At 36.4% G+C, this 142,193-nt stretch overlaps 16 protein-coding genes, 1 long non-coding RNA gene and 2 other non-coding genes across 20 annotated transcripts; 12 read left to right on the forward strand and 7 right to left on the reverse strand.

Moving 5' to 3' along the window:
- The first annotated feature begins 944 nt into the window (after positions 1-944).
- LOC117791630 lies at positions 945-10,817 on the forward strand. Its single transcript, XR_004618081.1, has 2 exons — positions 945-1,096; positions 10,654-10,817. It is a non-coding gene; the product is annotated as an uncharacterized LOC117791630 (long non-coding RNA).
- Positions 10,818-11,065: 248 nt separating this feature from the next.
- LOC117792285 lies at positions 11,066-19,559 on the forward strand (the record flags this gene model as incomplete). The annotated part of the gene is made up of 8 exons (XM_034632349.1): positions 11,066-11,385; positions 12,400-12,498; positions 12,550-12,728; positions 15,116-15,853; positions 15,917-16,167; positions 16,990-17,162; positions 17,807-17,930; positions 18,849-19,559. Coding segments are annotated over 8 exons (2,016 nt in total), but the record flags the coding sequence as incomplete, so codon positions are not given.
- A 6,353-nt stretch (positions 19,560-25,912) lies between these two features.
- Positions 25,913-26,685, forward strand: LOC117790854 (baculoviral IAP repeat-containing protein 5). The gene is made up of 3 exons (XM_034630462.1): positions 25,913-26,171; positions 26,232-26,411; positions 26,477-26,685. The coding sequence occupies exons 1-3, from the start codon at positions 26,058-26,060 to the stop codon at positions 26,606-26,608; spliced, it is 426 nt and encodes a 141-aa protein (XP_034486353.1). The 5' UTR covers positions 25,913-26,057; the 3' UTR covers positions 26,609-26,685.
- Positions 26,686-26,902: 217 nt separating this feature from the next.
- Positions 26,903-31,455, reverse strand: LOC117790853 (transcription termination factor 2-like). The gene is made up of 5 exons (XM_034630461.1): positions 31,314-31,455; positions 30,274-31,259; positions 29,716-30,036; positions 27,883-28,743; positions 26,903-27,820 (listed from the first exon to the last, which is right to left on the reverse strand). The coding sequence occupies exons 1-5, from the start codon at positions 31,375-31,377 to the stop codon at positions 27,092-27,094; spliced, it is 2,961 nt and encodes a 986-aa protein (XP_034486352.1). The 5' UTR covers positions 31,378-31,455; the 3' UTR covers positions 26,903-27,091.
- A 660-nt stretch (positions 31,456-32,115) lies between these two features.
- Positions 32,116-36,520, forward strand: LOC117792286 (transcription termination factor 2). Its single transcript, XM_034632350.1, has 5 exons — positions 32,116-32,200; positions 32,260-33,146; positions 34,008-34,237; positions 34,272-35,325; positions 35,383-36,520. The coding sequence occupies exons 1-5, from the start codon at positions 32,146-32,148 to the stop codon at positions 36,163-36,165; spliced, it is 3,009 nt and encodes a 1,002-aa protein (XP_034488241.1). The 5' UTR covers positions 32,116-32,145; the 3' UTR covers positions 36,166-36,520.
- Positions 36,521-36,864: 344 nt separating this feature from the next.
- LOC117789588 (transketolase-like protein 2) lies at positions 36,865-41,267 on the reverse strand. The gene is made up of 3 exons (XM_034628630.1): positions 40,956-41,267; positions 37,233-38,831; positions 36,865-37,169 (listed from the first exon to the last, which is right to left on the reverse strand). Exons 1-3 carry the CDS (start codon positions 41,057-41,059, stop codon positions 36,992-36,994), a joined length of 1,881 nt encoding a protein of 626 aa, XP_034484521.1. The 5' UTR covers positions 41,060-41,267; the 3' UTR covers positions 36,865-36,991.
- A 296-nt stretch (positions 41,268-41,563) lies between these two features.
- Trnay-gua lies at positions 41,564-41,657 on the forward strand. Its single transcript has 2 exons — positions 41,564-41,600; positions 41,622-41,657. It is a non-coding gene; the product is annotated as a tRNA-Tyr (tRNA).
- A 243-nt stretch (positions 41,658-41,900) lies between these two features.
- On the reverse strand, positions 41,901-41,994 carry Trnay-gua. The gene is made up of 2 exons: positions 41,958-41,994; positions 41,901-41,936 (listed from the first exon to the last, which is right to left on the reverse strand). It is a non-coding gene; the product is annotated as a tRNA-Tyr (tRNA).
- A 487-nt stretch (positions 41,995-42,481) lies between these two features.
- LOC117792405 (peroxisomal N(1)-acetyl-spermine/spermidine oxidase) lies at positions 42,482-46,804 on the reverse strand. Its single transcript, XM_034632538.1, has 5 exons — positions 46,052-46,804; positions 44,462-44,867; positions 43,375-44,158; positions 43,191-43,311; positions 42,482-43,123 (listed from the first exon to the last, which is right to left on the reverse strand). Exons 1-5 carry the CDS (start codon positions 46,385-46,387, stop codon positions 42,941-42,943), a joined length of 1,830 nt encoding a protein of 609 aa, XP_034488429.1. The 5' UTR covers positions 46,388-46,804; the 3' UTR covers positions 42,482-42,940.
- A 23-nt stretch (positions 46,805-46,827) lies between these two features.
- LOC117792403 (Hermansky-Pudlak syndrome 5 protein homolog) lies at positions 46,828-50,893 on the forward strand. The gene is made up of 4 exons (XM_034632535.1): positions 46,828-47,090; positions 47,152-47,658; positions 47,723-50,193; positions 50,481-50,893. Exons 1-3 carry the CDS (start codon positions 47,007-47,009, stop codon positions 49,700-49,702), a joined length of 2,571 nt encoding a protein of 856 aa, XP_034488426.1. The 5' UTR covers positions 46,828-47,006; the 3' UTR covers positions 49,703-50,193; positions 50,481-50,893.
- Positions 50,894-50,971: 78 nt separating this feature from the next.
- Positions 50,972-55,816, forward strand: LOC117792404 (ATP-dependent RNA helicase bel). Of its 2 annotated transcripts, none has more exons than XM_034632536.1 (4): positions 50,972-51,106; positions 52,724-53,087; positions 53,153-55,051; positions 55,130-55,816. In XM_034632536.1, the coding sequence occupies exons 1-4, from the start codon at positions 51,062-51,064 to the stop codon at positions 55,240-55,242; spliced, it is 2,421 nt and encodes an 806-aa protein (XP_034488427.1). In that variant the 5' UTR covers positions 50,972-51,061; the 3' UTR covers positions 55,243-55,816. The 2 variants fall into 2 exon arrangements, with proteins under 2 accessions (XP_034488427.1, XP_034488428.1); XM_034632537.1 differs by having other exon boundaries at positions 53,153-55,042.
- Positions 55,817-56,500: 684 nt separating this feature from the next.
- LOC117792075 lies at positions 56,501-57,077 on the forward strand. Its single transcript, XM_034632034.1, has one exon. It carries the CDS (start codon positions 56,731-56,733, stop codon positions 57,004-57,006), a length of 276 nt encoding a protein of 91 aa, XP_034487925.1. The 5' UTR covers positions 56,501-56,730; the 3' UTR covers positions 57,007-57,077.
- LOC117792074 (protein SYS1 homolog) lies at positions 57,024-58,856 on the reverse strand. The gene is made up of 3 exons (XM_034632033.1): positions 58,488-58,856; positions 58,304-58,425; positions 57,024-57,340 (listed from the first exon to the last, which is right to left on the reverse strand). The coding sequence occupies exons 1-3, from the start codon at positions 58,650-58,652 to the stop codon at positions 57,145-57,147; spliced, it is 483 nt and encodes a 160-aa protein (XP_034487924.1). The 5' UTR covers positions 58,653-58,856; the 3' UTR covers positions 57,024-57,144.
- A 434-nt stretch (positions 58,857-59,290) lies between these two features.
- LOC117791593 (dihydroorotate dehydrogenase (quinone), mitochondrial) lies at positions 59,291-60,766 on the forward strand. Its single transcript, XM_034631383.1, has 2 exons — positions 59,291-59,424; positions 59,484-60,766. The coding sequence occupies exons 1-2, from the start codon at positions 59,404-59,406 to the stop codon at positions 60,654-60,656; spliced, it is 1,194 nt and encodes a 397-aa protein (XP_034487274.1). The 5' UTR covers positions 59,291-59,403; the 3' UTR covers positions 60,657-60,766.
- LOC117791594 (SRA stem-loop-interacting RNA-binding protein, mitochondrial) lies at positions 60,671-61,091 on the reverse strand. The gene has a single exon (XM_034631384.1). It carries the CDS (start codon positions 60,983-60,985, stop codon positions 60,716-60,718), a length of 270 nt encoding a protein of 89 aa, XP_034487275.1. The 5' UTR covers positions 60,986-61,091; the 3' UTR covers positions 60,671-60,715.
- A 604-nt stretch (positions 61,092-61,695) lies between these two features.
- Positions 61,696-65,333, forward strand: LOC117790697 (dual specificity mitogen-activated protein kinase kinase 4). The gene is made up of 5 exons (XM_034630227.1): positions 61,696-62,064; positions 62,280-63,178; positions 63,245-63,385; positions 64,188-64,273; positions 64,351-65,333. Exons 1-5 carry the CDS (start codon positions 62,034-62,036, stop codon positions 64,523-64,525), a joined length of 1,332 nt encoding a protein of 443 aa, XP_034486118.1. The 5' UTR covers positions 61,696-62,033; the 3' UTR covers positions 64,526-65,333.
- Positions 65,334-68,036: 2,703 nt separating this feature from the next.
- LOC117790694 (probable cytochrome P450 313b1) lies at positions 68,037-72,921 on the forward strand. The gene is made up of 7 exons (XM_034630224.1): positions 68,037-68,234; positions 69,608-69,805; positions 69,874-70,065; positions 70,125-70,194; positions 70,774-70,900; positions 70,958-71,152; positions 72,213-72,921. The coding sequence occupies exons 1-7, from the start codon at positions 68,081-68,083 to the stop codon at positions 72,798-72,800; spliced, it is 1,524 nt and encodes a 507-aa protein (XP_034486115.1). The 5' UTR covers positions 68,037-68,080; the 3' UTR covers positions 72,801-72,921.
- A 10,288-nt stretch (positions 72,922-83,209) lies between these two features.
- On the forward strand, positions 83,210-85,587 carry LOC117791209 (putative odorant receptor 85e). Its single transcript, XM_034630897.1, has 3 exons — positions 83,210-84,000; positions 84,808-85,354; positions 85,419-85,587. Exons 1-3 carry the CDS (start codon positions 83,210-83,212, stop codon positions 85,491-85,493), a joined length of 1,413 nt encoding a protein of 470 aa, XP_034486788.1. The 3' UTR covers positions 85,494-85,587.
- An 11,602-nt stretch (positions 85,588-97,189) lies between these two features.
- LOC117791281 (dopamine D2-like receptor) lies at positions 97,190-132,735 on the reverse strand. The gene is made up of 7 exons (XM_034630989.1): positions 132,687-132,735; positions 132,270-132,656; positions 107,137-107,369; positions 106,844-107,072; positions 103,939-104,077; positions 103,486-103,869; positions 97,190-98,585 (listed from the first exon to the last, which is right to left on the reverse strand). Exons 1-7 carry the CDS (start codon positions 132,733-132,735, stop codon positions 97,190-97,192), a joined length of 2,817 nt encoding a protein of 938 aa, XP_034486880.1.
- Between the last annotated feature and the right edge of the window lie 9,458 nt (positions 132,736-142,193).

Raw genomic sequence — 142,193 nt, forward strand, 5'->3', positions numbered from 1 at the left:
ACTGTTACCAGGACAACTTGTAGTTAAACTCAATTTTAATTGCAATTCCAACAAAGTCAGCGTCAAATATACATTTCATTTTATTTCATTTTGATACATTTTTTAATTAAACTTTCACAATTCTGTGGCATGCAATACAATTTGCCTCGAAATGCAATAAAATAAAAATGAAATTTATTTTCGGTTGCGGCTACATGGAATTTAATTGGCCTACAATTAGCTGATCAGATCAAATGCTACAAACAATTTAATTACGTGGTTCTAATTGACTATGAACTAATTATATTGGGTGGTCCAACTAATTATAACATATTTCAAATAATATACAACATGTTTAATTTTCGATTAGACCACAAAAACAAAGTTTCCTGTTATTAAAATTCAGCAAGACAATCATAGAACTTGTAACTTTCCGTGAAAGAAATTACGTTAGTTCAAACTACTTACAGATTGAATACTTCGGCAGAAATATTTTTAGAATAACCTAGCTATTTTAAAAAGTAGTAGATGCTAATAAGGATACCAAAATATCAGAAACTTGTAAATTAAATTTTAAAGATTATATGCATAAGCAACTTCTAATAGCAAAAGTTTTTTTAATTACAAAGCTGTCAAATAAGCATAAATAAGACAAAGGGCATCTATGAGTTTGTTGAAGCATAAATATAAAAAAGCTACAACATATTATAATTACTTTAAAGGACTAAAGTATGCATTTGATTAAAACTTTGAAAATAAAAGAGGCAGCAATTAAAAATTGATATAAAAAGAATTTATTTTATAATAAACTTGCTATGAAAACTTATAAATTGCATAGCAACAGATGTTGTTAGTGTGTGACGTAGAAAATTTATGGAATAATAAACAGAAAACTGCAAAAAAAAAACACTAACAATTTAAAGTCACATGAAAAGAAACAAGGAATATATGTTAATATACAGTGTTTTGTGTGTGTCCTTTGCAGATATTTGCAAATTCTATTTATACGCAATCTCTACTGTAACCCCCGCTGGTTAAGTGGGTAATTTATTATGATGGATACCTAATAAGATGCCGCAAAAGGTGTTTAGCTAAAAAAAAATAAGAAGATTATTCGGTAAGTAACAACCGAAAGGTAAAGGCTCCATGACGTTGAACTATCTCTGCATTTTCTATCGCTTTCAAAATTCCTTAAAAATGTATAAAAAAAAAATGTTAACACTCCTTTTCCATTATGAATTTCAAAGATATATTTTTAAAGATGGTTGAACTAAATCCATTTAACGTTCTCCAACACTGATAAAAAAGACCAAGTTCTAAAATCAAGAACATTCATCTTAAATATTTTGTTCTTAAAGTAAGACCATGCTAAGACCATATTAATAATACTCAGAATATTAATTTAAAAACACTAAGGCTCTTCATACAAGAATAAAAATCTTAAATTGTTACGAAGATATAAATAAGTACTATTTTATACGAAACAAGAAGTGTACCCGTGGCGCTCTGGTTAAAAACGCCGCTTCAAATCCCACTCGATAACAAGTTAGAAATAAACATTTATAAAATTACCAAAGACAAAAACAAATGTATGTAAATCAAAATTAAAACAACAATAAAAAAATATAAATTTAAGAATCATTTATATATTTTTTTATTTTTTAACTTAAATTTTAAGAAAATTTATTCTTTTAATAAGAACATTTATTCTTAAAATAAGAAATTAGTTTTATTCCAAATGTTCTTATAACCAAAATGTGTTTTCTTATTTTATCATTTTGCAGACCGAAATTTTTAGTTTTGAGACCAAAATCTTGATTTTAGAACATTTTTTTTATCAGTGTTGCTTTGCTATGTTTATTATTGGTATTGATTCAAAATTGGAATTCGAAATTAGACCAAGCACATCACTTATTATAACTTACAATAAATTTGTAAAATTATAAAAATTAAATTAAATAATGCGATTTTAAACGTATCTTTAATACAGCTTGTTTCATTCCATTTTCTAAAATTTAGATGATCGTATTTTTTCTATAATTTATTAAAAAATAAAATGTAGTACAAAACTTAATTCAAAGCTCATTATTCTAATTTTAACTACTAAATCGAATGATTTTGAATTATGAATATTTTCATACTTAAACTTTTAAATTTGTTTCGTACTAATATGACTTAACTTAAGTACAAATTGTACTCATAAACAAAAATAAGTATGCTTATCTATAATTAGAATACAGGACCGTTTCGTACTTAAAATTTGTAAGTATGTTTGAATTCTGTAAAAATACTTGATATAAGAATTTTTTACTTGACTCAAGAATTTGCGGGATAGGCGCAATTCTTACATAGGTCATACTTGATTAGAGTACAGAATATATGTTTTTATTTAGAGTGTGTGTCAATGAATTTTGATATACAATTTCATTTGAAACTCATTCAGATATTAAGGAAACCACACAGAAGGAGAAAGAAAGATCTTGAAGGGAATACGCTAAAAATAATAACAAAAGAAAATAATATTCACATGTTTTATAGGGTGCTTTTGTAGATTGATTTATGTGTGTGTGGCAGAGGTTTATGCTGTTAAGGACACATGTGGCACAGCATTGTGCATAATTGAATACGGGGCAGCATCTACTTGCATTTAGCCTTCTTTCGGGCCATTTTATACATTAGTCTAACAATTTCATATTGTAACTAAATTGCATTGTTAATGGCAATGGGCAAATGGGAAAAATACGAAAGCTCTGCCAACCGTCGACTCCTGCTGTTTGCCGGTTAATGTGACCCACAAAAAATGTAGATAAAGAGAACGATAGAGAGAGAGAAGGACGGGGATAAAGAGATAGCAGATTTACATACTCATTGGTTAATGTGGATTCTTTTATAATATGCAAAAGTTTTGCAACGACAGCGCAAAATATCTGAGGTTTTTTTTAACGATTTTTATATGCGAAATGCAATAAAATATAATGTACACAAACACATACAAGGATAATGTAGACTATTTGTGTGTGGGTGTTTGTTGGTGTAGCTGGAGGTTCTGTGGCGGCCGCATCATTGTGGCAATCTGATCTATGGTAATTTGCAAGCTAAATGTCCTTCGCGATAATGTTCATAATTTACGAGCAGCGGCAGGGTTTAACATCTAAATTGGTTCACAAATTAAAGCTAATTTATTTCGAAAAATATTTAAATTCTTAAATTTTCGATTCTAATTCTACTGTAAAGGTATTTTCTAGGTTGATTCATCAAACAAAATACAACTTTTTATGATAATAGATGATTATGAATGGGTTCCTTAATTGTAGTTGAAACGTTCCTGTGCTTAAAGAAAGCAGTCAACAAGAGGAGAGCAACAAGAACGGTGTAGCTCTTATACCATTAAGTGGCATTATAATTATCATCTGCTCCGAGTAGCACTAAATGCAGACACAAGCGAAGAAAGTAGAGAGAGTGAAGAACAGTGAAGCGCAAAGAAGAGACCAAACAGAGTTTCCGAGCGGAGAGCAGTTATAAAGTTAGCATTTGATGTGCTCATTAAACCATGACAGTGGCCACTTTAAGCGCTTGCACTAGCTACTGTTGCCATTCAGGAGGTAAGAACGAGGACTAAGTATCTTTTGGATAAGTACGAATTTATTCGAGGGAGGCAACTAATCAGAGCTGGCCAAAATTAAGACGCGCAGCCCCAATTAGCAAATAATCCGCTTGGGTTTTAATTAATTGCCATCTCCCCTTGTCACCTTGTCAATGGTGGAATGGAGAAGGCAATAATAATAATGTACCTTCGTTGGGTATATCAATAGTAAGAACAGGTGTATTATATATTTGATTTTATTTTCGTTGCGGTATTTTCAGCATAAATCCCTTTGGCTTCTGTTTGGTAACCATGTTGATTTTGTCTGAGATTAGGATTTTAAAATTAATTGTGCGCATAAATTTGTCGGCAGTGGGAGTTCACATTTAACATCCTTTCAGTTTCCTTTTCCGGCGCCAAGGCTGTTTGGCTAATGGAGCAGGAAACCTTTTGGCCCCTTTGTTTCACTTGTTTGTTGATGGGCAATAAATTTACTTTCGTCTCAAATGACTTTTGCATAATACAAATGCTGCAAAATTGAAATAAACTCGTATATTTGCCAGCAGACCGATGGCAGTCTGTCTGTCAGCCTCATTTGACGTCTCCGACAAAACGTTTCGTGCTTTTATTTGTTCAGTTATTAAGTGGATTTACGTTAAATCATTAGTTTCACAATTGACTTTGAGATAAAGCGATTTGCATTTGAATTTGCATGAATCGAGTTACTCAAAGATTCCATTTGCTTTGTTAGGACCTTTAAATAATCCTCATAAATATTCGTTATGCTCACGTCAATCATCAACTTAAATATTTATTTAACTTGTTAAACAAAGTTAAAAGCTTTGACCTCTAAGTACACCTTGACTGAAATAATAACAACAACGGTTTACCAACAGCTTTTTCCCCCGTGAGAACAGATTATTTTCGAAGCCGAATAAAATATAATTTCAAATAACTACACAAAAATTAGACCAATTATTTCTAGCATGGAAAATAGGCAATCAGTGTATAGGAAGTTGATAGATCATTACCAATAAATATACTTGTTAATAAATATTAAAAAACTTTAAGCATAGCTCACTGCAAAACGACAAACTTAACATAAATTGTTATCTACAGTTATCCAATTTAAAGACAGTTCTCAGACTCTCCAGAAATATGAGAGTTCGAGCTTGCTTTAGTGATTATATTATCACTGTTATGCAGACTCTGATGCGAAAAGCTGTTGCTGCTGTCGTTGTCTAAGTGAATAAAAAGTAGAATACGGCTCGAATATAAATCAATAAAATCGGAATTTAATATAGCCACAATGCGAGCCACAAAAAAAAACATAGCAAGTCGAAGCTCAAATACCCTATACACTATATTCTCTGAAAGGTAGATAACTCTATTTCAGTGATCGAAAATTCTTTATGGAATAAAAAAGATTTTAATATAATTATGCAGCCTAAAACCATATACGTATTTTAAATTAATTGGATGACAATGTGGTAATTTAACGATAAAAGTTAAATACCCTTTTTATATCAATTCTAGAGTAGAAAAAGAGAAGAGCAAAGCAGGCGTACAAAATGTTATGCAGGAATTTTTCAGCGTTCATTGATAAAGTTCGTGAGCAAACAAGGGAATCATCGCACTCCTCATACCACAGACACACACTCCACTCTCTTCCCATACACCCTGGAGTTCTTCCCTTCCATGACTGTGCCTCAATTGTGTTGGGTGCAAAATAATTTACATATTATGTCAGCCAGAAACAGAGAAAAAGAAAGACAGAACCGAGCAGACGAATGCCTAGGAAATGGCATGAATGGTATGGAAGTATGAAGTAGAAAGTAAGGACTCTATTGAGTGGTCGACGCATCGGTTGCCTGACAACGGATACGACAGACACCTATCAAACTACTGGGATGTCCTTTTTCTTTTTATGCCATTTCTATGGCAGCTTCAAGGCAGAGAGTGTTTGTGGCATATGCGCAGGCAATTGGATATTTGATAGGACGCTTTTTATTGCAGTTTAAGTACAGGGGAAGGCGGACATAGAGCAGAAAGCATTATTTATGGCAGGGAATGAACTTAAACAGGAATATAATTTGACGTAATCCGTATAATGCTTGGACAGATTACGTATACGCAATGCGATAGCCACTTTTGAGGTGACACTATAAAATTAATTTTAAAACATTTCGGAGGCGTAATCATTCGTGCAGATAAAAGGCGACAGTTGTCCCTGAGGATAATTGCGTATGTGTGTGGAACGCACAGACTGAGAGAAATAATGGGAGAGACAGAGAAAAAGGAACTGGCTTTTAAGGCATCATTTGTGCACAAAATATATTTGCTGGTTTATGCAGAAAATGTACCCACGAACGGAACCCAGACCCAGACTCGTTCCCGTTCCCTCTCTCCGTACCCGTATCCATGGCCGACCCAAGCCCAGATCCCAATCCTCCGTCCACCACTTGTAGAACTTTACGAAAACGTGCGGAGCTTTTCAACTTATACCGGCAAACGAGAGCGGCGGGACGGCTATCAGTTTTACGAGTCCTTGGAGAGTCGTACTTGTTAAATTTTCGACCCTTCGTCCTCAATGCTCTCCACTCACCCCCGCTCTATTTATTGCTGCCCCTTACAATGTTGCGCTGAAGATGTGTCAGGGGAATGGCTCGAAACATGCCAGAGATTTGCGTTTGGCAACTGGCTTTTGATATTCAATCATGTCGAGCATTGCGAACAAAGCGAACAACTCACACCCATACACACACTCGCGCACCCACTCACACACACACACACACACACATGCTCCACACACACAAATATTAGACGACATTCAGCTGGCCTTCACTTTATTTGTAATAATGGTCTCTCATTTTTTAATGTTGCCTTTTTTGCCTTCGTTTTTTATATTTATTAATCAATCGCAATCGAAATTTATTTTGCTTTTTTTAAGGTTTCATTTCGATTTGAAAATATTCGCATTTGTTGCAGGTCAACAACAAGGCCCACATCAATTTGATTGGGACTGAAAAGTGTGTTAAAAAGTACATAAAAATAGAGAAAACTATTTAGTACATTTAATTACAAAATATAAATATTTTTTTTGATAACGCTTAAACTTGGAAAAATTGCAATTATAAATAATCGTTAAAGGAATGTCAAATGCCCCAATTATAACTTATGAATATTCTCTATGGTCAGTTTAGACGCTCATTCTAAAGTCATAGAACTGTTCTCTTATTTGAATCCACATTTTTATAAAAATTTCTTATAGATTTTAATGAAAGAAACTTTATTGCCAGGACCTTTTCTTTATACTTTTAAATTGACAAAATGTTTTTTTTTAATGTTTTTCTTGGCCAGGTCTTCCATGCTTAGTATAATTGTTTGCACTAAACTTACTTTAGTTTCAAAAAGGCAACAATCAATTTGAAAAAGTAGGTAAATATTCCAAGAGAATAATAAACTCATCGAATACATTTTTTGTATTCAACTACTTTTAACCGGTTGTGACAAGAAGCAACTTTGGCAATTTGCAAAAGTTCAACAATGCAACAGCAATAACAAAAACAATGAGACGAACAAGAAAAACAAAACAAAATCGTTATAAAAGGAAGTAAAAAAACAAAAAACAATAACAATTACACTGATTGCCGCCCCCGGAGACATCGTTGAAAGTTGAAAGTGACCTGACGAATGGTCTCGAAATGGAAATGGAATTTAACCTCGTAACTCGCTTCATTCTACGCTAGACTTAACTGGGTATCTCTCTCTGCCTGTTCCTACTTCTTTATTTATTGTACCCTTTCAGCTATCAAAAAAGGTATTATGCCTATGTTTAAAAACCATTGATCAAGTTCATTTTAAGTAAAAGTGTTTTTTACTTATCTCTAGAGATTATTATGATATTTGCTTTTTAAATAAATAATCAAACGAAACGTCTGAGCTCCGGAAATTTTAGAGATGTATTTTCTTGAAAATTTTCGGTTTCACAAAAATCGAAAGCAATACATATATTTCAAATATAAAAAAAAAAATAGTTTTTGGAATATTTAAGATGCTTTTTTTATTCAATATAAAAAAAATTCATTTTTTTAAATCAATCAATATCTATTTGACAAGAAGCACAAAATAGAAGAGCTTTACTGGTTTCCCATATCGTTTAGTGTTTGTCTTTAAATATTGTTTGAAGTTCATCATAGAGTGCGTGGAGTTTATTAGCACTGACTACAGGGTATATTTTAGTTTAGTGTGCTTTTAAAAATGTTTTTTCTTCTATTTAAACTGGGACTGGCAATGCCATAAAACAATTGAGAGCTCAATTTTGCACGGCCGGTTGGTTTTATTTTACATAACTCCTACGAGTGTTGGGGGTAAAAAGGATGCGCCTGCAGCCTGCAGGATATGCACATTCCGAATGATTCCAGTTACAGTCGTAACTTTGTTAGCCCCACTATCCCCCACAATCCCATGCCCCCTGTTGCCATTGCCAAGAGGCAGTCAACGTTTATCTGGCAAAATGTTTTACTCTGCCATTACTCGTATTGTTTCAGCCAGGAGAAGGAGCTGCAGGAGAATGCAGCAGGAGTTGCCAAGGACGAGCGAATGTGCAGCGTTTATGTGCGTAAAAATTCTATTTGATTATTGCACGTTTATTGTTGGCACGAACAGGGAGCCGGGGAAAAGGGGAAAAGGGGGACAGGGGCAGCTGAACTGGAACAATGCTTTTGAGTTTCAAAATAGTAAAAATATTTAATCCACATATTTATTTCCTGAAGCAGGATACGAAAGTGAATGCATTGACTTTGATGGCCAACACACACATACAAACACATTTCTGCCCTACCACTCTCCACACTCCGCACCGTTCAGACCTCCTTCTTTTACTGACCCCTTAACCTCAGACGTTATCATAGCTTGTTGCTGACCAAAGCAAATATCTTAAATGAACTGCACCAAAGGATTGCGTTTAATTATTTCTATGGTCATTTCATGGGGGGATGGAAGGGATTGGCCAAGGGTAGGAGCAATCGGTGGATCGGTAAGCATTAAGCTACAGTGAGCTCAGTCCACACACTGACTACCATACTCCAATTTTTAATGGCTGCAATAAATTGCATACTGAAACATTTAAGCATGTGAACCACTACAACCACCCTGGGTCAAGTGGTGCAGGTTTATCTTCTGATGTGACCTCAAAGAGGCAACATATTAAATAAATTTAAATGTACCAATCGCACAGCAATATGCAAATAAATAATCAAGTTCTGCACATACTACTTTATCTTACTTATGTGCATATGTAGTGAATGTATAAATGAAGGTAATCAACAGCAATGAGTCCTGTCCTGTCCTGTCCTGTCCTGTCCTGTTGTGTCCTGTCTTTTGTTCTGCTCTGAGATGTTTTCCTATAAATTAAAATAATTTAATTATGATAAATAATGCTTACTAAATCTTTAATTATTCAAAAACTTGTTATTATTTTCTAGTATGCTATATTTATTATACTTCACTTATCGGCTCTCACCAGGGAATCAAACCAAAAATAATAGCGGTATCAGTTAGGGCTTAGGTAATGTTTGTATTTTAGTTTTCGGTTATCGGCTACTTAAAAACTTTGTGCATCGGTTTCGTAATGGCTGCCGGTTTTTTGTATACTTTGGTTTTGAAATACCAGTATAATTTGGAGCCACAAAAAAAAAAATAGTTGTAAAAATTAAAATAAAAACCTTAATATACAAACAAAAATTATGTGGTTTTAAAAAAGTAATATTTATTAAGATCGATATTTAAATTTAAAATCAAAATTAGTTTGAAAAACGATGATTTCACCTTAACAACATAATTCATTTTAGTGTATTACTAATCCGAAACTAACCGTTATACATAAATCGGTTTCTAATCGGTTGTTTTGGTTTGAATAATTTTGGTTTTTCGGTTTCGGTAAAACACAAAAGTTTTTTTTGGTTAGCGTTTCAGTTACGGTAACCAATTTAAATCGGTTAATCGGTTACCGGTTAAAGGTTACGGCTTTGATTACAGACTTAATCTCTGGTTCCTACTTTGGCTTTCAATTTAGAGATATAGTTTTCTTTTTACCTATTGATCTCAATATGAATTTTCTCAATGTTTATCTTGTATTTCCATACATTTATTTTGGCTTCGCTTCTCAAATAAGCTTTTCCAATCATCTGACCAGTTTATGCTCTCTACTTTAAATTGTAACTTGCTCGATTTTTCCATTCAACTGTTGCTGCCATTATTCAAATAACTTCGTGTTTTTCTTCTCAATTTTCTTCTCTATTTCATTCATATAGTTTTCTCTTTGCTTCTCCTCCCTTGTAGTGTATAACTTGCTCGGCTTCTCCCATTAATTGTTAATGTTACTGCCATTATTCAAATAACTTCTTATTTTGCCTCTTACCTCGTTTCTCAATCTGGCAAGTTGACAATATTTTTATACCCGTTACTTAAAAAATAAGTAAAAGGGTATATTGCGTTATATAAAGCATATAAATTCTTGATCAGCATCAACAGCCGAGTCGATAAAGCCATGTATGTCTGTCTGTCTGTCCGTCTGTGTGAGCCTAGATCTCAGAGACTATAAGAGATAGAGATACCAAACTTTCACACGCAGATCCCAAAGGCGCTGGAGCAGGTCAAGCTTGTTTAAAATTTTTGATTCGTCCCCTTGCCCCACTCCACCGCCGCAAATCGCGAAAAACTGTCCGTCCGACTGTATGAACACAAGGATCTCAGAGGCTATAAGAGGTAGAGTAACCAAATTTGGCACACAGATTTCTACATACCCCACGCAGATCAAGCTTGTTTCAAATTTAAGCCACGCCCCCCTCCGCCACCACCCACTGATTATGTTTCAAAATTTATATATTTACTTACTTTTCACTCCGCTTCTCGCTCCCTCACTGACAATATATATTCTTTTCTGCATAGAGTAATAAGAAATTCATGTTTCGCTTAGCATAACATTCAATTTATTTAAATTATTTTTACTTATTGCCTCTTGCATTTTTTTATATCTTTAAGTTATTCCTTCATTATGAGTATCTTTATCCCTACCTTTATCTTTGCAGCATTGAAATGAACGTCAACGCGTTTTAAGTACGCTCTGCACTCGCTGTGGGCGCGAGGAGAAAAAAAGAGAGGAAGACATAAAGGAATCAAAAGCGGAACGTGACTTTTGGCGAAAGTAAATTGAAGCCACAGCGCGATAAAAACTGCAATGGCAACCTGAACGAGATTCGCCTGTCGCAATCAAACAGATAAAGTATATATACATATATATAGTTGCCCATGGCGGCCACTTCAGCTGAATCACGGATGAGGCGACATCATCTGCATTCCCCCACACACATTTGGATGCTGCTGCTGCTGCTGCCGCTGCTTGCTGCTGTTGCAACAGCAGCTCCCACCACATCCTCATCCTCATCCTCACCGTCAACATCAACGTCAACGTCGACCGCAGATCGTCGACGATGTGCACACAAAGGAATCGCTGAGCTCATTCGCACCAGTCCCGTAATTGTTAAGGCTCTGGCAGCGCGAATTTTCACCGATGCTGAACTCAGCGATGGGGCAACATCGCAGGCTGCCACAATTTTAATAACATTAACACCGGAAACGATATACAAAGGGGCATCGCTTCTTAAAATGGCCAATGGAGCTGCCGCTGCTGATGGTGGCATGTTGGCAGCTGACGGTGGCGCCTCTGGCATCGGATCACGACGCAGCAGTTTCAGCGGCTTCGGTGGCTCCAGCGGTTGGAGTGGCAGCGGTGCAGCAGAGTCTGCCTATCGATACGAAGGGTGAGTGCAAGCCACCCCTATATAAATATTTCAAATTTATAAAATTCTATAGAGGGATCACCTCTTCTAAAAAGTTTTCCAAAAGCGAAATAGCAAAAAAAATCCCAATTTTTTGGTTTTCTTTAACATTGAAAACAACTTAATAGTTTAGCTATAAACATATTTTAGTAAAATTTAAAATCTTTATAATTAATGTAAATTTAAAAATAAAACATCTCAGCACCTAGTTACCCTCTTAAAATGTTTCAATAAGCTTAAGACAAATTATTTGTATAATATATTTAATTATTTTATTATAATTTAGTTTATTGATCAGAGTCATATATACTTTATGAATTTTGACTTTAGATGGTTAGAGGAAAGTCTCTTTTATGCATTTTAGCTTAAAAGTTCAACTAAAATAAACATAGATATAGTCTCTTTCTAATTTAATTACGAATCTATTTCGAACTTGCAATATATTACAAGGTTGTGTGATTTACTTAACGATAACTGCTTACAATTTTTAATTATCTATGACTTTTAGGAATATAGCTTGCTTTTAGTTTAACCCAATTTTAAACTATATTATCTTGTTTAAAGGAATACTTTTAAAAGAACCAAACAGCATTATACTATACTGATTTAATTTAAACTCAAAGGTAATTTACATCCAAACTTATACAAAATAAAAAACCTGTGAGGATTAGATATAAAAATAGGGGTTTATTTAAGACTTGTTAACAATACTAAATCATTTTTATCATAAGGATAACAACTCGTATATATCTTTAACCCAGAAAGATTAAAAAAGTTGTAAATAGAGGAATACCTCTAGTATTCGAACATTTGTGTTGGACAAGTAACACAGGCAATCGCCACTTTGGGAGTGGGTTACTTTTTGTGCTGACTCCTTATTGACTTTAATCAACGCATTATCCTTCACCTCTACCTACAAAATTCTCACAATCGCTTTCCCTTCTCTGTCTCCCACTCTCTCTCTCTCATTCTCGGTCTTTATTCCATCTCACGTAGGCAACTGAATGCCACACTGCAGCCATTGCAATGCTTCGATGCTAATATGCTGAAAATGCTGCCCACGGAATTAATTGCTTTTGGCAAATTGCTGCCCGCGTCCGCTTCAGCCTCCGGCTCCGGTTCTGGCTCAACTGTTGCCGGTACGAGTTTCCTTTCTGGCACTGGCAGCATCGATGTGACCTCCAGACAGATGGAACGACCATCGCTTAGCGTATCCTTAGGCAATGACGCTGATGCGGCCACTGACAAGGATATTCTCCACATCAGCGTCAATGGACTGCATCGTTGGACGCCCCAATTCGAGAATCATATCTGGAAGCATTTGGGTAAGTTTGCAGACCCAAGCCCAACCTCATTCCAAGCGGTAAATGCCTCTTTCAACATTTGCCATTGTTACTGCTGGTCTTGTTGCACTTCCGCTAGTTAATCGCATTTCCCTTGCATTGTGCAACAAATCTCCATTACGGGCTTTTCAAGTTTTCGGCAATGAACCATCTCCCATTTCCCCCTGCTCGAATTTCGATATTAAGTAACTTTTGTAGGCATGTGTGGACAGGGGGAAAAGGTAAAGTCGGCCAATCAAACTTAATTGGTAGCTCAAAATACCAAAAACATGAGCAAAACTTTGTCTATGCAGCAAATATGAAAGTGCATAGGAATGCAAAATATGTTGCATACATTAAGGCGTGAATTTTTTATTTTTTTTAATTTTACTGAAATGTTGTTGAATGTTATAAATATTTTATTGGGAATTCTTCTATAGTTTTAGTGTTAAAAAAATTGCAAAAACTTTACAAAGTAATCCTTTACCAAAAAGTACTTCACCACACACACAGTTTTTAAAATAGAACACGCTTTTACTTAATCGCATCAAGGTTGTTATTTTTAGCAATCATAGAAATTTGCAGTAACGCGGTACTAGAATTAATAAAATTAATATATATTGATTTTAAGTAATGGCATTCTCATAGTCAGGGACTTTACTGTAGCCTTATCAATTTCAAAGGAAGGGTGTTAACCTTTATGCCTTATAAACTTGAGTTATGACTCGAACCAGATAACGTATAATAACTCATCTTTCTCCCATCCAAACTTGAAACATTTTTGTGTCAACGAAAGTGTATTACAACTTTATGACTTTGTCAACTCAAAATGGTGGCATATTTTTCAGTTCATTTCGAGTGGAATACCTTTTATGCTTTCCTGGCTTTTGTAATCAATTAGTCTTTGATGAAGATTGATAACGGGCAGCCAATAGAAATTTCTCAACAAAACTGTTGTCATGCTTGTGTGCCTAGATAAAGATAAAGTCTATAAAATACAATATTCACTATGCACACATACACATAACGCCAATATTTCGATGACGATGACGATGACGATGACACAGCATGCGACAAGGTGCGGACTGCCTGTGTATATATGTGTGTGTGTGTGTGTATGTGTGTGTCCGATTATCCTTCAGTTCAGCTGACAGAACATGCACGCTTTCACACAGGCTGCTGCAACACTCGAGGGAAGTAACACTTGACTTTTGTGTCAAGAGGCGATAGCACAAGCCACACCACATCGCACACACACCCTCACACACTCTTACACACCAACAAATTGCGGCAATGCTAGAAGAGGCTTTTTGCCATAGCATAAAGCAAAAATGAGAAGAAGGACTAACATCTGACCATAAAAACCAAACCCAGTAATATATGGTCTTTCTGACAATTTCTCTTTTGATTTTTCCATCTCCTTTCTGCTGCAATCTTAAACATTTTAGGGGCACCGATTTTTTTTGCATTTTCAGTTTAATTCAAAATCACGAAAGAGAAGTTATCTTCAATAGGCCAAATGATACACTTGTAGAAAAATATTTTAAAACGAAAAATATTATCATAAATTAAATTATTTTACTACCGATCCTTTTCTATGATTAATTATGATGTACATCGTAGTCCGATTTTCACCAAAATTTGTGAAAATATATAAAAAGAATTCAGGGACTGTAATCATTATAAGTTTAATAATAATAAATAGAACATAATCATTATTTTCGATATTTATTATATTACTTAAGATTACTTTTGAGCAAAATAGTAAAGCCCAAGAAATAATCATTATTTTTAATCAATAAAACACAACTCAAGAAATAATCAAATAAAAATAAAACTCAAGAAATAATCATTATTTAATGAGTTTTATTTTTTTGCTCAAAAATAATCATTATTTTATGAGTAAAATAATAAAAATCATAAATTTTAAGATCATGGTGAATTGCAATTTTGGTATATTTCACTTTTTTTTAAGATTCTAGAAGTGAATGATTTTCTCAAACGAAAAAACAAAATAATCATGATTTACCACCACTTAAAGAATTAACTACCTAAAGACATCAAAAAAGTTGTTTATACTAAAATTAAATTAATGACAACTATAATAATGTAACCAAATTTTGGTATGATGTATAAAATATTCATAATAACAACGAAGATTACATGGAGAAATTTTTGATTTTGAATCAATCTGTGCTACTAAAAAGATGAAAAAATATGAAAGTATGGTGACTGTGGTACTAATTTAAATCCCAAAGATATTCCGATTAATAATCTGTCATTAAAGATTGTAAACCATTGAACAGTGGATGAGCGTAATGCTGTCACTGAATAAAGGAACTTAAGCGTTGAGCTTTTTATAACAAAAGGAATTCATTCATCAATTATAGGCTGGGACGATTGGAGTGACTTTACGTTGTGCAGCGTCACCTGTGGCAAAGGTGTGCAACAGCGTTTCCGGCGCTGTCTGCTGGACAATCCACTAGTGGACATGAATATGAATCTGAATCTGAGTCTGGACGATGATGACGATGACGATGACGACGAAGAGGAGGATATAGAGGTTTTGGAGGAAGTGGAGAAAGTGGAGAAAGTGGAGGCTGAAGAAGAGGAGGAAAGGCAACAGGAGGCAGATGTGGAGCAGGCTGAAGTGGTTGCTGACGAGGCAAATAATGATGTCAGCAGTGGTGCAACAGCAGCAACGGCAGTCACATTCAATGCTGATAATAATGAAGTGCTCAGCAATGAGCAAAATGAAAAGAAGAAGGATGAGGAGGCATTGCTGATGATGCAACCAGCTGATGTCCTTCGCAAGCCGTTGAACAAACTGCTGCATAAATTCACGCAGACAGCAACACTAACAACAACATCATTATCATTATCCTCATCCGTATCCTCATCGACGCATGCAACGGTTGGTCTAACAAGCGATGGTAATGAACCAACGAGCACCGTCAACGGCACAGGTGTCAGTTTTTTACCATCTGCACGTAATGGTCATCGCAGGACACGTGCATATAATCAGCACAAAAAGAAACGCAAATCTGCCAAGAGTGTGGCTCTATCGACGCTCCTCTGTGAGGGATATAACATCGAGCAGCGCAACTGCAACAGCTTTGAGTGCAACGGTTAGTGGATGCAACACTTAACGGTCACTCGAATATCGTCCCTTTTCTGCTTACCATTTACAGATGATATCAGCGATTTGCTCAAGTTCTACAAGAAGCTACCGATTTCGGCTGCCGAGGACTCGCCAGCGAGTGTGGCCATCAATGACAGCGTTTCCAGTTTCGGAATGGGTTCACCAACTGTGGAGATTGCAGATTTAACAACAGCAATGTCCATGAGCGTGCCATCCTCATCGACGCCCTCGAACATGGGCTACATTCGCAACTGGAGGAATAATCTAAATTTCACTCTGATGATCACCTTGAGAGCAAAGGTAAGCCAAAAACAATTATTGGTCAATTCCAATTATTCACTCAAGTTATAGCAATATGATTATTTGATCCACCCACCTAAGCAGTAAAACGAAACTACTGTGATATTTTCAGCCATCTAGCTCTTACCGTTTCAGTTGTGTGTTGATTGCTGATTTTACCCACTATCAGGTCAAGCGTTCCAAAACGTATTCACAATAAATCGCGACTACTGATATAATTTCAGCCTTATAGCTCTTTCGACTTGGAATATACGTTGAACACCAGTCGGAGTTTCTTCTTATAGTTACAAAATATAAATATCGCAAGCCTACAAAAAACGAACCGTTTTTATAAATGGTATTTCATGATATTTCGTGTTTCTTAGGAAAAATAAGCGAGAATAGTTATAGTCGAGACCTTGAACATGTAAATACCTATTACATACTTTTAGGAGCTTGTATTGCTCTAAAAATTAAAAAACATCTATTTGTTCCGTTCTATTAACCCGATCCCGTTGTGACTAAATAGGATGATAGATAACAATAATAGGTAACGCCAATTACCAAAAAAAAACCTTGTATCTAATAAAAACTAGAGGTGTGGTGGGGCAGAAGGGGGCGTGGCGGCAATTTAGTCTGTGTACCCAATTTAGTTGCTCTAGCTCTTATAGTCTGAAATCTAAGCGCTCACACAGGCGGACAGATCAAGAGAAATATACCACATTTATCGCTTTTTTTACGCAAATTAAAGCTCATTGCGTTAATTAACTGATTTATTTATTAGTAAAATAGCTTTCGCTAACTTTTCATATTTTAATTTTTCGATTTTTAACCTTCTTTTAGAATGATACGAAAAATACATCGACAATTTTCTCAATACGGAACGTCACACACAATCTGTATCTGGAGGCGTGCAAGGATGGACTTCGTTTATACCTGGAACGCGACAATACAACGGAAATGTTGCCCGTGAAATTCAATTTATATGATTATCGCTGGCATCAAGTAGCCATCAGGTGAGAGAGCGGAGAGAGAGAGAGAGAGAGGAAGAGATGGTGGAAGAGGGAGAGACTGTGATTGTTGTTGTTGCTCTTCTACTCGATTGGCAATCTGAAAGTGTGTTGTGTGTGTTTCGCTCCCTCTGTGTATCTATGTGTCTGTGTGTGCAGAAGTGTGTGTGTGTTGTTTGTCTGTGGTTTGATGGCCAACACAGTCGTTGACACTTTCATTTTATTTGCATTTTCAATTTATTAGCATAAATGCTTCTGCCATGAAACGCACACTTGACACACATACAAATGGCACGCACCGTAACCCATACATATAAGGGAGTGCACCCCCTACACACACACACACACACACACAAACACAACAAGCCACACACAAAGGCATGAACATGAATATCGATAGCCTCTTTTTGGTAGAGTGGGGATGGGAGTGGGGAGGGGAGGCAACACAACACCAAACAGCAGCCAAATTGACACTTGGTTAAAGTGGGTGCCATTTGTCATCGGCCGTTGGCATATTTCTCTATGCCACTGTACTGCTGTACTCGTATGTATTTTAATTGTTTGCACCACACGCTCTCACGTTTTTACTTGTTTATTTGTTGTTGTTCTTTTTCACACACGCACAAACAAAAACACACGCAACCACACAGCATACAAAATGGCGATTTCATATCGATTTACGTCGATTGCTCGTGGACAAACAGTTTTGTTGTCTCGAAGCGGCTGTTTACGCTGCCTCTGGATGCGGATGTGGAAATTGGACGCGGCTTTAATGTGAGTATTGGGACAAATTTCAAAGTAATTGACAACCAGTTGGATAACAATAAATTGCTGCAGCATTTGTTAAAATTTTGTAAACTTATCGTAATTTTAACGATAGACAACTATGTTTTTGAAAACAATTAATTGCAGTTTTCAATTCATTTTATTAATCGTATATCGGTAATTTATCTATTAATTATGTTGGGAAATTTATTCATTGCAATTACATTTGTACACAAGAACTTGTATATGACCTAAAGTTACGTAAAAAGTTTAAAACTTATCGATAGATTTCCAACTACACACACAATCGATGGTTCATCAAAATTATCTAAACAAATATTAGAGAGAATTTTACAGATTATCGATCATTTATGATCAAATCCGAATATTCGTAAAAATAGTTATTGGTATATTGAGAGCAGTTGATGAGCAGCGCCAACAATATCGATTATTTACTGACGTTTTACTATTTGTAAATATGCTCTAAGTCCTTCAAAAATCTAAATGGCATATAAAACTATTTCTTAAGAGTAACAAATGCATAAAATAAACTTAAACTCTTTCGGTTATGGAATCATATTTATTTAAGTACGTCAGTAACGTTACGACAGCTTTGGCCTTGCCCACACATTCACTATATACGCATTGATTTCCAACCACTGTGCCGCTTTCGGAGCACTGAAAACAATGTGTGACGTTTCGCAAGCAATTTGCAAATTCCGACTGTATATCGATGAGGGAGGGGGTAAGGGATTAATAAATTGTGCAAGCCATTTAATGCGATAACTGTAAATGCAGCGCTGCGTATGAGTTATTTACATTGAATACTGCATGACGATGATAGCGCATACGCCTCGTTGGCCAATCGAATAACACTATTACTTGTACTTAAAATGCGGAATAATTGTAATTGTAATGCATTCGCAGGGTGAACTGCAGCAATTGCTGGTGCTGCCGGAACATCAGGAGCGGCTGCAGTGCAGCAACAAAAGGACATCGATCAATGAGGTGAAGCGCTATATTATCGACACATTCATAGAGGATTATGGCAACAATTGAAGCGCATTTAAATATGCAATGCAAATAACAAACAAAGCCAAACCAAATCAAACCGTATTGGAATCCAAATAGAAAACAATAACACGAGCCAAATCAAATGAAAATCATATACTACATTTGTGTTTGTATTAGGCATTTGTTGGGCAAATATCAATGCGGTAACGAGAATGCAAATATGGCAACACTTCGGTATATGGAATATTTACATATAAAATATATATATACATATAATTAAATATATATACATTACATATAATGTGATTGATGTTTCCTAGCAGTGCATTCAAGTATTGTAAATTACACACAACATTATGAGTACTCACTTTGCATATGAATATAATTATGAATACATTGAACACATGTATGTGAATGCGTAACGTATTTGTAATAATTAAGCTAATTTGACATAAAACAATAAATTTAATGAAAAAAAAAAAATAAATGAAAAAAATTAAAGTACTTTCAGTAATTAAAGTAAATTGCATTAAAAAGTGTGCAAACGTAATATGAATATGAGATAAGATTTAACTGAACAAATACTAAATCAATAAATAAATTAGTTATGCATAAGTGTAAAAAGAGCAAAAACGTTTTTTTACTATGACCTTCGGTAAAGTTTTTTTTATCAATTTTTAGGTAATAAAGGTAATATTGGATGTGCAATATAGCCGAGACGGATTTTTTCAATAGCATAATAGATGCCATTATTTAGTGGAAAAAGGTGCCCTATACAAAAATTATTTTCTATGGCTTGCTTAAATTTGTTCTTAATTAATTAAATGAATCAAAATATATTGTGACTGCAACTTTTGTTTAGTCATTTAGTCATTTTAATTTCCAGAATAATATGCTTTATGTAGATTTCTTTTTACCACTGTAAATCTAATCAAGGAAAAAACAAATTCCAGTTATTTAACTTAACTTGAATGTATGCAAAATTGATATCGAAATATGGTTTTAACTATTTATTCGAAATACAATACAAATTAAATTTGTATTCGAAACATTTTTTCTTTAGTCCTCATAAAATGAATCCCTTTGTTTGTCTGCATCGCTGAATCTGACTCTGGCTCTGACTGAAGGCTAAGCTCATTTCGGACCCCAGAAATATGTGAATTTGCATATGGTTGAGCTCTTGCCAGTGCCTGTTGGTTATAGGAGCTTTTGGGTGGGGCTGTTGAGGGCAGCTGGTGGTTGGCTATGCTCACTTTGCAGCCACTTTTGTGTACTTTGCGCATTTTAGAGCGCTTGACTGATTTGACAAAGGATCAAGTTGTTAATTTTCCTGTGCCTCACCGCGTGCCACTGACAAGTGTCAAGTAACTGGCCGAACAGACAGTGGATTTTGAAACGACAAACAAAATAACTTGTCGGCTTATAATACATACATACATATTATTATAAATGTTATTTCAGAAATTTTTACAAAGTTTATGACTGTAAAATACTTGTATGCAATCATTTAAAGATTGTATTATTAGTAAACTAATGCAGCAGACTTACAAGCTTAAATAAAATTATAGATAGAAATATAGGAAATAAATAATATTAATATAAAATTTTATCTATCATTATACTAATGCATAAAGGTAATTGATTATTAATTTTATGAAGTATCCTTTTACTCATGTAAAAAATTATTTGATTAGCTTACATTTTAAATTTGATCTCAAATCTTAAGTTCACTTATCTTGCCTGCAAATGGCGTTTAAAAAATTAGATATGCTTTACATATTATCTTGCCATTGGATGCTTTGCAGACTTAAAAAAAAAATTATAGTAAAGGCGAAACGCAAGGGGAAAATTCATAATTTCCTCTTGTCTAAAAAAAAAAGAAAAAGAAAAAGTAAAAACCATAGAAGAATCCGCTGTTGGTTCTTCTTCCGTTCGCGTGGTTTTGCTGGCTGTCTCCGGCCCGTAAATAAGCAGAGTCCTCAAGCCGCATGCTCCAATGCCAAGCCCAACCCTAACCTTTACACCGAACCATCCTTCAGTTACTCATTTACTGACGTTCTATTTATTTCTCTTTGCATCGCTCCTCTGTCTTGTAGGCAATTTCAAGCTCTGGTGAAAAATGTTGCCACATTGGGGGTATGCGTCGGATGTGACCAACAGACGTTGGAGACATTGATGAATTTCCTGTCGCATTGCTCGTGCAAGTCACTCCGCTTCAGGTGGTGAAGCAGCAGCAGGAGCAACAGCAGTACTAGGAGCACTTGGAGCAGCAGTGTCTGGCAAAAACTCAAATAAATTTTTATCTGCACAAATGTCTGTGATGATGTTGCCCCATTGTGACTTAATAATTTCCTACTCACGTTCCAGCGGTGCATTGAACTGCGCTCTACAAGATGTCTAGGAGGGTCATAGGTGAGGCAAGGGGCTTTAATAGCACTTTAATATTTATACTTTTCACATCTAGATACAAAAAGATACTCCTATAATTATGTTTGCATCTACGAGCAGTTAGATTTTGCCAACTGTGGGAGAAACTGACACACATATTCGTATCCTAGTATCCTAGAGCATATCCCATCCAAGCTGCATGTCAAGGCAAAAATATTCCAATTAGTTACAGTTGGTTGGGAATGCACAGGGCTCTTAGCCAACTTGTCTAACTGAAAAGTTGACACAAAACACAAACAGATGAAAGCCAAACAAAAATATGCAAAGATAAAAAATAAATAGAATTTTAAACTTAACTAGACTAATTTTACTTTACAGACGAAAAATTATAAATTTAAAAGAGTAATAGTTTTTAAGATTTCAAAATAAGTTATTAATTGTCGACACATTTAAATTCAACATAAATTCAAATTTTTGAAAGATCTTCAATTAACAATTGAAAATGTAGATTAAAATATAAAATTCAAATATTTGGCGGGTATTAATTTTGTGAAAACATTGGTAGACCAAAAGTAAGTTAGTATAAATATTGCTGGTTAATTACATAAGCATAGAGGTTTTACTATAAGGTATAAGTAATTAAGGCAGTAATTCTTAAGTCTTAGATAAAACAACTCTAAAGGAGTCTTCAGAATAGATTTAGAATTTAACTGAATGTATACCTTTTACAAATGTTTGAAAACTTATTTAAAGCATAAAAGAAAATCTGTAATTGATGTTAACGACTATTTACCTGGGATACATTTAATATCCGCAGATATATATGTACATAATTTACCCCTAACTATATCTTTCAGGTTGTCATCTTTAACTTTTATATAGAAGCTTTGTGTAACTTAGTTATTACAGTGATCAGTTATTACTTAGCCTAACCTTATTTTTATTATATGAAACTTGTGGCCGACTTATGCAACTTTTATGTATAATAATCTTCTATAGTCAGAAAGTGCCCGCATTAGTTTCATAAATTAATAGCTTGAAAATTACTGGCACAATTCTTTGTTCCTGTTTTCGTTTTCGTTCACGTTTTCGTCCTTATTTCTAGTCTTGCCTTAAGTCACAACGTGTTGCACTTGATGTGCTGCCTTTGCCCCTTTTTGGCCTTTTCTTTTCCTACTGCAAATTGCAAACGTAAATCTTGCCAACTTTTGCTGGCTAACAACTAACAAGGAAAAAATTATGACAGAAAACGAAAAGCTTACTCTCAACGACATTTAACTACTCTTAAAAATTTCTTCATTTAAATTATGCTATGAATATTTTATAAAGTTTGGTTACACATTTTTAATTGTATGCTGTTATATCTTCAACGATCAAAGATAATCTTTAATAACGTATTAAGATACGATTGGAGGGTATCCTTGGAAACAATACCAAAATATAATGAGAAAAGAAACCACCAAGACGAAGCCAACCGTCAGCTTAAGTAATTCATTTCAAACTTTTTTGAAAGCGCAAAAAAATAGCAAACAAAAAAATAATAATAAAAAAAATGCGCAAAATTGTGTGCCACACACAGTCATGCATTCGCACACACATAAATATACATGAACATTTTTATAAGTAGAATTTTATTTATTTATGACTGCGTCGGCAGCAGAAACAACTTTCACACGGCTTCACGCGTACAAATTTCATTCGCATTTGTCCGATTTGAACTGAGCCCCAGTTCTTTACCCAGTCCCTAATTTTTAGGGGAGATTCAGATAAAGGAATCTGTATTTTGACCAAGCAAACAATTTAAACGATACAATCTAAAGCTAGGAACTCAGGTTGCTTAAATGGCTCAATTGTTTATCTTTCGCTAGCTTGGGTTTTTTCCAAGAAGTTTTAGAGTTGTCCTTTAGTTTTGTTTTGTTTTCATAAGTGTCTAGTTATCGTAACAAATACTCTTTTACTTGGCAGAAACCAGCCAGCCAAAATTTTAAAGTACACTTAATCTGCGTTTGGTTTGTAAAAGTGGTAGTCGTATAGTTCGATAGTCATATAGAGATTCATAGTCATATCGATTGCAACGAATACAATAAATATTGATCAATAATTTTAGCTTAAGAACTCAACTATAAAAACAAATGCAATTTCTAATTGGAATATATCAAATTTTTTGTTATTAGCCAATAAACTTATATTTTCAACTTTTTATCAGATTTTAATTATATAATATCCATTAAAGAATAATAAAAAAAAAAATTCTTTGTGTTAAATCAATTTAAATATGATTCTTATTTTTTGTTATAGTTTTTAACGACTTTAATTTTTGATTGCAAAATTTAAAAGTCTTTAATGTCATTTATTTGCAAGAAATAATTCTTATTTTATAAAATAAAAGTATTTAATGGCTTTAATTTGTGAGAAAATTTATACAAGTCTTGGGGGATTTTAATTGATGATTAAAAAATTTATAAAACAATTAAAAAATAAAAATATATTATCTTAAATGTTTTTAATTTTCCATATTTGAAATCGTAGGTAATTATTAAATTTCGTTGATATTAATTAAAGTCTTTAAATAATGATAAAAAAAAAAAAAAAACATTTTTTTCTCATAACAGTTATTCGCAGTACTCTGCGAATGTCGGCTATAATAAAGTATGCATTAAGTTTATCAGAATAATACATGTAACACACACACATAACACAATTATATACAATATCAAATGAATGGAATTCTTCTGTCAGTCCAGATTTAGTTTATATTTAATTGAATGCAACTTTGCAATCGAATTGAAACCACAAGAAGCTTAAGTAAAAATTTAGAATTAAATGCTTTATATGATATGGTCATAGGTTTTCTCATGGCTCTGGAACTGCCCAGCATAAATTATCAATGATACTGATGCACTTTAAGCTAAAGCTCCTAGAATTGAACTCTATATCAGATTGGGAGTGGGGAATTGAACGGGGATTGAGAAGGTTGCATGCAAAGTTGGAGGTGAATGAAGTTGGCCTGCAGAAATGCTGGCTGGAAAACTGTTTTGCCAATGCCAATTGAATGGGCAATGCCCACAAACACGCCAATTTACGAGTATATACGGTCAGGAGGAGGTCCCACTTTAAGAGCAAACAGCCCGGATGATATGCTTTACCGCTGCTGGCGCTGCTGATGCTTTGGGAACTGCATAAAATGCTTTATTTATAGAGGGCAAACAAAATGAACTGTAACAATATTGATACAGCTGACATCAAGGGTTCAAGCACAAAAGGATTGTTGTACATTGTATACTACATACAACCACTTTCAACTCCAACTGTCAAGTCCGGTTTCAACTCCCACGTCTAGACGCCTTCGATTGTCCATTGTGTATCTGTGAGTTCCGGCGTAGTTTGAACTAACAAAGCAGCTTCATTAACATGCCACACACAAGTTAGTTTTGGTTTAGCTATCCACGTGATTAAAAAACGGAAGAGACGAAGTTCTGGTTAAATTCAGCTGATAGAAGCAACAAATTTGCATGGCAAAACAAAATCCAATTTATTTGCTTGTGTGTGTTTATTTTGCTTTTTTTATTTGTATCCAAATCAAATGCATAAAAGTCCAAACGGCTTGGCAGTAAAAATGCCATTTGATGTCTATAAATTGAACGATGATCGCTTAAATCCAATAAAAACCAAATCAACTCCTGTGCTGCACACACGTACATACGTAGCTCGGCAACCGCAAATTGTAAATGCAGCGACGCACACTGACCAAAGGGAGGCAGGGGAATGTGTGATATGGTGATATGCTATCAGCAGCCTTCGGGCAATGACATGAGGAATCGTGTTTGTTCCAACGATGCAATGGAAGTGAGTGCTTCGGAAATTCACAATTTATTCTTAAATTTTAGATGTGTGAAAATATTTCTTTATTTTGGTCGACTATTTGAATAATTGATACTCGGTGTAAACAGAAAATTTCAATACCACTGAACAATTTTGTGCAACTATTTCAAAAAGTAATATTTGATATTTTAATGTATCGAGCTATCGATAATTTTAGCACGCAATATCGATCTCAATAATCGATAGATATCATTGCAGGAATGAAATATCACTGTTAATAACACTCGTATGTTATTGCTATCGTAGCTTCTGTTATGTTAAGTTAAATTTCGGTTCCGGTGAGAAATAGCCACGGCGCATAATTTAAATGTATACTTATATTTAGTTCATTACCAAAAATTTTGCAATCAATTAATAATTTGATGAAAAATTTTAATTCGAATTTGAATGAATTTTAAAATGGTAAGACCTGCCAGATCAGAAAATTTAGCTGGGTAGCAGCCTTTTGAGCCAAAAAAGTATTTCAACATCAGTGCTGCCAACTTTTTTGAGGAAAAAAGGGAGTGATTCTGGCTGGAAAGCATCCGAAAAATAGCATTTTTATGAAAATGGTCCCAAGGGGGAAGAAGTTACAAATTTAATTCGAAAAAAAAAACTATATCTCCAATATTAAGAAAAAATAAAAAAAAGGTGCATTTTCTTGGATGCAGCCAATTTTGCAATTTGATTAAAATTGTACATGCTGCCAAATCGGAAAACGTAAATAATGCCAACCTTTGGACCAGGTGGCAACCTTTCATAGCACTGCTGCTGACAACAGTCAAAAACGACGCGCTCCGCTTAAGCCCTGTTGTTTTTTGTGTGAGAAAAAATACAATTCTAATAAAAAGATCTGATTGAGCAACTACTGCAATGAACGACAAAAAGTTGGAGGCATTTAGCAAGCTCCATGTGCTAGAAGTGAGTCGCGTTGAGAGTTTTGAGGACTGGCCCTTTCCTGCGAGCTCAGCATGCAGCATTGCAAAGGCAAGCAGAATGTAATATTTATTTCAATAAACATTGTTTAATAAACCAACTATTGTGTAGATGGCAGAGGCGGGATTCTACTGGACGGGCACAAAACGCGAGAACGATACAGCTACATGTTTTGTATGCGGCAAAACGCTTGACGGCTGGGAGTCGGAGGACGATCCCTGGAAGGAGCATCTAAAACATGCGCCACAGTGTGAATTCGTTAAAATGGGGTGCCCAGAAAAAGATATGACAGTAAGTACTGTACGCTGAAACTAATGGCATCTATCTATGATATTAACTCGTATAATTGCTTACAGGTAGATCAATTTCTCAGAATTTTTGGTACTGCTGTCAAAAATAATATAGAAAAGAATACGAAGGATTTTAAAACAAAATTCATAAAGGAAAATGAAACCAAGGTGAACGAGTTCATATGCAAACAGCCTTAGTATTAATTTTATAAGCATTTAAATTTTATGTATACTTATCAAAATACATTTCCTTGTTTGAAATACATTTGCATGACGAATGTCGACTGGCGCAATTCATTTACTTTATAGTTGGCAACGCGGCAAGTTGCCAGCTGTTTCTTGTTGTCTTTTGTCACTGTACAAAAATCGCAGCATTTTTTCGTTTAAATTTGAAACCTAACGTATTCTTCATGTTAAGGTATATTAAATTAACCGACTATTTAGCCGCAAATAGACCAAACTATCGTTTTTCCATTGAAACAATTATTTTCTCTAATCAAATTTTAGTGTTTAATTTAATTAACAAAAGATTCTTATTTTATATGTATAAAACTCCACTTAAGTAAGATTAAATTTGGCAAATTAACTCAAAATTAAAATAAGAATTAAAAAAACACTTAAAAACTCAGTTCACAGCAATTGAATTAAAACTAGTAAATAAATAACTAAACATATGTGGCTTCACATTCCAAAGAGACCTTTAAGGTCATCAATGGAAAGCTTGGAGCTAACTTTGCCCGTTAGTACACCATCAGCGAGTTCCAGTTTGCGATCTTGTAAAGCCTTTATCTGCTGCTCGACGGTGTCTACACACACCAGCTTATAAATGATCACATCTTTTTTTTGGCCAACGCGGTAAATACGATCTTGGGCCTGGGCCTCTAACTGTGGATTCCAGTGTAGGTCCAACAGTATCAAATGATTGGCACCAATCAAATTAAGTCCAACACCACCAGCTGTCAGGGATAGCAACAGAATGCGCTTTGGATTGCGCGGATCGTTAAACTCATTGACAATACTCTGACGATCCTTGACGGGTATGGAGCCATTTAGTGACAATGTAACTAGTTTCTCCCTTTGCAATATGTCCCGCATAATATCAAGCACCGATGTCCATTGGGAAACAACGATTGCCTTATCCTTCGTTTTAAGCACGGATGTCTTTAAAATATCCATAACCTTATGCATCTTTGAAGATGGACGTTTCAGATTGAATACAGGGTTGCTGCGCTTCAATACATTCTGTGATGCCTTGGCCAGACGTGCCTCATCAGCTCCGGCGGACGAGCGGCGTGAGGAGCCGCCATTGTTGTTGATATCCATCTTTTTAAGCTGCGCCAACAGATCAATTTCCGGTGTATAGCTATTCCTACCACCATGATCCATTTTACCAGCATCGTCCTCCAGCATCTAAAAAAGGATTCATTTGAGCATATAACCAGATATATTTAAAATAATATTCATATAGTTACAGCATCTATAAGTCCAGGATGACAGCATATTTGACGGAGTCTCAATAAAAGGACCAATATTTCGTGTGATTTGACTTCCTTACTTTGTCCAGCCATGCGCGCGAATTTCTCGTGCATCTTGAAATAGGCACCATTAGGATCCTTAATCTGATTGTATGTCGGCTTGCGTGAATCTTTAATAAAGTTCGAATCGGAATCCTTTTCAGCACGTTGGAACAGAAACTGGGCGAATAATGTGCGAGAGTAGGTCATAACCCTTTGATATACATTCATCTCATCGGTATCAAGACTCATTTCCATTAATCGAATCTCTTTTTTGGGCAAATTGTTTAGTTTGCCATCCAATTGGAGTTGCGCCTTGGTGCGTCGTAGCATTAATGATTTCATCAGCAGATTGAGACGTTCCTGTCCATCGCTGCTCTTGTTGTCAATCCACGTCTTCCATGTAGCCAAATCATCGAAAGGCGAACAGCGCAGAAACTTCAATAGTGCATAAACATCAAGTTCCTTATTCTGAATGGGAGTTCCAGTGAGTGCCCAACGGAACTTGCCCCGCAACTCACTGACAGCTTGCGATGACTGCGCCATGTGGTTGCGCACAACATGAGCCTCATCCAGAATGATGCGCCGCCATTTGACACCATACAGTGCGCCCTTACTCGGAACATCTCGTGCCACTAGATTGTAGGTGGTGACGACCATGTCGTATGTGGACAATTGCTTAGCCATTGTCTCTCGATTAGTGCCATGATGGACGCATACAGTGAGCCGTGGACGCGACATCTTTGAGCTGACCTCACCCTCCCACTGACGCAGCAAACTTGCGGGACAAACCACCAATGTGCCACCATTGTAAGCCGCCTATAAAAAAAAAAATATTAAGCTAAAAACTGGAATCTATCGAAAATTTAACCAGAAGGCACAAGCAAAATTGACTCTGTTTCCAATTTGTTTTTGAACAAAATTCCAAAAGTGTCTGAGCAGTAACAATTTAAAATAACACTTTTGTACAATAAATAAAAAAAACATCTGCTTACAAAAGCAAAACAATGTAATGGTTTTTCTAAAATTTTAAATTAATTGTTAACATATTTATCGGCTGATAGTTATACTTTGTACATTTTTTTAAATATATTTCAAGTTAACTAGGAGCAGTCGACAAAGGATCAATTGATAGAAAAATTAAATTTGGAAATATGATTTGAAATTAATAATTTAATTAGGTTACAAAAATTTTAAGTAAAAGCAAAATAAATATTAAAGTAACAAAAATAATAATAATAAGTGTGGGAAATATTGGAAAATAAATCAATTTTTACAATTGAATTAAAGGATTGAGGAAAACACAGAAAAAACGGAAATAAAATTGATCCGATTCAATAAGTATTAGTAGTTTTATCAAGTTAAAAATAACATTTTTAATATTGGGAAGAGCAGATTCTGAGCTGAAAACCCGACAAAGTTTATTGTAACCAGGATAGAAAATTCGGAAAGGTTCATGCAAAGAATACATGCGAATAAATTAAGTAGGTTAAGGTTACGAGTATGTCTAAAGGGAACAGAAAAAAACTGAATAAACATATAAACATGTGTTAATTTTTAATTTAAAAAAAAGTAATATTTTCTGGAACTAAAGAGCTGTGTTAATAAAAAGTATATTGCTTGAGCAACGACCACAGAAAGCGAAACCAACCGAAACTCTCCCAAAACTCCATACATTTTTGCGATATATTCGGATGGTTTCGATTTTTGTGGCACTGAATAAGTCACTTTTAATACTGTTTATTTGTGTTGAGTGTTGAGCTATATTGGCGACCTCTGACTTTAACTGACCTTGCGACCCTTTGATTTCCAGCCCCCGTTGCTTTTGCGATTCTTGGCCCTGTCTTCGTCTTCCTCGTCGCTGCTGGTGGAATTGGCGCCAGCACCGCTTCCCTGGCGAGTCTTACAAGCGAGCACAAGGGCTATCATGGTTAGAGTCTTGCCAAGACCCATATCATCGGCTAAGATGCCACCGCATGGACGCTGCTGTTCGCGCCATGTCATCCAGGCCAGCGCATGCTTCTGGTGATCCATTAACTTTACCTTTAGCCCAGGTGGATCATTGGCCAATACATTAGCCCGCGGACAACTCTTCAGTGATCCGTGCAGTTCCTATAAAAAGTAAAGGCATTAATGAAGGTTTAACTCAAACCAAGAGATTCGCATTAAGTAACTTGTTCAGTTTAGCATGGTGCGACTTCTAATCAGGACGTGCTCCTTGAACAACGCCCGCACAGTAACTCGTGCCCAGGCGCCATCAGTTGAGACACGCATCTCAGATATCCGTTCTAGACAAACTCATCATATAGAAGGAGTATAATAGGGAAACAATGGACACCACATACGCACCTTGAGGGAATCCAAAGTGAGTGCCTTCTGTGCATTGAATGTGGCCATTCCTTTGGCGGTTGCATTCGTTGGCTGTATACGATTCACTCCAGCCGACAGCTGATCCCAGTCGGGCGTGTCCTGTTCAGATTTCTTTGCCTTGGTTAGCTTTAATTTAGGCATCTCCTCTTTGACCTTAAGACCTTGCAGATACTTTGATTTAATGTCAATGTCCTGCCGCAATCCTTCGACACGCTTCCGGATCTGTATACCCTTGTCGGGCAGCTTGTGAGACACCTTCTCGTACATCTTTAGTGCCTCCTTCAGCTCGCCATGTAAGTCACTCAACTTTTTGGACTCCTTCTCATAGAAATCAGGCGACACTCTCTGGGTAGGCGTTACCTTCTTGATTGCAGCTTTAATGGTGGGCTGCACCAACTTACTGGGCTTGACCCTTGGAGCAGTTGCTCCACTGCGTGGCGAATTGTCTCGAGATTTGCGATTGCGAGTTGGAGGCGCCAATACATTCTCCTTGTAGCTATCATCGTTGTCGGAGCTGCTGGGAATTTCAATGGTGGTCTTCTTATTGCTTAATAAGAGCACATCACTGTCAGATGAATCGTTTCTGGGTGATCTGTGCTTTTGCTGCTTTTCAGCGATTGGAGACAGTGTCGGGAACAGCGAATCCTCGACAAATTGGGTCGAGTAATACGGCGAGAGGGCGTCATTATCGGTTGCCCGGCGATAGCGCTCTGCCGCCGCCTCTTCGCGTTCCACATCCTCGTCGTACGTTTCATCCGCACTGGCATTGCCTGGACTTACGGCTCCAGGCTGCTCCTCATCGCTGTAGTCTATCTCACTGGAATCATCGCTCATGTCCAGTGGTCGCACACCCGTTATACTCATCAGTGTGCGCGGCGACAGACCACGCTGATCGAGCTCATCCTCCTCCTCCTCATCTTCGCTGTCACTAAAACCAGAGATGTCACTGCGACTTGCGAAACCACCTTACAAAAATCACAGTTTTAGTTTGGTTTTAGTGGTCACATTTGTTGTCTCACCTCTAGCGCTACTTGCGGCCAATTCCTCCTCGTCGCTATCGTACTCCTCGCTGTTGCTGTACATATTTACATTTAAGCGAAAGGCAGCGACGCTACAAGCAATAATTTACGCGCGAATTTATTTCATTTCAAGTAGCTGTAAATATTTTTTTAAAATGTCTACTCTGATAAGGCTGCCACCTGGATAATAATAAATGCAGAAAAAAATATCGAATGCTATCGATTCTTAGATTTTTGCACGTTCTCGCAACTTGGCAGCGCTACAGAATTTAAATTTAATTGAATGCAAATTTCAAAATTCAATAACTTTGAAATAGCTTAATAAAATTATTATCAAATGATGAAAAGAAAAAACTTGAAATTGGATAAAATTACGGAAAACATTTTAATAAAGGTTTGAAGGTCGTCACCTCTCGGGGAGAGAAATTACAAAATTCAATTCTAAAAAAAAAATAAATATATCAAAAAATTTAGAAAATTCCAACAAAAATTCGCACAAACTTAAAAAATTCAAGCTTTAAAATTAAGAAAAATTCCAATTTAGTTGAATTTTCAAAGTTGTAACTGAATTTTTTTTTATTAAATTAGAACAAGCTGCCATATCGGTAAATTCTGCAGGGTGGCAGCCTTTGGACCAGCACAAAGAAACCGGGTGTTCTATCTTGAAAGTTGCGAAATTCGTTCGAGTTTCTGTATTGTATTTTTTTTTAAGTATCCTCGCCCAATGTCCCAAGTAAAAGGTAACTTTAAATTATTGAAATAATTTGTCGTTTACTATAAATAATATAAGAATTTTAAAAAAGATGCAGCTTCGCCGCAACTGCTCAAGCAAATGCAGAGCAGAGTTTCTCATGATGCTAATTCAACAGTTTGCGAGATATTTGATAGTGTGTATTATTACGTTTTTTAAAGTTATTATTAACATTAACATCTATCAAACTAAAAGGTGACAGCGATGACTCCGTTGTGGAAATTCCCTGCAGCCAAATATACGTTAGCCGCATTAAGAATGACGATGATGATTGTTTATTGAAAGAGATCAAGGATGAACCAAGGTGCTCTACAGCAAGGAATAGCTTAAGCACTAGCTATGAGAGTGATGGATCAGTTGTGGAAATTGCTGGCAGTCCAATATATACCGGTGGCAGCAATAATGTTGATAAAGATGACTGTATATTGTTAGATATCAAGGATGAACCCAATTGCATATCATTTGCAGCAAGGAAAGGTGATGAATCAGCTGTGGAAATTCCCGACAGTCCAATATGCCCCGGTGGCAGCAATAATGATAATGCTCACTATAGTCCACTTGGGAAGATCAAAGGTGAGCCGAAAGAAGATGAGAACAATCCGTCGCCGTCTTATGCAGATTGCAAGAGTGAACTTAACGAGAAGAAACCAGGTCCATCTCTACTAGAAGAAGCAGGCCTTAAAGCTGACTATGCGAGCGATGAGAATGCCATCTATGTGAGCGAAGAGATTTACGACAGAGAGAAGGACAATTTCGATGCGCTGGTCCAGGAGACGATTTCCGCTGAAAAGCAACGTGTAAAACTGGAAAGCCAAGGCAAGGATAACAGAGAGCTGCTCCAAGCTGAAAAGGAAGTGCTCAAGCTGAATGAACGCCTCGAACTGATGTCGCAATATATGGATAACCTGAGAACAGGAGATCAAGATCATGCGGATAAGTTAGAGAAAGAAACTCAGTTGGAAACTGATGAGAAGCCCAGTTGGGCACATCTCTATGCGGGCGTCAATCGATATCGCCATAAGGCTGAGGGATCGGTGGCCGAGTTTTATCAACATAAATCCAACATTATATCCGGCCTAAAGGTGAGTACAAAAGAAAGAAAATAAGAATGGTACAATGTAAAAATAGAACACGAGTGTAGAAAGAAATTCAGAGCTACAAAGTTTAAAAATCGAAAGATCAACTAACTATAAAATCAAAAAAGAAAGGCTATCTTTGTTACTCTTGCAGATGCACTGTATTTAATTTCGACAGATCGTTCCTATGACAGCTATATGATATAGTAGTGTTTTTTTAACTAAATTTGGTTAGCATGCATAAGACAATAAATAAAGCAATCCGGGAGTTTCATTGTGTGTGGTATCAAATAAGAAAAAAGTTTTATTTTTAACTGTTAAATGGTTCATATGAAAAAGTATTTCGATAGGAAGGTAGATCAAAGTTATGGATGTGGGTAGAAGTTATTAATTAATTAAATTATGTTATACTTGTAGTACTAAGAGACGGATTCATGTATAATGGTTAGTTTCGTGTCAACCAAAAATTAAATTCAGTTATGTTTCGTTTTTTAAACTAGCTTCGTTTTCAAATTTTTAATATTGATCTTATTAAATAGATCTCTTTTGAAATTAAAAAGTTTTAGATTATATTTTAAAGTTTTTTTTTAAACATTCACTTTAAGAAACCAATATAACCTAAACTCTAACGCTTATATTTCGAATTGATATCCTGCTAAATATTTGAAAGTAACTTAACTTTTTCGCTTTCTTTAATAAAAGTTTCAAAATAACTCTTGAATGCAAATTTAAAGATAATTGATATGTGGTCATTTTTATTTGCAGAACTTATAACAGTTACTGTCCCTGATTTAAACTATACCAAGCATTATTTTACGACTTAATGTAGAAGGAGGATTTGTTGACAAAAGTTAATTTTGATTACAGACACTTTTTCAACCGGAAGGACCGCCGCCCAGCGCAGCGGAGTTTGCAGGACAGCCGAAGGCGCTTACGGTGTCGTTACTGCATCATCAGGAGGTGGGACTCAGGTGGCTGATGTGGCGCGAGAGTCAGAAAATTAGTGGCGGTATCTTGGCCGACGACATGGGCTTGGGGAAAACGTTGAGCATGATTGCGTTAATCCTGGCTAGCAATGAGAAGAAGAAGCAGAAAAAATCCAGTTGCTAAAAATCAATTTGATTATAAAAGATCGTTTGAGCAACAGTTGCAACTCCACAAGAAGCAGCAGTCGCCATTGAAGCGCATACGTATATTTGATGATAGCGACAGCGAGGATGAGCATCCAGTTTTGCCTCCCAAGCGGGAATATCTGCCACCTGAGGCAGATGACGATGAGGAAGAAGATTTCCTGTTATCGAATCCTGGGAGGAACAACAGCGCGTGCACCTTAGTCATCAGTCCCATGAGCGTGATGTCTCAATGGGCTGACGAGGCTGTCACCAAGGTCAATCAGAATGCTCTCAAGGTACATATCTATCATGGAGCCGATCGTCGTCGTTGCATTGAACTGTCGAAATTCCGTCGCATGGACATGGTGATCACTTCTTATAGCACTGCCGTTTCCGAGTATACTCGCTTTGGAAGCGCCTCCTGGCTGTTCAGCTTGGAGTGGGATCGTCTGATCCTGGATGAGGCGCATATAATACGTAACACAAAGACCGCCTGCTGTCAGGCCGTGTCCGCCATTAAGGCCAAATGCCATTGGGCGCTAACCGGCACGCCCATTCAGAATCGCGCCTTGGATTGCTTTGCACTGCTTAAATTCCTAAATGTTCCAAACTTTACGGATCTGCAGCAGTGGCGTCGCCACCTCAACGAAGGCCTCGACGGTCACCGTCGCATGAGTTACCTTATCAAGCCTTTAATGCTGCGTCGGACCAAGTTGCAACTGCAGGCATCTGGTGAGATGCCTCCATTGCCGCCATTGCATGTAAAGCTCATCGATGTGATCCTCTCCCCGCCAGAAATAAGTGTCTATAAAATACTCTCCGCCATATCCGTAAAGATCTTTGCTCAATTTCTCCGGCAACGTGAACAGAACAACGAAGATCTTTACTATTATGCTAATCATGGTAGGCCCAACTTTATTGTCGATGAAATTGACAGTAAATATCACGATATGTATGAAAACTTCCTGCGTTCCATTGGCTACAATCCGCGGGCGCGTGTCAAAGGCATTGTTATATTGGTTCTTCTGCTGCGACTGCGACAATTCTGCTGTCATCCTGGTCTCATGGTGAAGGTAAGTGTGATTTGTTCTATCAAACATGACATCTCTTTAACGCTTTTCCTTTAAAAGATGCTGTCTGGTCAAATGGATGAGTCCGAAAGTGATGAGGAAGACGGCGTGGAGAATGAGAAGCCTGGAGATCTGAATTTCGAAAGGTTGGAGGAAGATTTACTTCAAGACGACAATAAAGGCGTCAAAACTGATGAAGATAAGAAGCCAGAGGAACCAAATGACAAACAAGATGATACAATAAATATGGAAACGGCCATGAAGCTACTCCGTCCAAGTAATCCGATATTTGAATTTGAACGCGCGTCTGCCAAATGTAAATTGGTATTTTTCACACTGAAACAGCTGCTCCAGGAGACAAACGATAAAATCATTGTCGTCTCGCAGTGGACAAGTTTCTTATTCGTGATCAAGCAGCATTTGGCTTCCATTGGCCACGAGACACTTGATTTCAATGGCAAAATGGATGCCATGCAACGCAAAGAAACGCTCAGTGAATTTAATAAATTCTACAACAACAAGCGCATCCTGTTGCTCTCGTTGACAGCTGGCGGCGTGGGACTCAATCTGAATGTGGCCAATCATTTGCTTATGGTCGACTTACATTGGAATCCACAGCTCGAGCGTCAGGCTCAGGATCGCATTTATCGTTATGGTCAAAAGAAAACCTCATATATTTATCGGTTTATGTGCAAGGACACGGTGGAGCAGCGAATCAAGGCACTGCAGGATTACAAAATGGAAATATCCAATGTGGTCCTAAGTCATGATAGTCAACTTCCTAAGTCCAGCAGCAATGGGCTCAGCGTGAAGGATATGAAAAAACTTTTCGGCATGTGCTAAGCTAATCTAGACTTCCTGAAAATGCTCACCAAAGAATATGAGATAATTTTTAATATTTATCTTGACGTCGATAACCTGACGATATTCGAATATACTCGTACTATATTCTGGTAATATCGAATTTCGAAAATCTAGAATAGCTCTGTAATAGAATATACCACACGTATAAATCGAAAAGAAGAATATCAATTAAGTTTCCATTTTTTTTTAAGTCTAAAGATAAAACCTCGTTTAAAGCATAACTATCTATAAATAAAAGACTTCAGATATTTCTGTCAGGACAATATTCAATATGCGTTTGATCTGCGTTTAATCTGAATAAGATTAAAGATATGTTCTTAATCAATTTATGTTTGTATCATCCATTAAAAAGAGAATAAGATTAAAATTATATTCGACATAAAATTAAGTTTAAATGTTTCATTAAAAAATGAATAACAAAATGAAAATTTTCGCTTTGGTCCTTAATCATTTTACTCTACTTTCTCTCATTTAAGTATCTCAAGAAGATTTTTGTCATGTGCTAAGCTAACACAGAATGGCTTCCTTAACTCTCACTGAGGAGTATAAATACCCTAGTATACATTTTTCCAACTAATGTTAAAGATACTACCTCAATTAAAGTTTGCAATATATATTACAAATAAAAAGGAGATAATTCTCTCAGTTAAATCTATAATTAACAACAAATACAATATCTACCTGTATCGAAATGGAGTTGTTTTTATTATTCGAAATATAACAAAAAGTAGTTATTAAACAAATGAGGGAATGGACAATATATTGGTACTATATTGTGGTGTAGTGCAAGGAACGTTGTCATCATCTACTTCTTGAGGATGCTATTGACGGCACAGACAATGTTGCGAGCCGAGATGCCAAACATGTCGATGAGGACAGCGGGTGGTCCAGAACGGGGTACAGTGGGCACAAACAGATGCTTCACCACAAAATTGCGATGCTCGGCCAAAGCGCTAAGCACAGCCTCACCAAGTCCACCTTGCCTGTTGGAGGAGAAGATGATGTTTTAGCTACTAAGATCAAAGGATCAACCTGGGGGCACATACTGGTAATGATCCTCGACAACAACGATACGTCCGCCGCACTGTTTGCCCTGCTCCAGAATCAGGTCGACATCCAGAGGCTTCACCGTGAAGGGATCAATGACACGGGCCGTGACGCACTCCTTCTCCAGCTGCTCGGCGGCGGACAGGCACTCGTAAAGCGTAATACCGGCTCCAATGAGGAGCACCTCATCGGATGGCTTCTGTCGCACAATCTTGCCACGTCCAACGGTAAACTGCTCATCGTTGTTGTAGATGACAGCAGTGTTTGGACGCGAGGTGCGAATGAAACAGACGCCCTTGGTATTGGCCGCCAGTTCGACAGCACGTTCCGTGCTCACCGCATCCGAGGGATAGAAGATGGTGCTGCCGGGAATAGTGCGGAACATGGAGATATCCTCTAGACCCATCTGGGAGGGACCATCCTCGCCAATGCTGCAACCGCAATGAGATCCTACAAAGTTGACGTTCGTCTGGGAAATCGCACCCATGCGGATCTGATCGAAGGCACGCGTAAAGAACGTCGCAAATGTCGAGACAAAGGCCACCGTGCGACGACGACAGGCGGCGCCAATGGCCACGCCCACCAGATTCTGTTCGGCAATGAAGCATTCAATATAACGCTCTGGGTAAGCGTTGCGCAACTTGTCCGAATATGTCGAGTTCTTTGTATCGCCATCGAGGGCAATCACACGATCATTATCGGCACCAATCTTGGCCAGAGCCGTACCATACGCCAAGCGGGTGGCCACTTGATCTCCCAGCTTGTAGTTGGGCGGGGAGCAGAGCTTCACATTGTTAATGTCCACCTCGGGTGCCATGGCCATTTTGCAAAGCTTCTTAGGTGTCATCTTCACATTCTGGCTGACAATTAATCCCTCCAGATGCTTGATCACGGTGGCTGCCTTATCGCCAAGTGGCTTGCCATGCCAGTTATCCTTATCCTCGATCTGGGGAAAGTCCTTGCCCTTCAGCGTCTTGGCGATGATGGCCGTGGGCTTGTTCTTTGTGCTCTCCGCACAGTGGAGTGCCTTGCACAGCTCCTCGATGTCATGTCCATCGACAACGAGCGCATTGAAGCCAAAGGCCTCCAGACGATCCCGATACACGTCCATCTTGTGCTGCAGCGAAGTGGCTTCCGACTGTCCCAGACGATTAACATCGAAGATCACGCACAGATTGTCCAGTCCATAGTGTCCGGCAAAGTGGAGCGATTCCCACACAGATCCCTCGGCGGATTCACCATCTCCTACCACCACATAGGTGCGATAGTCGGCCTTATCAAAGTTCTTGCCCACATAGGCCATGCCAGCGCCTACAGCCACGCCCTGACCCAAAGATCCAGTGCCCACATCAATGAAATTCAGACGCGGCGTTGGATGACCCTCCAGATCGCTATCGATCTTGCGCAAATTCTTCAGCTCCTCCACCGGAAAGAGGCCAGCCTCCGCCCAGGCGGCGTATAGAATGGGGGCAGCGTGTCCCTTGGACAAGATCAAACGATCGCTGGATGGATCACGTGGATGCTTCAAGTTCAAACGCATCTGCTGAAAGAACAGCACAGACATGATCTCCGCCAAAGAGCTGCATGATGTTGGATGTCTGCAGGGAGAAAAAGCGCAATAAATTGAGTTTTATTTAAGGATTCTTCGCTGGCACTGAGCCAACAAACAAGAGAAGGAAAAGCCACAAGTTGCCACTGGAGTATAATATTACATGTTGACGTCTGGGAATGTTTACAAATGCAAAATCAAAAAGAATGCCGAGGGAACATTGCACCAGTGCTGCCAAAACAACTATTTTTCCGTCAAGTTTGTCTTTTTTATAAGACCAATTGCAAAAAAAATTGGCAAACAATTCTGGCTAAAATATATCTTTTTTTTATTCTCCTAGCAAAAATAAATAAATCTACCCCCTTTTTACGAAATGATTGTGAGCGACATTTTTTAAGGATTTGACTTTTTGATGCAAAGTCTGGTTTAAAATCCTTAACACAATCCATTAAAAAATTATTCCAAAAGTTGAATTTTACTCATTTTCAAAACAACAAGATTTAAGTACAATTTAACAAATGATTTTTTTTATTTATTAAAATAAAAAATACTAATAATTCTAAAATACCACTCAAAATATTATGCAAGAAAAAAGTTTTAAGAAAAATTGTTCAAAAGTCACGCAATAAACCAAAAAGAATTTTGTAAAACTACTGTTCTTTAATTTAAAAATCTTTTAAACCTCTTTAAAATTGTTTTCAAATCAATTCAAATAAATAATAAAAAAAATTTATAAAATAAAATAAAAATGTTTATAACCAGATTTATTTCAGGTTTTTTTAGTTTATTTAAACCTTCTCTCCACTAAAAGCTAAAGCCCTACAAAAGTGGGCAACACTGAATTACACCCAGACGGGGGGCTCGTCTTTCCAGTCACATTTATATGTTTATCCAACTATGTATGTATTGGTATTTGTATATAAATAGGCCTTATCGTAGACACGTTTCGTGTAGGTTTCCAAGCCGAAACCGGTCCGAAATTTGCGCTTGCTTTGCATAAATAAATCTTTCGATTGCTTCTCCAATTCGCACAAAAGTTTCCACAAAAGATTCAAATGTCCCCTTGTTGTCCCGCTTTGCCTACTGATTATTAAGAACTAATGAAGGTGAGAGCGACGTTTGAATTTATTAATATTCCATAGAGTATTCGTGAAAACACTTGAGGACCAATAAAATCACCTCTGCCTAACCGACCAACTGTAGGTTATCTGTTACACCCCACAACTGAGGTCATACATAAAGTTAGTAAAGTAATTGATTTGATAAAGAAAAAAAATCACATATTAGTATTACATTTTTTTAAATGTAATAGTTAAGCACAATGTATCTTATTATTTCTTAAGCAACAATAATAAAACAAGAAGAAAAAAGTTAGAAAAGTATTATTTTTGCAAAATTGATTTTATTTTGTTAAAACAATTACTAGACTGACTGTAGATGAAGCAACGCTTATCAGTCGTTAAGCCACGTAAAGTGGTAAAGAATAGTTATCTATTTGGATATAGTACTTTAAATGCATTAACTACTTTACTTATCTAACATTTAGTGTAATTGCAAGGCTATAAAAACGTCAGCCATTAGCATTAATGTGTTTGTTGCGTTGCCAACTGAACGATTCAGAAACAGATTAATAATTTTTTGTTGCGCGTTGCCAACTGCACAATTTAATGGCAGCCTAATATAATTTATGTTGGGGCTTTAACATTTGTTGTTTGGCGTTTCCAAATGCGTTATCAAAACAACATGCTTTGCTCACGCGTTGCCAACCACTAGCAAAGTTTCATCGAGCTTTGTTTGAAGCGCCGCTGTGACTGTGTGTGTGTGTATGTGTGAGAAATGAATATGCTAAAAATTTACAGTAAATAAATTATATCATTTGTGAAGGTCAGCGAAGGTTAATTTAAAATTAAGTAAATTAATAAACGAAAACCAAATTACTGCACGCATCTTATCAGTATTACTACAAAAGTTGTGCATGTGTGTGGGCTTACTGCAAATGTATAACAAAACGTGCTTTATGGCACGGCGTTGCATTGAACGAAACACGTGGCTTCGAAGCCTTAAGCCGGGGGTCACCTTTGCCGGTCGTTGCGTTCGTCGCACGATCGCGCAACAAGTGCAAGGTGCACAACTTTTCCACGCCATTCTAAACGAAGTTATTGCTACCACTTACCCAGATTTGGAGGCCTCCGTGGCGTTAATGGAATGAATACGCAATTTATGCGCAACATCTTTCAAATCCTGAACAGTTTTAGCTTCTGGCTTGTGATACGACATATTGACAACGATTCGTGTTGTTGTTGCTTTAACTGATGAGTTGAATAGATTGTTCTTTTTTAACCAAAGGCTGACACTTCTATTTCGACAAACGACTGACAATAATGTTGCCGTTGTGTTAACCTAAGTTTTCTTGGTGTTGACACTTGTTTTAATCTCAACAACAATGAACCGTTGCAGCCGGCGAATGAAACCAAACTGCCGTCGTTGTTGATTTTGACTTGTATGGGAGCAATTCTGTCTGCCTGAGGCGACGTTGCCGTCGCAGTCACTTTCACACAAAATTTGCCTTGAAATTAAAGCGTAAGCTGAAACGGCTTTATTTGCTGTAAGCTGAAAAGAGATAGAATTGTGTACGTGAAGTTATCACTAGTGCTTTCAAGCCCAAATTTTGCTTTCTGCTACGACCAAAGCTTTTTTTTTGTAGCAAACAAACTTGTTGAATATAAAATACAAAAGCTGTCGTCTATTTTCAAATAAAGATTTGGCCTCGCGGTTTGTGCGCCTTCGATAGCTCAGTTGGTAGAGCGATGGACTGTAGTTCGGCAATAGCATAATAGACATCCACAGGTCGCTGGTTCGACTCCGGCTCGAAGGAATATGATTAATTCTTTTTTTTAATTCTTACTTTTTTTTTAAATAAAATTAATCCTCAATATCTTTTAGCGGAATCCACAGAAAATGTGTCTGAATAGCGCTAGACAATTTATAAAATTTGTAAGAATGTAATAAACCAAAATTTAAATCAACTTGATTAAATTTATAAATTCTGTATTAAACTAAAAATGTTGAAGCGACTACTTTGATATCAAAATAAAATTAAAAACAAAGTTCAAAAAAATCCTTCGAGCCGGAGTCGAACCAGCGACCTGTGGATGTCTATTTTGCAATTGCCGAACTACAGTCCATCGCTCTACCAACTGAGCTATCGAAGGCACATGGGCAGCTGCGGTTAAGTAGCGGTGTCAAAGGGGGCCGAGTGAACTCATGTGAATTTGAATCGCCGAACATGTTGTGCTGCCAACAGCTAGTTCTGGTTATTTTTAGAGTTCGTTAGCTAGAAAATTTTTTAAATTACTGTTAGCCTGAAATATGGCTGTTTTCAATATAAATGTAGCTTGTTTTGCTATTAGTATTTCTTCTTTTCGTTTAAAAAGTTGGCAACACTGAGAAAAGATACAAATCTGGCAATTTAGCGTGTTCATTTATTCTTTTTATGCGCACAAGTTATAATAAATAAAGTTTCATTATATAAATGACAAATAAATATGTTTTCATTATATAAATGACAAATAAATATGTTGTTCTATTTGGGATGTGATGTTTAATATCATTATTCTCTTGCTTCGTTTAGCTTGTCTTAAAGATTTAACTAATGCATAATTTAGTTAGCAAAATAGTTAACATTAACAATACATTAAGTTACATTTAAATTTACAATTTGTTTTATTTATTTTTTATTTTTGGTGTGGTACCATTTCTCCTGAATTTTATCATCCTGCCAACTTAACTCAATTCTCGACTATATTTAATATGAATTTATAAAAATAGGCGTATGTTATAGTTAATTATCATCTAAACAATTTCATTTTGTGCACATCTTCGATAGGTTTTTTAATGTTACAGTGAAAGCTGAGCGTGCACGGAGATTATTGATCGAATTGATGCGATCTAAAAACAATTGCGAGATTTAATCTTTAATACAAAAAGCAACAAAAGACTTCTTACATTATTAAAAAAATACACAAAACACAATTCATAATATCACTAGCTAAAAAAAGCGATAAAATATAGATTTAAAGTAAATTTACAAATAATAAAATGGACATAAATAAGTTTAGTTTATAATACATAAATAATGAATTGTTGTCGTTTATCAGCTCAGTCCAGGGCGATTCCCTGCATCCAGGCGCTTAAATCGCTGCCATCGGATTCCATGATAATCTCATCGGGTTCGTCATTCGCCAGTAAATACTGTGCCGCCGTCCGTCCACTCAAATAGGCGCCGTGTACGGTGGAGTAAAAACTGGAATGCGTATGCTCGCCGGCAAATACAATCGCAGGCTGCAAATGAGATTATAAACATTTAAGTAAAGTACGGATTAGTTTCATCTTTACGATCTAGAACTACCTTCATAGCCTGCGGTGTGGCGTAAAGAGGTTGCGCCAGATTCTCAATATCCTCCTGCGTCGCTCCGACAGGTATTGAGGTGTATGCACCGCCCGTATATGTCTGCGTTTTCCAACTAGTGCTAAAAATATTTGAAGAGATATTATGATAATTCGGTTCCAACTCTGGGTAAAAGTCAGCTTACCACACACACAACTTGGGCTTGGGAACGTAGGGATCCTGCAGAAAGTTGCGCAAAATTTCCGTGCACTTTTCGGCTACAGTTTCATGTGATAGGGTCTCCATGTACTCGGCCTCGCGGCCAGATACCCAGCCAAGGAGCAGTGTATCCGTGATCTTGGCAAATGAATAAATTTTCTTATACCAATTTTTGCTAAGATAAGCCTCTGTGGCGCGCTCCTCCTCGGTAATCGCCTCGTGCTCCTCATCATCCCAGAGGAGCATCACCTCCGAGATGTCCGCGCTGAGAAATGGACGATCGTAAACGAGCAATATTTTGTCCACAGTGCCGAACATGAGATTCTCAATGGATTCCTGTTTGTAGTGTGGCAGCTCCGGGTCGAAGAGCGTCTTATGCGTATGCTTTAGCACGCCCAGCGGTATGGTGCATATCACATGACCGGCATGAAAGATCTGACCGTTCTCGCAGTCGACACGAACGGCCCCTTCGGGCGTGTAATCACAATTGCTGCTGGCATTGGACTCCATTGAGGCACCTCGTTGGGCGTCACCTCCAGCCGTCGGTACTTCCGTGACGGTCTTCTCAGAATCATCTGAATCCTCGTTTTCCGAGTGCTCATCAACGGTTTCCAGCCCGGTAAATGTCTTTTTTCGTTTCCAGTGTATCTTTTTCACCGGACACTTTGTCAGAATGGATCCTTTGGGTATTTGTGCGCTCATTGGTCGCAATATAGAGCTATATCCCGCTGGCAATACAATGTTGCCGCCTTGCAATTCCGTGTAGCTTCCTAAATAAAAGTAGAAGCTTTAGTTGATGTGTACAGATTAATTTTACAAATTTTAATACAAAATAATTTATTTTCTTAAGTTTTTCCCCTTTAAAAGATTTTTGAAATATGTCATAAAATTCTGAATTAATTGTTTTTATTAATTTTTGATTGTTTAGTAAGAGTCTCAAATAATTTTTCGATATAAAAAAGCATATAATTTGTTTAGTAATTTTCTGACATACCAAATCCTTTCTTAATTATTAAAAAGGAGTTTGGCTCGGGTTTATGAATTTTTCACTCTTTATTATCAGAAATACTTACCCAACTCCAGGAGATCCACCTCGTTCATATTGTGGCAGCCGGTGATGCAGGTCTCACGTTTGAGCAGACAATTGAAAATCAATTGCTTCAGCCGTTTCTCCTTGGGATCCTGCACTGAGCTCAAATAGATCTCAATCTCATAGTTGATGTGCTCCCCAACGCTATTAATGTCCGGCGGCGGGCTATACTGACACAGGAAATACTCATCACAGCGGCGTAGGAAACAGACGTACGCCTCGTAGATTTCCTGCAGTATGCTGAAAGGAACCTGATGGCCATCCTCTGTGGTGGCCACCACCTTGTGCGGCTTTGGTACGTTCACTACACTGACTAGACCATGCTGTACGGCTATCTCAAATATTGGATTGCCCAGCACGCCGTGTATCCAATTGGCGCCCAGTTCCACCTGGAATAAAAATAAATAATAATTTAAATATATAAATCACTATGTTTTGATGTACGAATTGAAATTAATTGAAATTTTTTAATTATAAATGATATTAAGGCACTTTATACAAATCTGGTGGCATTTTAATGCTAATAAAGCTGTTGAGACACTTGATCAAATACAATAATTATTAGTTAAGATTAATTTTTAAATTGAATAAAATACATTTGAAATAAATTCATTTTTTTTAATAACAAGATACAAATAATGAGTATTTGGTTTAATTTGAAACCAATTTAAAACATTCAGATTTCAATAATATGTATGAAAAATTATTATAAAAAGGAGTACTCTGTATGAAATGCCTAGGGTAACTTTAGGACCTTATAAAAAAAACTAAAATTTATTTTTACTTTGAATTAAACCACAAAAAAAACTGACCTATGTGATTAACTGGCTAAAATTAATTTAAATAATCGATAAGACTGCAGTTGTAATGGATTTCCCGCTGACTACGTGATCGTTTACCCGTTACGCCCATTGAAATCAGCTGATTGCCCCCTTAAACGCCCCTCGTGACGTCACAATTGTTAAGCATAATCTTATCTAGCATTAATTCCGTTGTATAACAAATGATTAAAAGAGAAATTTCATGGGAAAATGGTGTAAATCGAGGCGAGAACATGTGCTGAGTAAACAAGTAGTTATCATTGGTGGCTAGAAAAGCCATAAACTTGGCCAAAACAAATGAAATAAAACTTCGGGCAAGGACAAGGACAAGGACTCGGCAAAGGCTATAAAATGCATTAGACTAAAGTTTATCATTGAGATTCTTAGATAAATCTAAACATAATAAATCTATAGTGGTTATTATTATAATTAAAATATTATTATTATTAGCATAAGCGGTAAATTTTTTATTTGTTTAATATTTTCATGCGACAGGTCAATGCATTGTTGAGATTCTAAAATAAATCTAATAACATTTCTGAAATTTATATAAATTTTGTTGTTTGTTTAATATTTTTCACCGACAGGTTGATGCAACGCGTGGAAAAATCTATAATTTTCACAAGTGCCGGAAAAATAAATATTGCTCAACAACGAAAAATGACCAAAAATACAAGACACTTGGATGCCCCCTGCCGCCCACCGTATTGGCGCTGCCCCCTCTGAGGGTGCTTACATAATGCGTGCTGTACCTTTTGATTATTGTCAAGCGGTATGGACACAATGCGCCCACCCACCCGACCGCGAGCCTCCACAATGAGAAAATCATCGCAACCATTTTGCAACAGATGATTGGCAGCGGATAGACCAGCCATTCCAGCGCCAATTATTAAAACCTTAACATTTGTGCTGCTTGTAGTGTTGTTGTTGCTGCTGCTGCTGCTGGCGGCGTCGCTGCTGGGAGCTCCTGCGCCTTCATGGGCAACAGCGCGGTTAGCAGCAGCTGCGACCGCAACGGCAGCCGCAATATCGGCTAGTCCTTCCTCTGTGGGCGATGGAGCGGGCGTTTTCGGCTCTCTATCAGCCATATTGCCTTGTTTCACATATGCAATTGTTTTTGCTTTTTGTTATTTAAACGCTTTTAGTGATTTACTCTTGTATTTTTACTCCTCATTGCTTTTCGGTTGCACTCTTTTTTATATCGCGACGGCCACGAACTGTTTTGACGTTTAGTTGACAGCGATGTTGGGTTGCTTTTGCAAAGGGGCGGCGGGGGAGCGCAGCTGTTGGAAGCAGTAGCCATGCGCCGGCAGCATACTGGACTGTTGTATTTATGATAATTTTGACAGTTTACAAATTAATTATCGCATTTTCTTAACTTTTATAGCAATTTGAATAATTAGCTTTTTTAAGTTATTTAAATCATTTTCGACAGGAAATAACTGCACAGCTGTTTATGGTTGAGCTGCCAGACTCCAGGCTGGAATGTAAACAAGCTTTAAGTGCTGCCAGACTTTAATTGCAAACGTTCCGGCAACGCTGAGCTAACATCTGTAAAAGTTGCAGTTTGTTTTTTTTTTTTAGTTTGTTTGCGGACGATAAAAATGCATTAATAATATACAAATAATAACAAACTGTGTGATTTGCATGCAAAGCGTGCAAAATATGTAAATAGTCAAGCGTGAGAAAGGAATAATAAGCAGCAAAATGACAGACGCCTACTGTTTGTCCAATTTTATTGATTTTTCACCACATTTGTCGCAGCCGCTGAGGCACAGCAATCGGATCAAGGTAAAAAATTGATTGTAATACAATACCTGAAAGTACTAAGTTAGTATATGTTCAATTGTAGTATACGTGCTTTGATATCTCCGACAACTACATCATCTTTGGCGCTACATCGGGCTCGCTGTACTTTTTCAATCGTGGCGGCAAGTTTATGCACTTGATTCCCAATAAACATGGCCCAGTTACACACTTAAGCATATCGGCTAACAATAAGTATGTGGCATTCGCCACACAACGTTCGCTGATATGTGTGTATGCGGTAAATCTGTCGGCCCAGGCCGCTCCACAGGTGATTGTCACACACCTGAGCACCGATCAGTCGGTGCAGGTGAGCTGCATCCACTGGACGCCGGATGAGAAGCAATTTTACTATGGAGACACTCGTGGCCAGGTCAATCTCGTGCTGCTCTCATCGTTTATTGGTCACAGCCTGCTGTTCAATATGTCTGTGCATCCGCTGTTATATCTCGATTCTCCCATTGTACAGATTGATGACTTTGAATCTCTGCTTTTGGTGTCCAACAGCACCAAGTGCATCCTATGTAATACCGAGTTCGAAGAGTACAAACAGGTAAGACTACATCATATTCGCTTAGCACCCTATGATATATATCTATATATATTTATGTTGACAGATCGGTAACCGTCCTCGTGATGGCGCCTTTGGCGCATGTTTCTTTATATCTCCGCACGAATCGGTGCAGCCATCGCGCATCTATTGCGCTCGGCCGGGCACACGCATCTGGGAAGTGGACTTTGAGGGTGAGGTAATCCAAACGCATCAGTTCAAGAGCGCTCTGGCCACAGCCCCAGCTAAGATTTACAAAAATCACGACAGCGATGTAACGCACGATGACGACGACGATGTCGATGGGCATGAGGCCAATGACGAGCTGTTGGACTATCAACCACAGCAACTACAGTTCGCCAAGCTGCAGCGTTTTGGTCAGGACTTTCTCTTGGCCTTCACCGAGCTGGGACTCTATGTGTTTGATGTGCGTCAATCGACGGTTGTTCTCTGGTGTAATCAGTTTGAACGCATTGTCGATTGCCGTGTTGCCGGCTCCGAAATCTTTGTGTTTACCCAAACTGGATCACTGTACAGCGTCCAGCTGCAGACGCTGCAAACGCATGCCATTTCTCTGATGCAGCAGTCGAAGCTTCCACAATGTGCCCGCTTACTGCGTCAACATGTCAAATATTTTGCGGACAAGGCCAGGGAGAACTACGATCTAAAGCTGCTCAATCAGTTAAAGCAGCTGCTCATCGAACGACAGCAGTATGAGCTGCTTAACGATATATCTGTAATCTTTGATGCCATTGCCCAGTGCACGGGCAGTGCATTGGACACCCAAAGCTCCGGCGGCAGCTCGGCAACCACGGAGCTTAGTGCCAGTCTCAGCACAGCAGCAGTAGCAGCCGCTGCTACGACGACATCAACGACATCGGTTCCGCCAAGAGGTGTTTATGTGCTGGAAAATGCTTTTTGCGACAATCTTAAACAGCCCCCCAAATCAGGACACTTCAAGGATGCACTCCTGACGGTCACCGGGAAATTTGGCAAGAACATCATCAAGTACAAGTTCAACATATTTGCCGAGGAGCAACAGCAGCAGCTGGTACGAGAGTTAATCCCTGCCAGCGAGCGTTCGCTGCCCTTTAAGGATATTAAAGCGCGTTACGAGTCGCAGGATAATGTTGATGACAATGATGAGGAAATTGTTTGCCGCAGCAGCAGCAGTCATGGCACAAGTGGGAAACGCGCCACCGCAACAACTCCCCATATTAGTCCCGAGGAGAAGACCATATACAATTTGTACTTGATCCAAAAGAGCGCCAAGTTCAGTCGTACCCATTGCGTGGAACGATATCGTGCCGTATTTGATGAGTATGCAGCCAATGAGCTGATCCATCTGCTTGGCAAGTTGGCCCAGGTGATGGTGGAGCACGGTGACAGCTTGGAGCAGGCACAATGCAACTGCTACGAAATGTACTTTAACTATTTGAATCCCGAGCTCATCTGGGAAATGGATGATGCGACACGGGACTATATTGCCAGTGGGTTTGTGCTTCTAAATGCCGGCAACGAGATTCTTCGTTGCATCCATTGCAATTTCCCGCTGCGTTTTGATAATGCCTGTCACTATCATGATATTGGCGCGGTTCTCTTGCGATACTTTTGGTCCCGGAACGAGCAGCTCAAGTGTTTTGATGTCTTGCAGGCGGTTCCATCTCTCTTGGATGTCCTGGCCAAGTTTTATTTGGCGGAACACAATCTGGACAAAGTGCTGCCCATTGTGTTTAACTACGGCACCGTCGAACTGCTCCAGGATGTCGGACGACAGCTCAATATATCCGCTTGGGCGCGACTCTTCGAGCAGTTTGTGGAATTGCAACGTGGTCGTCTCGTTTGTGTCAACTGTGAGTGTGTGACCACTGTAGAGCAGGAGCAACTGACTCGACACTTTTTCTACACCTGGAACTGCTTCCTCAACATTGCTCTGGATCACTTAACCGCCACCGAGACGCTGGCATTGATCTTCAAGTGGAGCTCCTATATTCCCAGCGATGCGATCGATCGGGAATTCTATACTCGCTGTTTACTCAAGGGCTAAGGAACGAACTTCTGATATTTATTGTTGGCCTGTTGGCAAATACTTTGCAACATCCCAAAAAAAAAAAAAAAAAAAATCCACACATTCCCTTTATATGTAAGAACATGTTATAATCTCTAGCTAAAGCTACAGCCAATACCAAAAGCATTTATTCTATATATGTACAGACATGTACATATACCCCGTATATGTAATAAATATATATTCCGTGTTTGTGCGTAAATAAAAGTTGTAAATTCCCATACATCCTTTGAGTTTTGTTTCAAAGTCTAATGAAGAGGCCGGAAATAAAATATTCGTAATACACACGCACATAACACATAAAGTTTTGGCATAATTCATACAAAATTTCAACTGCAAAGCAAGCATTTCTCAAACAAACATAGCGAAAGTATCCAGCTAGCGCTCAAAGTTGTTAAGGTTCTAGGAAAGACATAAATCAAAAAGGACTTGGGGCCTGGAAGACTAAAAACAAATCTGGCTCACACGCCGTGAGTAAAATTTTATTGAGTTCAGTCGTTCAGTAGTTTGGTTCGTTCTATTTTGCAATTAAATATTAGATAATTGTTTAAGCTTTAATTTTTTGATTTAAATTGCGCGCTAACCTCCATTTTTAGCTCCGATGGTTGGAAAGATTGTGGCGGTCGGGCGATAACTATTATACTCTGAACAGCTGAACTATTAAAATGTCTGATTCGATCGTTCATAAAAAACTGTACGAACGAACTTAATACCTTAATTGAACTACAATGATTTATTCCTTTCATTAAATGGCTAGGTGAGTTTAATAAAAGCATCCATTGAGATATCGAAGATTGGCCCTACCCTCGGCAGTCTGGTAACGCTTCACGCAAAGCAGCTCTATGAAATCAACCCTGTTGACAGCGATAACGATAACAAAAACGCTGACTCACACGCTCCCATCACCAGATCTCCACCATTTTTCCCGTGTGGCTCGTTTTCGCCGTTGGTGTGGATAAGACACGCGTCTGAAAGCAAAAAAAAACGCGAAAGCGTATAAAAACTTTAAATTTTAAGCACAAGCTCAATTACAGCTTGTAATTGTTAGTAGGCACAAGTAGGCCTAGTACATACAAACGTTTAATTCTTATTAATCGAAAGAACTAATTGTGAAAAAGTACAACCTCTCCACATAAGAACGTAGTAGCTTGTGGAACGTAAGAAGTTGTCGGAAAAAAAAACTAAGGAAAAACGTATAGACACGAAGTGCAACACAAAAGAAAAACAATTACATACATTATTTTTTTTGGAAATTGCAAGTGTGCGCAAAATCAGAACAATTGCAAAATTTTCCTAAACGGAAAGCAAGAAAAAACAAGCAAGTGATTGGAGGATAATATGAGTAATGCTATTAACCAAAATGGCACAGGTCTAGAGCAGCAAGTAAGTATGGTACTTGTGGTTGTTGTTGTTGGTTCGCAGTGGTGCGGTACAAAACGGGGTACATAATGGAAAAAGTAAAAAGAAAAAAAAAGGAAATGTGTTTGTGTGAGTGAGTGTGTGCTTTTGTGTATGTGTGTGTGTGAGTTCGTGCAAAAGTGTCGGCTGCTGATGCTCATGCTCATGCTGTCCACACGGTTATTGAACAATGTTCCGTCGGGGGGTCTACAAAAAATTTATTGATTTCATAACATACAAAATGTCTGACCGTGAAGCGCATTGCGCTTTTACATTCAGCACCGAACGGTGATTCGTGTACGTATGCGGTATGTCTGCGAGAGTGTGTGTATGTGCATGTACCCCATGTAAGTTCTTTCCATTTGTGTAATTTCTTTTGTATAAATTTTAGCTTGCCTCCAAATTGATATGAGTGTGTGTGTAGCCGCAATTCTAAACCAGTGCATTTATCAATGTATGTGTGTGAGAGCCAGTTGCGGCGTTCTCTTTGTCTTCTCTGTCGCTCAGGCACATGTGGAAGCTGAGTATTGTAATCAGCGTTGCCAGACAGTCGTGTAATCTTTGCATTGTGCGCACTTCCATATGCGAAAACAATACTTTCGGCACCCTATAAGCAATTGGACTGTGAAAACAAGTTCCACTTTGTATAGCTTCCACTGCGGCTTCGTTGCTTCTGCTTCTCGATTTATTTTTTTTCTCTATTTCGATGAAAAACTTTGAACTAAGCCCGATGTTTGTATCAGTGTGGGTGGAAGATAGTTGTTGTTGTTGCTAGGCCTCTGTCAAAATCTTCTCAAACTAGTTGCGCTTATTCTTCGTGTACGTATATTTTTCATATGGATGTGTGTGTGAGAACACGTCGTGATTCAAAGAAAAAAAAAAAAAAAAATAGCGTGTATGTTGCCAACCGGGATTGGTGTGGACTGTGAGAAGCTTGAGAAGATTGCGATTTTTCTGTGTGTGTGAGTGTCTGTGTTTTCACCAAAAAACTTGTTATTTCTATGCTCTCTTTTGCTCGCAACGTCGAAGAAAGCGTTGAACTTGTGACGACAAGAATTTTGTTTATATATTTAAATCGGGGACTTAAACCGTAATCAAAACTAACCGGTATTAACCGATTGAAATTGTTAACCGTAACTGAAACCTAAGCCGAAACAAGACATTTTTATTATACCGAAACCGCAATAACAAAATTATTCAAACTGAAATAATCGATTAGCAATCGATTTATATATAACGGTTAGTTTCGGTTCAATCCAATATTACATTTAATTATGTTAAGGTGTAATCATTGGTTTTTAAACAAATTTTGATTTTAAATTTGAATTTTTGTTTATAGACTAACTATTTTTTACAACATTTCTTTCACTAATATTTAATGAACTGAAAGCATATGGGTTTTTCGAAACCTGCAAAAACCGGTAACCGTAACGAAACCGATACACGAAGATTTTAAGTAGCCAAAAACCAAAATACAATCAATTGAAATCCAAACTTAAACCTGTATTCGAAACGGTTTGATACCCTGATTTAAATAAATATACATATATATATATATATTATTTTTTAAATTTGCTAATTTTTGATTGATGTGACTTGCAGGTTGCTGGTCTGGACTTGAATGGCGGCTCGGCTAACTATAGCGGCCCCATAACAAGCAAGACTTCCACTAATTCGGTCACTGGTGGCGTTTATGTGCCCCCGCATCTTCGAGGTGGTGGTGGCAACAACAACGCGGACGTAGACAATCAGGGCCAGGGCTTTGATTCAGGTGCCGCACCCCGTCAGGATAACAGGGACCAGCAGCAGCAGCAGCAGCAACGCGGCGGTGAATATCGTCGAGGTGATCGCGGCGGTAATCGCGGCTTTAATCGCCAGAGCGGCGACTACGGAAGTTTTGGCAGCGGAGGAGGCGGAGGCGGAGGTAGGCGTGGCGGTGGCAATCGCTACGAGGACAACTATAACGGTGTGTAACACCCATCAATAGGCATATAACATTATTGCTATTCTTTCTCTTTTGCTCTCTCTCAGGTGATTTCGACTCTCGCCGCGGCGGCGACTGGAATCGCGGTGGTGGTCGCAGTTTTGGGGATAGACGCGGACCATCTTACCGTGGTGGCGGCGCCGGTGGCGCTGGTGCCGGTGGCAACGGTCTCAATGAACAATCGGAGGAGGCACAGCAGCCACGCAATGATCGCTGGCAGGAGCCGGAACGCCCAATTGGCTACGATGGTGGCTCATCTGAAGGTGGCGGACCCGGCGGCGGCGGTGGCAACAGAAGCTATAACAATCGCGGAGGCGGCGGCGGCGGTGGCTACAACAATCGCTGGAAGGAGGGCGGCGGCGGCGGAGGACCCAACACCGATTACACAAAACTGGGAGCACGCGACGAGCGTTTGGAGCAAGAGCTCTTTGGGGTGGGCAATACGGGCATCAATTTTGACAAATACGAGGATATACCCGTGGAGGCGACGGGCCAAAATGTCCCGCCTCATATCACAACGTTCGATGACGTGCAGCTGACGGAGATCATACGAAACAATGTGAATTTGGCGCGTTATGACAAACCGACGCCGGTGCAAAAATACGCCATACCGATCATAATCAGTGGCCGGGATCTGATGGCCTGTGCCCAGACCGGTTCTGGCAAAACGGCCGCATTTCTGGTGCCAATCTTGAATCAGATGTACGAGCACGGACTGTCGGCACCGCCGCAAAGCAATCGGCAATATAGCCGACGCAAACAGTATCCGCTGGGCCTGGTGCTGGCACCAACCCGTGAGCTGGCCACACAAATCTTTGAGGAGGCCAAAAAGTTCGCCTATCGCTCTCGCATGCGTCCAGCTGTGCTCTACGGTGGTAATAATACCAGCGAGCAAATGCGTGAACTGGATCGCGGTTGCCATTTGATAGTGGCAACACCTGGACGCTTGGAGGATATGATAACACGCGGCAAGGTCGGATTGGAGAATATACGTTTCCTTGTCTTGGATGAGGCCGATCGTATGTTGGACATGGGCTTTGAGCCACAAATTCGTCGCATTGTCGAGCAGCTGAATATGCCGCCGACCGGTCAGCGACAGACGTTGATGTTCTCGGCGACATTCCCAAAGCAAATCCAGGAGCTGGCCAGTGATTTTCTCAGCAATTATATATTCTTGGCTGTGGGACGTGTCGGCTCCACTTCGGAGAATATAACGCAGACCATATTGTGGGTATATGATCAGGATAAGCGATCATATTTGCTCGATCTGCTGTCATCGATAAGGAATGGACCCGAGTACTCCAAGGACAATCTGACGCTTATCTTTGTGGAGACAAAGAAGGGAGCCGATTCTCTAGAGGAATTCCTCTATCAATGCGATCATCCGGTGACCAGCATTCACGGTGATCGCACACAAAAGGAACGCGAGGAGGCGTTGCGCTGTTTCCGTTCCGGAGATTGCCCCATTTTGGTAGCCACCGCGGTGGCGGCACGTGGCCTGGACATTCCGCATGTGACACATGTTATTAACTTTGATCTGCCCACCGATGTGGAGGAGTATGTGCATCGCATTGGCCGTACTGGTCGCATGGGTAATCTCGGTGTTGCCACATCATTTTTCAACGATAAGAATCGCAACATTTGCTCCGATCTGCTGGAGCTGCTCATCGAGACCAAGCAGGAGATACCCGGCTTTCTGGAGGAGATGCTTAGCTCGGATCGCGGTCACGGTGGTGCCAAGCGTCGCGGTGGTGGCGCCGGTGCTCGCTATGGCGGCGCTGGCTTTGGATCACGCGATTACCGTACTACTTCTGGCGGTGGCAGCGGCGGACGAAGCGCTGGTCTCGGCAGCGGCGGCGGTGGTGGTGGTGGACGCGGCAGTGGCTCTGGAGGCGGCGGCGGTGGTGGCAACTATCGTAGCAATGGCAATTCGTATGGTAAGTTTGGTGAGTGATTAATGCGCGCAGTTCTTCAATGTGTGATTGGCATATACTAAATTCGATATTCCCATCCTCAAATGACAGGTGGAAGCTCTGGAGGCGGCGCTTATGGCGGTGGTTCCTATGGTGGCTCCTATGGCGGTGGCGGCGGCGGTGGCTCACACTCAAACAATGGCCCAGATTGGTGGGGTCAATGAGCAAGGCCTGTAAGCCAACAGCAAGGCGGCAAGCAACAACAAAAACAGCAACAACAACAACGTCAACAACATCCTGACTGTCGTCACTATTAAATGAAAACAAAAAAAAAACAAAACAAAACACAGAAAATAGGAAACGTAAAGAATAGAAACAGAGGATAGAATAGCATATAAAACAAAAAGAAAAGAAACAGAGCCTCAAGCAGAAACATTTTGAACCGATAACAACTTTATTATATTTGCATATTATATGTAACTATATATATATCAACTATATATATATATATAGCGGCAGCAAATGTTAAAGAGAAACTGTCTGTGCGCAGCGCAAACATACACACACACACTCACACACACATCAATACCCACACCCAACACCCAACATACACATTTACAATAGCAAAAACATTACAAATAAAAAATTGTTTAAAAATAACACATATATACAATGTGCATATATGAACAAGAACAACCGCAGCAAATTACAAACATTTAATTGTAGTTTATAAAACACGCGACTAAAACTAATACAGCAACAACAAATTACAAATATGCTAGAGCTAAGAGGGCGACACAGAGAGAGAGAGAGAAAAATTATAAGGATTTATTAAGTAACGACAATTTATGAATTTTTGTCCATCTCGATAATTATCTCTTTCAACTATTGAAATCGATATACAAGAATTATTAAATCGATAAGCGATACAAATAAAAATTGAACATAAACTTCGATTGATCAATCGATGATTTTAAAGAAAAAGCATAACTAAACTAAAGTTATATATTATTATATTTAATGGTATATAAATCGATATATAATTATGTACTATAATTAAATCCACACACACACAAAACAAAAACAAAACATACAAGAAAAATCATTAAAAATAAAAAAAATCAAGTTTGCTAAAAATAAATCGAATAATTTAGCAAATGGAAATTCATGAATTTTTATTGCATAAAACAATGGGTTGCTTTGTGATATTTAAATAACAGAAAAACAAATATTAAAATTTTAAACAAATTGATAAAATCATTAAGAATTGTACTATTTTCAAGAGAAAATTAAGATTTCAAGCAATGCACCTTTTTAAGTGCTTTCCCGCCTTTGCTAACTTGAAAACGCTTTGCAAGCTCTTTCTTTTAAAGCTCGTTTATTTTAGCAATGCACAGTAGAAAAGGCCGTTAATAAAAGTTTATCGCACTTAATCAGCAATTGAGATTAAGTAAATAAATTTAAATACAGAGAGCGGATGAGCGTCAATTAGCTTAAACTGAGCGAAAGCTCACTCACGACGGATGATCACCGGTTTTCGAGTCGAGTCTCTAATTGGATTAGATTAGGCAAAACCTGATTAGGTTGCATTCTGATGGAGGAACAGCAGCAAACGTAGAGGAATTCTAGAATTCTGTTTTGTTTTTGTACAAAATTGACATATTAATGCTATTTGTTGTTTACAAAGGTGGTTCTGTTGTTTACGCGAATTGATGGCTGCTTTTGGCTCAGTTAATCGGAACGCGATGCATAAGCAATGTTGGTCGCTACTTTTGATCGGTTCGCTGATCGTCACGTTCGCGTTGATGTTCAGTTATTGGCACTTTGTGCCGCATCAGCTGAACATGATGTGGTCCCTCTTTAGAAACAATGGGAGTGAGAAGACGCCGGCTGCTTCAGAGATCAAGTATTTTTTTCCACCGGAGCCGGTGCCAGAGGAGCTGAATCTAAAACGCGGCGGGCCTTTTATCTATCAGATATTGCACTAGTTAATCGGACACTAGTATTATGTATTCTTAAACTGTTTCTATATTTTAAAAATAAATTTAAATTACATGTGTTATAGTATGTTAAGAGTAATTGGTGGCTTTGCTAGCATCACATATCATATGGTTTTTTGGTTCGTCTCAAACGTCCGACTTTTGATTGAGGGCCGCATAACCCACTGGAATCTCCTTCATCTCCGTTTGCAGGCACAGGAACTCGCCGCCAATGCACATAATGGTACCAGTGATCACATTGAGTAGCCACCAGGAGGCACTTGCAGGAAACGAACGATTGTACCACCAGCAGATGAGTAAGTGCAGCAAATGGAACGTGCAGCTGCAACAATAAATGAAAGATGCAAAGTTATTAATAAATCTATCTATTTATGGGAATTGCTAAAACTACATAGGACAAAACACAACAAAAAACAATTCAAATTAAAAAAGAGTGTTTTTTTTTATCTCAGTAGCATATAATGTAGTAAAAATAATGAAATAGAAATTAAATATCCATTGTATATTAAACTCTTTTGAGTGTGATTTCGAAAGTTAATTTTATAATAGCATTTAAAAAATCCTTTTCTTGTTTTTTACATGATCTTTTCCTATGACGTTTTTTTAATTTCTTTATAATAATTATCTCTACATTAAATAGTAAATTTTTGAATTTTGCAGTAAAAGGAATACTGTCTGTCCGTATGAACACAGAGATCTCAGAGATGGTAAGAGCTAGGAGCACCAAATATGGAATGTAGACTTCTTATAATGTCAGGCAGATAAAATATATTTGAAAATTTTGACACACCCCTCTGGGGGCGTAATTCGATTGAACCTACAACACCTTATTGGCTTATGACTATTAAAGATAGAAACTTCAAATTTGGTATGTAGAATCAAGTTTGATTTCATTTTTGGATAGAACCACTATAGCATATAGCTGCCATCGGAACGATTGATCTCAAGCTATAGTACCAGAAACTTTTTGTAAGATCAATCAACCAATCTGAGAAAATACGCACTTAAGTTGGCCTTATACATCCTGACCAAATTTGATTAAAATAGTTCTCTGCAAGGTCACAGGGTATCCTGTTGTCGAGCGCACTCGGCTGATCCGTTTTTTTTTTTTAAATATATCAAAATCATACCATCAACCAAATCAAAAAATATGCGGGATTAGTCCCTATGCTTCTTTAAGAATATTTAACAAGATGTGAAGGTTCTCTGAATCATTTTTAAGCATCTGGCCATTAAGGACCTTATGTGGAAATGACCAAATGCAGATAATTAAATAAAATATTACCTAAAATCCAGACACAGCTTGGCACGCCGCACAATGCACCACAGTGCCAAAGATGCCACAAAAGCATTAACGACAAACGCACAAATCACCAAGCGACCGCCCAGATCGTATATATGTATCTCCTGTGAATGAGGAGGGTTTTAGTATTTATGTTAAGTATATCCCATTGAATGCTCCAACTTACATGATACTCAAATATGTGATCCAGCGTATAATTGTCGCCAGCCAATTTGTTGGCTACAAACACAAGAAGGCCGAGTGAAAAGTACACGCAGCACTGCATCGATAGAATCTGTGACGTCAGCAGTGTGGGGTCCCATTGTGTGTTTCGAAATGTGCCACCTTTCATTTTAATCAATCTTCTTTTCAATTGGCAAAACTGTTATTTATGTCTCTCATATGTGCTTACAATGCAATAACAAAACACTGACTCAGCATTAAGGTGCCCACACACGACAAGCATGTGCGAACAGCATGCTCGGCTCGTTTAAATTGTTAGTTGGAGTAGTTGGCGAGCGGCTCGAAGGCAAACTAACAAAATCACAAAAAAAAATTGGGTTTTACGTCAGCGGTTGAATGGAACAAATTATTTATTGAAATCGAAACAAGTAACCTTTATATACGGTAAATCGCTTGCTTGAGAATTTCTACGAGCGAGCAAGCTCTTCACACATGCTTGTCGTGTGTGGGCACCATTACATATTGATAGCATATACTGCTTGTTTCTATCGATTAATAAAATTGATGAAAATTTAAAATTAGAAAAAGGCTAAATTGAGCTAAACATTTTGCTTGAAGATCGTCACCACTCGGGCAAAGAAGTTAAAAAATTAATTCTGAAAACATAGAACAATCGACTAAATTCTAACATAAATTCTGGGTTCAAAATTAAGAAAGTTTAAAAAAGGTACATTTATTCCGTGTACCATTTTTCTGAGATGTAAATTTTTTTTTTGGGTTTCGAAAATCAAGCCAGATCGGAAATGTTTACTGGGTGGCAACCTTCGGTTTATTTAGTATATCAATCAAATCAAATATATTAAATTAATAAGTATTTTGAATATCAAATATATATATATATATATAAACATCAGGCAGTAATGCAAAAGATGCAAAAATATGTGAGCTTTAAATGTTATGCGAAATTACAATTATATTTGATGCAACGTTGCATTTACAGAGTAAGCTTCGCTCCCTGGGCGTCGTAACAGCGGGCGCGACGGCGCTGTGCTTTGGCATCACAGTCTACCAGAATCAGGATCATCTAATCCGCACATTTGTTATGCCGGCTGTGCGTTTATTGCCGGCGGAGACCAGCCACAATTTGGCCGTGTGGGCGTGCAAATATCGCCTTTATCCCGCCTCGGACTACATGGATGACATGAATTTGCATAACTCGTTTTTTGGCCGGCTTATTAGCAATCCCATTGGCATAGCAGCTGGTTTTGATAAAAACGGCGAAGCTATTTGTGGTTTGAAGGATTTGGGATTCGGTTTCATTGAAATTGGCAGCGTGACGCCGTTGGCGCAGGATGGAAATCCTAAGCCGCGTGTTTTCCGACTGATCAATGATCGGGCGATTATTAACCGCTATGGCTTCAATAGCGATGGCCACGAAGTGGTGGCTGAGCGTCTACGCAAATTGCGAGAACGGGAGGATTTCAATGCCGTCATTGGTGTCAATTTGGGACGCAATCGGGACACTCAAACGCCAGTCAACGATTACGTAGCGGGCGTCAGGACATTTGGTCCCGTTGCCGACTATCTGGTTGTGAATGTGAGCAGTCCCAATACCCATGGACTCCGGGATTTACAGAGCAAAGCCAAGTTGACGGAACTCCTGGTGGCTGTGAATAATGCACGTGCCGACCTCAAGAATTATGAAAAGGTACCCGTTCTGTTGAAGCTATCGCCAGATCTGGATTTGGATGACATGAAGGATATCGTAGAGGTCCTTAACAAAAAGCAATGCCGCGTCGATGGCTTGATTGTGTCCAACACGACCGTGGCACGCGATAATATCACAGACATTAAGTTTGTCAACGAGATGGGAGGCTTAAGTGGCGAACCACTGCGGGCACGATCCACCATGCTGATTGCCCAGATGTACGCATTGACCAAGGGTAACATTCCCATCATTGGCGTCGGTGGTGTCTCCTCTGGCCAGGATGCCTTCGAGAAAATCGAAGCGGGCGCATCCTTTGTACAAATCTACACGGCACTTGCGTACGAGGGACCCGATGTAGTCGATCGTATTAAGGAGCAGCTATCCTCGAAGCTTAACGAGCGTGGCTTTTCCAATGTCCGGGCCGCTGTTGGTTCAAACTACAAGCAATATTTACCCTCGAAATGATCACTGCACAAATCTCAGGCAATTAAATTGTGTGTATATATTTTATGAATTAAATCGTACTATGTATTTTCATTGGCTCGCTGTACATTGAGCACGCGACCCTCTAAAAAGTGTGTGTTCTGATTACTGGCACTATTGTAGGCGTCCCGCTGGCTGAAGATCACGAAGCCGTAGTATTTCGAGAGTCCCATCTGCTTATCAAAGACAACTTCGGCATTGGCCACATGGCCAAAGCGGGAAAAGTAAGTCCGCAACTCCTTGCCACTGATGGTCCATGGTAGATTTCCAACAAAGAGCTTGTAGCTGTTGCGCGCAACGTTGCTGGACATGATTGTTTGTGATCAATTGCAATTAAGTAATAATTTCCAATAGGTTATCTTTTTTGTTTACTTTTTTAACAGAGTTAAAAACTTAACATTTTGCTGGCCTGCTATTAACATCGATTAATCTAGATTTATAAGTGTTCGCAGCCTTGCTTTTTTTTTTTGGTACTTTGATTTTTGTATCACTGCTGCCAACTTTTTAGAGGAATAAATAGCTGTTTCTGGCTGGAAAGCAACCGAAAAATAACTGCCATCTTTTTAAGCACCGGACTCTAGGAAAATTATTGCTAAAAAACTACAAAAATTTAAGATGCGCGCGTTAGCAGATGTTAAATGTGGAGCAAATTGCTAATGAGGAGTAACGAATATACCAGAACATCTGGTAATTAATAAATACTGAATCAGTATCAGTGCGGCCACACTGATTTCGATTAATGCAAATTTTAAAATGCAATAACTTTGCAATAAATTAATAATTTGATGAAAATCTATACAACTCGAAATTAGATAAAATTAAGGAAAACATATTAATGAAGGTTTGAAGCTCTTCACTCCAAGCAGAGAGAAGTTACAAATTTAATTAAAAAAATTATATCTTTATTATATTATATCTTTAATATAAAAAAAAATTAAATCAAGAATGAATTCTTTTAGTAGCAAAGTTTTTGCAAAATGGATTAAAATTGTACATGTGGCCAGATCGGAAAATGTTGCATGGTGGCAACCTTTGATCTGGGTGGCAACCTTTCACACCAGCTTTAATGTTTTTTAGTCTATTTTTATGTAAAACGAAAGTGCAAAAATGAAAAGGACATAAATGCGCACTCGACAGTTGAACAAATAATTGAGCTGTGCACTCAAATTAACAAGCAACGGTCGGTGCTCGGTTATGGTTTGATATCCATTTTACCAGTTTTCGCTGCGAAAATAATTTCGGCGCCCCGTTAAGCGACGTGTATTGGGGCGCGGCGCTCAACTGAAAAGACCAAAACGACGAGTATAAAGCCAATATCAATAATAAATTTGCTAGAGATATCAGCGACAGATATCCACAATGGCCGAAAGACCGAAAAATTTGTTTGCAAGTGAGTAATTTGCTTAAATCTGCCCACGCACTCATACATACGCACTCACACAAATATACATGTACATTCGCAAGACACAGACACACACACACACACACGCACAAACAGAGATAATAGGTCTTGTCACTGACGCAGTGCATGATGGATGAAATGCAGTTTGATAAGCCGTGGATCATAAATAACAATTTGTACTCTTATCTAATATTTATCCACAGCTGGACCGAGTCGGTCACGCATTCCACCTGATCAGCTCAATCTGAACAATCTTAGCATACGACATCCGCCATCGTCAACGTCGTCAACATCGTCGGGATCGACATCGTCAGGCTCAAGTTCCTCATCGCAGCAAAATAATGTGGCGTTACGTTTTGGCGCCCAACCCAGCTTTGTGCCAGCTGTACCCGTGCCCAGCAGCAGTAGCAGTATTAGCACCAGCATCATATCCAGCACTGGCCCTGGAACTGGAACTGGTACTGCCAGTGGAAGTGGAAGTAGCAGCAGCACCGCAACGGATCGTCATCGGGAGCGTATAAGACAGCAGGCATGCGGCAAGCTGCAGTTTGGCGATGGTGCCGCCAACACACATCATTTTACATCAGATGATCTCGAAGATTTGGGCGAAATTGGTCGCGGTGCATTTGGGGCAGTTAACAAGATGATCTTCAAGAAATTGGACAAAGTGATGGCTGTGAAGCGTATACGCTCAACGGTCGATGAAAAGGAGCAAAAACAATTACTTATGGATCTCGAGGTGGTCATGAAGTCAAATGAATGCATCTACATTGTGCAGTTTTATGGGGCGCTCTTCAAGGAAGGCGACTGCTGGATATGCATGGAGCTAATGGACACCTCGTTGGACAAGTTCTATAAGTACATATTTGAGAAAAAGCAGCGGCATATACCCGAGTCCATATTGGCTAAGATCACGGTGGCCACAGTGAATGCTCTCAACTACTTAAAGGAAGAGCTTAAGATCATACATCGTGATGTCAAGCCGAGCAATATTCTCTTGCATAGACGTGGTGACATTAAGTTGTGTGATTTTGGCATCTCTGGGCAGCTAGTCGATTCCATAGCCAAGACTAAGGATGCGGGCTGCAGGCCCTATATGGCGGTTCGTCTACATTTATTCCATACGTCTTATATCAATATTAAACTAGCTCTCTTTTTGACTTTACAGCCCGAGCGCATTGATCCGGAGCGCGCCAAGGGTTACGATGTGCGCAGCGATGTTTGGTCTTTGGGCATAACATTGATGGAGGTGGCCACTGGCACATTTCCCTATCGCAAGTGGGATTCGGTATTCGAGCAGCTTTGCCAGGTAAGAGTTGTCGTTTTTGTATCGTTTACTATTATAAATTCATAGATTAATGAATTATATACACTTAGCACAACATTTATTCGTTTACTTGCCATTTTCAAGTTTTTCAAGTTTTATAAGGGTATATTGTTTCGTTGGAATGTATCTCCGACACAACAAAGTATATATATTCTTGAACAGCATCAACAACCGAGTCAATAAGACCCCTCTGTCGACTTTTATCAAGTTTGTTTGAACTTTTAAAATTCCATCCGCCCGCAGTTTTCAAGATATAATGTAATTTTTTGGAATTACCATTATCTATTATTATTATCTATCTTCCCACTTAATTCCAACAAATTCGGTCAAATAAAACTTTAATAATAACTGTTTTAAGTTTCATAGAAATGCAAGAACAAATAATTTTTGTGGCATTTTTTTTTTGATTTTCAAGTTTTAAGTTTCATAGAAATGCAAGAACAAATCATTTTTGTGCCATTTTTTTTTTTTGATTTTCATGCTTCTTCATGGTCCTTTTAAAAAAACCTTATTTATCAGTATGTGCAAAACATTGATTAATTCTGTAGTTAAATTTTTAATGCGTACATTAAAATAACGGTATGATCTTATCATCTGAAAAATGAAAACGTAGTTTTACTTTTTTAACCTGACCTACAATCGCCGTTGGTTGAAGTTAAAAAATTTGAGTTGACTGGTTCTATACATTTAATAAGGGGACTTTTATATTGGAGGCATTCGAGACCTCCAGGATAATTGCTAATTTTAACTTTGTTATATTCAACTTGAACGACTTTTTGCCCAGGTTGTCCAAGGCGATCCGCCACGTTTGCATACATCCTATAATGGCATGGAGTTCTCCCAGGAGTTTGTGGAGTTTGTAAACACTTGGTAAGTGATTGGTTAAACTACATTAATTGCACTCTTAATTGATGCCAATTATTTTCTTTATATGGAATTGCCCACAGCCTCATCAAGAAGGAAAGTGATAGACCTAAATATAGTCGGTTGTTGCAGATGCCGTTCATAAGGCGGGGCGAGAATAGCCACACGGATGTGGCGGCCTATGTGGCTGATGTGCTTGAGTCCATGGAAAGCGATGGCATCACACAGTTCACAACCAATCAGCCAGCGGAAAGTTAATCTAAAAAAGAGTCATAAAATAACTACAGTAACAACAAAAAAGGCAACCTAAAAACAGAGAAAACGAAAAGAAAAAAAAACTATATTGTTGTCTACTTTGTAGCATTCGTAGTAAACGTAGCGCGTATTTTGTTAAAACAAAAAAAAAAAAAAAACTAAAACGATAAATACATTTGTAAAGAGCGTATATAACTTTTGTATTTTGTGAAAAAATGAAAGTATAGCGCTATGAAACGGTTAAAAACATAATGATGATAACAAATGTGCGCTAGCTGGTATTGTATTGTGTTTTCTATAAACGGTGTAGAAATTCCTTTTTTTTTATCTAAGTTTATTGTTTATTATTGTCAATAAGAACAGAAGAAGAAACCAGCAATTTAATGCGAAATGAAAATTTAAAGCAATATTTGTAAACATTTGTAACATGCAGATCTAATGAAAATGGAAATGAAAATGTTAACTAAACACCAATTAAAAATAGCCATAAAACAATACACAAATAGATTATTATATTCGTTTTTGCATAATTTAAACGCATTTTATAAATTTTCTTTGCATATTAAAGTTAAGTAAAAAGCTTTAAACATTTGCCAAGTGGCTGCATTTTTTAAATTTGTAGGAGAAATTAATGAATGCAAAACAAAACAAAATTAATCCAATGATATACAATAAAATAATTATCAAAAATACATTAATACAAAACACACACACAGCTACACACGTTTTTATGCGTAGTAATTAGTTAATAAGCCCTAAAGAATATTTAGCAAAAACAAAAACAAATAAATGTATTGTGCCTAAGTATAAAGAAAACGATAAACAAATTAATGATTACAAATAAAAAGTCACAATAAAATATAAAGTGAAATAAATATAAAATAAAGTCAAGGCAATTAGTTTATGTAGTATACTTTAGCCAAGCTTATACACACACTCGGCTTTGTCATGCCTCTTACACCCACACACCCGCAGACACTCACACACAGATACACATGAACTGCACCGTCTATGCTCCCGTCTTAAAAAAAAAAATGAAAATAAAAAATCCATGCCAATGTCTTTTCGATTAATATTTATGCGAGCGCCAATGTGAATGCAAAAGCAAATGATTATTTTTTGTATACATATACATATATATATATATATATTTATACAACAGAAAAATAATAAGAAAAACAGCTTCAGCAACAATAGGCCACACAGCGTCCAGCAAATTGTAAATTTTTTATTAGAAATATATTTTAGTTTAGTTTATTATTTTTCATTAAATTGTGTTTCAATAGCTTACAAGAAAATAATTATACAATAAAATAATTTTTAATAAGCCACAAAAATTGCAGCCAACTGCAAATATTATTAAATTTGCTTAGGCATCAAAATATTATTAACTTCGGCTAGCCGTAGCTTTTATACCCTTGCAATAGCTTTTCAACCGGGGGTAAAAGTTTTTGTCCGGTTAGATGTAGAAAAGTCAAAACAGTGATTAGATGTTAAGTTATTATTAAATTTTATTTCAAGAGGATTTCAGAGACGAAATTTTTTAATCTCTTAGAATAGAGGAGACTACAACATTTTTACTTAACCATTGATCTCTGATACTTTTAACTATCTTATTAATCTGAAAGTTTGATGCCGTGTCGATCACATAAAAGTAGATCAAAGTTTGTGTATGCAGAAATGTTCCTTAATTCTAGATAGACTAATTTAGCAAGGGGATAAAATACAACTGCAATTATGTAAAGTTTGAAAGGGAATTAAAAAAAAAAAAAAAAAAATATTTGTGCACCATTTGGAAGAGCATATATATACATAAAAAAACATATACATCTTTAATGATATATTTATGTATATGTGTATCTCTAAACTAACAATTGCAAATATTAAGCATATTGTACAACTAAACAAAAAAGGAAAAGGATAAGCAAATGCAATTGTTGAATCGCTAGTCGTCATATTTTTTGACAATAAAAGGTGTATAATTTTTAAAATGCAAATTGAATGAATATGTAATGTGTATATACTATAGGTATACCACAGATACAGAAGCAGATGAAGTTGCAGATACAAGAAAAATATACTAAAATATATAACAGATATTAGTAGAATATATATGTAGCATATACGATATACAACATTAAAATTCAACTCCCAGTCAAAACTCAATCACTTATCCCAATTAACGGCTTCCAAATATCCCAAAAAGCCTTTAAAAAAAAAAAAAAAACTGTAAGCTAACGTCCATACAAAGATAACATTTTCTTAAACTCTATGAATACGATGGTATATACACGGCTGTTCTTATTCACAGTAGAGATCAGGAATTAAGTCAAATACTAAAAAAAAGTCAGTCCTACAGGCTGCTGTAAAGATCAAGTTAAGAGTGACCTCTGACCTCTCGAGAAGCTACTGTATAAGTACTTTTATTCACTGTCCTAAGTTTAAGGAAAGGAACTAACTAACTTTTCAATGATACACTCAGCTTATATGTAACACTCTCTCAGCTAACCAAAAGAAAACGTCAATACACTGATACCGAAAACACCACAGCAAGAATATATACTGTTAATTGGTATTGGTAATTAAAAGAAATAATTAAAGCCTAAATGAAGGAGTATGAAAGCATGATAACAAATAATAATATTGTTAAAATAAATTTGAGGAATTTGTAAAAAGGCAAACTAATGAAGCGTAAATAAATAATAATATACTTAAAAATCCTACATTCTCTCTTGTTCTCTCTCTCTAAAAAGTACATAGATAATTAAAATATTTCCCACTCTTTGTTTATACTTATATTTTTTTCATAATGTATTGCAAGTCCAATAAAACCTGACACCAATTCCAACACATGTTCATAATTCTGTAGGCTCATATTTTTTTGTGCTTATTGACACAATAATTAAGCAATTACTAAATCAAAATCAACTCATAACATACTATGTCCAAGCTAATGTGCTGCCCTACGATAGTTAAATGCGGTATATTGGTTGTGATAGTGCGCAGCTAAAAACAATAGAGAGATTCTACAAAAATGTTACAGGTAAGTAAATGAAAAAAAATATATATAAATAAACTAATAAATAAAGATATAATTTAATAATAATTATTAAATAAATAAATTATTTTATAAATAAGAAGTCAAGCCAATTTATAGTTTTTACTTTCTGCTTATAACAACGTTTGTTTTTGTTTACAAGTATTCATTGTATTAATTAAGGAAACCTCTTAAAGTTCTAAGCTATAGTGTATTACCTGACCAAAAATACTAGTCTCGCCTCGATTTACCGGTTACTAATATGCCTATTGCATATTGTTGACTCACATAATTTGTTGTGCTCGCGACTCGAATATGAATGGATTCATTATCATGGGCACAAGGAACGTGGCAGGCATCCGGAGTGCCGCATTATGACCACAAATGCGTAATATTAACCAATGGGCAGACGAGTAACGTGGTGTCCGATTCACGGTTCAGTATTTAGTCGAACGTCGAGCACTTGACTTCTTATATTATTTGCAAATATTTAGACTTCGATTTCGATTTGGGTCAACGACATGTTGGCCGGGATAATACTGGCCAGCTGGCTGGTAATATTATGGATATACTTTCTGTGGAGCCGCAGACGCTATTATAAGGCCGCCTGGCAACTGAGAGGACCTGTGGGTTGGCCATTTATTGGCATGGGACTGCAAATGATGAATCCGCAGAGTGAGTGCATAAAATTTATTTTATAAACATTTTAATTCAATTAAAAAAACAATTAAAATCTTTATAATTATAAAAAAAAGATCTTGAATGCATTGTATTTGTTAAAATTAATGGTCTTGTTAACAAAATCGTTTCTGAAATTATCACTTTATTTAAGTGACGGTAAGGCTTGGATTTTATTTTTTTGACGACAATTTGGCACAAGCTCCTGCAAATCAGAATTCCAAATTATCAATGAAAGTAAGAGCTTACATAGTAGATTAACTTCCGTGTGATTTACGTCGCTTAATTTATCTCTGTATGACACTGCTGATCGAAACTAAAGCTGTTGGATCAAATTTACATCTACACTAAACTAAGAGAACTACATTCACGAATAATAAAGAGCAAACAAATTTAAGATAAGTTCAACAGCGATAACCATTTTTTAAAAAGTTCTGAAGACCGCTTTAGGGTGGCAATTTATATTCCTATAATGGTTTTTTTTAAAGCGAGGTAAGCACATTTCATTCAAAGTTATCTCAGCTGTAAAAGGTATAGATGCCAATTCTCAATTTATACAAATGATTTAGTTGAAGAGGATTTACGTGAGGAAATTCGAATTGTAGTATTTTGCATCAAATTTATTTATGTTAGACTCTTATCTATCTGTCTGTACGAACAAAATATCTCAAAGATGGTAAAACTAGAAGAAAAACAAGTGGGAAAGGCTAAAGTCGAGATCCCGACCATAGGATACCCGTTATTTATTTCAATATATATAAAAGTTCTTTTAAGAAATTACTACCTAATACTTTAAGGTGATTGTATTGAAATAATAACTTTATTAATAACTTTGGTAAGCTATTACTTCCGTTCTACTTGTCTGATGTGGCTGCGGTTAAGTCAGATTATAGATAATTTTAATAGATAACGTTAATTACCATAAAAACTGTATTATCTTAAAATCTATGGGTGTGGTGGTCTTTCGAGGTTTGTCTCTGAGATCCTTTTGTTTATACAGACGCACAGACGGTCTTTTGTGATTTGCGGAGGCGAATGGGGGCTTGTCCTTTTACTTATTTTTTAAGTAACGGGTATAATGATGTAAAATTATTGCAAAAATGGTAAAAACTAGAAGAATCAAATGAAATAGTTAGAGTCCTTTAATCGGACTAATTTGCCTGATCAAGTTTCCCTTCCCTTACTACATTAAGCATCTTATGTTGGGTCAGGACACCATGCAATTGTTTGGATCCCAATATCCTGTTCGGGTAGGTCCGAATTTTTTTGTAAAAATCTTATACGATAATAGTATATATCATAATTAATTGCATTAAAATTTATATATGTTTTACAAGAGTAGTCAAAGCGCAACTTAATGAGACTTGTAGCCTTTCTACAGTACATGGATGGTCTCTCACACAAGTATAAGGCACCCTTCATCTCCTGGATGGGCACCAATTGCTTTCTCTACGTCAACGATCCGCTGACTGTGGAACAAATCTTCAATTCGAGCCACTGCACCAACAAGGGTGACTTCTATCGCTTTATGAGCTCAGCCATTGGCGATGGTCTCTTTACATCCAGCTGTAAGCCGTAATAAAATTCATTTGCTATATACGTGTACATAAGGAACTGATGTCATTGTTATTCTCAGCGCCACGTTGGCAAAAGCATCGTCGACTCATCAATCCCGCCTTTGGTCGTCAGATTCTGTGCAATTTTCTGCCCATTTTCAATGCCGAGTCGGCAGTGTTGCTAAAGAAACTTGAAGTGGAGGGCGTGCAACAGAACAAAAGCCTCGAGATTTATGTTATACTCAAGAAGATTGTCCTGGAGGCCGCTTGCCGTAAGTAAAGCCCGGTTTCAGAGGATACATCTATGTGTACTTCCTTTCTTTTCCAATAGAGACAACAATGGGCAAGAAAATGAACTTTCAGCATGATGGTTCCATGGCCATCTTTGAGGCATACAGTGGGTGAGTTATCTTTAACAAGACTTCAGTTCTTTAGAGTAAAATCTCCGACTACTATATTATATGTTTGGACAATAGGTCGAATATTAAATATAGCGCTGTACAATAAAATCAAATCTTCAGCGAGTCAATTTTAAGTTTTTATCTTCTTATTACAATAAAATTACAGAAATTATAACTTTTAACAATCTCAAACTGAATTGACGGCAACCGATTTTTTCGGAAATATGTTAAAAAATTCAAAGCTCGGCAACTAAATCTGTATTTTCCTTGAATAGTATCACAGTTGGAATATATACTTATAAAATTAAAAATGCAAAGTTCACATTTTTTGTTTGTTATTTTATGTGATGGTATGCAACTCTGGGTGGACTCAGGAAGTTAAAAATATGCCCCCCTGCCTACGCCCTTGCATGTTGGTATACCTATTAGCTAATTAGAATCTTGCAGCTTCTCCTAGCCATTCAGTCATGGCTAAAAGATTGCGATAAGAGTTGGAATTGGTTTTGTGGTAGATGAGGGATATAGAAATTCAAGTTTGCTATTGCTTCTCATTTTAAAATTGCCACATCTCGTTTGCAGCATAACGGAAGTGTGCGTGAAACGAATGCTATCACCTTGGCTATACCCAGAGCTCATCTATCGCTGGTCTCGACTCTTTGACCGGCAACAGAAGGTCGTCGGTGTGCTCTTTGGCTTTGTGGAACAGGTAAGTTGGCTCCCCCAACCCCATTGAGTTGTTGCTACATTTCGCATCAATTGGCAGCTATTGCAGCCCGCCGTTTCAGTAGTGGGCGTGGAGGATTTTGATGCGAGCCAGCAGCTGGAGCAACCGCAAAATCAGCAGCAGCGCAGCAAGTCAAAGTCAATATTCATTGAGCAGGTGCGAGAGCATGTGGAACGTGGACAGCAAATGAGCTGGCAGGATGTACGAGATGAGGCCAATGTAATTATTGCCGCGGTAAGTTCAAGTCAATGATATGGCCAATGATTTTGCTCATAAAACTCAAACCGTTGTTTATCAAATTGCGGCACAATGTCGCCTTCTTCGTAGTCAACAAGATAACAAAGACCTTGTTCATAGTCTTTCGCTGGAGCTGAGAAAGTAGTTTTTGACTCTAGTAGGATACCCGTTACTTATTTCAATATATATCAAAGTACATTATAGAAATTACTTGTAGTACTTTAATAACATTAATTCGCCGAAATTGCCGTTCTACTTGTCTGACTTTGATACGATTCAGTGGGATAATAGATAATAATTATAGATAACGTTAATTACCACAAAAAACGTTTTATCTTTAAAACTGTGGGTGTGGTGTTTTTTTGCAATTTGCGGTGGCGGAAGAGGGCGTGTCAAAAATTTAAAATAAACTTGACCTGCTCTAACGCCTTTGGAGTCTGTGTGTGAAAGTCTGGTATCCTTATTTCTTATAGTCTCTGAAATCTAGGCGCTCACACAGACGGGCGGACGGACGGACGGACGGACAGACGGACAGACCCACATGGCTATATCGTTTCGGCTTTTGATGCTGATCATGAATATATATACAATATACCCTTTACTTATTTTTTAAGTAACGGGTATAACAAACATCAACAACACATAGCAAATGTGCTGCTTTGAATTGAGGCGTTAAACACAAATAATTTATAATCCACCTCGCGGAATTAATAGTATAATTTTTGTAATCGGAAGAAAAGAGGATTGAAATGAGAATACAATTCGGGGCAGAGCCTCTGAAAAGAGCCAATTGAAGTTCTTTTTGAATAATTCCTGGTAAGAACCTATAAGCCTTAGTGATCTCTTCAAACAATAGAAAGATAGTCAGCTTATGGGAAATCGCAAGTATAACTTATGATGTTGTTATAGTTTTTAGGTACTCTCAATATCGAGGAAGAAATGCAGTTCAAAGACAAGGAGTATTTTCTTTAAAAGGAAGCCCAGGGAAATATTAGAAACTCTAATAAGACACGTTTTGAAAAATGCAATTAATTACATTTCTGTTACTCCCTTCTAGACCTTTGAAACAACATCGACGGCATTGTACTTTACCATATTGTGCTTGGCAATGCATCCAGAGTATCAGGAGAAGTTGTTTGAAGAGCTTTGTGCTGAGCTGCCGGATCATGGGGACATCACTATGGAGCAGCTAGAGCGTCTTAGCTACACGGAGATGGTCATTAACGAGTCGATGCGTCTGTTTGCACCTGTTCCCATGGTGTTGCGCCAAGCTGGACAGGATCTGCAGCTACGACGGGATGATGGCGAATATGTGATACCTGCGGGGACACAGATTGGCATCGATATCTACAACATGCAGCGGGACGAACGAGTTTGGGGTCCATTGGCGAGAAAATACAATCCGGATGCGCATTTTGGACCAGATGCGAAACCGCGTCATGCCTTTGCCTTTGTGCCATTCACCAAGGGATTGCGAATGTGCATCGGCTATAGATATGCTCTCATGCTGATGAAATTGCTTTTGGCCAAGATCTTTCGTAGCTATCGCATCCACACAGAGGCCCAGTTGGAGCAGCTGTTGGTAAAGGGGAATATATCGTTGAAGCTGAAGGAATATCCACTGTGTCGCGTCGAACGAAGGTAACAAGACCTGACCTAACGAGCACCTGACCCAACTAGCCCACCTCGTATCCATCTGAGTGGTGCTCAATCAAATTGTACCAGTTTGTTGCAATTTTCCAATTAAAAATGTAATTTTTGTTGCATTTTCTCTTAGTTATTAATTGAATCTCATCAAACTTGCACAATAATTCACTTTTGTCGAGAGCTTCGATAGCATTTACTTTTGCTTTCGATGTTGCCACTCCTCACTCAAATGAATCCTTGGCTTGCTTCATGGCCAGTTATGATATCGCCATACACTGCGTATACGTAACGCAACGTAATTGATTTAATTACATTGGACTGTTGCAAAATGATTCTAAAGTAATCAGAAAATTGCGTCAATATTGTAAACTTTGTTTGCACTCAGCAATTTACATCAATGCATATACAGACACTTGCAAGTATGTGCGTATACGTAATGCAAACTACTTCATATAGTGTACATTGCCTTCGAGAGCTAAAGGTCTTCATCAACTAGTTGCTCCGCTTAATTTAATACACGATAAATCGAAATATCAGTTATCTTTTGAGTAACTTTATTACAATAACAATTTAATATTCTCGACGTGACAGTTTTTGTTCCATTTATGTTAATTGTTATTTTGTAAATTATATTTATCAAATGTTATTAAATTGATATTAAACAGCTCGTTGAATAAAAAACTTGAATTCGGCCTATTGTGCTTCTCTTTTCCTAAAATTATTTTAGATGCTTGTTTTGGAAACTTGATCAGAATATATAAATATATTCAGAGACTATAAGATCCCAATGGCGTTGGAGCAGATCAAGTTTGTTTTGAATTTTTGACACGCCTCCATCCGGTCTCGCAAATCGCGAAAAACCATCACACCCACAGTACTTAAGATAGAAAGTTTTTTATGGTAATTAACTTTATATATTAATAATATATATTATCTCACTAACCACAGCAAGATCGGACAAGTAGAACGGCAGTAATAGCTAACCAAAGTTATTAAAAATTAAGGCAATACAAGCACCCAAAAGTATGCAGTAGTTTTTATTAGGTAGTAATTTCTATAAAGTACTTTAATATATATTAAAATAAGTAATGGGCATTTTATGGTCGGGATCTCGACTATAGCCTTTCCGACTAGTTTTTCTTTTTAATTTCTCTAGAAATGATATTACATAATTTGACTGAAATTTTTCAATATATAGTAAATATTTGTAGTACAATATTTTAAATTACTTAATAGAATATTCATAGAACATAAAAGTACTATATATCTATACATTTAATTTTATTTTCACAATTTAATATTGTATTTTAAATTTAATTCAGTTATTGATTTTTGCTGATACAATTCAAAATTCATTCTTCTGCATTTTTTAATAAATCTCTCTTTCTGTCTCAGTAAGTAACTTCTTATGTGGCAGTTGCTATTCAGACTTTTGAATAAATTGCCGCTGTCATTGGCCCCCTCGTCTTTAGTCACCCCTTCAGCTGTCACGGTTGCAGCCCAGGATGCATAATTCAATGGTAGTCATCCTGCGTCCTTTATCCTTGGTCCATCCGCTTTCTTGACAGGATTCGACTGCAACGGAAACCCCACAATGCGTAAGTACGAGAAAATTATGTAATAAACGAGTCTGAGACTCGTTAACGCTTCAGCAGACAGTCGAAGGCATAAACAGAAGATGTAGAAAATATGTGGGAAGGGGGCGTGGCCTTACTGTAATCACAACATTAATCTAATACTCGCATTTAGTGCGGCCGACGGGCATTCAACTTAATAATAGCTTTTAAATGCTCTGAAATAAGTAATTAAATCATTTCCAACAAATCAAACGGGAAGGCCAAAAGGCGGCTCAATTCAATGAGGTGGTAGAACTTTTGAATACCCTGTAATTACTCAATGAGGTCTTTTGCCTGGATAAAATAAAAAACTGCTTATTTCTCTTGTCCTACGTTCTATGGTATACTACTTGGATTACCCTAAGGATTGCTTATAGGGTCTAACCAAGTCGAGCATTCTTTCGCTTGCTTTTGACCCTGTTTCTGGCTTCTGGTCTGGCTTATTATTAATGAGCAAAAGTTTAGCAAGTTTTCAATTAGTTATGCGCCTTCCATACGGTGACTTGGCGCATAATCAAGACAAACGTAAGGATTATAATAAAATATTTAGGTGGGTTCTAGTCCAGTTGAGTTGAGTTGAGTTAATTGACTAGCAGTCCAGTTTGTTTGTATAACTAGCCGTGGCACTTCGATTAAGCCACCTCTGTGGCCGTTACGCTCTCTTGGCCAGCTAATGTGATTAACCAAGCAGTCGTTGCCAACATTCTTCACCATCTACGTGAAAGATGAAGAGTCAAAAGGTTGAAACAGGCAATTGCCATAAGGTTGCCACTGGCAAAAGCCAACTCAACATGTAATGCGGTTTTAATGACTGCACAAGTATTATAACGACCCAAGCATATTCAAATGTGCAGCTAATTGGATTGCAACCAATCTAAAACAGAATTACAATTATTACGGTTCAGCAAAAAACTCAATCAGGTGGCGAGTATTTCATAATAAGCTGCTTGTTTATATTTTTATGTAATTTTTATCTAGTTAACCTTGCTTAAATTGTTTTTGTTAAAGGTGTACTAACCTTACTCAAGCTAATTTTACTGTAAAATAAAGTTCGATTAACTTAAATCTCTTAAATTTTGTAAAGTTAATCTTACTTATTATAACCCAATTTATCCTGATTTAATTTAACCCAAATTATACAAAAATAATCTAACTTTAACATTAACTTTAGCCAATTATTTACTTTTTCGATTACTATAATTAAACAAAACATCATTATTTTGAGAAAGATTCATTAAAAAGTAAAAAATCCTCGAAATTTGGCTTTTGGGTCAAACCATCGAACTATACCATTTCCAAAATTTTTGACTTTGGCAGTCCTGATTTAAATTTTATTGCTTCATAATGTTGATGTTAGATGTATTATCTTATCGAGTATGTTCTATTTACTTTTAGCATTTAGAAAGTTAGAAAATCGAAATAGCAATGCAAATTATTGTAGTTGTTGAATTGCTTTTGAAACATATTCTTGTACTGCTTTTAACAATTTTGTTTCAACGTTAAAATTTATTACTCGCACACTTACACACTTACTCACACAGAAGCAGTGCAATAACACTGTATGTGTTAATTACAATTAAACATTTAGCATTGCGGCTCCGCATGTGCGTTAACTGTGGACAATCAATAACACAAATGTAGCTGCCTTCTCAGGTCGTGTGGAAAAACCGCATTAACACTCACTAGAAATGGGCAAGAATGTCGTGACACGAATGGACAGAAGTAAAGCACTGTGATAAAATAGATTTAAGAAAGTACTACATCCAAGGAATAAAACAATTGATGCTACTTATCTTTAAATACAATAATAATAATTATTATTATTCATTATTTATTATTATTATTTTTATTATTTTCTTTTTAAATTTGCTCTCGAAGTGTGTTTGGGTTGTTTGTTCTCTGTCACGAACGCATCTCTGTAGCACAGCAGCAACTGTTGCTGTCGTTGATGTTGTTGCCGGTTTCAGTTGCAACAATTGTGGGCCTAATTAAGTTTACTTTCGTTTTTACGAGACATTCGTGTGCTTTTGGTGCAAGCGAAATCTTTGTGGAAAACAAATTGCAAATGGGAAAATGAGCTGACGACCCTTCAGCGACCCTCTTGACGATCCTGTTGGCGAATGTTAATGCTAATTGTTATTGTAGTTTGATGTGCATGTGCAAGTGAGTTAAGCAAGTAAGTGTGTGAGTGGGAAGATTGCGAGCTCTTTGGGTTACGAACCTAAAGTGCCAAACGATTTACCTCAAATTGAATTTGGCCAAACACGCGTATGTGAGTCAGTTCAATGCAAGCAGACAACTTGAAACACTTAACTCAATTTGAAGCCGCCAAAAGTTTTTGGCCAACATCTGCGGCTGGAAACTTATGCATTGATTCGAGCAGAACGAACTCAACTATTTTCGTAGGCGTCAACTGAAATCAAAGCAAAAATATTTAACAAAATTGCATTAAAAAGTTACTCAAAGCCCATGACAAACTGTTCGCATTTGTCTACAACTTTTACTTGGCTTAGTTTTGCTCCTTTTTAGGCCTTGCCCCAAAGTGGATACCAAGGATACAACTTTGTAACAAGTTGCATTCCGAATTGCCATTATTAAGTTCAAACAAGAATTGAAGAATGTATTTTCAGTGTACTTAAAGCAAAACTGTATAGTAAACTGTTTCTGAGCTTGGTTTATTGACTTTGCCGAGGCATATCATTACAAGGATTAAAAAAATGTGTATCACTTGGTCAAGAGCATGAATCCATTACATTAATTTTGATATTTTACTATCTATCATTTTATTTAAGCTTACTTGGAAAACAAAGGAAACTAATTTATAACATCATTAGCACTCATAAGTTAGATTCCTTATAAATTAATCAATTAAGAAAATTCACTAATTTGGTCGCTTAAAATTGTTAACTAACTGTTGTTTCCCAATGTTAATGTCGTAACATTTTGTCAAAAACTTAATCCCACATAAATGCATCCATTCCTTATAAATTTATCAATAAAGAAAATAAAATAATTTTGTCGCTTATAATATATTTTTCTCACTATATTTCCCGATACTAATGTCCAAACATTTTTCCGAAACTTATTCCCACATCAATCCATCTTCTTCAAAATATTAGAGGCTTGAAGCTTTAACTAAAAGACCTTCTAGAAGTCTTTCACCTTTTTTAAGTTTTCTTATATTTCTCAACAATTTGAGAATTCGATAAAAATAAATTAAGATGAACCTTGTGTTACAGGAGTATTTAAGCCGTCTTGCGAACTTAAGGCTTACTCTATGATTTGCAGCGCCGAACCGAACTTATACCAAAATTTTGGGGCTTTAATTCACAAATAGAGTCAGTACGATTAGTAGTACCGCAGTAAACGTATTTTTATGCCCGTTACTTAAAAAACAAGTAAAAGGGTATATTGTGTTCGTTGGAATTTATGTAACAGGGAGAAGGGGGCATCTCCAACCCTATAAAGTATATAAATTTTTGATCAGCATCAACAGCCGAGACTATATAGCTATGTGTGTCTGTCCGTCTGTCCGTCCGTCCGTCTGTTCGTCTGTTCGTCTGTATAAACAAAAGGATCTCAGAGACTAAAAGAGATAGAGTAACCAAATTTGGCACACAGATTTCTATAGACCCCACGCAGATCAAGTTAGTTTTAAATTTAAGCCACGCCCCCCTCTGCCCCCGAAAATCGCGAAATGCCACCACCCCCCATAGTTTTCAAGTTAATACGTTTTTTATGGAAATTAACATTATCTACTAATATTATCTATAATCTCACTTAACCGCAGCAACATCGGACAAGGAGAACGGCAGTTATATCTAACAAAAGTTATTAATAATTAATTAAATACAATCAATACACCTAAAAGTATGCAGTAGTTTTTATTAGGTAGTAATTTCTATAAAGTACTTTAATATATATTAAAATAAGTAACGGGTATCCTATGGTTGGGATCTCGACTATAGCCTCTTCCGCTAGTTTTAATTTTCAAATGAGCTTTTCTTGCCATTATCTAATAGAGTGACAACTTTTATTGTTTGCTCATTGACAAATTGTTTTGTGCAGCAGTCAAATAAAACAAAATGTAAACTTTCAATGGAAAAAAGAATAAATGTAATGGGAAAAGAGAAAACTTTGTAATGGGAAACTCAAAACTGGGAACTGGGAACGCCGTCAAAGTGTTGCGAATATGTGGGAGTTGGGGAATCGAAGCGAACAAAGTTTAAATAGCAACAAAAACAGTGTGGGCGGTACTGGATGACGGTGCTAGGTCTGCCAGTGACTGTAATGGGCTCCTCTCAGTCCATACCACCCCATTCCGTGCTAGTTGTCGTGTCAGTTGGCAAACTTTTCACTGTTTCGGCCGTCGCCTGCGGCTGCAGCAGCGTCGCATAAATTAGCAAACATGAAGCGAGCGATGCGCGTGACTGTTGCCTGTTGAACAATCTCCTTTGACCCACTTACCCTTCCCCTTTTCCAGTCGCAGTCACAGTCACAGTTACAGTCTCAACCACAGCCCCTTTGCCACTCATTCCCCGGTACGCATACAAATGACTCACTGATTGAGTCTCTGTGCCTGGTTCTGTTGCGCACTTGGACTCTGCAAATTAGCCGTGTTCGTGTGGTCCAGCACGGCCAATGTTAAAATCCACTAACAGCCATTTCCCTCCGCTCCCCACTTCCCACTAAATTCTCTCCTGCATTCCCCCTCATTTGCAATTAAAGGCTCTCAGCGGTGTTTGCCGAAAAATGGCCAACGCAATTAATTAAAAACTTTTCTGCCAAAACTGCAAGGACAGCAGCTGCTGTTTTAGGATGAAGAGCGTATGGCACTTGCCCTTCAATTCGACTGTGAATGAGTTTATGTAGATCAAGCTCTAAAAATATATTTATTTTTGGTTGGAAAATAACTAATACAAAAGCGCACATGTGTGTGACACGTTAAATTAAATTGCGCATACGACAGGTAGGTCAGCGGAAAAATAAGCATTTTGAATTTGCGATTAAATTGTCTATCAAATAAAAATAGAAAGTCGCAGCTTAAATAAATACCAAACACTATAAAAGAGAATAAACTAGAGAATAGTTGAACTTAAATTGGCAATCGACAAAACCTGTCGCAATATTTGCAAAAATATATATTCAAAATTATTTTAAAATCTTATATTTTTGATCTTGACATTATTAAATTGAAAAATTTTTATGTTTGTACAAATTGTTCAAATTTTATTTAAATATTTCAAATTTATTTAAGTATTTGGGTACTGTAAAAACATTATAAATTCAAATATATTTAACACACACTTAATTAATTATTTCAGGAGATTATCAACTATATATTTCATAAGTGTAATTAAGTAATATATTATTTAAATAGAAATTTATTAATGTTATTAAAACTAAGTATATCTTTAAATAAATACATCAAATATTTTGGGGTAATTTCTTGTTAAAATCTCAATTGAAGAGTATATTTATATTTAGCCAGACGCCAGATGGAGCAATAAAAATTAAGGACATCTGCCTCAAAGTATCTCGAGATACTCACTCAAAGAATGATATGTAGTACATATGTAGCATAATTTCAGTTTTCATTACGCATACGCCTTTGAGTAATTAAATTAATCAGGCACCTAGAAGTATGCTTCAGTATATAATGTTGTTGCCATATTGCGCAAACGCTGCGTACCCTGTCGCCTTAGGAGGGGATGTATCTCAATAGGCTGTTGCTCATGTTGTGATTTTCATAAAAATTATGCAGATTAAATGTGGCAACAACGTTTGTTTAGTCAGCCAAGTGACATTAAATTCGCATAAGGCACAGCAACAGGAGCAAGAACAATGGGAGAAGAGGCACAAAAAGATGTCTAAATAATAAAAGCAAACTTGAGCTGATGGTGTGACGCACAAGTTGATTGAATAAATCACAGCAGGTAGACCTAAGATGCTCTTTTCAGGATACCAGTAGAGAGGAAAAAAACGCAACATGAGAACCGAGTCGACGACAGACAGTCTGGTTGAGAACCTTTACATGTACGTGTAGTCTGAGTGGCATGCAAAATTTATGCCCAACTCTACAAAAGATTCGCTGACGTGTTGGTTAAAAGTTTTTTACAGCACAAGAAACAATTTGGCCAAGTAGCTGTAAAGCAGTTGAGATGACTCAGACATAAACTTGGTGGTGCTGTCTTCAGTCTTGCTGCTGCTCCTGATGCTTTTCATGCCTCATTATCCCAACAGAGTATAACAATTTCTTTTTTTTGGCTACAATATAAATTCAATCGTTCTGCCGGACAGGGGCAAACCAACAAACCAAAAACAACAAAGGAAGACAAAGAAAAAGTGAAATTAGTTTGCGTTATCAAAGTTGCAAGCCTAACCTTGTTTGCGCTTGAGTGTAAATGAAATGTATCACAATAAAAGATGGCCAAGTTAGCAAAAATATCGCAAATATGATTTGTGATGCCTGTCTTTCCTTCTTAACATGTCTTATGCGCAATTATTTCCCAGCAATCACAGTCTGCGTCACGACTGACCTTCAACATTAGCTTGATTGCTGAGACTTCTAAAAATAAACTTTAAATAATAATTGGTTTTTGTCACATATAATACGTGGTGACAGTTTGCATTGAACATCTGTTATCCATGTGATTTTCCTTGCAATTAATCTAATTGCCAGACGACCTCGACTGCTGTCTAGGTATAACCATCTGCTCGTTTTAAGTCAATTTTCACACGGTCACAATGCATTTACTATTTGCTTCAGCTCTTTCTATATACTTAATTCAGTGTTTTCACCTGACCAGCAGTGTTTAATACATTAGCCCGTGACTTTCATTGATATTGACATTGTAATCTAACACTTTGATTGAGAGTATTTATCTAATTTCGAATTAAAATTTTACCTAGACTTATTCTTAACAACCTGTGGATGAGTATCGGCAAGAATATGAATGTTGACATCAGAAAAAAATTCCGCATATCATATCGTAATAATTATCACTTATCACTTTCAATTTCTTTAAAATCTTTGTTGATAAGATAAATTTAAAATATGTAGTCTAATTAACTACATTCCTTTAAAAAAGGAATATAAATGGAACCATTTTAAAATAAAGTTAAATTTTTTCATCATTACAAGCAGAAAACATATTGAGTCCCTTTTTTAATAGAATCCCAATCAAACGACTTAAGTTATTTTACCAACGCAACTTATCGTTCATTTGTTAAAAGAATATTCTTTGCAGTCTAATATGTTAAATTTTTATTTCATCCCTCTTTAAACTTTTTAAATTACTGGTAATTGATATATTATTTTCTATGCCAGAGCTATTCAATTATAATTGAATAATTAACGCTTAGAGTGTTTTACGAGACCTGAACAATTTTTAAAAATGTTTAGAAATGAGCAATTTTAATGTTATAGGAATTCATAAAATGTATTTTCTCAAATTGTAATTATGCTAAGTACTTTAAAATTGTATTTTTTCACTTTATCAGACTTAAATTCTTCAACTTAAAGGGAATTTAATATGCAAAATGTTTCTGAAATTAAATAAAAATAGGTCAAAGATTTACAATTCCGATAAATCTTAAGGGTAAATTAATATTTATTTCATAAATTGTCAAAATCCAATAATATATATAATATTATTTTTTTTTCAGCTTAATATTCAAATTTTTGGTAAATCGTGTAAATATTTATTATCTTATATATTTATATTTATTTAATATTTATTTAATTTACTGGATAATAATTTTAAAATGAAAATTTTTTTATCTCAATGTAAAACATATTTAAACAAAATGTAATTTATTTTGAGTTTATAAGATTAAAATAATAAAGTTAATTATTAAACTTATTTGTATTTAATATTTTTCTGTAGTTGAATAAAACATGATTTAATATGTCCTTAACAGAGATTTTAATGCACTCACTTTAAATTTGGATCAAAAAGTATTTGAATAAATGTAGTGATGTAAAAATATATCGAAATATCGACATCTCGATTTTCGCGGAAGCGATTATCGAGTACATTAACTTGATGATTTTTTTGACGATCTATCAAGTGGATTAAATCGATTTCCAAAAAAACAGCAACAACTCACTGGGGATTGTTTATCGTAGTTAATTTGTAGAATTGAGTTTGCTCGTTCAATTTTTGTTGAACGACCGTAATAATAAATAATCTACAAAATTGCTAAAGTTTGAATAAAGCATGAAAACAATACAAGATAAATTAGATTTGTAATAAAACAACGTGTGTAATTGTGTTAACAATTGCGTTTTCAAATTAAAAAAAAATTTTTTTGAGAAAGCTTCAACTTCATCTACAATTTTCCGATTATCGACAACTCGATACTTATTTTTGACGATTTTCTATTTCGATATAAAACTCGAGCTAAAATTTGGATTTACATCACAAAATCAAAGTGTAAAAAATGAGGTTAACGTTTTTTTCTCCGTGTAGATGGAGCACCTAGCACACTATTTAATGTCCAACTACTGATGGAAGGAAAAAGTATACAAGGACTTAAAATGTCAATTAAACATTTTCAAAACAAAATTGTGTATGTCAACGCCCACATGGACCACGCCCCCCAAAACAATTAAGCGAAGCAGGGAGCAACACTTAGCTGAAAACTTTTAAAAACTCATTAATGCATAAATTAGGTTGTCGACTCCCCGAGGGCCTGGACAGACTGTCCAGTCGGACGATTTTGCCTTTAAATAGCTAGCGTAGCTTTTACAGATGAGCAGTAAAGGAGGGCCAAATAGCCTGGGAGCATGGCCAGTCTGCAGTTCCATGGTGGCATCGATGCGAACATTGGATATGCAGGGCGGGATAAGGATGTTGGGCGAGTATCTCAACTCTTTGGACTACATCTAAAGCTGCAGATGCTGTCGGGGTTGTTGCCAATTCCCCAATTGTCACAAAGTCTACCCCAATGGCTGCAGCTGGTGTTAAAACAACTAGCCCGTTTACACAGCCTGCTGGTCATAGTCATACCGCTGCATTTGGGTCTGCTCTTCAGCAAAACAACACTGGACGCTCTGCCCACCGGAGATCTTGAGGATATTACAGATGCACTCACCATGACAGTCATATATTTCTTTACGGCCTACGCCTGCATCTATTGGTGTGTACGCTGCAGACGGCTCCTGTCATACCTGAACTACATCAATCGGGAGTATCGACATCATTCCCTTGCCGGCGTTAGTTTTGTCAATTGTTATACCACTTACCGCTGGGCAAACAACTTTACTGCCATCTGGGTGGGAGCCTGTCTGACGGGTGTCACCTTCTGGGGGATTACACCGCTCGTCTTGGGCCGTCATGCACTGCCATTGCATTGCTGGTATCCCTTCGATGCGTTGGCCAATCCCATTTACCCGTTTGTTTATGCAATTCAACTTTACGGTCAGATCATTGTGGGCACCTCTTTTTCTTACGGCGGCTACATGTTTGTGACTCTCAGTCTTTTGCTGCTAGCTCAGTTCGATGTGCTTTACTGCAGTCTCAAGAATCTGGATGCACATGCCAGGCTGCTATCCGGAGAATCCTTGCAAACATTGGGGTGAGTATAAAGTTAAATTTTTTAATAGCTAGGCCTGCCTTAGATTTTATTATTTTTTACACATTTTAAACACCATTAAATTTTTTTTTTTTCTTAATCCTTACATATTTTATATAATTTCTTTTAAGTAGGCGTTAGACGAGGGTTTTTTAACGACACTTTTTGCTAAAAAATCGTGTGAACACACAAAACACGTCCTATTCCATTATTTTTTTTTGCGTCGGTTAACTCAAGCCATTGAAATGCATACAGATTTGAGATTTTTCCTGGCTGAAGCAGTTAAAAATAGGACAAATCTACCCTAAAAAAGGCCAAATTGGCATCACTGCTGCTCACACGGCATCGACGGTTACTTAGCAAAAAGTGTCGGTGAAAAAATCCTCGTCTGACGCCAGCTTAACCGATGGAATTTATTTGTGAAAACCGATGCGAATTATGTGAATGGACAAACGAAGCGTTGGTGAAAAGGTGTCGTTTTAAAAGTCCCCGTCTGACACAACTTTAAGAAAAAACATTTTTAGCATTTACTTAAAATTTTTTCAAAGTGCCAATCTCTTATAATTAAATGTTCAATGCTAATTAATTTTAGTTTTTTATTATAATAATTAATTGAAGAATAATTCTAACTTCTCTTAATTTTCAAATACAATTTAAAGTTTTGTTATTCGCACTACTTACATATTCAAATGCTGCTGAAATGTTATGAAAAATAAAATTCGTAGATTAATTTTAAAGCTGTCTCCTGAAAAATCTGAAGTTTTTAAAGACCCAATTTAGTGTACTCACATGTCTTTATATTCTTAATAGTGCGCTACAGTGCGAGCTGCTGCTTGATGATGCCAACTGTGAGCTTGGCCAATATGCGATGTTGGAAGAACACGCAACGGACTTACAATGCTATACATTTAAACGCCTAAGGCCATCTCCCAGTTTAAAAAGTGCCGCACATTCTGGTCTCGTTGAATGTGTTCGTCTGCATCGCTTTATTCTCAAATTCGCCGCTGAATTGGAGCAACTTTTTAGTCCATATTGTTTATGCAAGTCACTGCAGATCACCGTTCAGCTGTGCCTTCTGGTCTTTGTCGGTGTCTCCGGGTCACGTGAGGTGGTGCGTGTGATCAATCAACTGCAATATCTTGGCTTGACCCTCTTCGAGCTGCTCATGTTCACTTATTGCGGTGAGCAGCTGCGTAGGCACAGTGTGCGCGTGGGTGATGCCTTCTTTCGCGGATCCTGGTGGCTGCATGCTCCGCAAATGCGCAAGGATGTGCTCATCTTTCTGGCAAATAGTCGACGCGCAGTCGAAGTCACCGCAGGCAAGTTCTATGTCATGGATGTGAATCGCCTGCGATCGGTAAGTGAATGCTAAGTGATTCAAGTTTTGCTGACTTTTAACTTGTTTTCCTTTGCTACTGCAGGTCATCACCCAGGCCTTTAGTTTTCTGACACTACTGCAAAAGTTGGACGCCAAGAAGGCAGCCACGGAGTCTTAGCTTGTCTCTGACAGCTGCCATCCATTGTTTGCCTCGGTTAATATTTATTTTGCTCATTAAAAACATGTCGAGTAAAATGCAAATAATATTTACATACATTTACGCGCCGTACCTTTATTTGCTTAACATTTACAGCTAGAGCGTAGGCCTGGCCAAAAGCAATGGGGTGCAAATGGGGTCTGAGCGAGTCCTTGGCCTATCTTTGATAAGAATCCCATGTTCAAGCGAACAAACGAAACCCAATTCAAAATTCAAGCGAGAAATCTTAAAGAAACAAACCGAGATTTAAATGCTCTTCATATATAAGAAAATTATAGGCAGGGGAAGGTAATTATTTTTATCAGATTGTTAGTGAGGAAAAAAAAAACTTTACTCTGTGAATCATCTTTCTTAATAATTAAAAACACCTCATCAGTTTATATGCATTATTTCCCCTGACAAATCAAAACAATGATCAATATGACCCGGAGATGTAATTAATAACATTATCAACTTATAATGTATCTAAGACTCAAGCCAGATATTTTTGATTTATATTTTATTTGTGAGTCCTCAGATACGTGTATAGTCGTCGACCTGTCACATAATATTGTTACATTATATTAAAATACCTGAGTTCGATTTTTACACTGCCATGTTAAAAAATCTAGGTATATTTATTAGAGTGGGTTAATTTTTTTTCAAGACAAAGCGGCTTCCTCTTTTTAAGGACAAGCTTACGTGTATTTTACATAGGTAACTGGCTGTTTGTTCCAAAAATTTATAAAAACTACTGCGTGCTTTTAGGCACTTAAATTTCTTTAATTATATTAATAATACGCTCTTACTGCCTTCTACTTGTTTAAAATTAAATTATACTCTTTAAATTTGTCATAAGTCTGGCTCTATTTGGGGTTTTTTTTCTTTTTTTTTCGAGGTAAGTTTCACCTAACAGACAAGTACAAATATAAATAGCACGTATGTATAATTTCTCCTTAAAAAGTGGAAGATCGATATTGATTTTAGACGCATGGTTTCTTGGGCAATTCTTCTTAGAATTCATCGTAGCTTACGAAATTCATAACCGATTTTTTATTTTTTTTTTACTCCATAAAAATTGACCCACTCTAATATATACATATATATATATATTGTTAATTAACATGTAGCGTGCTCATAGAAAAAATAGTTATGTATACAAAAAAAAAAAAAAAAAAAACAATGTACAATAAAAAAACCGTTGTCGACTCTATTTGGCACACGTAAATTTAAATTTACTAGTTTTATTATTTGAGCTTGATTTTCAAGCAGCTAGTAGAGTAATCCTTCTTTTATTTAATTTGTATATTTATTTTTTATTTAAAAAGTTGCGAATCTTCTTATTATTGTACAATTATTAAAATAAAACAGTTCTTAAAAGAGTTTTTTTTTTTATTCCTCATAAGATTACAAGGGTACTGGGTCTTCGGAGTGACGAAGATAATTTTTCTTCCCTATTTCTGTGTTTTATTCTTGTTTCTTCAAGTGCCAAAACATAATATATAATGTGTGCTGCAACCGCGAGCGTCGAGTCGTATCTCTTTCGCAAAAGTTCTCAGATTTGCAAAACAGCCTAAAAGTTGACTTTAATTTTGGTCGTTTTGTAAGTCGCACGTAGGAGAAAAAACTTATGGAAAAGTTCTCAACTCATTTGCGCCCTGCATTTTTCATTGTGCCAAAGACATACACACATATATGATGGAAAGCTCTTGGCTTATGTGTATATTTATAGCGAGTCATTTGTTTCAGTTTTTGCTGCCTGGCTCGAAACACCCACGTGCTGTTTTTTTTTGCTTGTTACATTATTACCTTTTTGCTTATTGTTCTTTGGCATTTCATGTCGTTGCGGAAATACCTTTCACTTTGTCGATTTGTTTCTTAGTCAGCTAACTACCTTTATGCGTGTCTGCCGGATCCAGGATATTTATATTATATGATATTTTTGATAAGCGCACTGCACAAGTCGAGACTGTACACTCTGAATAAATATGATTGTCATTTTTCTCCGGCATCCTTGAAGCGAGCTTATTGGTATCATGAGTCTAGTGAGTCAAAAAAGGAAAAAAGTGCATTTAATGGCAGCTGCAATTTGTAAGTCAAGCTGATCCACTGCACAAATTGGAGCTCAAACTTATGCTGTGCTTGCAGATGGTTGGTAGACAAATCAAATTGAGTTGAGCATAAATTGAACAATCGCTATTTGAATTGATTTGCCCAAAGGACTCCTAGTCTGTGGTTGTATTTGTCTTTAGTTCTTCTCGCTGTAGAGCTGTAAACTAATATTATTATAAGACGTAAAATAAATACTGCTACTAATCCAGAAGAACCTCAAAGTTTTTGCTAGAACAATCACTTTTTGATACTGATTGTAAGTAAAGGTATAAAGAAATATTAACAGATTATTAAGTATTTCTTATATTTCCTGGATTTGAGTAAAATAGGACAATTTTCTTTTACAAATTTAAAATTAAAGTGTTGCAGTAACAAGACTTGTAGTTCTTGTCAAAGTGGTCTGCTCCCTTCAAAATCAAAGAAACTTAATCGACTAGATAAAGAAATTTTTACCATTTCTTAATGGTGATTTTTTCGTTGGTTTATCGACCTTTCTATTTTCTTAAATTTAAATTGCTTATTGCTGACTTGAAGTCTAGAGGTCAAATATTAACACTAAACAACAACACACAAGCATTTTGAATCATTTCAAATTTCACATTTATTGAATTAAATTAAGTGAATTAAATTATTTGATTTAAGTACAATATTCTTATAACAATGAGGGTGAAAAAAAACTCGTACTGAATCAAATAACGAACTTTCAGCAGCGCTCAAAAATGATTTTATCCCGAATTCTTAGAAATGTTATTTTGCTTCTTATTGGCACTTTTACCATTTATAGTGAAGAGGCCATGCACCCATCTCTCGCAGCTGTCAATTAACAGCAACAGGCCAAAGCCGCAACTATATCTTCTTCCCAATCTAAGGACCCCTCTTCCCTGCTACGACCCCTGTGGATCACATTTGGAAAAATGTTTGTGGTCCGGCGCAACAATGCGCGAAAATATGTTTGTTTATAAACAAATTTGTTTTGCATTCTAGCTTTAGTTGAGTGGCCTCCATGAAAGTTGAGTAAATGAATAACAATATACCACTGCTTACCTCCCCTTTTTACCCCTATTGTGGGATGCCAGTTGTCTGTCAATGGCCTGGCACACAGCCAGACTAATAACTAAGCCCGCATAGCGCTTTGCTATTGACGGGACTTTGCTGCTGGCAAGGACCTGTCGACAACTTTGAAGTAGTATTCTGAAATTAAATTAACACAGAGGCATTTCGTGTCAACATTTTTTAGCTGTCAGCTGGTGGCATTTTAATTGAAACCAATCAATAAAAAGCGCCAATGTCTGCAGCAACTCTTTCAATACCAAAGGGAAGCAGCAGCTGTCAGAGATTTGTATTAAATGAACTGTGCTTATTTTCTTTTTTTGTATTATTGAAGTCAGGGACTGTAATTATAAGTCTTTTTAAAGGATAAAAAGTATAATGCATGGCGTATTGTTTAATTTATTTTTTATTTATTTGTTTATATCAAGATTTCTTAAATACATTTTAGAGATGAGTGCTCTGATGTATATTTACATCTCTACTTTTGACGAACTTTGCATTGATTTTATACTAAAGGGATTTTAATATATCCTGTTTCACTAACAGGCACACGAACGCATTCCATAAATTGAATTCATTCCAAATAAATATATCAATGCTCCTTTCGGATGTGGCTTAACAAATTGTATTTTTATTTTTGTATTATGCCAAATAACTTGTTTGGATTTTGTCTTAGCCTTAAAACATTTCAAAACTTTGTTATTGCTTGACATTTTGTCAGCTAGTCAAATCAATCAACTCACAAAGCTGCAGGCCCCTTAACCAGGTTAAGGAGCTGCCTAATTTAATTTTGTCTAACAATATTAAATTTGCATTTGAAGTGAAAATGTTTTTAGGTAAATTTAAAATTAAATTAGCTTGTGCAACTTGTCGTATGCGTAATTGGCGTCTATTTGCTACGAGTTGTTTGTTTGATACTGTCATAAATTGCAAATAACCTGCAGAGTTTTGTCCTGCAGCAAAATACACAAAGAGACCACCGCACCAGCACTCACACTCACACACACATTCACAGACACAGAAACAGACAACTACACGCGCATTCATGAATACATACATACATTGATATGCCTGAGGACAATTAGAAGAATGAAACAAAAGCCACGTATAATTTTCACTAGGACGTCATCTTTTGTGTACGTTCATAAGTCTATATACACGTATGTAGGTGTATATGTGTATGGGCAGGTCCTGTGGAGCTTGGTAAATACCAAGTGCATTCAAATGTGTGCATAATAATTTTGCAAGCGCGTTGAAATGCAACCATTCAATTAAATGCTGCCCACGGCATGCTGCGCATAATTCCCTCTCTGTCTCTTCCATTCTCTGTCTCTGTCTGTTTGACATGTAGCAAGGGCCTGGCTAAAATCTCTATTGCATGCAACATGATTTGATTGCCATAATGCTATTATTGCAGCTTTCTTGTGGTTAGCAAAAGCAGATTTTGCAATGCTGAATGAAATTGCATGATATATGCCAAGGCGTTGTCGGTGTCCTTGTTGGCCTTGTTGTCGCATAAGTCAAATCGTTATGGCCATTAAATGCGCAACAAACTGCTCGGTCCGTAAATCAATGGAATCGGGCACAGATTCCCATGGCAAGCAGATCGACAGAATAAATTATGGCAAAATCTCTACCATTTATTTATTGCAGTTCATAGTATAGTTTCTTAAATAATATATAACAAATTATACATAAAAGACGGATAGATACCCTGTAAAATTTATAAATATACTATATGTATATCTTTGTTAATTACTAAAAATTTTATGTTATTTGTAAATAATCTGAATATTCTCCATAGCCTCTATACATTCGTTGGACATTTATTGTCTACCAGCTAAGAGATTAAATAATTTAATTTTGTATTATTTTTTAATTATTTATTAATACTCGACTAAAAGCTGTCGGCAAAGAAATTTAGCTATTCAATATAAGACTAAAAATTATATAAAGAATTAACAATTAAGATTAATATTAAACTTAAATTATGAACTGAAATGAGAAAAAGAATTATAACTACATACAAAAATTATAATAAGTAATTAAAAAATCCAACATTTTTTGCAAGAATTGAAAAATCCAAGTTGATCAATAAAGAATAACAAGAAAAAAAGTGAAAGGTAATTTGTGGACACACCTTAATATTTGTATAGCTATTTAAATGAGCGACACGCTTAATTCGAAAAATAAATAATCAAGTTGTTCTAAAAATGTACAGGGTATATCATTTACCTCTTGAAAAATCAAATTAAAAAAACCTCATAGCATAATCTCAGACTTTGACTAAAAAATTAATGAAATTATTTTTATGGAATTTAATCAAAAATATATATTTTACACTATTTGCTGAGTCATTGAGTTGTCGGTTTTGTGAAGGTGTAGAGAGTATTTTTTCGTTGTTCCAACACCATTGCATTAACATGCACAGCTGCACACGTTAAATAAACGGATGTTTTTAACTCAAAGCACAAAAGCATTTAAGCCAGAAATACGTACACACAGGTGTACAGGTATCTGTATATGTGTATTTAAAAAAAACGCGTTTATTTATAGTCAAAGTTGACACACTGCTTCTCTTGCAAAAAACGATTCTTAGAAAGTCATTAATCTTATATTTAAATTGTTTGTTTTTCATCTTTTTCTTTTTATATTTGGTTGACACCTAAAATTTGTATATATATTTAAATAATTTAAAATCAATTTTCTTTTCCTTTTTTGTCGTATATAATATGTAATTAAATTCATATTAATCTCTTGGGATATTGACAGCCATAAATGAACAAGTTAAATTACAATTTATCGTGTCAGGCGCTTCCCATAAACGAGTATTACACAGCATATCGAATGAATTGAATTAAAATTTCCACCTATATTAATAATAATAAAATTATTGGATTAACATAAAAATGAGTGATTATTTGATATAAAAAATATATAAAACAAAACAAAAATAAGATTCTGATTGCCACCGGAATGGAAAATATAATTTTTTAAAACGTGACTCTGTAAAGAATTTATTATTATTTGCTCTGGCTGATTTACTGAGCATTGTTTCACACAACATGGCGTTGGCAAATTTATTGGGAGATAAGACGGCGTTTTGCGAAATTCGTATTGGAATGCTTTGAAACTCGACTTTGATCTCGAATTCATTTTTATTTTATTATCCGTCTCTATTAAACGGAACAGGGCCCCAATGGCAGGAAGGATGTGTATTAGAATCTAACTCCAGAGGTACAGAGTTCGAGTCGCCGTGTGTGCAAAGATTTTATTACTTTCTTAAAATTTATTTAAAATTATTCTATTTAGTATATTTTTAATTTTTATGTTCTTTGCACACACATAAAATATTATAAAACTATATTGTATAAGTTTGATTTGGCGTTGGTAAGCGAAGCGAGGTATATTTATATTTGGTTTAAAATTTTCAAATCTGTAGCTTATACACCATGGCATATCCGCTGGGTAAGTGCCTAAAAGTGCACTAAACGGTTTTTTCATTTTTGTTGTCCGCCCTTGGGGCACACTTGTGAACAAAATTTAAAGCTGCCGTCGCTTCGCTAACAAGAGAAATAACAACAACAACAACGGCAGCAGCGATTTTGGAGCCGTTTATTACACAATTTTTTTTATTTTGCTTTTTTGGCGTGTCCCAGCTGCTACGCCCCACAGTCCGTCGCAGTTTTACGAGACCCTTAAAACTGAAATAAAATTAAGAGACGCTGAGTAGTCGGACTTTTGCTCATTTTTTATGGCTTTGGTCCGCCACTTTGTAGGGATTTACTTTACGTTTTTTGTGGCCTCAAACTTGCACACAAATTTGCAAATTATTAGGGTGCATTAAAATTGTAAGTGCCTTCAAAAAAAATTATCTTAATAATCATTTAACTAATTATTATAATAAATATACCTATGTATAAATATGTTTATGTATATATAGTATGTATACTCAGCCATCATTTAACAACTTGTGTCTTTTGCCCTTCGACAGCGAGGCACATGGCGTATGCGCAATATTTGAATGCTTAATGGATTTGTTACGTAAGCCGATCATACTTATCCAGTTGGTTTCAAGTGATGCTACTGCAATGTATGTCTAATATTTATGTGAGCTATGCTTCTGACTTTACTTTCCTTTTGTTATTCTATATGAACTAAAAAAATGGAATAATTTTATTTATTTGTAAAAGGTTGTCATAGGTATTTTGAAGCGGCTCCAATATGTATTTATATATTTCATTTCTATTCTTTTTCACACATTGTGTGCTAAACAAAGAGCTGACTTTGTCAATTGTTATCTAATTGAGTGGAACTTGACATACAAATTGTGTCGATGTGCTGACTGTTTTTTGCACAGTTAAAAAAGAATAAAAATGTTACATAAAGTGTCCCCCTTTTTCATTAGCCCCATTTTCCACGCAATTTTGTGGCTGTAAAATATGACGTAAATTTAAACTTGTATTTGATTATTTGATTGAATGCACATTTAATAGAAATCATAAAAGGTTTTTTAGATACATTTGTACATAGTAAAGTTAGGCATTAAAAATGTACACTAATATGTTATACATATTCTCATTTGTCTTTGACTTGGTTAAAGGAATAACTTATTATAGTACACATATAAATAACTGCTATATTTATTTATTTATTAATCATGTAAAACAACACCAACGCACAGAGATATGTCAGTTTGAGTTCTTAACTTAGTTTTGAGTTGCATTTTTATTTATTTCATATGAATTTTTGTTGGGATAGTCAACTGCAAACTGGTTCTAGGTTATACTAAATATCTGGTGTACATTCTATATTATTTTAACTGTCAGCATTTTTCCATTGTTTTCTCATTTAAATTCGAAAATCCACATTAAAGCTTGACGCTTGGAAGAAACCTAAAATTTTGATCCACACAAAATGCGTTGTTGTCAATTTGTTTATATATATATTAATATATTTTCTATGCTTGTTGGGATAATATTATAGATTCCATATGCGTATTCTTTTTAGCTCATCACATGCATATTTAAACAGTTAGAAGTTATCACTAAATAGTTAGCTTATATTTAGTATACCCCATGGGATTTATTGTGTGTTTCTCTACATTCGAAATATTTACAACATGTTTCAGCTAGCAACTCAATAGGGCCTAAAGCACACCTACTCGTACTTATATGTGTCGTATTATATATCTGTTATATTTAGCTAGTAGAATACATTTTCATATAATACAGTTCTCAGTAGAATTTTGTTCTCTGAAATGCATTCAACTTAGCATAGCTACTGGTAAAAGCGTTTTGTGACAATGCTCCCCCTTTTTTTTTGACTTAATTATAAAATCAATTAAATTAAACTACAAATAAGATTTACAATCGTATTTAATCTACATATAGATAAGTATGTACATATACAATTTTCAGTTGACCCTCGGACAACTTGAATCAGCACAAATAAAGCACAGATAACATTTAATTTTTATCTATAACAAATTGCATATCATTGATTGCTGTAAACATTCATCAAGTTTAAATTCGTGTATTTGCTTAACTAATATTGAGCTTAATATTTTATTTAGTTTGTCAACTTGACAGTTTTTCTAATGATACAATATGTTGTCCACAACTTTCCCTATATCTGTTCAAATCCAATCACACTTTCGACATGCTCGAAAGTAGTCTTCACATTTAGCAGCTGCAGCAGCAGTTGTTAAGTTAACAGCTTCTGTTTTTACTAAAATTTCACGTGCTTACCCAAAATATTTTATTAACATTGCTCTGTCAATTGTTATACATAATTTAAATCACATTTAGTTTAAGAAATTTTTAAATTTTTAAAGAACTCGAAGTTATTTTCAGTTTCCAGTAATTGGTTATGGATGGTAAACTAAAATTTTTGAGCGCCTCATTTTGCATTTCATATTCGTAGCGGTGCAAAAGAAGTTTAAATCCATTTATTTATCTTGCTAGCCTTTTTTTATCAAGTATATCTGCATTTTTCGCACTTTCCACTTTATAAGAGGCCCATATGCTGAGAGAGAAAAGCGAGGACGGCAACTGAGCCTGACGTCAGTTTATTATCAGAAGGGGGTCTGAAGATGTTTTTGTTGTTTTCATCGGAGGGCGGCTGAGTTGAGAGCTGAGGCTATTAAAGTTCAATGAAGTTTTCACCAGAGTGTGACATTTTCGACCAGCCTATCGACCCTACAAACTACCCACTGACATCGACGAGCAATGAAGTGGAAAAAATATTTCCGCTGGCTGTAAAATAGCTATAAATTTTGAATCGCCGCGGGTGCGTTTACTTTAGCGGCCTCAGGCATTGTCTGTCGTCGTCTGGGCTGAAAAATTTGTCACCAAAATGGGGGAGAAAATGGCGGACGGAAAATTGTGGACGACTTAGAGTGAGTCGTGAGTGGTAGAGGCTTTTTGAGTAGGTGCCGCTAATGGCACCATTACCTGGCTCTCTCACCTTCGCCTTCTCTTTCTTTCATTCACTGAAGCATGCTACAAATTTGTCGCTTACTTTGTAGCCACATCACAAAATTGCGCTTTAAACTTGTCCAACAGTGAAACTTTTGAGCCGTATAGCATTCATTATAGCTCTACTTATTGTTGTTGTTTCGATTGTTGTTCTTATTTGATGTGTTCGTCGAGCAGCTGTTTGACTGGGACTTGGGATTGAAACCGGTTGTACAATGTACATCCCCCAAGGCGTTCGTCAACTTCTTACGTGACCAGCTGAAAAGTTTTCATTTTGCGCACGTTAACAAAAGCGAATGCAACAACTTTTCAAATAAAAAAAAGCCAATCTTCCTGCCAACACACAACAAAATACAAAAATACAATTTCTATAAACGTTGGTTACGTGACGATCGCTTCAATGAATTGTGCATGATTTTCGCATTTGCGGCTTGAAAAGTGTCATAAATTAAACACATAATTGCAAAAGTAGCCGAAACATTTAAGCCAACTCCTCTTATTGATTGCAATTTGTTTAATGAAATCTTTTTCAGCATCAACAACAATAATAACAATACATTTCAGACATTTATTGACTGTTTAACGGGCAATAATGTTGTAATGAGAAAAGTTTGTTATGGAAATGTGAAATGGCACTTCATTCAATGAAAATAATAGCTTATCAGCTGTGTTCCACAAATCCTTAGAGTTTTTAAAGAGAATTGCATTTGAAAACAACCGTTCGAAATGTCGGTGTTTCTTAAATGTTAGAAAACTAGTACTTTCGAAAATATTTTTGAACTGAAAAAAACACAGTTTCAACAAAATTTTTAGGCTTAGTAAATTTTTTATATAATTAACAAAAATAAAATAAAATTATTTGATGTATTTTTATTTAATTTAAAAATTAATTTAATTAAATTTAATAAATATTTTATTTTGACAATTCTCTCAAATTTTTTTTTTAGAAATTTGAAAGCAATGCTTGGTTAGGAACCCCAACGAATGCTTTTGGGTTGATTTGGCGCTGTTAGAGATTTGTAGAACACCTCTGTATATAAGTACAATATCTAAAATTTGTTGCAGATAATACTGAATAGAAATATGTTACAAAAATCAAATGTCCCAGAGTTAGGTATTAAGAAGTTAAAAACTAAACAGATATAGGGTCGGTTCTTCAATATTTCCTTAAATTTGATGAGAGATATTTTCAAAACTGACATGACTTTCTATACATTTTTCGTTAAAATATCTGTGATATAGTTTTTAATCCCCTTAACTAGACATTGAAAAATCGACCCTTAATCATTTGCAGAATAGTGAGTTATTCGATACATTTAGTTAATCGTTATTTACATTGCAACGAATACAATTTACTGTTGAAATCTCAATAAATATGTATGAACTTAACTCATAAAAATCTAAAATATTGCAGTGCAACAATTGTTGTCTTAAAGTATTTACTGCTGTCTTGAGACTTTGCGAGTTGAGTTTCATTTTGCGGAAAATCTTGAAAATCCCTTTGCTTAGCTTAATAATCCTTAATGGACCACACAGACACACACACACACACACACACACATTCGAGCTTAATACACCTTGAGCGAGTCGCAATTAGAGAAGGATATGTTGCTTTTGTGGCCTGTGGCAACTAAGTCGCTTGTCCAGCAGTCGGACTGGGAAATGGTTTATCAATGTGTTGGCATGATGTTCTGGTGGTTTTTCAAGCCATGCAAATTGAATTTGGAAATTAATTACAATACCCAAGACCATACCCACAGAGGCAGACACACACTCAGACACACAAAGTGGTATAGTGAAGTGGCACGTTATGCGGTTAACCAGAATTGGAATGGAAGCAGGAAATTGAAAGCTTGGATATGAACTGAACTGAGCTTATAAGTTGGCTGTTGATCCTTCGCTTGCCCGTTTGAGGACACTGGCCGTTGAGCGTTGTGTCGAGCCAATTTCAAACTCAACGCTGGCACATTTCATGGGCGGCGTCGGTTTGTGAGGATTGGACTCTGATTTCAGTTTGCCAAGCTTCACGGGCGTCTGTTATCTACTCGGTCGCCAGGCGCTGTTGTTGGAGTAACGGCAGAGCAGTACCTTCTTGAAGGCCTGCCTGAATACCTTATTGAATATGGTATAGAATATGGGATTGACCATGGAGCTGGCATAGCCCAGCCAGGTGACAACATCGAATACCCAATGGCTAATCCGTTCCTCACACTCCTCGCACACCGTCGGCAGCAGGTTGAGCACAAAGAATGGCGACCAGAGTATGACAAATGTGAAGAAGACCACGCCCAGAACTTTGGTAGCCTTTTGCTCCAGCCGAATGATGCGACCATGTCTGGAGGAGTTCCTCGAGATGACACTGGAGTTGCGAGAGTGATGGGAGCGCACTGTTTGCTGTCTTTGCAGTAGGCAGGGTGAGGATTGCGGTGTCCTGCTAGGCTTGCCACCCTCTCCACTCGCCTGGTAGTTCATATTCTGATGACTCCGCAACGTGGCCGAGCGACGCAGCGGCGTCGTTGATGCCGTACTGGACGACGTCTTCGTTGGCGTGAGTAGCAACGAGGTGCGTGCGCCGCCAAAGCTGCTGCCACGACGTCGATGCCGACCAGCATCCCATGTGATCACCGAGGCGGTCTTCGATATGCTCAGCTTGCGTCGTCCTGGACATGGTGTTCCCGGTGCGGCCAGATAGCTGCCTCCATCGCTCTGATGATGAGCATGATGATGATGATGAGCCGCATTTGGCGATAATGTGTTGCCTGTGCCACCACCAGGTGGCGCTGCAGCAGCAGCAGCTGTGCCTGTCCCTCCCCCTGCTCCACCGACTCCTACTCCCGCTATGCCCACGCTGACGCTGCTTGTCAGTCCTTTCTTGTTGTTGTTACCGCTTCCGGAGCAAAGCAGAAGCTCCATTTCACTTGGAGAGCTGCTCACCGCCGTAGTTGTTGAGGTCACTTTGAAGGCGGACGAAACAATCTTCACCTCGGCCGTCTTCACACAACTCTGCAGCGGTCGATCCCCAAAATAGGGACAAGTGCAGACTGAGGGCAGTTGCAGGTAATCCGGCTGATGATTCTGTATGGCTCTGGAACTGGAACTAACGCGACACAGCTTGGCCGGCTCCAGTTCCGTATCCGAATGGCAGCCCTTTGATAATTTATCCGTCTGCGTTTGCATCTTCTCCGCCTCGTCCTCGTCGTCCTCGTCGTTGACATCATTATCATCATTGTCCAAACTCTCGCAGAGAGTATTGTGACGCGTATAGAGCACATTTTTCGGTAAACTATTGTGACGTTTCCTGCGTCGCAGTGTGTCCTGATCCTCGTCCTCGGCATCCTCGCTGCCATTTCGTCGTTCCCGTCCAGATGCAGCCGAGGAGGCGCGTCGTCGTCTCTTGTAGGCACGCAGTCTTTGTGAGAGCTGAGAGAGTGTGCTGTTAATGACAGAAAGAGAGAAGGAGAGAGGGAGAGAGTGAATTGGAAGAAAAATAAAATAGAGAGAAAAATGCTGTTATTTTAAATTTTAAAGCATTAAGACCTAAATATTTATAATCCCTTTATACAATATACCTTACAGTCCTAAGTAGATTATTGTAGTTTTGGTTAAAGTTTGAATATTTAAATATTCGATGTATTTGATATATGGTGAACAATATTTTATTATATTTATTTTAATATGACAACTTGTAAATTACGCTTCATTCTAAAGGCATTTAAAAACACATTCAAGAATAACATGACGTGGAATCCAACCCAGTTTTTTTTTATAAACTCGGACAGCTCCTCAAGTACACTTTTATTTCAAATTTTTTGCTTAAAAAAACTTTTACCTACTACTTTTATATTGAAAATATTATATTATTAATATTAAAAATAATATTTAATTATTATTTTCTCCAATTTTTTTTTATCTGCAGGAATATTAAATTTCCGACGTGCGGAGCATAAACTTTCTATCTTTTATTTAATTAAAAATGTTGAGCCAATTGGCAAACAGAGTGCCTGAAGTTATTTAACCTGTCCGAAAAAAGCACACACACACACACACGCACATGCAGAGAACACACACAGAGACACAGCCACACGGTTTGTGGTCACCTGGGTTATATATGCAGAAAAGTAGGCAACGCTTTTTGGGTGTGTGTGTTTGTGTGCAAAAAATCCACAAAATGCGCTTTGTGGCTTGCTTCTGTTGTTGTTGTTGTTGTTATTGTTGTTTTTGTAACAATTTCCTTTTTTTCTTTTCTTAGGGCTTCTCCGCGTTGTTTTGCGTTCTCATTTTGAATTCATTTTAATAAAGCACATGAATTTCAGCGTTGGCTTTGCGGCTTTCTACTCTGCCGCCATTTGTTTAGCATGCAAATGTTGTAGCAACAGCAACAGCAACAGCAGCCGCAACTTCATTTGCTGCTGCAAAGATTAGCAGCTAATGAAGGCGTCGTTGAGGGGCATAGAAAGAAGGAGAGAGAGAGAGACAAGGGAGTCTGAGGGAGCCAGAGGTGGCTTTCAGTCAGCTCATTATGCATCCTTGACGCTTTTGATTTGTGTTTGCACGAGACGCGCGCATAAATTGAGATGCAGATGGCAATGATGGAAAAGATGGTAAAGGAAAAGCTAAAGCTAAGCTAAAGCTAAAGTAAAAAGGTGGTCCCATCTCATTATGCACAAGTTAAACAAAGCCAAGCAGCTGCCTTGACTGGCTTTATTATTGTTTCAGCCACAAAGGAATTAAACAGCTGCCAACAGTTCATCATTCAAGTCAAGCCAAGAATCAAGTCCAGAACCAAACCAGACCCTAACAAGCTAAAGCCTAACGAATTGTAGCCAACTCTGGCATATGCGGCTTGTCTTTCTGCCCTTCATTTGCTGCGAGGGCAGCTTTGACAATTTCTTACCTGGAATGCAAAGTCTTGCTAAAGTTTTTATTTTGCTTATGGCATTCTTTTTTGCAGACTTTTATGCGAAAATATATTAAATTCTGTCTGCTCATATAAAATAGAATATTTAAATCGGCTACATTTTTCACTCTTTGTACAAGCTACCAAAAATAGTGTTTGTGAAGAGCAAAACTAAGTAATTGAAATGTGTAAGTGGTCTCTGGTTTGCTTTAAGTTTATAAGTTCTAATTACAATATTAATTGGTGCTCCAGTGGCTTAATGGTTAGAGTTGCCGACCTGCCGAAAATATAAATATATCAGTTTAAGAGACTGGGATCGAGTAACAGTCATGGATGAAAAATATAATGAGCCACACCGTCAATGAATCATAAATTTAAACAAAAAAACTTGTTCAAAAACACTAATAGCCAGGGACCATAACTGTTATGGGGATCTCCAAAAAAATCACTTTTAATGGTTATTTTAAGACTTTTATTTTATAAATACAAATTAATAGTTACTTTTATTGAAAAAAAATAAATATTAAAATTAATCATTATTTTTGATTTTTATTTTATTAGTCGTTTATAAGTCTTTTAAGTCTTTTTTGATGAATAGAAGTCTGTAAAGACTTTTGTTTCTGATTTTAAAATTTAAAAAATCCAAAAAATTTTTATTTTTGAGGAATAAAATAAAAGTCTTTAAAGACTTTTATTCAAAGAAAATCAAAGACTCTTATAAAAGATTAATAACATAAAAAATAAAATAATAATAATTATTATAAATTTTTTTAATCACAAGTAATTATTAAGTGTGATTTACAAAATCAAGTCTTTAAATAACCAATAATTTTGATTTTTTTCTTTTATAACTCAAATAAATGCTTATTAGCTGTTTGCAGAGATATACAAATAACAAAAATTTTGGTACAAAACATAAATTGAACTTCTCCTTATGGTTGATTTTTTATGTGGCTATTTTGAACAATAATCATTATTTTCAGTCCCTGCTAAAAACATGTTAACATGTTTGAATGTGCAAAATATTGAAATTTAATTTAAACTTAGATCTCTTAGATGCTCTTAAGATCGTCAATTCCTTTATGCCTTCTCTTATTGCTTATATTTTCAATAAATTGATCTTACTTAATAGCGAGGAAGTCACTTATGAAGCAGCCCTCGAATTATGCCGGAAGTGTGGCCAAACATCATTTGTTAGGTTATTTGGAGTAGCTGTCACAAGTGCATGAGACGACAAATAGTCAAACAATTAAAAGTCGTTTCTCGTTCGCATCGTATTACCAAACGAACCGCTTTACAACGACAGCCTCGTACAATGGTTCGGGCTTAAATTGAGCGCCACTTTAGGCCGGGTTAACGCTGAAAGAACCAAAACACAATATACAAAAAAAAAAAAAGGTGGAAATAAAAGAAAGTCCACTTTATTGATTGCGCAACTGCTCGCTCAACTGTCAAACAATCTGCCAAATATGATGACACAAAGGCGCACAACTTGGCTAACAGCCAGAAAGAGACAAACGGACTGGGTGTGAACGAGATAAACTATGACCCTGATTTTTTGGAACGTTTTACGTGCTCTGATATAATTTATTGCGGTTTATTATAGTTTGTGAATAGTCAAAAGTTGTTTAACAATGTGTAAATGGCACGGCAGCGCGACTAACTGATACCCTATATTATCTCAAAAAAAAGTTAGTTTAATTTAACAGGTATTCACAGTTATCAGTTATTTACAATTTTTTAAATCTCTTCTTCTTTACAGTATAATTATAGCTTCCAATAGAAGTTTTGAACATTTAATTCACATCGCAAGACTCGTGTTAAGCGAAATGTCTTGGTTATTAAATCTTTGAAATGTAAGACTTAATTTTTATTTCTAAATTAACATTTTTAATTGAATTTTTGTGAGCTCTTCTCCTTTTGCCAACATAAACCAGACAACTAAAATTAGAATATTAATAAGAAAACACCAACTGATGCTGATGCTGTCTGCTAAAATCACTTGAGCTGTTCAGCCCATACCTAATTTTTCCCTTTAAAATGGCCTTCGAAAAGGCACAACAAAAAAGAAAGAAAAAAAAATTAATTATTACAAAAAATTTCACAACAATTCAAAGGCGGAAGGACAATAAAAGGCAAAAGCGCCGAAAAAAAACGGGGGGCAAAATAAACGAGCCGAGAACCGAAAAAAAATAAGTACAAGCTGAACGTTTGGCTTGGCTTTTGATGCGGTCAAGCGAGAGGACGAGAGAGAGAGATGATGGTGGGGGGTACAGACTCCTTCTGGGACTGCGAAGTGTTTAACGGTTGGGAGAGGGACATGTATTGTTTGCTGGTCGCATCTGTTTGGCTTTTTGTCAGGTGAAGCAACCCAAACTTGTTGGCATTTACTTCCAGTTCGACTTCCGAGCACTTTGAAAAGAGCTGTTCTCCTTAAAAAATATCAAGTATACGAAAATTGAGTGTCCAACAATTGCAGGCAAACGCACAAATGTTTTGTTACAATAATATCGTATTTTAGACTCTTTGTTACTAAGCATACTATTGGTTGTAAGGATACTCTGGAGCTAAAGTGTAGGATTCCTTATAAATCAACCCTTTTTTTAGATTACGACATATTTCTTATATACGTAATTAAATTTAATTACTTTTATACGAACTTCTTTGAAATGTAAAATTGCAACTTTTAATAAAACTATTGTATGTATTGTTTACATTAAAAATATGCGCTTTAAGCAAGGCTGAAAACAGGTTCTGAACTGAATTTGGCTGTTCTTAACAACCCGAACCGGATCGTGAACCGAAACTTTAAAATTATATACTTCGCAAACGCGAACCTGAATAGAACCACTTCCTTAAATAAAAGGTTCGGCTCGAAAAATATTATTATATACATTTTATGCTTCTTTAACATTGTGCAAATATTTGATACTTTGAATAAAACTAAAAAATTATATATTTCATAAAATTCGATTGCTGTGTTATAAAAATCAAGAAAAATTTTTGAAATCAGAGTAATTTTTTGTATCAAATTGAACAAAGGTTCGAACCCAGGCTGAGGAGTTATATATTATCCGGTACGCGAACCGAAACTAAGTCTCGCTCTATGCTTCGAACCCTGGAGCCGAACCTTTACCAAAATTTTGGTGGCTTGCAGCCTTGGATTTTTTTAGCAAATTTCTATAATTACAAAAAATATGGTTTTATTTAGTTAAGAATTTGATGCCGTAATATTTTAAAGCTTACGCCAGGTTTTCTATTTAGTTGGTCAAAATAATAAGTGTTAAATTCAATTCCATGCTTTCGACTGTATTATTGACTCCCTGACTATAAAATAATTATTTTTTGTACTTTCCACAAAATAATTGCACACTTTTATATAGAAGGCAAGTCTGATTAAGAATGCCCTAAACTTATTAATTGATGCAGCACTTACCCATCGCTCTGTTCGCCCAGTCGACTGCTGGCCAAGGAGTTTCGTGTGCTTTCGCGCTCTATGCCCAGCGTTGTGACGGATAGACCCAGATGATTGCTGGTTCCCTGTCTGCTCTTGGGCGATGTCTGTGGCGGGTAATTGCTGCCCTGTGAATGTTGCTTGTGTTGCTGATGTTGCTGATGTTGTTGTAGTGCCTGTTGATGTGTTGCATAGCGTTGCGGGCTGCTCGGAAATGGCAGCTGATTCGATATGGAAAACTCGGATTTGGTGGGCGAGCCAGTTGTCGATGACGATGCAACAGATTCCAGGCCACGCGATAGCTTCAGCATTTCCGCACCAAACTGATGCAACGCCGTCATCGTTGTGGTTGTCGGCTCAGGAATGCTAAGATGAGATTAAAGTATATGGTGTGCATTTTTGTGGGAATTGGTTTGAATTAGATGTTGAGCTCACCTGGTGTCTGGTAGCCAGAGCTCATGGTTGTCCAGTGTACTGAGATCCGTGTCCGTCGAGTTGGCCGAGTGGGCGTGCAGTACTGAGGAGGCGTGGCTCTGGCCAGGCTTCAACAGTCGACGCCATGTGCAGCGACGCTCTAAATGAGAAATCAAATCAAGACCAATAGAGTTAAGCTACAGTCAATGCAATCATACTCGTATGCTATGGCAAAAAAGGGATTCACATACGAAAACTTAAAAAAAAGAAATAGATGAGCTTATAAAATCAGCGAGAATGAGCGCAGAAAAAGGGGGAAAGAGAGAGGGCGAGACAGGGAATTTTCTGCTACGTGCTTTTGCCAAATTCAGCTGCATTACAGCAGATTTAGTCTAAAATAACTGCACCAGATACAAACTCACACACACACACACACACACTCACACATATACAGGCACACACATGGATAGACATGGATACAGCCTTAAACTAATACAACTATAAACGCCACTCAACGCTCCGTCGCATTGCGCAGTTAAATGTTCAACTCGTTGTTCCAAATGCCGTCGCTTCCTCTTCCCCCTTTGTCCACCTCCAATGGAGGGTAGAACTGCAATGCAGTCGCAGCTCCATTAAATATGCTTAGTTTTTATATAGCTTTGCTCGTTCTCATTTTATTGATTATTATTATTGGCACATGGAATGTCTGCAAGTTCTTCAACTATCCTTAAATGCTCTTTTTATGACAACCCATAAGTAGAATGTAGAAAAGGTCGCCAATCATCCTTTTCTACTTGACTATAACGAACAGAAGATAAATGGCCGGAAAGGGAATTAAAAGCAATATTCTCTATATTTTATACGATGTATTTAACAATGTAATTTCAAACAAAACTTCTAGCGCGTTTCTGCATTGCTTTTCTTGATTTCTAGAAAAAATAAATTTGTTTTATCGAAAAAAGAATGGCTAATTGCTTGTAATGATTCTTAAATACGATTTAATTTAAAATGATTTTATTACGTTTTTTAAACTAGAGTCTCAAGCATTGGTCTGATTTACAAAATGCTAAAATTTATGTAACTGCTTTTTTCCCCATACCGAAATCTTTTCTCCTATAAGCGGTTTTGAGTTTGGCTTTGGATTAATTGAGGAGAAATATAGAAAATTAAGAAGAGAAAGAGGATTGGATAAAATTAAAGACATATCAGCTGAAAACTGTAAAATAAAGTTATTGTATTGACTGAATTGACTGTCACAAAAATCAGTTACATTAATATTTAAAATGTTGATATGAACTCAAGTGGTTTTAGGGATTAAAAGTTCGAACAGGAGTTAAGTCAAAGTTAAGTATTTCAAATATGAGAAAAGATACCAGAAGTGCATCTCATTTCAGAGTTAGCAAAGTCTATCAATTACAAGTCAAAAGAGCATTAGAACTTGCAAATAATACAAGAATATTTCCCAGTTCAATTGGTTTTCCTTTACCAAAACAAATTTCCAACTGACGCAACAACTTTTGCTTTCAACTTGAAATAGCTTGACACTTGTAAATCAGCTTTAGAGACGTTTATGTTGATGGTGGTCCCTGTAAGCGACATAACTGAAATTAGCTAGCAACACATTTACACCCACCCCTCAGTTACACACACTTTCACTGGCTGTCGATGGTTGGCTGTTTGCATCTATCCTGACAGGATGTCAGCCAACCTCTGGCTGGTTAGGTACATTCGTATTTCTGCTGCCTCTGTTCCCTTCCCCCTTTTACAATGTCGTGTAAACTTGCTTCGAGAGCCGGAGGCAACAAGATGTGCAACAAAGTTTACTTTTGGCAGACTGAAAATCAAATTATCCGAGGACAGCTGCATAGCATGGCTATAAATATCCCAGAAATTGCACGTCCCACAAAATCTCCCCTCAAATGGGTTTTTTTTTAAATAAACGGAAAAATTAATTATCATTTCCCGTTTCAAATTATTCAAAAGAAAAGCAAAAAAATGTACTTCATTTTTGGTTTGAAACTAGCTTTTATCCTTTGTGGTTAAAAATTTTTAGTTTCAGGCAAGGCTGCCAACCGGTTCTGAACCGAACCTCGTAGAACCGATTCGCTTCGGGTTCTTAAGCAGACTGAACCGGATCATGAACCGAACCCTTCAAATTATTTACTTTGCGAACCAGAACCTAAATACAACCGCTTTCTAAAATAAAACGTTCTGTTCGAAAAAATAAATAGTTACATAGTTTAAATTACGAAACTATTTGAGACTTCGGACTAAAATAAGACATATTTAAATCTTCAAATAAATTTAAATTATCATAAAAATTGTATTTCTTTTAAAATAAAAATTTTATTAGTTCAAAATGTAGTGAAAAATGTATAACAATACAAATTTTTTTTGTATAAAATTGAACTAAGGTTCGAACCCAAACCTTGGGTTCAGGGGGTATATAAACCAATTCGCAAACTAATTTAAGAAAAATACCCTTTTTAATTGTTTGCACTTTTTTGTTTGAAAAATTCCAATTTTTGCATAAGATCTTTGAAAGTTGGTGAATAAAATTAAACATTTTGTATCGATGCTCCTTCATCGGAGTTTGAAAATTTACTTTTCTTTCCTTTCTTTGAAAGCATGATAAAATAAGTAATAGGTGGTGTTGTCGGCAGCCGAAGCTTGTTCGTTTTTTCCCTTAGCTTCACGATGCAATACGTTTTGTGCCCTCGTAGGCAGCCGAAGCATAAATTTTTCCGACGAGACCACCATATACTTATTTCATCAATTTGAAAGTAATCAGTATAATATAACTTCAAGAAATGTTCCTGAATGAAGGTTGGAGTAAGCAACTTGGCAACCTCTATCTATTAATTTGTTTAGCATTGAAATACACCCGAATGTAGATATATATAGTTAGTAAATAGAACTGACTTACCCAAAGCGGGTGCTTGTCCCAGCCAACCGCTTGCCCATCCTGGCGTCACTGCTGAAGTGGGCTGGCCACCGCCCAAATTCTGACGCTGTCGGGCCAAGAGACGCACCGTGAGGCAATAGGTGAGTAGCATCACTCCCAGTGGTATATAAAAGCAGACTATGGAGCCAACAAGCTTGTAGACCGGATCAGGTATCTGGCAGGTGCCATTCACTAGCACCGAGGCATGATCCTATAATGCGAATAATAATATTTGAAATTCTGATTTTAATTATCAAAATAAAAATTCGACCCACCTTGGAGTACATCAAGCTGAGGGGCAAACTCATCGCAATGCTCAGCAACCAGACAAAGACAATTTTGAGGGTAACTCTTCGTCTGGTCTTATTCCGGCCAAATCGCATTGGATAACGCAGCGATAGATAACGATCCACGGATATTGTGCACAGATGCATTATGCTCGCCGTACAGAATAACACATCCAGACAGATCCAGGTCAGACAATGCTCCGAACTCAAAGGAAAGTGGCCTGCAAAGTGGTCGGAAAAAATATATATTGAAAACAAGTTTTGACTTTTATTAGGCTGGCATTATACTCGTAAATAACCATTATAGAAGAGGACAGACTGAGAAAAGTGTCTGCAATATTTTCCACCCAGTCCCAAATGGGAGGCCAACTGTCGACTGGCCATTTGATTTGATATTTTTCTGCTTGCTGCCTTTAATACTCTGTACAAATGCATCGGGTATATTGTTTAGTTTAGTTCAGAAAGAAGAAAATGTTGAATTGATTGGGTTTTACTAGATATGCAGGTCTGAGTCGAAGAAGTAATATAGAATTTATTCTAGAAGGCCGGTTTTGTATGTTATATTGACTAATCTTTTCATAAAGAAAATATTATGTCACTTTAGAGTGGTTTCTAGTTATTATATAGAATAATTTTAAATATAAAATCATTATCTTCTTCAAAAGTTTGAAAACATGTTTTGTTTTGTTTTTTTTTAATTGTGATGAAATGATGCTTGATTTATAAAACAGAATATCAAAACAGGATCTCTTACTAGGTCTGTTCATAGGGTATATCCCCTTCTAGCAGTCTAAATATAGAATTAAAACTGTTTTTCTGTTTCTTTACGCTTCTGTTGCAGAAATAACAAACTCGTATTTTGTGCCACAGCCGACCTTATGGCTGCTGCTATTGCTGGTCTCGTATGATATTGGCCACTGCCTTTCACCCATTGCTCCTTTCCTCCTGCCACCTCCTCCTGTGCCTTCCACTTGGCTTATGCAACATATTTGTGGAGCTCCTTCATATGTACATGCACGAGTATATGAGAGGCTCGTCCCTCGTCCTGGACTGTCGCTTTGCGCAGCTGTTGGACGTCATAACTCAGCGAGGTGCTCCAAGCCAAGGGTAGACGCCATAATATATACACATACAACGGACTTAACGGCGGAGGGGGAGAGGCATCCATATGCGATATCTCAATGTGTGTGATTGTAACGGTAAGATTTGTGTGCGGGATTTGTGGCTGAAATTTGACTGGCCATGAAAATCGCATTGCAACTGATATAAGATTTCTGTGTGAGCTCAGATTATTTGAAATATATGCCAGGTAATGAAATTTTAGCAGATATATTGTGTAGAAGCTGGAGATAGCTTGAAGATGTTGAGTTAAATTATTCTGAATTCTGAACATAACCATTATTAAGTTGGGTAACTCCAGTCGCAAGTTTAATGCTTCCATTCCTATAAGCAAAGAATCTTTAGAAAGACAGACGTATTAAGTCTTACCTATGTCTTAGTCGCCTACAATTCTTCGAAATAATTATATAAAACAAAGTATATATGGGCAATTCTCCAGAAATGTCAACCGCAGCCAAAAACGTTAAATTGATCAAAAACTCACGTCATGTGAAATTTTCTTGCAGAAACATTTTCAGTTATTTTTAAATCAAACTAAAAACATAATTAAGAAATATCAATACATAACATTTTACAATTAATTGCAACAAAATATTCGTTCACGTTTCGTTGAAATCAGTATTTGAGCTGGTCACCGAAAAAACTATTACTTCTGTTTAAATCGCGTGAGAATGCCTTGGTTTTTTTCTAAATTTTTTTGAAAACGAACAATTGCCCAAAATCCACCTTAGCACCAATAATAGTGCTAAACAAAACCTATAAGTTTCGCCTTTTGTCACAAAAAATAATGTTTAGGAATATGTTTTTTTTCGACAGTAGAGAGTTACCCATATATAATAAAAAACAGTTTGTAAAATAAAAAAAAATTATTAATTAATAATAGAGATTATCAGGGAGTCAGAAATATAATTTTAGAGTCATGCAAGTTTGTTTGATATATGATTGATTTACTTTTAACACAATTTTGTATATTTCAAAGTTTGTTCAAAGCAGTCCCTCATAGACTTGATGAATTATGGAATTATTCAAGCTGTATTTGTATTATAAAGTGATAAGATACAACCGGATTCTTACCAAGTTTTATCGAGATAGCTTCAAAACTGAGAGACTACTTCGCATTTGGCAGTAACTCTTTATTTCACAAGTATTTAATTTTATGAAATTTTAATGTAAAAGTTTTAATGTTAAGATAACAGCTGTTAAAGTAAGCTGTTGCAACCGAAGAAGTTGTACTTTGAAAATTATTGTAATGTGCATTTTAAAATTAATTAATATCCAAGAAAATCATTTAAAAAAGTACAAATTTACAATGAAAGTTAACTAGTCTGGTTTATACTATGTCTTTTTCGTCATGTGTTGTTGTTTATTTACATGACTTTATTATTATTGTAAATTTATTATTTACAGTCAAGGGATAATTTTGGAATATAATGTTCACATTTTTTTAGCAGTTGTTAAACAAGTGATTATATTGTTAATTAATGCCACAAAAATGCATTCGCTATAAAGACTTAACTCGTCATATAATAATTCTTTATGGCTTTTCGGATTTTACTCACTGACTAAACAAGACATCTCTTGCGATACTGCAACTCTAAATCTCTACACATACCTTAAGAAGTGTAATTTTAGAGAGCTGAAAAATTAACCAAATTTTTCATCCCAATTTAGACACTAAACTGTTGCATGTGTTATCCTGGAGGCCGTTAGGATTTCTTCAACTTCGCATTAGGCGCTGAAATTGCAAACCATTTGATTTGACCTTCCTACCCCCAGTTTCATTGGAAGTGTTGCAAATACAAATGATACGGTCATTGCGCCCGGCCCAAGAACGATTTATGTCGGGCCTAAAGTGTCCATAAAATCGATTTGGGGGCGCACCTTGAAACCAGGGCCAATGCCAAAGCCTTTAGGCTCAGACGCATTGAAATAAATTTGTTTAAGCAATGTCGAATTGAGAAGAAAAAAGGTTAAATTAAATCTGAAGCTTGAGGGAGAACAGAGCAGGGGTGAAAAGGATGATGGACTTTTAACGGATGCGACTGGCAGGAAAGTTTCGTTTCCTTTAGTTCCTGTTCTGTTCTTTTCTGTTCTGTTGTGCTCTCTTCTGTTCACTTCTGTTCTCTTCTGTTGTGTTGTGTTGTGTTGGGGCCATTTAAGGGGCGACTTTTCCCAAACACAAAGGAGACCAAAATGCATGCCTGAGGTCTGAGGTCTGCCAGTGCCTTTAGGGGCTATGCTACGCTTTTATTTGTGTTTTGATGCTTTCTTTCTTTTTCTTTACTTCTAATATATTTTTTTCTTTCTTTTCGTTCCGTTCTGTTTTGTTTTGTTTTGTTCGCTCACAAAAACATTTCAACTTACAAATGCGAAACAAATTTCAAACAAAAGCGCAAAGTTCGCTCCGCATCTTATTCAAGGAAATAAATTTTTAGCTGTTTTCTCTCTCTCTTTTTCTTTTGTGTCTGAATATGTGAGTTTTGTTTTGCATACTTTGGGGTGCTGGGGTGGTGGGGGGAGATGGGTCAAGTCATAAAAACTAAACTAAAACACAAATATCTGACAAGCTAAGCTTAACTGAAACTTGGCACCCAAAATGACTTTGTAAATGCGTTGAAACTTATTTAATTTGCTTTTTAGTTTAGTGGGTCACAACGAGGGTCACGGATTGGGCGAGTGCCAGCCTTAAACAATGACTCTCTTATTTGTCAAATCAACTTACAGTCATGGCCCAAAAAACGCCCCGAAACAAGAATGAGAACTTCAAGTCATGCCGGAAGCATGATGAAATTGTAGCAGTTTAGATAGAGTTTAGTTATGCTTTACAGCGAATCGACTAGTCGAGCATCAGATCAACTGTAGAGCAATGTCAGCTTAAAGTTAAATTACTTACATCTTTAGTTCACTTGCTGTGTTACACATTTAATATTGTAACCTGTATAATTACAGGGTATTGACTGCTACAGCATTCTTCTTTTATCTCTTGAACCACTATATCTTTAAATATACCCTGTTAGCCAGTGCAACAGAAAGGGAAGTTTCCTTTTACAGGGTATACGCTTGTCTAATGTTTTCATATTCTAAATTTCATATGCCGCTGCCTCTGACAACATAAGCTTTTGTATGATAAACCATCCAACCTCTTTTCTGCATTATCAAGAACAACGACAACAATAGCAATAACAAATATTTGAACACTTCTTTGCGTTAGCAAACAATTCGCGTGCAGCGCTCCAAGCGGTCAGAAGGCAAAACCAACCAACTAAAGTCCTCGTCTCGCTGTGGAAATATGCCAAAAATGATTTATGAATTCTCTCGTGTGAATGTGTGTGTGTGTTTGTTTGCTTGAGAGTGTATTTGCGACTGTGTGTGTTGTTGTTATTGCAAAGCATCGATTTCAATTTCACTTCTTGTTTTGTCATTTCTTTGGCTTCGTTTAGTATCAACAACAGCAATTAAGTTGCAAACATTTTGGCCAACTGTTTGCCATTGGCTAAAAGGGTTTCACTCTAATTGGGCCAGAAGTGAATTTGGTTTACATCATTTTGGACAAACTAATAATCTCACAAGATACAAAATATTTTTTCCTTATTCAGATTTATATTCAATTTAAAGATCTACCGCATCATTTCACAAAAATCGTTGAGAAAACGTTTTTCTGTCCAAACTTGGCTCAATGCATTGCCTCAATAGACATAAAATTATTTGCACAAAACGTAAACGTGAAAAGCAAATCGTAAATCGTAAAGCAATCTGAAGTAAAATATCAAATAACTGACAGAAAATACATAAAATTCAACAATAACAATTTCTAGAAGACATCTCAATGATTTCTCGTGTCAATAAGAATTGTCAAATAAAATTTGCTTGTAAAAATTTAAAAATAGCACGATGCGCAAGGAGTGACGAGTCAATACCCTAGCTTTCAAATTTTTATGTTTACATAGCATACTTTTTTTATTGTTTTTTAAATATAACTCCGAAAAACGGACTTTGAATAAAAACTGTGGAAACTTCATTGAAACTAATATTCACAAAATTGTCTAAGAAGTTGAAAAAACTTTTCAAAATGTCAGATTTTTTTTTTTTTAATTTATTTTTAAATTGAATACCAATAGTAAAAATTTTAAATCAATTGCATCAATGTTCTGTTGTTTTTATGGCAATTGAATAAAGTTCGTTCACGTTTAATTTAATACGCAGATATGTATAACACTGCATCAAATGACAGATAAACTGATTAATCGATTAAAATCTAACATATTTCTCTGCGTGAGCATACCATATGTAAATAAAACCATTGTGCAACAGTTCAAAATTTGTAGAGATTATAAAATAAGCCAAATAAGTCTAATGTCTAGTGCCTATTGTTGTTGCTGTCACGCACATACGCCCAAGCAACAATAACAATTTCAATAACAAATCACAAAAATAATAAACGTGAAAATATATACAGAAAAAAAAAATTTCTTTGGCATATGACAAGAGAGCCGGGGTAAAGGACGGATTTAGGTTTGGGGACGTTGAGGCTAAACAGACAGCAGGTAGACAAAACGTTGGTAGCCTGAAGGACAAGTGTGTTAGGGAGAAGCAAGTGCTGCGACGGGGACAATTGACGATAACTGTTAACTCAAATACAGTCACAAACACACACATACTATACATATACATATACACACGAAGCGTACGATTTTTTGTACATGCCTAACAATCAATCATTTAAAGTGTTGACTGCTTTTGAAAGCAGACCTTAAATCTCTCACGTAATTGGCTGCCCTGCTGTTTTATATTGCCCTCTCTTGCTCTCTCTCTCTCTTTCTCCCTCTCGTTTGCACTCGTGCTTTGTATTTAAATTTTAGCCCGCTTTAAATTTCTCTTGTACGAATAATTGGCTTGCCTGCTGTTTATACATATAGCTTTCTCTCTCTTTCACCTCCCTCTATCTCTCTCCCCAAACTCGGTAGAAAAGACCTGCGGCGCTTGTTGACATGTTGTCACCTCTGTTGTCAGCAAATTTATGAGTTGGCATCAACATCCCCTCAACCTTCCCTGACAGAGTCTGAAAAATTCACCGTGTTTATATGTGAAAGTGTATAAGATAGCGATGAGAACTGGCCGCATATTTTTGATCGAGCGCAACAGCAGATAAAAAATATATAATTCTTATACTTATCATATATATCAATGTCTAAATATTTGTATTAATAAATTTGGATTTTCAATTGCGTAAAAACTTATATGTAATATATATTTTAATCTAACTTTTTTCTTTTTTTTTTAAGCTTAGTGGTGTAATACAAAAATAATTTATACCAATAACACTAGGCAACAATATTGAACTTTTTGGCTAATAAAGGAACGAAACCCACTGTTACGCCAGTAGTTTTAGAGCCATCAATTTTTGAAATAAAAAAATTATTATTATTATTATTTTTTCTTTAAAATTCAAGACAAAGTCGAAAAAAATTGATTATATCTTCTTTTAAGCTTTATTTATTTATTTGCAATATTTTATTTGCATTGATTACGCTTTAACATTAATTAATCATTATTAGTTAATTGAATTTTGATGACTCAGAAAATAAATCTGGCATTTCAGGAACACAAATATTTTGTTATGTTTTTTTCGAAAGAATTTTTTTTTTTTAATTTCTATAAGTTCGAGAAACAAAATTATACATGTTTCTACTAACTATTTTTTTTTTTCGTTTTTTCGTTCCGAAGTTGGACATATATTAACTGCACTAAATTCGATTTTGAAACTAGCAGTGCCATGTTGGGCAGGCCAGTGTCATCTCTACTACAAAGAGTCCATTTTTTACATTAAGCGCATCTGTATGTAAATATCGTTTTTATTTCACGCGTTCTGTTGACGTGTTTGCATGCATATGCATATGCTGATTTATACATACACAAACGAACTCATATAAATGTATATGTATTTTGTTGTATACGTACAATGTATCCTGTTTTATGTTTATTCTTGTTTATGCACATGTATCTCTGACCCCCATGAGATGAATTTGGGTTTCCTTTCTTTTTTATACACTTGCTGAGTACAGAATAATTTTGTGACCAAATATGTTACGCATTGTTGAATCCTTTTTCGACCTCTGTCCATTCGTCCGTCTATCCGTCTCTTTGTCTCTGAGTTGTTGATACATTTTGTGCTGTTTTCTGCTACTTAAAGTTTACATAGATTTAATATATGTATATAAATATACATATATCAGAGTCGCTTAAAAAATTTCTTTAGATAACACTATTACCTTATAGTTATACTGACATTTAGAAGAATTTGACTTTAAAAACTGCCATAATTATAATTAATTTGTTCTTGCAAGGGTATTTATAGATCGGCATGTCTAAAGTCTGTTGTAAATTTATTTTTTATGTATTTAAATTGCAAAGTTATGTTCAAAAACGTGTAATGGTTCAGAATCTAAATACAAATGTTGTCGCAGCTGTCGCAACTGTTGCTATTTGTTGTTGTGTTTGATTGTTTTTTGTTTGTTGTTGTTGCGGGTTCTTGTGTGTGTGTTTTTTGGTCGAATATTTGTGTTGACAGCAGGAGCAACACCAAATATGTGTACTGTGAGTGTCACCATGAAAATTTCAAAAGGTTTTCCCAAATGGAAGTGGTAAACATATTGAAAATGTTCACTAGGCAGTCAAAAGAGGAATTTATCAGAAGGCATTTTCAATTGCCACATAATAATATATTAAAGTTAAAACTATCAATTTTTAATGTTTCATTTAATGCCTTTTTATTAAAACAATAAAATACATTTGATTTTAATTCAATAAAAGAGCAACAAGTAAAAATTGGTTTCTCAGTTTAAAAAAATAAACTCAAATTTCTTATGTCGCTTTTGAGTCGTTTCAGTTGTGTAGAAAATGTCTGGTTGTCTGACATTCTGACATTGCTAGTGTAAGATAAAAAGAAAAGTGTCAGCAACACAGAAGAAGAACAAAATGTCAATAACAACAATGACAATCACAATGCAAGGGCCAAATCACTGTTAGGAGTCACATCCTTGGAGGCTCATACGGAAGCCAAAGTCATTTGCATTATTGTTAGTCTCTGTCCCGCTGTGTGTGTGTGTGTTTGTGTGTGTGTCTGCCTGCATGTGTATGAGTGTTTTTTTTTCAGTGTGCACACCTACACTCGGTGTAGAGCTTAGCGAAAGTCGAGAACTTACAAAGAAACAAAGACGAAGTCGAAAATCAAATGGCAAATGACAAAAGAAAAGAAATAAAAGGACGACAGAACATTTATGTGGATGCTGCCGCCTTTCGAGAGTAAAATTGCGTAAAATTTTGCATGAAAATTGTGAAAATAGTAGAAAAGAAAATGAAATGAGTTCAAAGTCAAGCGAAAGCGTGGACTTCGTTCCCGTCTATCATACTGTCGAATCGCCCACATTTCCCTGCAGGCAACCTCGATTCTAATGGCTTTCGATTTCCGCTTAAATGTGGGCAACCCCCAACCACCCTTCTTCAGGACTTCCCCGCAACTCGATGAGCGCCATTGAACTGATGGCAGCCATCGCCAGCAAAAGTCCATTAAATAGTTTACTTTATGCATGGCAGGCACATTTCACCCTACAGTTATTTACTTGATTTGCCGACCATTTACTGCGGATGATTATGATGATGATGATGATGAGGGCGATGGCAATGCCGATGATGAACCTATCAAAAGGATAAAGCAAGTTAAAGACCACATCTACAACAATAGCCAAAGAATAAGCAAAAGCTGAAGCACAACTCGGCCAAATTTCAATACTCTGTAATTTTTGACCAAAGTGAATGGTATGCCCAGAGATATAACACATAGAGACAAAACGCATAGAATATAAAAATTAAATCTTTATATATTACAATTAAATGAAATACTAAACACTTTTAGTTTACTTTGAATATACTTAAATATTAAAATTTACTATTTTGCATAATTAAAAATTATTTAAATTAAAAATTAAATTAACAACTTAAAAGTCAATTAGATTGAATTCAACTTAAATAAAAATAATATAACATCAATGATGTTATAAGTTTATATTCCTTGAATATATTTAAGTTAAATGTACACAAATTAAAATCTAACTTTAACAACTTGGTTTTAAAAACCAAAGTTCTGGTAGAAAATATATTTACATGATTTGGATTGAAGTAAAAAAATTAAAAGTAAATATTTTAAAATAGTCTTTTTTAAATATATTTACGATTCAATCAAGGCAATTCTAAAAACGGATAGAAGCCTTTCTTAGCATTGTTTACTCCAGCCTTCGACACGGAACCCCGACAATTGGCAAATATTTAGCTAATTTACAGCTGTATCTACTAATTGTTGAATGATGTCAATGAAATTAAAGCGAATTACAGGGTATTTTAATCAGAAGTTATCTTGATTGCAGCATTCTAAGCACGAAAAAATAATCGACGCGTGTTTGACAATGTGTGTGTGTGTGTGTATGTATATGTGTATTTATGTTGATGTTCATGCGGTGTTCTAGTTGATGCACGTAGACACCGCATGTTCCGCCTTGACTTTGAGTTCATGTCCTTATGAGCGTCCTGTCAGTCTTGCGGAAGTGTCTATCATATGCATGTTAATAGCTTCCCTCAACGCTTAGCCCAGCTTAAACTATGCGTATGTGTATTTGTGTGAGTGTGTGTGTATGTGTGAGGGTGTGTGTGTTTGTTTGACTTTGTTGTACAGCTTTCGTTTTTGAAAGAACTGGACTAGAAGAAGTTTGTAGCTCGACAAAGAGGATCATGATTACGAATAAAAATGAAAGTGCTAAGCACACGAGCTCGTCACTTTCAGTCAATAGATTTCCATATGCAAAAGTGTGAAAAAGTGTAAATAATTCACTGTACTTTTAAGCAAAATTATCCTCTTGCTGCATGTAAATTATTCACTAGTTTCAACTAATCAACACTTGAAAATTATTCATTATTTAAAAGCAAAATAAAATGAATTAATTAATATTGCGATAAGTGTTTTTGTATCAGTTTATATATAATTTGATAGATTTTCCTTTGAAAATGTGTATTATTTGTCGTTTTTTCTTTAAATACATTCACTAACAATAGCAGAAGCAGACTCAGCTTTAAAGTTGGTAACATTCGTATTTATATCATGTTCTGAGCAGACCATATCCTGTCGCTCAGCATTGCTACATTTTTTCACACTTCAGCAAACTTAAGCGCCTCACAGACACGGAAATAAAGTATATTAAAAAATCACATCAACCCACACACACAAGAAAACAGTGGAAAAGCTGTGGGAAAACTTGCTGTCTCTTAACACATTAATACTCTATAATATTGAAATTAATTTTAGATTGAAGAGAGACATTATTGCATTGATAGAAGTGGGATAAGGTTAACCTGACATTTTACTTCGTTACTTAACATTTTAACCAGCTACAAAATTAAGGGACACTATCTTTGAAAATGTGAAATATTTTTACATACTTTTTTATTTAAATATTCTTAGCCGTATTTAAAGTAATATCCTCACAGTTAGGGTATTTATATGCATCAGCCATTGCAGACAGCACATGGATTTTTTTTAAACGTTGTTGTAGTTGCTGCTGTTGTGGCTGTTGGATTCTTTCAGTCAGCCACAACTGTTCTTTTCCAACCACTGGACAATTCCTGTCTGTCTGTCCTGGTCGCATTTAATTTCAATGTACCTTTTAATATTTACACAGCTCTCTTTTTTATATTTTCATTGCTTTATTTTGCATTCTCAACGCTTCGCTTGAACGTGAACGTAATATACACCCCACCACCCAACCCCACCCATTTAATACTTCTTCTTCCTTTTTATCAGTTTTTGGTTCAACAGCAATTGATGAGAATCCTCTTATATGATTGTGTGTCGCATGTAATGGGCAATTGTTTTGATTTTCCCTTTTATCCCCTTTCACTGAAAAAAAAGGACAACTTCTAAAATCAAGAACAATCATCTTAAATATTTTGTTCTTAAAGTAAGATTATTTTAAGACCATATTACTAAAACTAAGATTATTAATCTAAACATCTTAAAATCTTAATATAAGAATAAAAATCATAAATTGTTAGAAAAGTATAAATATGTACTATTTCGTATCAAACAAATGGCGCTCTGGCTAGAGAAACTCTTCAGTTGGGAAGCGATAGGCGGCCGGTTCTAATAAACATTTATAACATTTCTTAGCCATAATAAAATGTATTTAAAATCGAAATTAAAAAAAAAAAATTATAAATATAAAATATGTTTTATTTTTTATTTTTTGATTATTATTTTAAGAACATTTATTCCAAAAATAAGAAGTGGGTCTTCTTTAAAATGTTCTTAAAACCAAGATGTGTTCTCTTAATTTAAGAATTGCATGTTCTCGAAGCATTTTTTAGACCAATAATCTTAGTTCTGAGACCAAAATCATGATCTTAGAACATTTTTTTTATCAGTGTACTCTCCTTTCTTCTGCTTCCACTTTCCATTTGCCAGCAGTGTCATTAACTAAAGCACTCGTCTATACTTTAACAATTCCATTCAACTGTCTCGACTGCCCGGCAGCTTAAACAAATTGCTTTGGTTCCGTTGCTTCATTACTCGCAGTTTTAATGTTTCATTTTTGCCTCATTGTTTGTCTATTACAAGAGATTTTCTTCTGGCATATTTATATCTCTGCCTGTGGTGTGTATGTGCGTGTTGTTGGTAAAGTTTTCAAATGGATTACAAAGCACTCGTAATACCTTTTTTGTTTAGTTGTTTCAATTGCCTTTGGCTGCATTTACAAAGTTATTGCAACTTTGTTTTAATACCCTACTTCCCCAACCATCTATGATCTGGTGCTTCTGAGCTTGCAACTTATTGATGAGCATTCAGCATTTCACTTGCTTTTGTTTTTCTTAGCAAACTTTGTTGAAAAGTTTCTCGAACAGAATTGTGTTGCACCTTTTAGGGGCACGCATTTATTTGAAGACAACAACTTTAACTGTAATTGAGCCCAATGATTAATTGTTTTTGATGCATAGACAATTGTTGTAGTTGTTGAAACACGATGATTCAAGTGTCAGCAAAACGTGTTCAAACGTGTTTAAAGTGCTTCAAATTAACTTGTTCTGTAACATTTTCATGCTCAATCAATAGACAAAGTTAAAATTAAGTTTGGCTCAAAATTGTCGTCGGCTTCATCCTTATTAAGCTCATTAAGCATATTTCCAAATTTCCTTAGAGCAATTTATGATAACAACAAGGGTAACAATGAGGACCTTGGCAATAAGCAGACAAAGGCAAAGATGTTGGAAACTTTTCTTTATGGCCATAAAACGGCCTCGTTGCAAGTTTGTCCCCGAAAGTACAGGATACCCTGCCATGAGACGAGACGAGAGTTTCCCTTTTCATTTATATGTTATACAATTTATTACTAGGACATTGACATATCGACTAGTATGTGAGGAATTCACGACAATGCCTAGTCGTCTGGATAGCACATATATTACCTCTATGCTTCTTTTTTTTGTATACAAATTTCTTGTTTAGTTGCTAATTTTTCTGTCTATTGCTTTTAGCATTCTTACCCATTTTCATTTTATGTTGAACTTTAAACTGTCTACAGCATATCATAAGGTCATGCATTTATTTCATGTTTTGCATTTCGAGCAACTAGGCAACCGCAACACAATTTTAATATTTGGCTACCGAGCTAAAGCCGCAAAAAGCTTTTTAGTCGGTTGAAGTTGCAACTGCAACGGCGAGTTGTTATTTAAGTGCAGACTTTTAAAATACTTGCCTGAGCCCCCAAAAATACTTATAAAACAGATACAGAGCGAACGACGAAAGGGAAGTAGATGCTGCATTTAAACAGTCGATAGTGTTGTAAAGCTCTCAAGTACAAGTCTTACATTTGCTTTAATTTGGTTTAAAAATCCTAAAACCTATACAATTTACTATATTTAACTTTAATGAAAAAATATTAAATCTTAAAACGAACTATTCATCGAGAAATTGATAATATCACGGTATTGCAACAAAAGAACTGAAGATGCAAAATACATAAATTTTACCCAATTCGAAAGTTATTAGCTGTCATACATATTTATGTCAAATATTATATTTACTTCAGATGCTGTTCATGGTATATTTCAAAATTATTCATAAGCCATTGGCTTCCGTTTTATAACTGCATTACCATGATTCCGAAATATTTGAAACTCGTTAAAAATAGCATTGTTTCAATTTAACGAGGACATCTACCGAGTGCGGGTAAAACTTTTTCTGTCTGCTGGCAAATTCGAATACATATAAATTAAGATTTATGCATAATTCAAATGAGTTTGTCATCGCAAGTAATAGAGCCATTACCTTTACCTTTTTCGACGCCATTTGCCGCATTATAAATTCAAAGTCAATGTTCTAAATATACAGAGTCTACTGCTGGGAGACTAACCATGTGGCTTAGACGTGGCGCTATTTTTGTGTATAAGCCAATAAAATGCCTTGGCTTTAACTGACACGCCACTTTTAGACATAAAAACTTTGCAGAATTAAAAAAACCTGCTTACAATTACAGATTCTAATTATTGGATTAAGTAGAATAAATTAGTTAATTTACCTATTGTAAGCATATAAATAAATATAATATTAAATTTTATCATTTAAATCAACAGCTAAAATCGTTTGTCTTGCAATTAACAGTATACACTAGATACGAGTATTTTTAAATTCGACACTGAATCTATTATCTCTTAAATTGTTATCGAACCCCTTAAATAGAAATGTAATAAAGAATCAAGCTCATAGTTAAAGAGAAAACATATTTTACGATTCCTCCTACGCAAACAGATAGTTTTAAAAGCGCTTTCCACACTGCTCAAATGTGGCGTAGAAAATTTCTAAAATAAAAAATCGTTGCTCCATCTATGTGCATAAACATATATGTATAAATAAACATACGTATTGACACGTGTCGATTTCTGTGTTTGTTTTAGAACGGGCTGCGTGCAATGATGTTTATTTGGATATTTCACCATGTGAATTTGAAATACTTGTAGAAAAGGATGGAAATGCCTCTGACACGCTCAGTTAAACAAGCAAATCAAAACGAATATTAAATTATATGCATGCGATATCTGAACCTAGAACATCTGCAACCTCACGTTGAAAAAAGTTTGTGCAAAGCAAACCATCCACAATTTCAGGGGATGCAGCTGCACTCCCTGTCAATTTACCCAGCCCTAGTCTTGTTTTCTGTATGCTCATTCAATTAAATGAAAATTGAACTTGTTCATGCTAGAATTCCGAATGTTCACATCAGTTTTCACGTGACAAAACTGTTGTAGGTATTAAAACAAATACGAAACAATATTACATATGTAAATGTATGTATACATGTACGAGTATGTGTGTCTATCTGTGTGAGCGTGTGTGTAATCACATGTGTGTGTATTATACAAATAATTGTTTGTTCTTACTGCTTAAGAGAGACACTGTTTTGATTGGAACTTAAGCGCTTAGAAATTGCGGATATGCATTGAATTAACACGTATCGATTAAATAGTTCAACTAACCGAGTCTTGAATACCATAGCTTTTATATAAATGTGGGATTTATTTTGTTCTGAATGTAATTTCGATAAAACTATCGCATTTTCCACACTCATAAAGTGTGATTAGCTATTTTACTACAACAAGATCAAATAATATATCTGGTCATCAATGCCATCACTAAGATTAAAATTTGTATATTTTCCCCCTAGTCAAATTTAAATCTCTCTTTTGACAAAATTCAAATTCCCGCTCTAAAATCTCGGCAAATAACTAAATTATGACACATTTATTTTTCATTCCACATGTCAATTAAGTTCACTGAATTTTTGATATTAGAAGTGCGTGTTTTTTTCAAATAAATTTTTTGATTTTAGTTGATTTCAAATTTACTTTTATGGGAATTAAAATAAGAATTTCGCTTTTTTTATATAAATTTATTGAAGTTAGTTATGCATATATATTTTTTTTATTAGCTTTATACACATTCTACGCTCGCGGTATTTTTATTGTTATTCAAATTTGCATAGCTTTCTCTTTGGTATCAAAAAACTGTGGATTAAAATTGGCTTGTAATTTGATTTATAGAAAAAGAGATAAAACTGTGACACAAATATACCTATGATTCATGAGAGGCTTTATTATAGTTTTGTCAATTGTTTATTTATTTTATTTAGACATATATTAATTTGATTCAGCAATGCTCAAGCTGCAAACTTCAACTCGAACATTAGTTAGCCGTTTAAATCACTGATAAGAACTGTCCTCGGCCACGTTTTAGACATATTTACATTGGTTTCTTTGGGCTTAAAGTAATGCCGCACCGGGCACTTCATTAATCAGACTTTGACACTGACAGGACGAAACAGCAAGGATACAACGACAACAGCGAGTCCAGTTTCACTCTTTGAGTTGATTAACGACATTGAGCCCAAAATAAAAAAAAATGAATGAAACAGCATTGGGCTTCAACTAGTTAGCATAGTAATATCACTAACAACAACAACAACAACAACAACTCCTGGCTACAACAACAGCGAGTCGGACGAGAAACATTGCGGCATTGTCAAGTCATATTTCACTTTGAGCAACGCCTACACAGGACAAATTCAAATGACACGTCATATTGTATTTGTGTCCTGTTTTGCGGCTCGGTCAGGCGACAAACAAATTACCCAAGTTACTTGACATGCTGATACCCTGTAACCAAATTCGCTTTGTGCAGACGATAAGCGATTTAGATTGTTAAGAAAATTATGCACCTACTTAATTTCCAAAGCCTTAATAGGAAAGCATGTCTGCCCGACTAGAAGCTACCCTGTATCCAACAACTCATAAAATCAATGTTTATTCAAAAATGTATATTTAATGTTGTCAATCAATTCTCAATCCAATGTATTTATTTTTAATTTATTGTTGTCTGTCATACCCACTAAACGATAACAGAGTATAAAAGCAATCGTCACATTTGCGTGTGGAGCCCAACAACGCACAACAAACGAATTTGCACACACACGCATACAGATGCACGTTCTGGGACCTTTGATAGAGGTAAACACACGGCGTATACGTAATATCGATAGCACAGCTGTGAAACGCTTTTACTTTGCACGTAAATACCGAGCGACTTGGTCTGCCATAAATAATTATAGACAGCAAACTGTCTGACAAAAATTCTTAATAATATACAACTAGCATACGATTCGAGTCACGTTTGCCGGGAGTTTTAGCTTGGTTTTATCGAGAGCATTTTACAAGGAAAGTGAGAGAAAGAAAGACTGCTTATAAATATTTAGGCAGTCGCTTTTTAGGAATGCCCGCAGCAGCAGACGAGACGTGCACAAATTGGAATTATCGCCGTCATGACTCTCAATTAGTAGCGTTAAATTGTCAAAGCAGGCAATGGCAATGTCAGATCCGCTAAACTCCTACGACCAGGTGCTACTGTCGTTGTTATCTCTGTTGTTTCTTCTGCTGTTCTGTTTTGTTGTTGTTGTTGCTATTGTTTCTGTTATCATTTAATATCCTGTCACTTAAGTGCTGCCAGCCGCAGGGATAAAGGCAGCAGAGTTGACAAGAAATTCATTTTGCCCGCATGGCGTATACTTAATGCCACGCAACCATTAAGTTCTATACGTAAATGCAGGCAGCGAACAAATAAATCGTACTTATTATTATTCACTTAATTATTATTAAAACTAGCTGTAAATACGATATATTATGAAAGCTTAGTTAACTTTACTTTGGCATTGATCTGGTCTAAGCTGAATACAAATAACTAGACTTAAAAACAAAGGTTGCAAAACTACAAAATTTTAAAGCAATATTTTGTTTAAGCTTTGCGTAATTTTAAAAAAATAATAATTTTTTATTTTCGCAATTGCTATTCTATTATTTTTATTAGTCAAAATATTTCCCAGGTTTTGTTTATTAATAGTAATGTTGTTCAACATGGTTTTCCATTGTTTCTAAATCAATTGTGTATTGTAAAATATAAGGTATACAATTGAACCTTTTTCAACCGATCACTTTTTCTTGCATATCTAAGTAATTAATGAAACAAGGGGGCAACCGATATATCAAGGTCAAAGGTCTTTAATTTAAAAGTCTGTGGATACATCAGATTATCTAAAATATTTCTCATAATAAAATTAGTAGTTTAGAACCAGTCTAAATATGTAAGCTTAAAATAAAAAAGCTAAAGAAAGGGCGATAATTCAATAAAAATACGTCACCTCCTTGATTCTTGCCCCCTCGCCAAACTATTTCCGAGGGTGAAAGATGCAACAAAAAACTGTAGCATGCTTTCCTGCATCGCACACAAACGCCAGGACGTGCCTTTAGTTGGTGAGGTGTAGAGCGGGCACTGCAATAACTTGGGGCAATCTTTTCGCACTCTTTGCAACGTCAGCGAAGCGCGAGGCACATAAATTACATGCCACTTACTTAGCAAAAAATGAACTTGCGGCTATTTAAGCCAGGCAGCTGCATGAGTTGTGGGCGGTATGGCAATGACAACGACTGTGACTGCTACAGCGACAATGACAATGGTTTTGGCTTTAACTTCGCTTTTGCAATTGCCTTTGCCCTGGCCAAATGAAATATTAAATTCGACAGCGCAGCGAGCAAACGAAACTCGATTTAAAATGCATAGATTAATCCATTAGCATTGCATGGTACCAGAAATAGAAACAGAAGAAACTTGATAACGACTACGACAATGATAAATAATAAGAATTACATTTCAGTTGAGTTCGGTTTGGTTTTGTTTGCTTATAAGGTCCAATACGCCCACAAGCCACATGCAAAACAATCGATATTTAAATAATTACAAAGACCTTGAACGAGTCTCACAATCCTTTGCAAAACACACACACACTCAGACACAATCTATGAAAGTGCATTTGAGTCTTCCGCCTTGGACTTAAGCGCATTATTTCCTAGAAATCTTGTGCCTTAAATTTTTACTTTAAATTGGACAGAGTATTTAGCTAGCAAGTCTTTATCTATTTGGGTATTTCGCTTCCTCTGCGGTTCCTAACAATACTTCAATTTCAGATTTAATAATCAATTTCTGACGTTCGTTAGCGCATTGGGTACACTAAGTTGTAATATTATAATTTAGCTAATTTCTAATTACGGGTCAAATATCAAAAATCAACCATAAGAATGAACAACTTTGTGGGTTTTTAGACAACTCAAGCAAAAACTTTAAAATCTTTGTGATATCTCAACCCAAGGTAAAAAAAATGGCTCAAAAACTTATATTTTACAGCAATTTCAAATAATTACATTTCTACATCAAAAACTCTCATATGTTGCTAGTAAGTTATACAGAAAAGGTATAATTTATTTTGTAAGGATTACAACTGGGAAACACTTTAAAGCTCGTCTACACAATTTAAACACTTCTTCACATATTCAATTAAAGATGATTTATTATGGGTTCAAAATACTTATAATTTAGTAACTTATCTTCAACATCTATTTGTGGTATATTTTAGTTATAGTCTACTCTGGATAGCGTGGTTTAAGTAGTTATATTTTACTATAGGTCAGAGTATTCATACCTCGACTCTCACTCTAGTTGATCTTTTTTATTCTATTTTCTCTCTTTAAGTCAGCCGTCATTCAGTCAGACAGACAGTCAGATAGTCAGTCAATCTCAGTCATTTGCTTGTAGTGGTTGCCACAAAGTCAAATACGAATGTGACTTGTTCCTTGGTATGCGTATGCATATATACATAAATAGGAATGTATATTAGAGTGGGTCAGTTTGTATGGATTAAAAAAAAAATGCACAAAGCGGTTATAAAATTCGTAATCTTCGATTAGTTCTAAGAAGAATTGCCAAAGAAACCATGGGTCTAAAATCAATAGCGAGCTTCCACTTTTTACAGAGAATTTATAACTATTTCATATATTGGTAATTGTGTGTTAGGTGTAACTTACCTCTAAAACAAATAAAAATTTAAAACTCAAATATAGAGTGAATAATATATGAATTTAGAGATAAGAATAAGTTGCCAGTCTCTTTTCAACTGAATTTTAAAATGAATGCAAAATAAACTTTGTTATTGAATCTTCTAAGAATCTTGACAAAAGTGCTTATGCTTAAAATTCAATTTAAAAAAAAACCAGTGAAGACCGCCAACCAATTCTTATCTCTAAATTCATTATATTTCCGCCTCTATCTGGGGGGTTTTTTTTTTTTGAGGTAAGTTAAAACACATGAATAACTTTCTCGAAAAAAGTGGAAGCTGGATATTGATTTTAGATCCATGATTTCTTGGGCAATTCTTCTTAGAATTCATCGTTGATTACAAATTTCATAACTTCTTTGTAGCAAAAAAAAAAAAATGACCCACTCTAATGTATCTATTATATATGTACATATATGTATATTTGTTACTTTGGTGCTATGTCCGTGGCCCGACTCAATTGCTCTGGCATTGACTCTCAAGGTAGGGAAAACGTTTTGTCTCTGTCCTTGGTTCTTGGTCATGGGTCTTGAGTCTTGCGTCTCGTGTCTCGTGCTTGAGCTTAAGCTGCATTCAACTGCTTCAGCCAGGTGCTCGTCCTTACCCGCTATGTATGTCCTCCTGCCAGTTGCTTTAACTGTCTTGACTTGTCTCATTTTACTGTGTTTATTTTTCGCTCTGCAATGTCTGCCGGCTGTTTGTCAGTTTACCTGTCGGTTTCCTTCTTTCTCTTCCCCCGTCTATCACTCTTCTATTTGTCTCTTTTAAAAATGTAACTGTAACCGTGTGTATATAACTCTGTCTAGCTGTGTTTGACTACTTTGTTCTGTTCACCCTAAAGATATTTGCAGTTTTCGCAAGTTATCGAATTAACACAAATTGTATTAGACTAATGGTTCCTTACAACATTATTGCAAATTGCTCAGTCATAATTCACTCTATTATTCGACTTTTCAGCTTTCCATTTCCATTTTACACTTGTTGTGTCCTTGTTTTCCACACAAGTTTTTCAAAGTGGTGTATTAATAATCAATGAATCGATTGTTGCACTTGAACGCTTAACTTTAAATTGCAAGCAGATTGAATGTATAGTAATAGGTTTAATAAGAAAATGCTTTTTTATATAAAAATGACAAAATAATCATTCTTTTTTTATAATATCCAAAACCTTTCGGCGTTTTTTATAGAAGAAGACTGTGGAGATGGCGGAAGATCTACTCTTATAGTATTACTCATATAAAATTCAAATGATACTCCCCTATAATCGGTGTTATCATTGCAGATTTATTTCAATAATTGAATATGAAACTTGGGCGCAACTTAGAAAACTTTATATTTATTAAATTCACAAGACAAGTCTCCATTCAGTGGGATTGTGCAATCCAATCTTCATTACAATCTCAATGAAAATCAGCTTCTGTTTTCATTTTAACCCCTTCATCCACCAGTGCCAAAGGGAATGTGGAAGGGGGTATGGGAGCTAACATGAAAAATTTAATGCCTGCACGAGTCTCGTTTCACCGCCTTCGTCCTTATGGATTTTGCCTGGGAGGCAACCTCAGCGGACTTGGAGTTGATTTACAACTACATTTGTAAGTCGACACAAAACACTTAACAGCTAAAAAGGACTTTGCATTGGCAATGAGCAGCCGCGCGGTGCTAACGGTAACATATGCAAAATGGCGTCGCCTTTAAGACAAAAACTATAACGGCAAATGCGCCGGAAACGAGCAAATTGGAAAATGCGACTAAAGCCAAAGTGAAACAGGGCAACGAAGCGACTTTTCACACATAACTGCACGCGCTGGGAACAGCATTCAAGCATTCGAGGCAAGGCAACAGACGGATGAGGTGAGGTGGGAGAAGGAAGTGGAATTTTGAGGGTTGGGAGCGATGCTTCGTTTCCTGGCAACTTGATTGATGTGCGGATGCGGGACAGCTGCCGTTGTTCGCGTGGGATTGACGTAGGCAAAACTTGCCTCTGACCACAAGTAGAAAAAAAAAATGGCCACAGTGATTGTCAAAAAGGGTTTCAAACCGACAGCGCCCTTTAACTTATATACACATTGATAGAGCTTTAAAGACAAACAACAAAAAGATGAGCAATAAAAACCATAGCCAGACCACATAAGCAGCGAACTTCATTACGTGCCGTAAGCTTTTTGTTTGGGACTGGCCCAAAAAATTAATTGGCTTCAGCAGCCGACAGCTGCCATTCGGATGCCCCTCCATTTGCTATGCTCATGTAGACATGTCAATTTCCACGCCACACGCCACCTGTCTTCCTCTTGACTCGAGTGCCCCGTCTCCATCACCCAGGTGGTAGGTAGCTTAAAGATTTATGATAATGTCAGGCGGATGCTAAGCAAACGCAAAAACTTTATCAAACTTTGGCATTAGATTTCGCTCGTTTATCTATGAAACGAATGAATTCGGCTCACAGCACAGCTCAGGCGAAACGATACACAATCGTGTTCCACAAATATATTTCAATACGAAATCTATCATTAAGTTATGTATGTTACATTCGTGCATTTTATACAAATTGATAACATTCCACCAACCCAGTGTGATTGCTTTTAAATATAAAAATATTTGTTAAGGACTTTTTTTTTAATAATTTGAATTTTAATTAATTTGTTATGAAGTTATGGCAGCTGATTTTTCTAACTCTGTTATTGTTGTTAAAAAGTATGTAGCAAATCCGATAATTTTTTAAAACATCGGTATTTACAGCTTATACATAAAATGACTATTTAAATGTGTTTTTAAATATTTTTAGTTTAAATAACCATTGCGTGCATAATTTTTAATTTTTTTTGTAGTTAAAAAATTTTAATAAAATTAAAAAGAGCGACTTTAATGTAAGAATCAAAAATCAAATATAATTTAAAAATGAAACTGAAAAGGATACAAAATATTTAAATAGTCATTTTACTTTTTCAATGAGATATAAATCGCTTAGACTGTGCTAAAAATAGAAAATGTGAATTTTAAGCGAATTTAAATGAGAATGCAAAATAAGAACACACCTTCAAGTATCTAGGAATTTGGGTTGGTTTAAAGCTGTTCCCCAGTGTTTGCTGCCCACACCTAGTTTAAATGCTGTGTGCGTGTCGCAGCTTAAGCGCTTAAAATGCTTTTTGACAACAACAGCAACAACAACAACAAGAACTGAAGCAACAATAAGAACAGCAGCAAATGATAAATTTGTTTTATCCTACTTTCTACTGCTCTTACTTGCTGTTGTTGGGTCTATTTCAGCTGAAAGCCGAAGTACAGTTATTCACCTAAGGTCTCTGCTTCAGTCTCTGCCTCTGCTTTATTTACTGGTTCTGCTTCTGACGAAGCGTCTGCTGCTAAAAATTTCATTGCCTACTTTCCAGCGCTGTAAACAAAAATCAGAGCGATGCCAATTTGCGCTCAATTAATTATGCTGTTTATTATTATTTTTGTTTTTTCTTTTCGTCTTTTTAATGATAAATATTATTTGTGGCAGTTCTTTTCAGTTTGCGGCCGCCTTTGTGTTTATCATCTGTCGCAGTCGCCATTATTTATTAAGCTGCGCGTAATTTGTGCAGAAGCTTTGTGGACAATTTACACATATTTGCCCTCGACGCGGAAATTATTTGCATGTAATTCAATTTGTTGTTAGTGGGCGTGGCACAATCTTTTATTAATTAATAGAGCGTTTAACGCAGATTTATAAATGAAATTATTTATGCATTAATTATGCAATTATAATTGAAGCATTTAAAAAGCACAACCATTCTGTGTGCTTGTGTTTGTATATGTGTATGTGTATATGTACATATGTATGTGTATTATGCTAATTGCTAGAGCCTCGTTGCACTTGTTCTTGTAGTTGCAAGGGGGCAGTTGTGCGCTTTAATTATACAACCAACTAGAAACACTAGCTTCGTTATATGAACTACAGTCTAAACTCGCTAAAATCGACATCTTGACAATATTAAAATTTTAATTTCTTTTCTAAAATCTGATATCTAATAGTAAAATATTTCAACATTCTGAAAAATAAACATTCGTTGCAGAAATATGGACGTTTTTGGCCATTTGCCACTTTTTTATTTATTTTTTTTATTTTAAACGCATTTAACTTTATTTTAAAAATCAAGCCCACAGAATTATCCATGTCATATTTAATTATTTTCGTTTTTATATTGTAATATAAATTATTCATTTATTCTCAATGACTTCTGCCTTCAATATATGGAAATAGTGTTTTTCCTACATCTCAAAAAACGTTGAGCTCTTTATTCCTTTAAAAAAATAATGGCTACCACCTGACCCTGACAAAAAGGGTCGAATACGTTGAGATCTCTGCTTTTCGGCTTTGGCAGCTAAAATAGACGCACAATCAAGCAATCGTTTATTCCATATATCCTGTTACTATAAAAGTGCCCTGAAAGGGTATCATAATTTATGTAACGGTAAAGGCAAAGTCCTATGATATAAACAGGGTACTTAATAGTCGAGCATCTAAAATGAATTCAACTTTTTCCAGTGAATCCTGCCGTGTTTTTTACACTTGATATAACAGTGAGCCATTTGTTTGCACTGCAGCCACACCCACCCCGCCCCCACGGGTCGCCTGACTGCATTGCTCACTTTGACAATGCACTTTAGCAAGCTAGGCAGGTGTGTGTGTGTATGAATGTGTGTGTGTGTGTGGGTAATGGCTCCCTCAACGCACAAACAAAACTGTCAACAACCGGAGGCAGTAGGAGGAGGCAGGCGCAAGTACGACTAAAGTCTGGCAACATCTGCTGCTGCCACTGCTGCTTTTCCGACTGTTCCCCATCTCTTTTCTCCTCTCATTCACCTACCGTCCACTGAACCTGTGGCAGCTGCCAGTTGGTGCTCATCCCGGTCGGCAGCTTCAAAGTGCTACGTTCTTTTGCCGGCGTCTAATGCAATTTTTATGCTGCACTGAAGCCAAAAATGCTTCCGTTTCCAGAAAGTCTTTTCATTGTTTCTCTGCTCCGCCTGAAAGCGAGCAACAAAAGCAACGCGCGCGATTATTAAATTGTTTGCTTCCCCCCCACTGCTTTTTTCCGCGTCTTGCTTTTGGTGTTTGTCTGGCTCTATTATTCTCTTTATTCTGGTTTTGGTTTAGTTGCTTTGATCAAAATATCTATCCCATAATGCAATCGTCGAGGCGTGTTCCAACTTCGCTTTCTTTAACCTCATTGACAGGCAGCTTCATTATATCCGTCGTCCTGGGGTGCGTGTCAGCGACAGCACAAGTATCGCCCAAGGACAAACGAACGATGCTTTGGACACACTGATTGCAAACTGTCAGCGCATTGAATGTGCATTGTTATGCTCAACTAATCGATAATGATATCCTTTGATGGAAGGATTCAGGTAAATAGTACCTTATACCAAATACTTAATACTAAGCATTAGCATTAGCATTAGCATTAGCATTAGCATTAGCATTAGCATTAGCATTAGCATTAGCATTAGCATTAGCATTAGCATTAGCATTAGCATTAGCATTAGCATTAGCATTAGCATTAGCATTAGCATTAGCATTAGCATTAGCATTAGCATTAGCATTAGCATTAGCAGCATTAGCATTAGCATTAGCTAGCATTAGCATTAGCATTAGCATTAGCATTAGCATTAGCATTAGCATTAGCATTAGCATTAGCATTAGCATTAGCATTAGCATTAGCATTAGCATTAGCATTAGCATTAGCATTAGCATTAGCATTAGCATTAGCATTAGCATTAGCTTTAGCATTAGCATTAGCATTAGCATTAGCATTAGCATTCAAATTAGCTTTAGTTTTAGCCTTAGCAGTAATTAATTAATTATTTGGTTACTAGAATCATTAGCAATAATATTTATATACTACACAGAGCAGCAGTAAAATATATAGTCCTCTAAGCTCAATTCAAAACAATTTTAAAAGATACTTTGCCACCATTTATTATAAGACTCACCTTTAACCAGAGTAAGGATGCCAAGTGGCATGACGAGTACAGCCACCATAAGATCCGTTATGGCCAGCGACATAAGGAAGTAGTTGGTCACATTTTGAAGACGACGTTCCCATGCGATGGCCAGGCAGACCAATATGTTACCAGCGGCTGTGCCAAAGACCAGGACAAGTGCAAGCAGAGCCCAATAATTGTTGGCATCGAATGGTGGCTCCACTGGCGTTGACGTTGTGGACGCATTGCTGAGACTCCAATTAACCACCTGCTTTTGGCTATAATTCCCTGGATTGAGCAGCTGCCAAACCAAAAGATTTTGCTGCCGTTCCACGCTAAAATCCAGGCTGCTCCAACTGCCGTCCTCATCCTCGCTGCCACCACTGCTGGTGCCATCTTCAGGCCCTCCACTAACTCCACCTCCACCTCCACCGCTGTCGTTGTAGTTGAACGTTGCATAAACATCCTCTTCCATGCTCGCAACACAATGCCTGCTTTTTCCTTGTTTACCTTGCTTTTATATTTTATTTCTATTATGCGCTACTTGAATTTTTCTTGTTGTTGTTGTTGTTGCACTCTAATTAGCCCGTGCATATGCAGTGGCAAATAGTTTTCACGAGCCAATTCAAATTGCAAAATGCAGCGGAAATGCTTTCACGGAAATAGCTGCTGCTAAGAAAATGCCATGAACGAGCACAGCTAATTTTTTTGTGTTTTTCTAACCGTCAATGCCTTTTGCTGGGACATTACGTCGACGACAACCGGGCGGATATTGCTGCAAACATTTGACGGCACAATTTAACCGGAAGTTCCTGCTGCAAAGGAGAACGAGGACTGGAATCAGAGCAAGAAATAAGACTTGAGATTATTGCATGTACTTTATAAATTAAATAAATATATAAATATTTTACATAAAACTATGTAATATCAATCAGAATTTGCTAAAAATAAATAAAAGAAACTAGAGGGAAGAGGACATATTTATTTATTTCTCATATTTAGAGTAAACTCAAGTAAAATTTAAGACACCGCCAGCAGCAAGTAATTATTCAAAATAATTTCATATTTTAATGTATATAACAACAACAATTATAATAGGATGTTCTCTTCTATAAGTATAGACATTATAGACAATTGTAGTGGTCGACAATTTAAAACATTATTGAATCCTTTTTGCTTAATTCCTTTATAAAAAAATATATTTTAAGATTTAAGATAAGAAGTTAGAAAAAATATAATGTATGGAATTCAGGCAGCAATTGCTGTTTTTGACTTAATCAATTATTATAAAAAAATTGACAGCAATAAATGAAATACAATAGTCGGTTGCCTTAAATTGTTGTATTGTTGTTGTGGTTGTTGATTTGGAAAATATTGTCGATAATTTATAATATATTATTCGTGGCCAATAGCATGGCGACAATAAACTAAAATAATGCAATTTGTGTGTGTGTGCATGGATAAATAATTGAGACATATATCATGAGAAATCGTTGGATAAAAACCACAAAAGCCAAAATATACGAAATCAACCACATACAGACGCACAGAATTTCACAGTAAAAACAGTTGGAAAATATTAACCAAAACCCATAAACAAAGTGGAAAGAAAAGAAAAATTAAATTTATTTTTGCACACACCGCAAGTAGTCGAGTAAAATATCATTTGAGTATCATTATTGAAGCTGGCAAGTTTTAAGGCTGATTGGCTTGTGGCCAGGTCAGTGTCCACTTGTGTGTGCGTGTGTGTGTTTGAGCGTGTGTTTGTGTGGTCAGCCACAACAACAACAACGACAAAACAATTCATACAGACAAACGGAGCAGCGTTGGAAAGGACTCAACTCGGCAGCACCTTGTTGACTTTACAAGTGCTTGCCTCATCCCCTATCCCAAGTTCTTTCCTTCCCACAGTGACCGCCCTGGAATGTTGTCGGTGTGTTCTGTCAAATGTTCAAGTGTCAATGTTGTTGTTAATTAATTTTCCTGACTGACTGATGCATGCCATAGATAAAAGCCAAACAGCACCAGCTCCAGTTCTAGGTCCAGCTCCAGCTCCAACTGCCGCTGACCTGATCCCCTGTCCGAGAGGCCGTCAGTCGCCTTGATAAACTGTTTATTGTGGTTGTTGTTCTTACTGTTTACATACTTGTTGTTGCTGATATTGGTTGCGCTGCTGCTGCTGCTTTTGCAACCGGCTAATGACAGTCAAACGACCACTTCAGCTCGTTTTCGAGTGTTTAAATTTCAAGCTACTATGCCTTTAGTCTTGTTTGTATGCATATCCTGTAGTTAAGCCACAATAGTGTATATTTGCTACTTAGGTTTATTCAACGAACTGTTTACAAATGTGACGTCCTTAAGTTGAAAGCACCCCAGTGACAAGTCGTCAGTTCTTGTCTAGCCAACACTGTGTAAATGTGTTAATCAAAACTGATTATTATTATCAAAAACTGTGGAGGTTTTTATGTTCTTCTCTTAAATAAAAATAGACATTTTAAAGAATCTAATCTAAACATAACTCTCTCTCTCTATCTTTCTTCAAATCACTATTTCTTTCGAAAAATACCTGACTAACAAACAAACTTATACAATTACTAATGCAATAATTACCAATTACTAATACTTATTACTAATACCGATGCTACTGATCTGAATGGCTTTTTCCTTATTTTCCGCAATGCATGCAACAAATGTTTGATCATTTTATTATCTTATCGTTTCAGTGTATATTTAAATGTATACATGGTTTAAATTAATTTTGTTACTAAATCAAATTCCATTTATTTAATTTCAAATTATTTTGCCCTACTGTTCTTAGTTGACGTTAAATAAAAATAAATAAGTTAATAATGATGTTTTTTAATTAAATTTCCAATGCTGTTACATCAAGCTAAAGTAAATAAATTATAATAAATTAATTGTGTATAGTAAAACATTAAAAGTATGAAATGACTACAATTGTATTTGAAATCAAATATAAAAATAGGATAAGATTATATTACGACAATCTCTGGATTATGTACAGGGTATATCATTATTGGTTAGGCCCAACTCTATATATAAGTGTGTGTTTATTATAGTGAGAGAAATATATATATATATATATATATATCTTTTATCTCACATATAAATGGCCTGTCAGCACACAAAACGAGCTCAGAGTCGACCCGGAGCCATAATTATTTGTATGTATGCGGGAGGGTGTGTGTAAGTATGTGTGTGAGTGTATATTTGTGTGCGCCACATCAATGACGGCCATTTGGACATGAATTGCACAAAGCCCATACACTCTATACAAACTGGAGTCGAGTCGAGCTGCGGCTCGGACAGTCTGTATCGAATAAAAAGCAGCGCGCCATTAGTCATATTAATCCCAGCAGAGTCATTAAGTCGTAAAATTGCTATAGGCTCAGTATGGAGGGTGGTCGGGTATATAGGTGGAAGACGAACTCAAGCTGTAGGCTTACATTTCCTTTTTGACTGATATATCCTTCAAGTATGAGCATAATAAAATACATAAATACTAGCATACATATATGCAAAAGGTATTTGGGTCAGTTTTTGGGGTATTCAATAAATGAAATACGCTTGACTTTAAGACGCCCACGTCGTATACTTAATTTCGATAATGTGTTAAGTGCAGCAGAAGACTGTCAAACGAGCAACTAGAAAAGCAATTTTCTCAACTCACGATTGTCAATCAAGGATAAGGATTTCGGATGAAAGCGGATGTTGCAAAATCCTTTAATATCAGCTATCAAAAAAAAAGGTTATCATTTGGACAATATAGTCCAGTAAAAGTAAAAGACGCGAATGGACAGCTGGCTGTAATTTTGTATCTTGTGACGCTCAAAATTTGACAAAGTAAGGAACTTTAAAAAATTAAATAAAAAGAGCATTTGATCTGACTTAATAAATTAAAAGTCATGTTTATTACTCAGCTTCACAGCTATAGGAAGCACGAATACGCCAGATATGTCTCAGAATACGACTCGTCAAGATGACAGAACGCTGTGCAAATGTTTGCGTAAAAGTATTTTTAACGTGTCAACGACAACAAAAGAATCAACTTGTCACAGTCTCCACCACAGTCCCTCTACCCTACACAAAACCCCTTTCTGGAGGTACCCCAACAGTCAACGGGTGTCAGTTGGCATATTTATTTGCGTCAGCAGCTTAAGGTCGTGTTTGATTTAATTTCTTGTATTATTTATTTATGTTTTGTGTTGTTGTTGTTGTTGCTGCTTTTGCTGTGATCAAAGACGCTTGTGCTCTTTAACAATTTTTGGTGGGACGAGCTGGGCAGGGGCCAATTGAAAGTTGAACATTTGGTTGCCTTCATTGGCTTCCTTAATGCAAATTAATTTCATTTATTTTCTTTGTGTATTTTGTGTAATTGAATTTCGAAATTGATTTCGTTATTGCGCATATTTCAATTATAATTAATTTATTTGCATTTTATTTTGACGGTGTACAGTGTGCACACATTGCCAACAACAACAGTCACAACTAAATATATTTAGTCTACTTTTGTGCGCTGATGTAATAGGTATTACCATTGACTAGAGTTTTCCGGTTTCAACGCCTTTCCAAACCAGCACAAAAATATTTTTTGTGCGCATTCTTTGTTCCGGGTCAGCCGCACCCATCTGACAGACTGACAGGCGAACGGACGGACAGACAAGGCACGCAGAAGTTTCTTCTTCCACCCGCTGCTCCACTTCCACCTGCAGCGAAGCCAACGATTAATCACAGTTACAGTTGCGTTTTTTACGCAGTTCGCATTTCGCAGAACAGGTGAGACGTCGGTGTTTTGCGTTTTTATTTTTCTTTTTTCTGACGATTTACCATTTATTTTTATTCACAATGACGAAAACACTTAATGAGGAAGCATGAGTAAAAGATAGAACGAGAAAGGGAAATATCTCACCAGGAAGTCACAAACAACAGCAACAGGAACGCACTTGACAAATAAACGCATGCTCTTCCGGAATAAAGCATTTCTAGCACGTTTCCTATCTTGCACTTCGCAATTACGGATTCTAGTAAACTAAGATGATTAAAATTTGCACAATATTTATTTTTAAATTTTCAATAATTGTTTTTCTGGTTCTTAAATGATTAGATTAAAAATTTTAATTTATTTTAAATTTCAATCATAAGATATAGATTTTATCTTATATTTTAACTTATTAGTTGGTTTAACCTTTTTTTTTAATTTTTCACAACATTATTTTCAATTTCTGTTTATTGTTTTTCATCTTGATTTTTCAATGATTGTATTTTAAAATCCTGTAATATATAGATTCTATTTTGAAATTTTAGTGTATGTGTAGATATTTTTATACCAGTTACCTTAAAAATAACTAAAAGGGTATATTGTGTTCGTTGGAATGTATGTAACAGGGGGAAGGGGGCTTCTCCGACCCCATAAAGTATATATACTCTTGATCAGCATCAACAGCCGAGTCGATGTAGCCATGTGTGTCTGTCCGTCTGTCTGTCTGTCCGTCCGTATGAACAAAAGGATGTCAGAGACTATACAAGATAGAGTAACCAAATTTGGCACACCGATTTCTTTATACCCCAGTCAGATCAAGTTTGTTTCAAATTTATTTACAGATTTTAAGATAATACAGTTTTTATGGCAATTGACGTTATCTAGTAATTTTATTTATTATCCCACTAAATCGCATCAAGATTGGACAAGTAGAACCGCAGATATGGCGACTTAATGTTTTCAAAGTAATACAAGTAATTTCTTTAAAGTACTTTTATATATATTGAAATAAGTAACGGGTATCCTATGGTCTGGATCTCGACTATAGACTTTCCCACTTGTTGTTTAAATCGATCCTTTTGTTCGGATTCTTCAAGTAAATAATCTTATGATTCGGATAATGATAGTCTTCGAGATACAAACAGATTTAAGTATGTCTAGTTAGCTTACAACATATACTAACAAGAATCGAAAGGGAAATGTAAAATGATTAGAGAATTAATGCTTCGCCATGTTGTATTCGTTTGGTTCCATTACTCTGCTTCATTCGTGGTACACTTTGTAACGCGCCATTAATCACACTGAGAGCCAGACGAGAGTCCCGCTCTCCTTGGCCCACAACTATTTAGTTGTCATAGCGAGTTGGCACTTAAAACGTTAGCTAAATTTACACATGCACTCAGGACGAATCTACAGCATGGAGGGATCTGAAAGGGGCTGCTGAGAACCATCTGGGTGTAGGGTTATAGGTCATTCTGTCTGAGGCGTGACTGACGGTGGGTGGTAACTCTAACACTTATCGTTCATTATTATCTATAACCATCTACAACCGCACACACACATGGTCACACACACAATCATATATAATTGATATATTTTCTGGCGTCTATAGAGCCACCGAAAACGCAGCGGAGACAAAAGCATCGTTGGTCAGAATATTGTTGACAATGCCGTGGAGAAAGGCGTTGCCAGCTTGTTATAATTTAGAGCATGGCACAAGCCGACATTGTGGGCGTGGCATGCTTAACTTGGCTTACAACTACATCGTGGACTATAAATTAAATTCGTTTTACGATAGGCGGGCGAACGAGAGGGAGGTTCAATTAAGACGCGCTGTTGTGGCAGCTATCTAAAGAGAGATAGAGGGAGAAAGAGAGAGAGAGGCTGAGAGTACACGTATGTATGTGAATGTGTGTCTGTGTGTGTTGGCCCTTGTGCTCGTGTGGTTTTATTAGCAATTTCATTAGCTTGTCGCTGTTGGAGATAAGCAAAACTAGTGCGAAAGGTCACAGTCAAGAGTGCTCGATTGTAAGGTACCCTGTAACTCTTCTGTGCCGAAATGCGCACGGAAATTTAAGGACTAAGCCTTAAGTTTTCACTTAGAAACCTTTTTTTTTGCGTTCCAATGATGCGATCTATGAGATCTTTAGCGATCAAGAATATAAAGGTTCGCGCACATTTTATTTACTGGAAAACCAAACAGACCCTTTGCAATTTTCAAGTACAGGGTCGAAGCATGGCTGATGCCGGCCCTCAGGACCAATATCCTTTGCAGCAGCAGCAGCAGCAGCAATTAGGAGCTTGCTAAAACAATTATCCTTGTCTACTGATGCACATCAACCAGTTGTAGTTACACTCGATGTCAATACGAGTTGTGTTAAAGTTAAGACCTGCCCGCGGTTTAAAACGCTAGAGAAACGCCACAAGCTGCAATAAGTTCGCGAAGCTAACATTGATTAGTGACAGCTCATTTGTTTGTTTAGACACTTGCCACGCCCCCTTCGCTCTTGTGCGCCTCTAATTGCCGGCCAATTAAATACAAATTGACAATGGCAAAATAATTAGACAAACTGTGACAATGACTTTGGTAATGTCTACGTGGAGGGACGGGGTGTTTACGTTAGCCGTAAGCAATGAGGCGTGTCTAAATGCACACACACAAACACAGAGACTTACACAGAGACATCGATATATATTAGAGTCACTGATTTGGGTCGCTGCATGGACAAAGCAAGATGAAATCAAATAAATATCCTGCCGGCAAAATCGTAGTAAAAGTCATTGGAGCCGCCTCGTTTCTAGAAAAGGCATTGGAACCCAAATCAAATTGAGATTTATGTGCCCAGCGATCCGTGTGTAGGTCAGCATATTGTTGTTGTTGCTGTTGTTGCTACTGCAGCTGTTTACTTTAATTTTTGCACATTGTTTTCCATCATTATAGTATGTCCACGGTCTATCCACAGGTCGGCTTCACGCCCTTGCCCAGGCATAATAACAACATTAATGTAATATAACCAGCAGCAGGGGCGCAAATTTTGTTTGTTTTTTTTTTTTGTTAAGCTACGCGTAAACCAAATTATTATAATTCAGAAAATAAGAATGGAATATAACACCATAAACATGCCGTAAGTGAAATACCCTTGTTTAGCTAACAGCTATATACTAAAAGACCTATTACTATATATTTATTTATTTGTTTATTTTGGTGTGTCCACTATCACAATCGAAAAAAATTATTGAGTTTTTAAGTTAAGATTAATAATTTAATTAATAAATATGTGATACAGGTATGTCTTAAGAAAATTAAAAATTTTGTGGACAGTTTCTTTTAATAACGTTCAAGCAAATTATCGATTTTCCTGAAAAATTTTAGACTTCATTTTTCGAACTCGCAACAATTGACTGGCATACATTTATTAAAAATTCTAAGAAAATAGTTTATTGTTGGCAAATTTTTGTACAGTGAAAAAATCACTAAAAAATATTTTATGCGTTTTTATTGAAGTTACAATTCAATTCAATTGAATAATTTTAAAATATTTAGTAAATTTTCTCCACAACTATTTGGACATCTATAAACATTGGTTCCTTGGTTTCAGGAACATATTAGATTGACATGATTGTCAAAGTGTTATCCACCAATTCTGCCAGCAAAATTGTAATAGTCGTTCCTTTTTCTGGGTCGTAAAAATAAATGAATACAAATTTATTATATTGATTTGGTCAAGTCAAAAGCGCCATGAGCAAATCAGCCGTTTTACTTTCTAGCTGATCGTTAACTTGGCAACAATGTTTTGATGACATATTTTGCTATTTGCGTGCATTTATTATTTATACCCCACGCACACACACACACACACACACACTTGAGATTGGTGGGCGAAAACCCTTCTTGCCACACATTGCACAATTCGATTTGTGTCATAAATTGGCAGCTGACAGGGGCAGCAATAAAAATAAGCGGCCATAAAATTTAATTATAGCCACAACAAGTGTACAAACAAACACACGCCCACACACTGATGCACATAATGTTTTAGATATTCAGCTCATACACACACACACACACACACACACGCACAGCAACACTTACTACATACTTGCTCGCCCCACTCCATACGCAATCAATGCAATCAATTGTGTATGCATCCATGAATTCATGTCCCGCCATCTCTTCTTCTTCTAACTTTAGATTCAGCCAAATGGTTTGTTGGCTTGCCAATGCAACCACACACTCAGTACACACACACACACACAACAAGCGACAATTTGGTTAGTGTTATGTTATGTGGCAGCAGCACAGAAGCAACTGTCGGGTTTTAGCAACATTTTTGGTTACTTTCTAACGTTCTCAACAAGTACGATAAACGGAATTTAGGATTGCTCGACTAAAAAATACCCTTTAAGCAACTGCATGTCTCAGGGAAAATAACTTTCACGTCTTTTTATGCTCATTTTGTAAATAATGTTTTCTTATTATTTAAAAATGTTAATATACATAATAATAAATTTGTTTATATACAAGAAGTTGTAACGTCCTTCAACTAATATTTTCCGATTAAATATTAATTTTTAATAATAAAATGTCAGATGTACAGGTATTACGATAAGAATTACACTCATGAAAGTAAGAAAGTTAACCTCTTAATATTAAGGGAACGACGTTTATATAATAATTAGATATTAAGAAACGCCAGAAGCTATTATCTTAAAAGAAATTCAATCAATATGTAATGACACCTATTACAGTTTTTTAGTTCCACAAATCGGCTAACATAATTAATTTGAAATTATTAACCCTATTCCCTACTTATTACTAGGTATAACAACAATGTGCGCAGTTCACCAGACTCAAAAATACGAGTATTTCATATGATGATGCATTTGAAGAGCACTTATCAGACACACGCACTACCGTAGAAAGAGATGGAGAACGAGAACGGTAGAGAGAGAGAAAGATAGGAAATGGGGAAAAGAAAGGAAGCGTTATAAATTTCCGATATGCAACGATATGCAAAAACGTAGCACTCGGCTAAGAGCCCAATGGAAAATTTATTGGATTCGTGAATTTGAATTGTCGCAAAGAGACAATAGGAAAGTTATGGGGAGATTGATATAGAGGAGGAATGGCCAATCAAATGAAAATTCATTTG

The sequence above is a fragment of the Drosophila innubila genome (genome assembly GCF_004354385.1).
Source record: "Drosophila innubila isolate TH190305 chromosome 3R unlocalized genomic scaffold, UK_Dinn_1.0 2_E_3R, whole genome shotgun sequence".
NCBI classification, from domain to species: domain Eukaryota; kingdom Metazoa; phylum Arthropoda; class Insecta; order Diptera; family Drosophilidae; genus Drosophila; species Drosophila innubila.

Bases quoted from the DNA above. Each gene is read 5' to 3' on its own strand.
- LOC117792405 (XM_034632538.1), bottom strand. From the start codon at position 46,387: ATGGCTGATAGAGAGCCGAAAACGCCCGCTCCATCGCCCACAGAGGAA. The intron at 43,312-43,374 runs GTAAGCTGACTT...AAATATTTTTAG, and splicing joins AAGCCCAAGTTGTGTGTGTG to CACTAGTTGGAAAACGCAGA. The intron at 43,124-43,190 runs GTAGTTCTAGAT...TCTCATTTGCAG, and splicing joins CCACACCGCAGGCTATGAAG to CCTGCGATTGTATTTGCCGG.
- LOC117790697 (XM_034630227.1), top strand. From the start codon at position 62,034: ATGGCCGAAAGACCGAAAAATTTGTTTGCAA. The intron at 62,065-62,279 runs GTGAGTAATTTG...ATTTATCCACAG, and splicing joins ACCGAAAAATTTGTTTGCAA to CTGGACCGAGTCGGTCACGC. The intron at 64,274-64,350 runs GTAAGTGATTGG...AATTGCCCACAG, and splicing joins GTGGAGTTTGTAAACACTTG to CCTCATCAAGAAGGAAAGTG.
- LOC117790853 (XM_034630461.1), bottom strand. From the start codon at position 31,377: ATGTACAGCAACAGCGAGGAGTACGATAGCGACGAGGAGGAATTGGCC. The intron at 31,260-31,313 runs GTGAGACAACAA...GATTTTTGTAAG, and splicing joins GGCCGCAAGTAGCGCTAGAG to GTGGTTTCGCAAGTCGCAGT. The intron at 28,744-29,715 runs GTCAGTTAAAGT...TTTTTTTTATAG, and splicing joins GGAAATCAAAGGGTCGCAAG to GCGGCTTACAATGGTGGCAC.
- LOC117792403 (XM_034632535.1), top strand. From the start codon at position 47,007: ATGACAGACGCCTACTGTTTGTCCAATTTTATTGATTTTTCACCACAT. The intron at 47,091-47,151 runs GTAAAAAATTGA...GTTCAATTGTAG, and splicing joins GGCACAGCAATCGGATCAAG to TATACGTGCTTTGATATCTC. The intron at 47,659-47,722 runs GTAAGACTACAT...TTATGTTGACAG, and splicing joins AGTTCGAAGAGTACAAACAG to ATCGGTAACCGTCCTCGTGA.
- LOC117790854 (XM_034630462.1), top strand. From the start codon at position 26,058: ATGAACGACAAAAAGTTGGAGGCATTTAGCAAGCTCCATGTGCTAGAA. The intron at 26,172-26,231 runs GCAAGCAGAATG...ACTATTGTGTAG, and splicing joins CAGCATGCAGCATTGCAAAG to ATGGCAGAGGCGGGATTCTA. The intron at 26,412-26,476 runs GTAAGTACTGTA...AATTGCTTACAG, and splicing joins GCCCAGAAAAAGATATGACA to GTAGATCAATTTCTCAGAAT.
- LOC117792075 (XM_034632034.1), top strand. From the start codon at position 56,731: ATGGCTGCTTTTGGCTCAGTTAATCGGAACGCGATGCATAAGCAATGT.
- LOC117792286 (XM_034632350.1), top strand. From the start codon at position 32,146: ATGCAGAGCAGAGTTTCTCATGATGCTAATTCAACAGTTTGCGAGATA. The intron at 33,147-34,007 runs GTGAGTACAAAA...TTTTGATTACAG, and splicing joins ACATTATATCCGGCCTAAAG to ACACTTTTTCAACCGGAAGG. The intron at 34,238-34,271 runs ATCCAGTTGCTA...TGATTATAAAAG, and splicing joins GAGAAGAAGAAGCAGAAAAA to ATCGTTTGAGCAACAGTTGC.
- LOC117789588 (XM_034628630.1), bottom strand. From the start codon at position 41,059: ATGTCGTATCACAAGCCAGAAGCTAAAACTGTTCAGGATTTGAAAGAT. The intron at 38,832-40,955 runs GTAAGTGGTAGC...TTCTCCCTGCAG, and splicing joins ACGGAGGCCTCCAAATCTGG to ACATCCAACATCATGCAGCT. The intron at 37,170-37,232 runs GTATGTGCCCCC...CTCCTCCAACAG, and splicing joins GTTGTCGAGGATCATTACCA to GCAAGGTGGACTTGGTGAGG.
- LOC117791209 (XM_034630897.1), top strand. From the start codon at position 83,210: ATGGCCAGTCTGCAGTTCCATGGTGGCATCGATGCGAACATTGGATAT. The intron at 84,001-84,807 runs GTGAGTATAAAG...TATTCTTAATAG, and splicing joins GAATCCTTGCAAACATTGGG to TGCGCTACAGTGCGAGCTGC. The intron at 85,355-85,418 runs GTAAGTGAATGC...TTGCTACTGCAG, and splicing joins ATGTGAATCGCCTGCGATCG to GTCATCACCCAGGCCTTTAG.
- LOC117791281 (XM_034630989.1), bottom strand. From the start codon at position 132,735: ATGGAAGAGGATGTTTATGCAACGTTCAACTACAACGACAGCGGTGGA. The intron at 107,073-107,136 runs GTGGGTCGAATT...TTCGCATTATAG, and splicing joins TCAGCTTGATGTACTCCAAG to GATCATGCCTCGGTGCTAGT. The intron at 103,870-103,938 runs GTGAGCTCAACA...ATCTCATCTTAG, and splicing joins CTCTGGCTACCAGACACCAG to CATTCCTGAGCCGACAACCA.
- LOC117791593 (XM_034631383.1), top strand. From the start codon at position 59,404: ATGCAAAAGATGCAAAAATAT. The intron at 59,425-59,483 runs GTGAGCTTTAAA...TTGCATTTACAG, and splicing joins TGCAAAAGATGCAAAAATAT to AGTAAGCTTCGCTCCCTGGG.
- LOC117792074 (XM_034632033.1), bottom strand. From the start codon at position 58,652: ATGAAAGGTGGCACATTTCGAAACACACAATGGGACCCCACACTGCTG. The intron at 58,426-58,487 runs GTAAGTTGGAGC...CCTCATTCACAG, and splicing joins ATCACATATTTGAGTATCAT to GAGATACATATATACGATCT. The intron at 57,341-58,303 runs GTAATATTTTAT...TTATTGTTGCAG, and splicing joins AAGCTGTGTCTGGATTTTAG to CTGCACGTTCCATTTGCTGC.
- LOC117792404 (XM_034632536.1), top strand. From the start codon at position 51,062: ATGAGTAATGCTATTAACCAAAATGGCACAGGTCTAGAGCAGCAA. The intron at 51,107-52,723 runs GTAAGTATGGTA...TGTGACTTGCAG, and splicing joins GCACAGGTCTAGAGCAGCAA to GTTGCTGGTCTGGACTTGAA. The intron at 55,052-55,129 runs GTGAGTGATTAA...CTCAAATGACAG, and splicing joins CAATTCGTATGGTAAGTTTG to GTGGAAGCTCTGGAGGCGGC.
- LOC117791594 (XM_034631384.1), bottom strand. From the start codon at position 60,985: ATGTCCAGCAACGTTGCGCGCAACAGCTACAAGCTCTTTGTTGGAAAT.
- LOC117790694 (XM_034630224.1), top strand. From the start codon at position 68,081: ATGTTGGCCGGGATAATACTGGCCAGCTGGCTGGTAATATTATGGATA. The intron at 70,066-70,124 runs GTAAGTAAAGCC...CTTTTCCAATAG, and splicing joins TGTCCTGGAGGCCGCTTGCC to AGACAACAATGGGCAAGAAA. The intron at 71,153-72,212 runs GTAAGTTCAAGT...ACTCCCTTCTAG, and splicing joins CCAATGTAATTATTGCCGCG to ACCTTTGAAACAACATCGAC.